We start from the raw sequence: 130,353 nt of genomic DNA on the forward strand, positions 1-130,353 counted from the left end.
ATTGCTAGCAAAAAAACCCCCTCTCCATACTGGATGGCCTAGTCCCTCAGCCTGAGTGCCTGAAGAAAATCCAAAAGGCCAGAAGTGAATAAATGCATCTCTTCAGCAATCCCTTGCAGTCAAGGATGACTGCCTTCCATGATTGTCCTATGTGTGGCTCTAAAGATGGCTGATGAGGTCAATCTGGAGTTGACAGACTCTGTTGCAGCTTGGGCACATTTCCATGCAGGGTGGATGGCTCTGGATTCTTGATTCGGTCCACAATACACTGTTTCTGCTACTCCTGCTTTTCCATCCCTTGCTGTCATCTTGTTACAGCAGTCTCTTCCTACATATAGGGTGGTCCTGGGCAATAGTCCATGAGTTGATGTTGCATTTTTTCGAGTTTACCTTGAGGATGTCCTTAAATCACTTTTTCTGCCCTCCTTTTGCATGTATGTGTTGATTGAGCTGGGAAGATAAAACTTCCTTTGGGAGTCTGGAGCTGGACATCCAGTTGATGTCAGATGATCATTGCCTCGGTACTTGTGGTGTTTGCTTGCAAGAGGACGCTAATGTTGGTGTTTCTTCCCACTGGATTTGAAGGATCTTCCATGGACAGCATTGATAGTACTTCTCCAGCAACTTAAGGTGTCTCCTGTATGTTGTCCACATGTCAGCTCTCTACAGCAAAGTGGGGATCGGAACTGTTTGATAAACCATGAGCTTGGCTTTGAGTCTGTTGTCATGCTCTTCAAACACCTGTTTCCTTCAGTGTCTGAAAGCTGCACTTGCATATTTGAGGCAATGTTGAATTTCTTTGTTCTTGTCAGCTTCATTCACTTTGTCCAGGTTAACCTGTGAACTATTCCAAATAGGAGACATTATCACACCTTCTGTTCTCCTGTGAAATACAAATTTTCATTTCTACCTAGGAGAACTTTTACAATCTCTGCTCTTTCCTATGCCTGCGGAAGGGTGTGTGCGCCCAAAAGCTAGCAAATCAAATAATTTGTTTGCAAATATCTACTTTCATAGATCTTAGGGTCAGAAGGGACCTATTAAAAGATAGAGATACTAGAGATTGAACCCAGGACCGCATACATGCAAAGCATGCACGCTACCACTGAGCTACATCCCCTTCAAGAAAGACTGCTAGTTGGTCTAATAAGAGATATCACCTCTTCCACAAATTTAACTTCCATGTGGATTTTCTGAAACATGACACTGTGGCTCTTCAAACTCTTTAGTCTGAGGATTTTATCAGGCAGTAAGAGATATGGTATGTGAAATGCTCAAATTATTTTATTTCTCATTTCTTTTACAGAGGTTCTTACAGAGAGACATAAACAACTAGGACCAAGGCCATGGGTGACAGAAAAACATTTCTTTTCAGGCAGATGAACAATTTAGTCCCACAGAAATCCCATATGCATAATTACTGAAGAATTCCAAAGATATAGGAAAGGCAAACACTATCTACTTCAGCCCTCTGAGAAAGCCAGCTAAATCCTGTGTCCATCGCAGTTGATATCTCAAGTAAAAGTAGAGCCATGTACACTACATCTTAAAAATGAAGCCAAGAACACAACTGTCCAAATAGTTTTGGCAAACTGCACATGCTTTGACTGCTCTGAGCGCTAAAGGTAACTGAGCTATGACAATTAGGAAACATCCCTCTGGTGACACAAGCTGTAGATTAGAAGTGACTGAACTTGTTTTAGTACTAATTTGGAGGATGAAGTACTATATATATATTTCATACAAGTGTCATATCAGAATAAATAGGTCAGCTGCATTTCATTCTATTCCATTTATTGTGAAATTTGCTTCTTACAGTCACATGAAGACTTTCCTCTCTTCTTTGTACATTTCTCTAAAATGTAGCGCCTCTAAAAGGTCTTGTTCAAAAAAGATGTTCAAATGATGAGGTTTGTGCAATAAAACACAAGACAATCAGGTTGCAGTTCTCAGAAGTCATGGCAACAATTCATAGTTTCTAGGGTCGGAAGGGACCTGAGCAGATCATCTAGTCCAACCCCCTGCCATGGCAGGAAAGAGTACTGGGGTCAAACAACCCCGGCCAGGTCTTCACCCAGCCTCCACTTAAAGCCCCCCAGGGTAGGAGCCAGCACCACTTCTCTTGGAAGTTGGTTCCAGACCCTAGCTGCCCTGACCGTGAAGTCGCGCCTCCTGATATCTAACCTAAACCTACCCTCTGCCAGCTTGTGACCGTTATTCCTGGTCACTCCTGGCTGTGCTCGGGGGAACAGGGACTCCCCCAATGCCTGCTGATCCCCCCGACTAGTTTATAACAGGCCACAAGATACCCCCTCAGCCTTCTCTTGTGGAGGCTGAACAGGTTCAGGTCCTGTCGCCTCCCCTCGTAGGGCCTCCCCTGCTGCCCCCTGATCATGCGAGTGGCCTCCTCTGGACCCTCTCCAGGCTGGCCACATCCCTCCTGAAGTGCGGCGCCCAGAACTGGATGCAGTACTTCAGCTGCGGCCTGACCAGTGCCGCATAGAGGGGGAGGATCACCTCTTTGGACCTGCTCGAGATGCATCTGTGGATGCATGACAAGGTACAGTTGTCCTTCCTAACTGCCTCCCCACACTGCCAGCCCATGTTCATGTTGGAGTCAATGATGACCCCCAGATCCTTTTCCACCTCCGTGCTGACAAGAGGGGAGTTCCCTAACCTGTAGGTATGGTGCTGGTTGTTCCTCCTGAGGTGCATCACCTTGCACATGTCTGAGTTGAAACCCATCCTATTCTCGTCTGCCCACCCCTGTAACCTGTCTAGGTTGATTGTAGCCTGTTGCATCCTTCCAGTGTGCCCACGTCCCCCCACATCTTAGTGTCATCAGCAAATTTGAACAGGTGCTTTTTACCCCCTCGTCCAAATCACTGATGAAGATGTTGAACAGTGAGGGCCCGAGGACCGAGCCCTGGGGGACCCCACTGCCCACGTCCTTCTGGCTTGAGAAGGACCCATCCATCACCACCCTCTGGGTGCGGCCCTCCAGCCAGTTGGCGACCCATTTGACTGTGTGGGTGTCTATGCCACAGCCCTCCAGTTTCTTAATGAGAACGGGGTGAGAGACAGTGTCAAAAGCCTTCCAGAAGTCCAGGAAGACTATGTCCACTGCTACCCCTGCATCTAATTCCCAGTCCCTCATGGGCAAGGCCAGCCACGTTAAAAACCCAGAGCCTAAATTAAGTCAATCTTTGCAGACTAGTCTAACCTGCATAGGTTGAACAGATTTGCGACTGCACAGACATTCCTTCTGGACTGAGGAAATGCAGGCACATGCCTGCAGTTGCTCAGGTCAGGCACTAGGGGGTACTAGAGTGCACCCTTGGCTGCAGGGAAGCTGGGGTGGGGGTGAGGGGGCTAAACTGGTTAGGGAGGGGTTTAATTCCCTTCTCCCTGCCCCACCAGCACAGACCCAAGCTGGGATCCACTGGGTGCTCCCCCTCGCTGCTGCAGCAGTGGGGCTTGTTCACTGGGGCTAGATGCCAGCTGGCATGGCCCCTGAGGCAGAGGGGGCAGGGAGAGTGAGTTATTCCCCCCCTCCACTGCCCCCAAAGGACTGCAGCTGGGTCTGCCTGGCCCAACTCCTCCACTGTTGCTTGCTTCCTGCTTGGGGCAAGCAGTGGAAAAAGCCCCCTCCTGCTCCCTCCACCAGACCTCAGAGGGAGGGGGAATAACTCCTCTACCTGCCCCCTGCCTAAGGGGCCCTGCCATCTGGCCACTGGTCGTACCCCTGCCCCATCACTACAGTGGCGAGGGAGTAGGGCTCTTGATGGGGCAGCACCCCGTCATGGTGTTGGGGAGCACGCGTCCCTTTCCAGTGGGGGAGGGGGCATCTCTGCGGGGGGCATTCCCTTGACAGGAAGTGGCCACACTGTGGGGCGGGCAGAGCTGCAATGGATTGTACACGAAAGCACCAGGGCTCAGAGGGTGCCAGAGCCCTTCAAACCTCAACCAGCGCCGCTGCACGGGGTCCACAGCAGCCTTCCCCACCCTGCAGCGTGCCCCTGCCCCCCCCCACCTCCCCTGCTGGGAAGGGGTTTGCACTCCAGGAAACCCATCATGGTCACTCCCCCATCACTGCTTCACAGCTGGGTGGGGCGGGAGCCTCACCAGATGCCGGCTGGCAGGGCCACTTAGGTGGGTGGCAGGAAGCGGGGTTATTCCCCCTGTGCTCAGGGGACTGCAGCGGGGTCTGCCTGCCCTGATCGCTGTCACCGCTGCTTGCTCTGTGCTGGGGCAAGTGGTGGGATAAGCCTCTTCCTGCTCCCTTCCCTCAGCCTGTCCACACAAATCATGTGTCCCAGGCCCAAACCATTTCCATTGCCCTCCACTAGACTCTCTCTAACTTGTCTACATCTGTTCTGTAGTGGGGGCCCAAAACTGAACACAGCACTGCAGATGTGGCCCCACCAGTGCTGAACAGAGGGGAGTAATCATTTCCCTTATCCTGCTGGCAGCGCTCCTCCCAATGCAGCCTAATATGCCGTTAGCCATCTTTGCAACAAGGGCACACTCTTGGTTCATAGATTAATAGATTCATAGATGCTAGGGTTGGAAGGGACCTCAATGGATTGAGTCTGACTCTGCCAGTGGCGGGAAAAAGTGCTGGGGTCATGTGACCCCAGCCAGGTGCTTGTCCAGTCTCTTCTTGAAGACCCTAAGGTAGGGGAGAGCACCACCTCCCTTGGAAGCCCGTTCCAGATTCTGGCACCCCTGACTGTGAAGAAGTTATTTCTGATGTCCAACCTAAATCTGCTCTCTGTCAGCTTGTAGCTGTTGTTTCTGGTTATTCCAAGGGGTGCTCTGGTGAACACAGCATCTCCTATTTCCTGCTGCCCCCCTTTCCCCCCTGGTTTATTTGTATACTGCCACAAGATCCCTCCCTCATATTCAGCTTATTGTCCACTGTAACCCCCACGTCCTTTTCGGAAGAGCTGCTGCCCAGCCAGGCAGCCCCCTGCCTCTAGCAGTTTATGGGATTGTTTCATCCTAAGTGCAGGACTTTGCATGTGTCCTTTGTCAAGAGATTTCTTTTGGCCCAATTCTCCAATTTGTCTAGATTACTCTGAATACTTCCCCTACCCTCTAGCCTACCTATTACTCCCCCAAGGTTGGTGTCATCTGCAAACTTGCTGAGGGTGCACTCTATGCCGTCTTCCAGGTCATTGATGAATCTATTGAACAAAACCAGCCAATGACCAACCCCTGGGACACTCCACTTGATACCAGCTGCTAACTAGACATAAAGCCATCAGTTACTACCTTCTGAGCCTGATGCTCAAGCCAGTTTTCTATCCACCTTACAGACCATTCATCCAGCCTGTACTTTCTTAGCTTGCCTGCGAGTATGTTGTGGGAGACCATATCAAAGCCTTGCTAAAAATCAAGGGAGACACAGGTCTTTGGATAAATCTGATATCTTTTATTAGACCAACTCAAATAGTTGGAAACAATTTTTTTTTTTGCAAGCTGACAGGTATAAGCACCCTTTGTCAGGCTGAGGAAGCATCTGCAGTTGTGTGCTCTTCCTGGATGGAATGAATAGTAAAGAAGCCATACTGGCCCACATGCAAGAAAGGCAGTCAGTGAAGATGTAAATTTGAAGAGTCAGTGGGCAGGACACAGGCTGAGAGTGGAGAAGGGAATGAATATAGCTGGTAAATAGTGGAGAAGTACTTGGGGAGTCAGATGTTAGGCAGGCTATAATGTGTATAAATCCAATGTCTATATTTAGTCCGTGATTTTTTGTATTCAGGAGGTTGATGAAGTGAAGTTCATAGGTTCATCTGTGAAAGGTGTTTTGTAAATTCCCTTTGAGGAACAGGACTGAGGGATTGGAGAGAGAGTAGTTTCCTTGTGAGAAATATGCCCCCAGAGATAATTGGGTATTCTTGTCTTTGATAGATTTCCATTGTGCGTTCATTCTGGTGTGCAGTTGTTGTTTGGTCTCTCCTACGTATTTCCCATCAGGGTATTTGGTGCATTGGATGAGATATGTTACATTTCTGGAGATGCAGCTGTAAGATCCAGGAATGCTGATGGCTCTGTTGTGGGGTGTAGTGCTGGCAGGTTTTACACTTCTTGTTATGGCATGGACTGGATCCATTTGGTGTATTTGGGGCTGTAGGAAGTGTCCTTCTGGTTATGAGGTGAGCAAGGTTCAGTGCTTGTTTGAAGGCTAGGATGGGTGGTACTGGGGTAAGAACTGGGTCTTTTTCTAGCATGGGCTGCAATTGTCTGAGGATTTTCTGTATAAGTTCAAAGGAGGGGTGATAGGTCATAACCAGTGGTGTGTGATTCATGGGGCGGGGGGGGGGGGAAGCGGAGGGGCTGTCCATCTGTACTGCAGCAATTCTCAAACAATTGCAACCCATACTAGAAGAACCAATTCTTAAAGAGAATGTCCCAGGCCCACCCATCCTAGCCTTCAAACAAGCACCAACCCTAACCTCATCACCAGAAGCAAACTTCCTACACCCCAAAACTCACCAGTTTTCAAAGATGATGGCCATTGGCCCTGCAATCACATCAGCCAACTCCCTCAGCACCCTTGGGTGCATCCCATCTGGCCCTGTCAACTGGTATATCTCCAGCTTTCCCAAATAGTCCCCAACCTGTTCTTTCACCACTCTTGGCTCCACATCTCCTCCCGAAACTGTGCTGCCTGGTGCAGCAGTCTGGAAGCTGACCTTGGCTTGGGGAGACTGAGGTGAAAAAGGCATTGAGCACTTCAGCCTCTTCCACGTCCTCTGTCGCAAGGCTGCCTCCCCCATTCAGGAAGGGACCCACACTGTCCCTGATCCTCCTCTTGCTACCAATATACTTGTAGAAACCTTTCTTGCTACCCTTCACATCCCTTGCTAGCTGCAACCCCAATTGTGCTTTGCCTTTCCTTACTTCATCCCTGCATGCCCGAGCAATACTCTTATCCTGCTCCCTAGTTGTCTGTCCAAGTTCCCACTTCTGATAAGCTTCCTTTTTGCGATTTAGTTTACTGAAGAGTTTGCTACCCAGCCAAGCTGGTCTTCTGCCATACTTGCTGGTCTTCCTGCACATCGGGATGGTTTGTTCCTGCACTCTCAGTAAGGCTTCTTTCAAGTACAGCCAACTCTCCTGGACTCCTCTCCTCTCAGTCTGGCTTCCCAGGAGATCCTGCCTATGAGTTCCCCATGTGAGTCAAAATCTGCTTTTCTGAAACTGAGGGTGCTTACTCTGCTGCTCTCCATCCTTCCTTTCCTCAGGATCCTGAAATCAATCATCGTGGCGGCTGCTGCCCAAATTGCCATCCACGACTACATTCCCCACTGAGTCCTCCCCGTTTGTGAGCGCAGGTCAAGAAGAGTAGGGCCCCTAGTTGGCCGCTCCAGCACCTCCACCAAGAACTTGTGCCGAACACTCTCCAGAAATGTCCTGGCTTGCCTGCGCGCTGCTCTATTGCCAAAGGGTGTCTGAAGTCCCCCATGAGACTCAAGGCCTGTGACTGGGAAACTTCCACTACCTGTTTGAAGAAAGCCTCATCCACGACTTCCTCCTGCTCCAGTGGTCTACAGCAGACCTCCCCATGACGTTACCCTTGTTGCTCTCTCCTCTGACTCCAACCCAAAGACTTTTGAGCAATCATATGGCTATTTTACATAATGTGCAACTCCTCTTCCGCTTCTCCCCTGCCTGTCCTTCCTAAAGTTTATACCCACCCATGACAGGATTCATCATGTGAGCTATCCCACCAACTCTCTTGTTTTTCTAATCGTGTCATAGTTCTATGACTCTGCAAGGACTTCCAGTGCCTCCTGCTTGTTTCTGACACTCTGTGAATGTGTGTACAGGCACCTAAGGTAACTGGTTAATTGCCCTCACTTCTCAGCAAGAAAAGACCACTCCTGTGGCCCCATCCTGCTTACTATTCCTCCAGGTCACCCACTTCCCCACTTAGCTCAGGGCTTTGGTCTCCGTCACATGGTGAGCCTAGTCTAAAGCTCTCCTTACTAGGTTAGCGAGCCTGTCTGTACAGATGCTCTTCCCTCCCTCTTTGTCAGGTGGATCCCATCTCTCCCCATCAATCCTTCTTCTAGGAACATCACCCCATGGTCAAAGAAGCAAATGCCCTGCTAGCACACCAGGCAGGATCAGCCCTGGTCAAGCCATCCCAGACAAATCCACTATCTAACTTCTTAGCAAAACTGCCGTCAAGCTTGACACAACACCAGGTATCACACCTGAACCTGCCAGAGGGAAAGCCCCCTGATCTCCCTAACCCCACCATTCCCTAGACCACTCCAAATGCCCCCCCAAACCTCCAGATATCCCTTACTCCCATCCCAGTGCCCCAGATTCTTGTCAAACCTCAGCCCCACATCACCACCCAGGCTCTTCAATCTCCCTGAATACCACCCCAGCTCCTCACATCCTCTGAGCTCCAAGCTCCCTGGACAAACCTAACTACCTACCCAGCCAGACAGATCGCCCTGACTGCCCCCAGGTCCCCCCACCCCAAGCCTCCAATCTGAATGTCCTCCAACCCAGTCCCCTTCACCCCCATCCCAGTCAACACTCCGGCTGCCCATGATCTTCCTTTCCCCCCACCCAGTCCACCCCCAGGACTCCTGACCCCTACACCAGATGCACTGGACCTCCCTCTCCCCCCACCTGCACAGCTCTGACCCCCACCCCCCAATCTCCCTTTACCCCCAGTCCTGACCCCCATCACAGCCCCCTGCTCCACCTTGCTTTGACCTCTGACCACCCCCCCTCAATCACCCCAACTCCCAACCCAGCCTCCTGCTCCTTCCCACCGCACCAGAAACAGGGGACAGGGAACCCCCTATGCTCAGTGAAGGGGGGCAGGGGTGGGGGCCTTTACCCAGCAGGAAAAGGAGTCTCTGATACTGTGGCAGGGGGAGTTCCTATATCCTTGGAGAATGGCAGTGGGAGCGAAGGTGGGGGCCCCCCTATACAAGGTGGGTCCCCATGCCCTGTGAAAACAGCAGGGAAGATAAGTGTTTAACCATTTAGTATTTCTGTCAGAAGTTTTTAAAGAGAAAATTCACAAATGTAAAAAGCATTTTCAAAATTCTGCACAACAGATACTGGCAGTAGTCGACATTTTCTGTCCAACTGCAGTCTGAAGCCATGGGCAGAGTGGATCAATGATAAGATAACACATCCTTGGCTCTTCCCATCCCTGAAGTGTGCTGCCCCAATCTCTAGGACTGAATCCTACCGGAATCCACATCCAGGCACAGACACATTTGAGCTTGTGACTGGAATGAACTGTCTACAATTGGGACACCCCTCGCATTGGCCAAGGGAGCTGCAAGGAAACCTACAGAGAATATTTCCCAGAGGCCAGAGGGGGTAAGAAAGGCATATGCAAGGGACAGCACAGAGCAGAAAAGCAGCAGGGACATCCCACCAAGAGACAAGTCTCATCAACGTAGTGAAGGAGGGGAGAGCTTCCCCTAGTCCCCGCACCACTCCTGTCACCCATGAGTCCCTCTGAGTCCTGCAGACCCAGCACCTTCCTGCTCTCTCCATGCCCAGGACCTGGCCAGAGGACAGAAAGGCCCAGCCTCTGTGCCCCAAACAGTGATGTCAGAGGCACCAGGTGTGATCATCTCCTCCGTGATGGCAGCACATGGGACAGTCGCTCCCCCAGGGGCAGTGATAACAACACCAGGCCCTTCTGCAGCTGCCCTGGGCCCCTCCACAGCCCCGATGGCAAATGCTTTGCTCCCCACTGCTGTCTCTGATCATGGCTAGGAGCCTGCTCATAAGTCTCGTGTCCTGCTCTTGCCCCTGGGGAGCTGAGTCCTGCAGCAGCCTCTGCTGTGAAGGCTGTGCTTTGGTGGCTGCTGTCTCTGACCTCCAAAAGTCCTGTATCCAATCTGCGGTCTCTATATCATGCCTCTTCTGCTTGCTGCCTGAGCTGGGAGCAGCCCCAGGCACCTCTCTCAGTAGGAGGCCCCAGGATACAGGCTGAGCTACCTCTACATGAAAAATGCTCCCCTTGCTTTTACACACTGGAATGGCTCAGGAGCTGAGAGGGAGGGGGAAACTCTCCCTTCCTGCCCTCCTCCCTCCCTGGAGTAAGCAGTGGTGGGGCCAGCATCCCCTTGCAGGGGGCGGGTACCTTTGGAGTTGCAGGAATCTGCAGGGCAGCAAGCAACAGGACACGTTTCCCCACAATAATCATGGAGCCACATGGCTTTGCCGCTAGCTGGGAGGCCTTAGTATTCACAGTGGCACCTCCTTCACCTCTGCTACCCCATTTCACCCAGAAAAGAGACTCCACTGTCCCCTGGCCAGAGGTTCCTTCAAAAGGGTCCAGTCCTTGTTGCACAGCAAGACATGGGAAAGAGGCCTTGAGTGGGATGAACTGCTCCCAAGGCTTAGCAACCACCCCTGGATTGCACTGAATCCTCTGGAAAGGGAAGGGGTGGGAAGTCACAGAGAGATTTGCCCTGGAAAGGGTGCTGGGCCCTGGTCTATTGCCATTACACAGCTCTGGAGAAGACACAGAGACCAACGACAAGGATCAAAGAATCATAGAAATTAAGAGCTGTAAGGGACCTCAAAATATCACAGAGTCCAATCCCCCTGTTCTTGGCAGGAATATTACTAAGATCAAATGATCCCAGCGAGGTATCTGTCCAGTCTCCTCTTGAAGGCTTCCAAGGTCAGAGACTGCATCACCTCCTTGGGAAGTCTGTTCCAGGTTCTGGTCACCCTTACTGTAAAGTTCTTCCTTACATCCAACCTGAAACCATCCTGCAACAGTTTATGACCCTTTCTCCTTGTCCTCCCCTGGAGCACCCGGGTGAACAGTTTCTCTCCCAGCTCCTGATATTCACACTTTGCATACTTATAGCCAGCCACCAAATCCTCCCTCAGTCTTCTCATGTGCAGTCAAGGAATCATAGAAAGTTAGGGTTGGAAGGGACCTCACGAGGTCAGATCTCCTCCAATGCCTCGCTCAAAGCAGGACCAGCCCTGATTAGATCATCCCAGCCAAAGCTTTGCCTACCCAGGGTTTGAAAACCTTCAAGCAGGGAGCTTCCACTACTTCTCTGGGTAACCTATTCCAGTGGTTTACTACCTTTCGAATGAGAAAATTCATCCTAACATTTAACCTAAACTTCCCTTGCTGCAACTTGAGCCCATTGCTTCTTGACCTATCATCTGCCACCATTGAGAATAGTCCAGCTCCATTCCCTTTCACACCCTGCTTCAAGTAGTTGAAGGCTGCTGTTAAATCCCCCCAGTCTTCTTTTCTCTAGACTAAATATACCCAGTTCCCTCAGTCCCATCACTTTTGTCACCCTCCACCGGACTCTCTCCCATTTGTCCACATCCTTTCTGTAGTGGAGGTCCCAAAACTGAACACAGTACTCCAGATCTGGCCTCCCCACTGCTGAATAAAGGGGAATAAGCCCCTGCTCAGCACTCACCAGTGGCTATATTCAGGAAAGTGGACTCATAGTAGTGAATGAATTCACCCAGCCTTTGGCCCATGCAGGGTGCAGCAGAACTCAAAGGACCCAGAGACTGGTCCCCAAGTCTTGACTGTGGGGAAGGGCTAAGAGAAACAGGAGTAGAAGGGGTGAAGGGGCAAAGAGGAAATGGGGCAGCAGGGGTAAAGAGTAGTTCTGGGGCTTTAGTAGGGAATGCATTATAAAGAATGAAATGAAGGGAAGGAGAACAGGTAGAGCAGCAGGCAGCCAGTGGTGCAGAGTTTTGGAGAAGCTGCAAAGCAAAACCTGCAAAACTGGGCTTGGGGTGGCAGTAGTAGCTCCTTGCAGATACCCATTGGGCATGAACAGGCCAAGGAGAAAGCTGATGCTGTGGAGGGGAAAGGCGAGGTCAAGGTGAACAGCAGTGTATACTTCCCCAGCCATAAATGTCCTCCTTACAACTCAAGTGCTTCAGATACCAGAAGCCTGGGAACAGGAGGGAGGATAAAGCTGGGAGGTGGCCAAGGACAATTTCTGCGTGTCATTTGGAGAAGTGTCTTAGGGAGGGCACCCTATTGTGAAGGTACTTGTTCCCCCTGCAGGAAGAATAGACAGCTTTTAGACTTTTAGAGAATGATGGGGAATGCACAGGCTCCAAGGCTGATGCAAAGATCGTCTCATCACGGCTTCCCCTAGCATTTGGGCTGGCCTCTGCTTGAGGCATTTCCTCTTAGCTGCTGCTCCCAATCAAACCTTGGGGACCAGCCTCTGGGTCCTTTGGGTTCTGCAGCACCCTACATGGGCTGAAAGCTGGGTGAATTTTTTCTACAGTACACCAGCATAGGCCTGCTTTCCTGATTGCAGCCAATTGTGGGTGCTGAGCAGGTAAGCACCACCAAACCCTTCATGTATTGCTGACTGAATTATGGATACTCCCGGGTGTGAATGCGCTGGTGCCAGGCCAGGCTAGAGGAGTGGCTGAAGCTTTTCCCACACTCAGAGCACTGATGTGGCTTCTCCCCCGTGTGGATGCGCTGATGCTGTACCAGGTAGCAAGAACGGGTGAAGCTTTTTCCACACTCAAAGCACTGATGTGGTTTCTCTCCCGTGTGGGTACGCTGGTGCTGGGCCAGGTGGGAGGACTGGGTAAAGCTCTTCCCACACACAGAGCACTGATATGGCTTCTCCCCTGTGTGGATGCGCTGGTGCTGGGCCAAGCTGAAGAACTGGGTGAAGCTCTTCCCACACACAGAGCACTCATATGGTTTCTGCCCCGTGTGGATACGTTGGTGCTGGGCCAGGTTGGAGGAGTTGGTGAAGCTTTTCCCACACTCCAAGCACTGATGCGGCTTCTCCCCTGTGTGCATACGCTGGTGCTGGGCCAGGTGCGAGGACTGGGTAAAGCTTTTCCCACACTCAGAGCAGTGATGTGGCTTTTCCCCTGTGTGGATGCGCTGGTGCTGGGATAGGCTGGAGGAGTTAGTAAAGCTCTTCCCACATTCATAGCAGTGATGTGGCTTCTCCCCTGTGTGGATGCGCTGGTGCTGGGCCAGGCTGGAGGATTGGGTGAAGCTCTTCCCACATTCAGAGCACTGATGTGGCCTCTCCCCTGTGTGGACGACCTGGTGCTGTGCCAGTTGGGAAGAGCAGGTGAAGCTCTTCCCACACACAAAGCACTGATGCGGCTTCTCCCCTGTATGGATGCGTTGGTGGCGGGCCAGGTGGGAGGATTGGGTAAAGCTCTTCCCACATACAGAGCAGTGATGCGGCTTCTCCCCTGTGTGGATGCGCTGGTGTTGGGCCAGGTTGTAGGGGTTGGTGAAGCTCTTCCCACACTCTGAGCACTGATGTGGCTTCTCCCCCATGTGGATATGCTGGTGCCGAGCCAGGCTGGAGGATTGGGTGAAGCTCTTCCCACATTCAGAGCACTGATGTGGCCTCTCCCCAGTATGGACGACCTGGTGTTGTGCCAGTTGGGAAGAGCAGGTGAAGCTTTTCCCACACTCAGAGCACTGATGTGATTTTTCCCGCATATGGATGCGCTGGTGCCGGGCTAGGTGACAGGATTTGGTAAAGCTCTTCCCACACACAGTGCACTGATGTAGCCTCTCCACTGTATGGATAAGCTGGTGCTGTGCTAGGTAGCAAGAGCGGGTGAAGCTTTTCCCACACTCAGGGCACTGATGTGGCTTCTCCCCTGTGTGGATGCGCTGGTGCCGGACCAGGTTGGGGGACTGTGTAAAGCTTTTCCCACACACAGAGCACTGATGTGGCTTCTCTCCTGTGTGGATTCGTTGGTGCTGGGCTAGACTGGAGGACCGGATGAAGCTTTTCCCACACTGACTGCACTGATACGGCTTCTCTCCCGTGTGGATGCGCTTGTGCTGGGCCAGGTTGGAGGACCGGGTGAACCTTTTCCCACAATCTGGGCACTGATGTGGCTTGTCCCCTCTGTGGATGCACCGGTGCTGGGCCAAGTAATAAGATTGGGAGAAGCTCTTCCCACACACAGAGCACTGATGTGGCCTCTGCACTGTATGGATGAGCTGGTGCTGTGCCAGGTAAGAAGCACAGGTGAAGCTTTTCCCACACTCAAAGCACTGATGTAGCTTCTCCCCTGTGTGGATAAGCTCATGTTTGGCCAGGATGGTAAAGCTCTTTCCATACTCAGAGAGAAGATATGGCTTCTCCCTTCTGTGTATTTGCATGTGCCTGGCCAGGCTGGAGGGCTGCCTGAAGTTCTTCCCACCCTTGGTGCAGTGGTTTGGCTGCTCCCTTTGCACACACTGGTGCTGGGAGAGGCCTTGCCAGCACATGAAGTTCTTCCTGCATTTGGTGCAGTGATGTGTCTTCCACCCCAAGTGCATGCTCCGGTGCCAAGCCAGGGAGGAGAAACGGGTAAAGGTCTTACCACACTTGACACAGCAGTACTGACGCTTCTCCCTGTGTCTCTGTTGGTTCTGGAACAGGTCAGAGGGCAACACAAAGCTCTTCCCAGATTTCGTGAAGCAGTTGGGGAGCACTTTAGAATGGATCTTGCGGCGAGCAGCCAGGGGCGAGGGAAAGGTGAAGCTCTTCCCAGACTTGGAGCATATGTAGGGCTTCTCCCTAGCTGGTCTTATCTTGTGCAGAGCCAGGAGTGAGGGGCAGATAAAGTTTTTCCTGCACTCAGGGCAGGGGTGGGCTCTCCCCCTGGGCTTGGTCGTGAGCTCCTGCTTCCCTCTGAGGCCATCTCCACTGGCGGTGTTTGGATGCAGTCTCTCTCTCCAGGGGAACTCTGCCTTGTGGTTCTTCAGGTCTCTCAGCTCCACAAATTCTTCCCTGCACCCAGGGCTCTTTCTGGCTTGTGTCCCTTCTCCACTCTCATGCCCAACTGGAGATGGTATCTGAGTCACTGCTACATCCTCCTTCTGCTTGTGGGGCCTCCCCTGACTGGTGTGCCATTGCTCCTTCTCAGGTCTCACAGAGTCAAGTGCACCCAAACAACCCGGGGAAGTCCATGCTGGCTCCAGGTCTGCAGGCCCTCGCACAGGAGCCTGCTCCTCAGCTCTGCTCAGCAGCCAGGCACCTCCTGCGTGGGGAAGAGAAACTCCAGATTAGTCCCTACCCTGCAGGCAAAAGGCCAACACTGCTATTCCTTCTGCTGGGATGGGCCTCTGAGCAGGACTGGATATTGCCACCTGTTTCCTTAAGGAAACAAGGTCTTCCTTCCAAACTCTTAAGCACTGTGGGGGGGGGAGGGGCAGGTCCCTTTGCTGTGCTAACGTTCCCTACTCCATGGATTTCAGAGCCAGATTCTCAGGCTTTGCAGCCCAGCTGTCAGGGTCATCACCTCCTCAAATGCTGGGACAAACATATGGGACATGTGCCTCAGAACAGTACATGAATCTGTGAATGGCTTCATGCTCAAATGGGCTCAAGATGAATACAAAATGATCTGCTTAAGGCAAGAGTGAGGATCTCTAGGGGCTATTATGTCCCACAGCATGGGTGCGGCAAAGGAAGATGATACCAAGCACCCTACCTGAATGGGCTCACATGCTTCAGAAGCCAAAGTGCATATGTGAGACTGCTTTCTAATGCTCGCCCTTGATCTCCGACAGTCTTGAGAGCAACATTTGTGTGTGCAAGGGTGAACAGCCTCATGGTGGATTTCTGGGGCTTGTCAGCAGCAGTCATGGCTGTATTAGGAGCTCTGCCTTACATTGGACCTGCTGCTTCTGTGGCACATACCAGTGTTTCCAAGGGAAACCAGATCAGTGCCTAAAAATCAATGCAGCAAACTCGATTTTCCCCTAACAGTTTTAACTGAGGGGAAGAAGATGGAAAAATTGCTTGACTACATGGCTTTGAATTTCAGGATGTTGGAATAACATGTGCCAGGACAAATTACAAGATAAGCTATTTTAGGTCATCACAAAGCAGGTCCCATGTCTGTCTGGGGATTGGACTTGGGTTGAGGGGATTATCATAGCTCACCTGGCAGCAGCTCCTCCGACCATGAGATTTCCCCGCAGTCCTCATCATCAGAGACCCAGAGCTCCACCTCTCCTTGCTGGATGCGGCAGATTAAGTCAGGTGTGGGACCCTGATATCCTGTTTGGGGCAATAGTTAGAGTGTTTGTGACTCGGTGTTGGATGGACAAGAACAAACCGGGATTTGGGGAATGGATCCCTTCAACTGAAGGATTCTACTAGGACCCTGATGGACGAGGGAGGATGAACATTTAGGATGAAAGAGATGGCACTGCAGGGAGAAGCCTTCAACATACGACAATCCTTGTCACCCCCCTAGTGGACAGATGATCACAGGAAACAATGCACAAACCACTTGGAAGTATAAGAAAGGTAGGAGACTGGCAGTCACAAGAGAGAGGGGTGATGGTGCAGTGATCTATGAGGTACAAGAAAGCAGAAAAGCTTTTGCTATTTTCAAGGTACCAAAATTAGGAGACATCAGACACGCTTATGAATGGATAACATATATAACATGTATAACTCCATGTGAAAAAAGCAGAAATGAGTTTATTCTCAGTGAAGGTTTAAAGTGAGAACTCGTAGCACTGAAAAGAATCCATGACAGATGGCTCAAAGGGAAACCTTTTTTTCTGGGAGAGAGGTTAATTTATCACCGAGGTGGCACAGAAGAAGATAATTTTATAACAACTGTAGATGCAACTAATGCAATCACCTCATACATGGGAGAATGATCCCAAGGCAGACATGAATGCACAGGCTGGCAGTTACCACAGGATTTGTGACAAAGTTCACAGGTCTCATGGAGATGGGCAAAAAAAGAAAAAAGGGAGACACTTTTTATAGCACATGGAATCCCATAATGTGGAAATGATCTACAGAGTTTCCCAAAACAAGGACAACCCTAGAATCACATCTAAGAGAGAGGACCATTCCAGACCAATAAATTGCACGAAGACTAGAACTAGAGCTATTACCATAGTGAAAGTGTGATATCTTGCGAGAGTCTCGTGGTCCAACAGAGCATAGTACTTGATGGCTTTAGGCTACTCTCTAACTATACCAGAGGAAGAACCTGGGGAGACAAGGCATGGTAGAAATAAGCTTGTAGGGAATGCCTGAGCTATGCAGCAAAGTCAACCAACAGTCTTTCTATAATAATAAAGAGTTAGATGTAGATACACTTTGGGATACAGGGAAGGCATTTGCACTTTTAGCTGTTGAAATAGTATTAGCCGAAAGTCAGTGGTTCCCAATCTGTGGTATGTGTACCACCAGTGTGGTATGCAGACCACCTGTCAGTGGTATTCATTAAAAGATTTATTATAATTACTTTATATGACAAAAATTTGCTGGTGGCACTTAAGGTTGTATCATTTTAAATTGGCGGTGTGCAATCGGTCAGTGTTTGGGAACTGCCGACATAAGCAAAGTCAGGTGGCAAAACTTGCGGAGGAATATATGGGTTTCATGGAGGTACTGAAGGAAAAAATAAGTCCTCAAAAAGTGGCAAAGCTGAATTCGGACCAAGATTCATGCAGAAAAGATCAAGCACAGTATAAAGGGGAATGGTTAGAAGTAGCACTGAATTACTGCCATCCAGGGCTGTCTCGGGGGTGGGGGGGGAGGTGGGGTGCGAATCAGGGCAACCACCCTGGGACCCCACGGTCAATGCTGTATAGGCTCCGCCGCGGCCAACGCTGCTGAGCTCCAGGCTGCGCCCCCCAAAGCAGTGGCTGGCGCTGGAGGTGAATAGCCAGGGCGGGCAGGGAGCTCGCACCGGTGAGGAATCCCTGCACTGCCCTGCTGTCCTCAGCCATGCCGGATCACGCCCACTGGCTCCGGAAGCCCTGGGGAAGGGAAGCAGGGCTCCCTCTCGAGCCTGCAGCCTGCTCCAGGTACAGATCTGGGAGGTGCGAGTCCCCCCTGCTCCCTGGGGGTGTGCGTGGCAGTGGGGAACCAGCCCTCCCCCTCTCCCAGATGAGCCACCCACAGCCCTGTCCTGCTCCCTGCTGGGGCCCCGCAGCCACACGTTGGAGCCCTGGGCCCCAAGCTCCATCTGATGGGGCAGCAGCCCCAGCCCTGCCCAGCTCCTTCCCTCCATACAGGGGCTTCAATCCCCCTCTTCCCTGCATGTGTTCCTGCTGGAGCTGCTCTGCAATCAGAGCTGGGGCTGGGAGGTAGCTCCCTGCTGCCAGGTTAGGGGGACATTGTGCCAGCCCAGACTCTGCCACTGAAGTGCAACCCAGCAGCAGGCAGCAATCTCCCAGGCTCTGCTCTGATTGTAGAGCTGGGGCCAGGAGCTCCATGCTGCTAGGACAGAAGGACATTGTCTCAGCCTGGGATCTGCCACTGGAGATCACCCCAGCAACAGGTAGGTTGTGGGGGCAGGGAGCAACCTCCTGATCCCTGCTGCTCGGCTGACTGGGAGCAAATCTGTTCCCAGTCAGCCGTCTACATGTGCCCTGCTGCACAATAGCTACTCTGCAGTTAAATCTGCTACCTGCATTTGCACGTAGCAAATTAACCACGGAGTAGACCAATATAGGTCAATTCACTGTGCAATAAACATCCGCATGTGCAGATAGCGACATTTAGTGTGCAGTAAATTGGTCTACTAAGCAGTAAAGTGTCTTGTGTAGAAGCGCTTACTAAATTAAATTTGGAATTCCAGGGAAGAGTGCAGAGCAAATTAGGAGAATAGTAAATTGAAAAAGCGGGTAAACAGGAGAGATGCATACCTGGTCTGTGGAAGATCCAGAAACACTAGGAAAGTAACAGGATGGGAATTAAAGTATTACATTTAGAAAAGGTACAGGATAAGAGACTGGGGGTAAAAGGTGACTTATATAAGATCACATTCCTTGTTCAAAGAGATAGGTAATAAATACCAATGTACCAATGACTGGAGAACAGTTACTTAGCCACTCCTTGAAAAAAGATAAGGAAAAGGCTATTGCAGCTAGACTCAAGAGGATCACTAACATAAGTAATAATTAGTGTGTTTTTAGACATGTGCAAAAATCCTCTGACATTCAAGATGATTACAGAAAAGAATAAAAAGCTCTATATGGTCTTTGTTCAGCTAGAAAAAAGCATTTGAGAGCTTCCCTAAGGAAGTCCTTTGGGAGAAACAGAGGTTAAAAAAGCACCAGAAAGCAAGTTGACCCAGTAAAAGTTAAGTACATCAAACCTCCACACAAGCCAGAACAAGCCCTTGTATTAGAGATCCTCTGGAAATGAAACCTGGCTTGAACTAGGCCCTGCACTGAGCTCAGTCTTTTTTTATCATCAATGGACATGTCACATGGAGTTTAGGAGGAAGATAAGGAAACATCTGAGAATGGCAGTGTGAGCTTGAGAGCACAGGTCTCAACGCAAGTACAGCAAAGCCAGACTCAGGGGTCTATGGAGATGATGTTAGGAAGGACGGTGGGCAGAAGCTTCCAGTGACCCCTTGCCAGAAGTACCTGGGCTACATCACGTGTACACACGTCACTAAAGAAAGAGGTGAGGAAATGCAAAATCCACGCTGTAGCAGCCTAGGCTGATAAGATTTCCATTAACTTCTGCCTGGTAAGAACCGAAGGAGGAGAAAGAGGATTGAGACAGCACTGCATCCAGCATGCTTGGATTCTTATATATGTTTGGATCGGAGACACTAGGCCAAAGAGGGAGGAAATCAGAATAATTCTACAAGGAAGAGCTGTCAGCCTATTTTTATGGACAAATGAATTAGAGATGATGTGAATATGCTGAGAAGGCAAAAGGGAGATCATGCTGCCAAGAAACCGCTGAATATGGAAGCACCAGGAGTTACAAGAATAGAGAAGACTCAAGGGAAGGCGGCTGAATCAAATGAAGGAGGACATATAAATATGAAATGTGAGAGAGTCCTGATCACTGACAAAGCACTTGGGATGAAAAAGATTTAAACCACCAGCCAAAAGTTTATGAAGTCTGAAAAACATGGAGAAGACAGGAAACTTCAGAGTTCACACAGCACTAGGGATAACCAAGTATCAAAGCTTTACCCAGGGAAACAAGGGCTTGGTAATTCCTCAGCATCTGGTCCTGGTAAAGCACCTTGTCTTCATCCTCCAGCAGCTCCCACTCCTTCCTTGTGAAATGCAGAGCCACATCCTCAAAGGCATCCCAGAGCTGGAGTCACAAGCATTACACCATCAGTATCTTCTGTTTCAGGTGCTTCCAGCCTACACAACCCTATCTGCACTTACTCTGTACTTCAAAGTTTTGTAAGCTTAGTCTTTGCAGGTAGGGGTACAAAATTCCCTATTATTCAGTTGTTACGTGGTGTGGATATGGCTCTGTGGATGTAGGAGTTAACGTTTCTGTCTAGCCCATTTTATCCAGGGAGATGGTGCAGCTAATTTTAATTGGCATAAGTACTGCCTCGGGGCGACTCTGTAGTGTAGGTGCTCTAAGTCATCCCTGGGAAGTTGTTTTCATGGCAGTGACGCACAGTGATCCCTGCATGGGACAGGGGACCCCAAGAATTTATCCTTCTCCAACACAAACCACCCCAGAGAACTGCAGAGCCTGGCACAGTGATGGCAATTGTTTTTTGGAGTCTAGGATGCGACTGGCTGGCCCCATACAATATAGGGCATCTGCCCCTCACCCCTCTGATGTCATCTCACCTTAGCAGGGGCTGGAGAGGATGCAAGTGGGAAAGTGGATCCCCAAAGGCTGTGGTATGTTGGGGCAGGCTAGACTCAGAGCATAATGAGTTCAGAAATATATGGAAGAAGAAATGTGTTTTTCAAACTCCAGGAACTATCATATTGCAGTTTCTGGAAATGGAGTCACAAAGCTTCTGGACTTTTTGGGGCAGAAGTCACACCTATCAGCATGGAGGGGATTTCTATGGATGGTATCAGCTCTGGAGCTACATCTCCCCCCCCCAGTTATGCACTGGTATAGGGGGAAAGGGACTGGTCTTCATTTCACTTTCTTGGGGGTTCACAAACACTGGCTTTCTTTATCCTTGCACACAATTAGTTCAGATACAGGACTCCCTATACATAATTACAGATGGCAATGCTATGGGCATGCATATGCCCCCCACAACATGCCAATATTTAAGACAGACCCGGAAGTCTGGTTCCTCCATAGGTAAATGAAGGGGATGAGGCAGCTAAGGTACATCAATAACATCTTCATCCTATGGACAGGTGGGAAGCAGCCCCTAGAAATGTCACCAGGATTTTAACAACTTCCACCCCTCCCTCAAATCAACACTGGACTATTGTATCCAGCAAAATCATTTCCAAAACACCACATTATATCAGAAACCTACCAACTACTACAGCTAGCTTTTATTCTAAGCACACCACTAGATCCACTGTTCAAAGCCCAGCTCTATGCTACAACACACTCTGCTTCAATACCTCCCATCTACCTCAGGGCACACTTTAAAGGCCTGGAGCAGAGAATCCAAGTTAGAAAATAATCCCAAAACTGTAGTCACTACAAGCAAAAAAGCCAGACTCAGACCTTGCTCCCACCTCCTGCAATACCGGCCCGGGAAACAAAGACAAAAAAAGTGCTACTGGTAGTGTCACCTACAGCTCCGGCTCAGAAATCTTGGACACATCATTACTGCTCTCCATCCCCTCCCAGAAAAGGACGGTTGTTTCAGTGTAGCCAAAGGGGACAAAGTAGTCTGGCTAAAAGGCAGCCTCCCAGCCTCAAACAACAAACTCCCTAACTCTTATTCATAACCAAGGCACCAGGCCTTGCAGTGGATCCCAACAAACTGTGCTCCCTCCTTACTACGCAGACTTCAGGGTCCCCTTTGTATGTGGGGGTCTTTACTTATTTTCACCTGTCCCAGCATTGTCCCCGCTCCCACCTCCACCTTCCCCTTCATTTGGTATTCCAAAGACTCTCTTTATTTGATAGTCTGGCCTGGGTATGTTCTTTCAGTGCATCTGAGAAATGAGCTTAGGGTCACAAAAACTTTTGCTGTGCCTCACTATTTCACTTAGTTTGCAAGGTGCAAATCTACCCCATCCTCTGCTTTACCTCAGACTACCACAAGTGTCTAGCAGCTGGGTGTACTCCTTGCTTCTACCAAACTGCAAACCCATACAGCTGTCTAGGCACTGCCTGGCGCTGCTCCACTGTCTAGGCCAGGCTAGAGGCCAGTTGCTGGGTTCAGCTATAGAGACCATTGCCTCATGCTTCCTGGTGCTGGCGGGGTGTTACAGAGTACCTAGAGGGGCTCTTTTTTGGTTTTCAGGTCTTAAAACGTTCTATGTGATTGATCCTTAGAGCCAGCTGAGGCAGCGCTTCTAGAGGTAGAGGGAGGTCTGGCTCCACGGACTCTGGCCAGGCCTTCCAGTGCAAGCAACCCTGGCTGCCTGTACTCGGGAGCGAGGTCCTGCCATTGCCAGCGTGGTGTGGTTGCAGCCTCTGTCACCAGTAAAGCTTCCTCTTGTCACTCTTCAGGTCTCTCCACTATCCAAAATTCTTCCCTGCACCCCTGGCTCCTCCTCACTTCTGCCCCAGCTTCAGTCTCACCCCAAAATGAACCTGCTGCTTTGCTTACCTCCAAGCTCTCCCCCTGCTTTGGAGGCATGCTTTGTCCTTTCTCCAGCTGGCCCCACTCACGTGTCAGGGAGCCCATTTCTCCCAGTCTCCCTGGGGAAGTCCACCACAGCTCCAGGATTACAGGCCCCTCCTCAGAAGGCTGCTGCTCAGCTCTGCTCAGGGTCCCTGTGTGCGCAGGGTGGGGAAGAGAGTGCACAGGTTAGCCTGGTGATGCTGGCACGGGGAAAGCCCTGCTAATCTCCTGTACCGGCCTGGGACTAAGACAGTTGGAGGCCTCAGTGTGTGGAAGAGTGGGAAGGAGGAAAACTTATACTCCCAGAGCCCTTGTTAATAGACTTCCACAGGCACAAAGCTGGATGTGAGATTCCCAACCTCTGTCCCAGCGCAGGGTGGTGATCAAAACACTGTGTCACAACCTGCAGGGACATCGCTCCATGGGAGAGACCCTCAAAGGAAGCTGGTGCAATGTCACCATGACATGTTAAAGGGAGGGGGAGGGGACATGCAAGGTCAGTCTGCTCCAGGATATGAAACTATGAAATGTTTCTGGGGCATGGGGAGAACAAGAACAGCTGACCTGTGGGAGCACTGAATCTATCAAAACAGTCTGGCAAAGTTTCTCCACTGATGAATGGTGGTTTCTACTGCCAGAGAGGGTAAAACCACCACTCCTTACCTGCTTCTGGGGAAGGACTTCCTTCCGGGCACCAGTCTGAGGACCTCTTATTTGCTGACCAGTTCCAGGTCTCCTCTGCTTTAGGAGCATCTGCTGCAGGACAGAGGCCTGGGGTTAAATGTACCTGAACCAGCCAAATGTTACTGGTGAAACCCATTGCCCTCACACCAGCACCAGCCTTTTATTGTGCATGGAGGGCTCCCAGGGGCATGAGAAAGGGCCAATTAGAGCATTGATAGGCAAACAATTACAGAATTGATTGTTGCCATGGGAGTATTACAAGGCCCAACCAAAATACAGCCTCTCTCTGCCGGGAGCTGCACACATGTAGTGAGAAAGATCAGGGGCCCCCAGCCTGGGAGCTGCCCCCCCACAGAGATCAGAGCTCTGCCCTACCCCACCCACATGGTTATAAATACTGCTGCCGTCACAGGCAGGGGCAGACATTTGAGCCTCTCATCCTGAAGGCAGGACAGCTCCTGAGGCACCCAGACCCACGCCCTGGCCGGCATCCAGCACCTGACCTGCCACTGGCTCCTTGGACCAGTTTGAGACCTAGTACAGTACTGCACAGTATGCACTGCTAGGTATCCCAGCATAGAGCACTTGTTTTTAATCTAAGATCTCACTCCCTTCCCTATTTTCTTCCTAGGTGTCCCCAAAATCAACTGACCTAGCCAACCCTAATAATATGGGGTGTAATTGTTGCTCTGTGGGTATCAAGCCCATGTTAACCTTAGATATCAAATAGGCTGGCATGTACCTAACTTCTGGTTGGGTGGGTGCTCCTTTTTGGGGACGTGAGGTGTCTTGTCCTGAGGTTCTGGGGTTTCCCTCTCTCCTGCCCCCTCCAGAGACATGTCTGCAGGACGGGCCGTTGGCTGCTCCAGCCAGCAATCCCCAAACTCCTGCAATGACCCAGTGGGCCGCATCTTGTCTGAGGACACCTCCTTGACCTTCATACTCAGCGTGACCTGGAAACAAGATAAATATGTTACTGGATAGCTGGGAACTGAGAGAGAAAGGGTGAAAGGGAATATCCCCCAGTCACGTGGAGGTGGAGACGGCAGCTCTGACAGTCAGGGTGAAATACTGCTCTAATCTGAGGTTTCTCATACCCCGCCTGCCCTGGCTGCAGCCCCTCGGCCAGGGCCATGGCCTGGGCGCAGGTCTCCACGCCGCGCCCCCACTCCCAGCTCCGCATGCCCCGCGGCAGGATGGCCAGGAACTGCTCCAGCACCTGCTCCGGGCTGCGGCGCTGCGGCTCCAGCCAGCCCCGGCACAGCTCCCGCAGGCGGCTGCACGCCTCCCGCGGCCCCACCGCCGCCCGGTAGCCGAGGGCCCGGAAATGCCGGCGCCAGGTCTCGGGGCCGGGGGGTCGTGGCCCGGGGGGCGCCAAGTCCAGCTCCGCCTCAGCTGGGGGTCTCTTCCCCTCCTGCCCCTGGGTCTCCTGGCGATCCACCGGCTCCTCCCGCACCTGCGGTGTGACTGTGTGGTGCCAGTCACGTGGGGACAGGGATGCCCCGTTGGTCAAAGCCTTGATGACACCAGGGACTTTGTTCACCCCCACCACTCCTGCCTAGAGATCTCCTGGCTCCTGCTCCTCCAGCGTCACCTTAAGCTGCACCAGGGCTGTGAAGCGAAGGCCCACGGCTGCCCGGGCTCCAACTCAGTGGCCATTTTCTCCACCAGGAGATGTCTCACCCCAGCCGGGGCTCGTGGCAACCGCAGACATCATTCGTCTCCCGGCCTGTCTGCGGGAAAGGAGACGGCGCAGATCCCGCCTTGCGCTGGGAGACGCGGGACCTGCCCCCCCCTGCGGCCCGGGGCACGCGGCTGCTCCGCCAGCCTCCCGGCCTCCGGGGTCCCCCCCCGGGCCGGGCCCGCTGCCCCCGCAGGATCCACGCGGGACCCAGCCCCCGCCCCGCGCCGGGACCCACCCGTGCCCGTGGCTGGCGCCGGGGCCTGGCGCAGCCGCCGCACGCGCAGGAAGGAAGGGGGCGGGGAGGAAACGCGGGCGCCCGCCCCGCCCCCGCACGGACACGGGACCCCGCAGCGACGGCTCCGGGCACCGGGGAGGAAGCGGGAAACGCCGCATCGCTGCCCCGGGGGCGGGTCCCGGCGGCGGCGGCGGCTGCTGCAGCCTCCTCGGCCCGGCCCGCAGACCGGGTTTGTGCGGCCCGGGGGTCCCGGCTGGGAGACGGGCAGGAGGGGACAGAGCAAGTCTCTGCACCGGCAACGACCAGGTCAAGGCTGCAGACACGTCCAGGCTGACAGACGGGAGCGGGGAAGGTGTCCCGGAGAAGCAGGGGCAGGAGGGACCCGGGAAGACCATCCCGTGCAAGCGGGGCTCGAACCTGGACCCCTCGGGCTGCCAGTGGCGCATGCGCAAAGAACCCCCACTCCCTCGCTTAGCCGGCTCCCAGCGGGGAACAAAAGGGAGAAGCGGCCGGCTGCCTGCGCATGCGCCCTGGGCAGAGGGGCGGGGGAGCCCTCGGGAAAGGATTCAGTACGCATGTCCGAGGCGGTAGCGGAGTCGCTGCCAGTGGGGGGAAAGGGAGTCTCAGGTGGGGTCAGAAGACGCGCCCCCCGGCAGGGAGAGTGGGGGAGGGGGCTTCCCTGACCTCTGAGCTGGGCCAGCTGCAAAGCGGGCGAAGACGGGGAGCCTGGAGCGAGCAGGGCACGAGAGGGAGTCGGGGGTGGCGCTCCGGCTGCAAGTGACCCGGGGGGCGTGACGGGCCAGGAAAGAGCAGCTGGCGAGCACCGGCGCGCATGCGCCGCGGCATCTCGGGCAGGGTTAATCGGCCGCGGCGAAACGCGGCTGGAGCTGGGCGCTGCGTGGGGTTGCGGGCGGCGCCCCGGGAGGGAGGTGGGGGAGCTGGAGCGGTGTGAAGGCGGCCCCGCGCGGGGCTGGGGGCCTAGCGACCGGGGCGTGTGGGGAGAGGCTGCGGGACTCGCCACTGTTTAGCCTGGAGAAGCGCAGGCTCGGGGGGGACCCGGTGGCAGCCTGTAGGTATATCGGGGGATGCGTGAGGGCCTGGGGGAGCAGCTCTTCACCATGCCCCCCAGGGGCAGACGAGGAACAACGGGCACCAAGGAACGGAAGAACTTTACAAGTCGCGGGGCTGGGACAGGCTCCCCCCGAGCTGGTCCAGTCGCCCACCCTGGCCATCCTCAAACAGCGTCTTGATGCCCATCTTGCGGGGGCATCTGACCCCAGGGTCTCTCCTGCCAAGTGCAGGCGGCAGGCCCGATGCCTCTAACCTCTGTGAATGCACAAGTCTACCCTGGGCACGCCAGAGAAACCTGTTAGCAGCGGCACAGCAAATCGTCCCGACCGCAGCCCCCAGCACGGGAGGCTTTACCCGAGCCCTCGGGGGAGCCGGGTCAGAGGCAGACCTGGGGTGGAGGCGGCCCCGGGGCAGGGAGGGGACAGCAGCAACACGGGAACTCGCAAACCGACCGACTATGGCAGGGGAGAGCCGCCCGCCGCGCCAGGGCCCCGTGCACCTGCGGCCGGCAGCGTCTGGCCCTGGCCCTGGCCCTGGCCCTGCGGGGCAGCCTCAGGCGCAGCAGTCCGGGGGAGGGAGCCGCTGCCACGAGGGGACGACTCCGGCCGGTGACTTTCATCCCTGCCCCAGGCCCCTTGGGCCCCGCCCTGGGACCCAGAGCGGTGCCGGCTGGGGGGTCTCCCTCCCGGCCTGCAGGCGCGACCTGCGCCGAGCTCGCTCCTCCGCCGGCAGAAACACCGCCGTGGCATCCGGGCCGCGGGGCCAGGCCTGCCCCGGCTCCGTGCAGGAACACGTTTCTCCGCCGCCGCCGCCGCTCGCTCCTCGTCTCCTCGGGGCCGTGGCGGGCGGCCGCTTCTGGACACGACGCCAGGCCCTCGTCGCTGCCCGGGAAGACGCGCGCGCGGCCCGGGGGCCCGGCTGTCGCGGCGGCTCCGCGCGGGGCGGCTCACCCGAGCAGCCCCCCCCGCCCGGCCCGGCGCGGGTCCTGCGCCGCGGGTGTGATCCCGGGCGGAGGAGACGAGCTCTGGACGGCCCCGCGCTGTGCTGCTCTGGGACACCCCCGGGCAGCGATGCGGCACCCCCGCTTCCCGCCCGCGTCCGTGCCCGTGCCCGGGCGGGGCGGCGTTTCCTCCCCGCCCCCTTCATCCTGCGCGTGCGGCGGCTGCGCCAGGCCCCGCCCTCCGGCGGCCACGGGCACGGGCGGGTCTCGGCGCGGCGCGGGGGTTGCGTCCCGCGTGGATGCTGCAGGGACGGCCGGGGCCGGGTCTGGCCCCGCGAGGCGAGATCTGCGCCGCCTCCTTCGCCGCAGCCAGGCCGGGCCCGAGCCGGCAGCGCTCGCCGTGCGGCGGGGGGAGCCGTGTCCCGGGGCAGGAGATGTCTGCGGCGCCGGAGCCCGCGGCAGCCGCGCGCCTCCCCCCCGCGGCCCCGGGGCAGCCCGAGGGGGCGCCGGCGCGGCGGGAGCCGGGGGGGGGCCGGGCAGGCCCGGAGGCGGCGGGCGCGGGCGCGGGCCTCACCCCGGCCGGCCCCGGCGGGGCGGCCCCGGGCCACGACCCCCGCGGCCCCGAGACGTGGCGCCGGCGCTTCCGGGCCCTCCGCTACCGGGAGGCGGCGGGGCCGCGGGAGGCGTGCAGCCGCCTGCGGGAGCTGTGCCGGGGCTGGCTGGAGCCGCAGCGCCGCAGCCCGGAGCAGGTGCTGGAGCTGGTGGTGCTGGAGCAGTTCCTGGCCATCCTGCCGCGGGGCATGCGGAGCTGGGAGTGGGGGCGCGGCGTGGAGACCTGCGCCCAGGCCGTGGCCCTGGCCGAGGGGCTGCAGGCGGGGCGGGCGGAGGCCGAGAAGCTGCAGGTGAGGGGGTTCGTTTCACCCCAGTCCGCGGTGCTGCCTGGTCCTTCCTGCCCCGTCTCCCCCGTTCCTGGCTCCCCAGCAGTACTTGTCTTGTCCCCAGGTCATTGTGAGCGTGAAGGTTGAGGAGGATTTCTCAGACAAGATCCAACCTCCTGGGGCATCGCAGGAACCTGGTGATTGCTGGCCAGAGCAGCCGGAGGCCTGTCCTGGGGGCAGGCCTCTGGAGGAGACGGGACAGCGGGAGACCTCTGGGCCTCCGGATGCGACACCTCATGTCCCCAAAGAGGAGCCCCTGCCCGACCAGATGTCAGGTGCTTACCGACCTACTTGATGTATAAGCTTAATGTGGCTCGATACCCACGGAGTAACACTTACACCCTCTGGTACTTGGGTTGGCTATTGGCCATAAGCCAGTTGATTTTGGAGAACCATTATAAAGTGAGGTCTTGGGTTTAAAGCAAGTGCTTTAAGGTGGAACACGTAACAGTGCATACTGCACTGTGTCCTGCCAGGTCTCAAACTGGTCCAAGGAGCCAGTGGCAGATCAGGTGCTGGATGCCGGCCAGGGCGTGGGTCTGGGTGCCTCAGGAGCTGTCCTGCCTTCAGGATGAGAGGCTCAAATGTCTGCCCCTGCCTGTGACGGCAGCAGTATTTATAACCATGTGGGTGGGGTAGGGCAGAGCTCTGATCTCTGTGGGGGGCAGCTCCCAGGCTGGGGGCCCCTGATCTTTCTCACTACATGTGTGCAGCTCCCGGCAGAGAGAGGCTGTATTTTGGTTGGGCCTTGTAATGCTCCCATGGCAACAATCAATTCTGTAATTGTTCGTCTATCAATGCTCTGATCGGCCCTTTCTCATGCCCAGTAAAAGCCTGATGCTGGAGTCAGTGCAATGGATTTCCCCAGTGATGTTTAGCTGGTTTAGGTACATTTAACCCCAGGTCTTTGTCTTGCTGCAGATTCCCTTAAAACAGAGGAGACCTGGGACTGGTCAGCAGATGAAAAGTCCTCAGGCTGGTGGCCTGGATGGAATCTGTCCCCAGGAGCAGGTAAGGACTAGTGGTTTTAGCCTTTCATGTGCATAGTGACGTTGCACCAATGACCCTCGAGCGTCTCTCCCATGGAGCGATGTCCCTGCAGGTTCTGACACAGTGTTTTGATCACCACCCTGCGCTGGGACAGGGGTTGGATCTTATGTCCAGCTTTGTGTCTGTGAAGGCCTATTAAAAAGGGCTGTGAGACTATGATTATTCCTTCTTCCCCCTCTTCCGTACATTGAAATCTCCGACTGTCTTAGTCCCAGGCCAATACAGGAGACTAGCAGGGCTTTCCCCATGCCAGCAGCACCAGGCTAACCTCTGCACTCTTCCCCACTCTGCACATGCAGGGACCCTTAGAGCTGATGAGCAGCCTTTTGAGGAAGGGCCTGCAACCCTGGAGCTGCAGAGGACTTCCCCAGGGAGACTGGGGGAGAGGGCTTCCCTGACACCTGAGCAGGGCCAACTGGAGAAGGGACAAGGCATGCCTCCAAAGCAGGGGGAGAGCTTGGAGGTAAGCAAATACCAGATTCATTTTGGGAAGAGACGAGCTGGGGCAGAGATGATGAGGAGCCAGGGGTGTAGGGAAGAATTTCGGGTAATGGGGAGACTTGAAGAGTGACAAGAGGAAGCTGACTTGAGGAGTGACAGAGGCTTGCTCCCAAGTACAAACAGCCAGCATTGCCAACACTGGAAAGTCTTGCCAAAGTCCATGGAGCGAGACCTCCCGCTACCTCTAGAAGGTGCACACTATTCATTCTAACGCAGTGATTTGTTTTGATAATTTTTTAAGGTTAATTTTGCAGCTACATCAGAAAACTGAATATGATTTGGTTATTTTATTTACCAAACTGAATTGAAGGAACTGCTTGTAGAGTTACTGGGAGGTGAACTATCTCCAATTCACTAGATTAATCATGTATTTGGGGGATCTTTTTGCCACGCTGTATTAGGAGGCCAACAACCATCACCAAAAGCAACAGACATTTAAATTGTTTTAGTTAACTAAAACAGGGGTTGTCAGCCAGGGGTATGCGTACCCCTGGGGGTGCTTGAGAAGGCCCTAATACAGAGTGCTGCCACCTGCTACTTTGCATCACCCTGCGTGTGCTGGGGTCAGGTGACCCCCTCACAGGCTGCATGCACCTCGTGTGTCTGGGCAGGTGTTGGGTGCACGTGGCACTGTGCGCAGGCAGCCGGGGGCCGCGAGCACCAGCTGCTCACAGTAGGAGAGGAAGGGAGACAGGGGAGGCATGAGGCAGGGTGAGGTGCTCAGCCTGTTGTTCGTTCCTCCCAGGGAGTGGTGTCAGGACCAGTGGCTGCCGCGGCTGCCCCATACTTGCCACCCTGCCCTGGGGGCGCACTCATTAAAAGGGGGCCGTCATGGGTACACTTATTAAAAAAAGTTGAAAACCCCTGAACTAGAGCAACGAGCTTATGTATTTGGGTATTTTTCTTCAACAACAAACATGTATAATCATTTTGACAAAACAAACATATATATTTTTGAATTTTTAACTATTTTATTTGTAAATGTGAAATGTGTTTTTAACAAAAACTAGATGGACTACTTCAGCCAGGTCATCACGAGAAACTTAAAATACTTGCACAGAGACAGTAGGGCTGATGGGTAGGTAAAAGGCTCTGTTTCCTTTCATCTTCATAGACTGTTATTAGCAAAGATGCTATCTCTGGAGAGACAAATCCGCAGTTTGAGAAATGAAGTAAGCATTACAGGGCTTGTCTACACATGAACATATACTGTGCAGTAATTTAGGTTACTGTTCAATAACTGAACATTACTGTGCAAACGCGCACATCCATACTGTGTAGTAACTATGGTGACTTAAGCTGACATGGGCATAAATTTGCTACCTGCATGATGCAGGAAGCAAATTTACACCCTGTTAGTTACTGTGCAGTAAGATATGGGTAGATGTCTTACTGTGCTGTAACTGTGTGTGTGTCCTGACTTGGGACTAACTTTAGTCCAAGTCAGTCTACACACAGCATTACTACATGTGTAGTAGTTACTACATGTGTAATGCCTGCACATGTAGACGCCAGCCTAAACCACTTAATGCGCAGTAAATGCATAAGCACCCACAGAGATGCTTAATAGGATTCTCTATACTGACTACCAAGTCCTATTGGGTAGAGAGGCTTTCTTTAATAATCTATAGAGGCGCCTCTATGATTGGGCTCTTAATATAGTCCATGGCATGTTGTGACCTATTTATAAAACTTTTCTAGAAAGGTCACATGAATATAGTGTCTCAAATAGTATATAATTAGAAGTTATAATCCCTGTTCCATGATGATATCTTTGAGCTTTAACAGATCTTGAATTAAAGTAATCTTTATATAGGTATATGTTTTTTAAAAGCATCTTAACAAAAATCTGATTAAAGAAAAAAAATGTGATTTTAAATAAAAAAATCAGATTTAAAAAAAAAACAAGGTTGATTTTTATCCATCCTGAGAAGCTGTTTGAGGTTAGGGGGATTGCAGTTAGCCAGTCTGGTTTGTCTCCCATGGCTATACTGAAACAACTGTCGTTTTCCAGGAGGGGATGGAGGTCAGTAACGATGTCCAACATTTTTGAGCTGGGGGCTGTTGGTAATACTAGCAGTGGCGCTCTGTTGTCTTTGTTTCCCAGGTTGGTCTTGCAGGAGGTTGAAGCGAGATCTGAGTCTGGCTTTGTTGCTTACAGTGACAGCAGTTGTGGGATTGTTTTCTGATTGTGGGATTCTCTGCTCCAAGCCCTTCAGGTGTGCATCCTGGGGGGCGGGAAGTATTGAAGCAGCTAGTGTAGTGTCTAGCTGGGCTTTGAACAGTATATCTACTAGTGTGTAGGATGAAAGCGAGGTGTAGTAGTTGGTAGGTTTTTGGTACAATGTGGTGGCAGTGTAGCCATTGAAAACCTTCAGAGTAATGTCTAGGAAATGAATTTGCTGGATTCCAGTGTTGACTTGAGCGAGGGGTGGAAGTTGTTAAAACCCTGGTGAAATGTCTCTAGGGGTTCCTTACTACCTGTCTGTAGGATGAAGATGTTATTGCTGTGCTTTAGGTATATGAAGGGGGTGAGAGGCAGCTATGGAGCCACCAGACTTCCAGGTCTGCCTTAAAAATATTGGTATGTCTTGGGGGCCATACGCATGCCTACGGCATTGCCGCTTGTAATTACATACACGGAGTCCTCATATCTGAACTAATTGTGTGTAAGGGTAAAGAAAGGCAGTGTTTGTGCAACCCCCTGCAAGAAAGTGAAATGAATACCAGTCCCCATCCCCTTATGCCAGTGCCTGATGGAGAGAAAAGTCACAGCTCCAGAGCTGATACCATCTGTAGACTTCCCTCCGTGCTGATTAAGGGTGCACTGATAAACATTTTTTTGGCCGAGTGGATGGCGGATTATTGACCAGCCATATTGGCTGATGCCAATCTGATTGCTGATATGTAGTCTGGCAGCATGGAGAGCAACCTCTGGCTGGTAAGTCTGTTGTGGGGAAGGGACATGGAGGAGGGGAGAGGCATGGGGGGCAGATCGAGGCCCCCACAGTGAGGGAGGGAGAGAAGCTGGTGCTGGGCAGGAACAGGTGCTGCCGGGGTGGGGCAGGGCGTGGGGTGGAGCCAGCAGCTTATCCGGGGTGGGGCAGAGATTGGGAGGAGGGGTCCTGCCACTGTGTGCACCCCTGGGGGAGGCATGGGGGCATGTAACTCCCTGGATCTGTACACGTGATGAAGGCAGGGTGCCCACTGCACACAGCGCTGGGAGTGGGGGCTATGGCAGTTTTGGAGTGGCTCTAGCCCCCCTCTAGCTCCTCCTTCCAGCATCACTGCCACCTGCCCCGCTTGGCCCAAGCCCAGCCACGGAGAAGAAGCTGGAGCAGCTCGGGCCCAAGCACTTGGTGTGCAACACACCCTTACCCTATGCACAGATCTGGGGAGGCACATGCCCCCCATGCCTCCCCCAAGGGTGCACGCAGTGGTGTGAGCCTTCCCCCTCATTGCCCTTCCTGCGCCCCTTGGACTAGGTGCTGGCTCTGTCCCACGCCCCACCCCATCCTAGCTAGTCAGTGCCTGTCCCGGCCCCAGCCCCACTCCCTCCTTCACTGTGGAGGGCCTCAACCTGCCTTCCACCAGGCCCCTTCCATCCTCCATGCCCCTTCCCTCCAACCAACATACCAGCCGGACACCGCTCCCCAAGCTGCCAGGCTGCACTCCTGGCCACGTGCATGCATGCTGCGACTGCGCAGCATTTATTGGCAACGTTATTGGCCACATCAACCAAAAAACGCTGATTGCCGGCATTGTCCGTTTTCCTTTTATCGGTGCTGATACAATAGGGACCGAAGTATCGGTATACCTTTAATGCTGATAGGTGTAACTTCTGCCCAAGAGTCCAGAAACTCTGTGACTCCGTTTCCAGAGACTGCAATATGACAGTTCCTGGAGTGTGAAAACCACATTTCTTCTTCCTGTTCTTTCTGAACTCGTTTTGCTCTGGGTCTGACCTGCCTCTACATGTCGCTGCCCTGGGGGATCCATATTCCCCCTTGCAGCCTCGCCATCTTCCCCATAATTTTATTTTCTCTACTTGGACACAGCAGAGAGATCCTCAGCAGCCCCTGCTCAAGAGAGACATCAGCGGAGGGGGAGTACCCTGTGTTGTATGGGGCCAGCCAGTCACACCTGAGAGTGTAGGCTCTTAGCTTCCCACCCCAAAGCCGCATGGGAAGCAAAGGAAAACTCTTGACATTAGTGTGCCAGGCTTTGGAGTTCCCTTGGAGAGTTCCCTTTGGTGGTGTCTGGTGGAGAAGGATAAATTCTTGGGTCCTCTCTCCCATGTAGTGGCTCTCACTCGGAGTCACTGCCATGAAAACAGCTTGCCGAGGACAACTTAGAGCACATACACTACAGAGTCTCCCCTGGGGTAGCACCCTATGCCAACTAAAATTAGTTGTGCCATCTCCCTGTACACAGTGGGCTGAGGCAGAAGCATTAACTCTTATGTCCACAGAGCCATATCCACATAACGTGGCAGGTGCATAATAGGGAATTTTGTACCTCTGCCTGTCGAGACTAAGCTTGGAAAACTTTGTAGTACAGAAATAAGTACAGGTAGGGCTGTGGGGCCTGGGAGCAGCTGGAACAGAAGATACTGATGGTGTAAAACTTGTGACTGCAGCTCCTGGATGCCTTTAAGGATGTGGTTCTTCACTTCACGCGGAGGGAGTGGGAGCTGCTGGACGATGACGACAAGGTGCTTTACCGGGACCAGATGCTGAGGAATTACCAAGCCCTCGTTTCCCTGGGTAAAGCTCTGGTTCTTGCTTATCCCTAGTGCTGTGTGAACTCTGAAGTGTATTGTTTTCTCTGTGTTTTTTCAAGCCTCATGAACTTTTGGCTGGTGGTTAAATCTTCTTCCTCCCCACTGCTCTGTGAGTGATCAGGCCTCTCTTACATTTCATATTGATGTGTCCTGCTTCATTTGATTCAGCCGCCTTCCCTTGAGTCTTCCCCATTCTTGCAACTCCTGGTGCTTCCATATTCAGCAGTTTCTTGACAACATGATCTCCCTTTGCCTTCTCAGCATATTCACATAATTTCCAATTCATTGTCCATAAAAATTGACCGACAGGTCTTCCTTGTAGAATTATTCCGATTTCCTCCCTCTTTGGCTTAGCATCTCCCGTCCAAACACATTTAAGAATCTGAGCACGCTGGATGCAGTGCTGTCTAAATCCTCTTTCTCCTTCGGTTCTTACCAGGCAGAAGTTATGGAAATCTTATCACCCTAGGCTGCTATAACATGGATTTTGCATTTCCTCACCTCTTTCTTTAGTGACATATGTACACATGATGGAGCCCAGGTATTTCTAAGAAGGAGTCACTGGAAGCTTCTGCCCACCGTCCTTTCTAACATCTTCATCTCCATAGACCCCCTGAGTCTGGCTTTGCTGTCCTTGCTTTGAGACCTGTGCTCTCAAGCTCACACTGCCATTCTCAGACGTTTCCTTGTCCTCCTAAACTCCTGCATGTCAGACACCCATCCCTGTGATAAAAATAACTTGGCTTGGTGCAGGGCCTAGTGAAAACCTGTTTTCACCTCCAAAGGATCTCTAATACAAGGGCTTGTTCCAGCTTGTGTGTAGGCTTGAGATACTTAACTTTTACTGGGTCAGTTTGTTTTTCTGGCGTTTTCTTTTCCCACTTCCCCCAAAGGACTTCCTTAGGGAGGTTCTCAAAAGCTTTTTCTAGCTGAACAAAGACCATATAGAGGCTTTTATTGTTTTATGCAATTATCTTGAGTATGTCAGAGGATTTTTGCACACTTCTAAAAACATGCTGCCTATCACTCGTGTTGGTGGTACTCTAGAGGCTAGCTGCAATAACTTTTTCCTTACCTTTTTCAAGGAACGTCTAAGTAACTGTTCTCCAGTCATTGGGACATTGGTATTTACTACCTATCTCTTTGAACAAGGAATGTGATAGTATATTAGTCACCTTTCACTCCCAATCTCTTATCGTGTTCATTTTCTAGATGAAATATGGTAATTCCCATCCTGTTACTGATCTAATATTTCAAGATCTTCCACAGACTAGGTGGAAGTACATCTCTCTTACTTACCATTTTTTTTAAAGTTTACTGCTCTCCTAATTTGCTCTGCATTGTCCCCTGAAATTCCATCTTTAATTTAGTGAGCACATCTACACAAGACACTTTACTGCTCAGTAGATCAGTTTATTGTGCAATAAGCATCATCATCTACATGTGCAGAGGCATATAGAACAGTAAATTGGTCTGATTTGCAGGTAGCAAATTAACTGCAGAGTAGCTGCTGTGCAGCAAGGCATGCATAGATGGCTGTCTGGGAGCAAATTTGCTCCCAGTTAACCAGGCAGCAGGGGCAAGGAGAGTGCTCCTTGCCCCAGGAGCTGTCTGCTGCCAGGGCATACTCTAGGGGCAGAGCCCAGGTTGAGACCATGTCTCCCTGTCCTGGCAACATGGAGCTCCTGTCCCGACTCTGTGATCAGAGTGGGGCCTGGGAGATGGGGCTCTGTCCCAGGAGCTCCCTGCTGTCAAGACAAGGGGACATTGTCTCAGCCTGGGCTCTGCTGTTGGAGCCCAACCTGACAGCAGGCAGGTACAGGGGACAGGGAACAATCTTCCAGCCCCATCTCTGATAGCAGAGCCAGGTCCAGCGCCTCCCTGCTGCTGTGGCAGGGGGACATTGTCGCAGCCTAGGCTTTACCATCAGAGCCTGTCCTGGTGGCAGGGAGCAATCTTCTAACCCCTGTGCTGATTGCAGAGCCTGGCCCGGGAGCTCCTTGCATGGGCAGAGTTCCCCGTGCAGCCTGGAGCTGTCAGGAACCTACCCCAGGCTGGGGCAATTCCCAGCCAGCCCCAGGCTGTGCAGGGAAGCCTGAATGTGCAGCCTGGAGCTGACTGGAAAAGTGTCCCATTTCAGGCAGGTCCCAGCCAGCTCCAGGCTGCACATGCATACTTCCCTGTGCAGCACAGTGCTGGTCAGGTGGTCTGGGGCAGGTCTCAGCCCTGCAGCTCTTTCCCAGCCCCATACCTCGATCAGGCAATCAAGGCATGGGGCTTGGAAAGAGCTGTGGCTTACTGCTAGCTGCCCCACAGGTGAATTAAGGAAGGGGGTTGGGGGCCTGAGACCTACCCCTCCCTCACAGCTCTTTCCCAGCCCCCAGTCACAGAGCCAGGATGGGGAGTTCCCTGGTACTGTGGCAGGGGGCCAGTTTCTCAGCCCAGGCTCTGCCACTTGCCCTGCCCTGGAAGCAGGCAGCTCCCAGTCTGCAGGGAGGCAGAGCAGGGTGGGAGCAGCCCTCTCTGGTCTGCTGCCACTGGGTGCCAATCTGTGCTCAAATACTTACACACATAGATGTCTGTCCAGGGTGTGTTTACTCTGCAGTAAATTACTGTGGGGTAAACCCACTGAGTAGCATTTGCACATGTAGACGTGCCCAGGGTCAGCAGATGCAAATGTTGTTTGGGTAACTGTCCTTTTAATAAAATTTCAAAATATGCATTTCAGGCATGAAAGGCCTGTTGGAGACCATGTGTTCCTCTTTTCTAGCACTAACAGCGGTGAGTTCAGAATACAAGTCATTTCTTTATGCATGGTGGGTTTTAGCCAGCTTAGCAATTGTTTGCTAATTCAATTTTCAGTTTCTCATGAAAGTAATTCAGTGCTACTTCTCTGACTGGTCTGCTTTATACCGTTCTTATCTTTTCTGCATAAGATTTGGTCCACATCCAGCTTTGCCACATCTCGAGGGCTTCTCTTTGCTTCAGTACCTCATGAAACATATACATTCCTCCACAAGTTTTGCCACCTGGTTTTCCTGATGTAGCTGGGTTTCACCTAATAGTGTTTCTACAGATAAAAGTGCAGACACCTTCCCTGTATCCCAAAGTGTATCTGAATCAAGGTCCTTATAATTATAGGAAGACTGTTGGTTGACTTTCCTACGTAATTCAGGCATTCTCTACAAGCTAATTTCTACCATGCCATGTCTCCCCCAATTCTTCTGTTATATTTAGGAAGTAGCCCAAAGCCATCTAGTAGTATATACTGTGTTTGGCCACTAGGCTCTCACAAGATATCTCACTTTCACTATGGTACTATCTCTATTTCTAATCGTGGTGCAATTTATTGGTCAGGAATGGCCCTCTCTATCAGATGTGATTCTAGGGTTGTCCTTGGTTTCAGAAACTCTGTAGATCGTTTCCATATTATGGGTTTTCACATCCTGTAAAATGTGTTTCCCTTTTTCCTTCTTTTGTCTGTCTCCATGAGTCCCATGTACTTCGTTATAAACCCTGAAGTATCTGCCAGCCTGTGCACTCATCTCGGCACTGGGATCATCCTCCACTGGATGAGATGCTTGCTTTAGTTGCAACTACAGTTATAAAATCATCCTCTCCCTGTGCCCTCTTGACGATGCATTACCCTCTCTCCCAGGAAAAAAAAATTTCCTTGTGAGCCATCTGTCACAGTTTCTTTTCAGCGCCATGAGACCTCACTTCAAACTTTCGCTGAGAAGAAACCCATTTCCACTCCTTTGCTTTGAGTTACACTGATAAGATAATGGTTCTCCATCCATAAGTGTGTCCAATGTCTCCAAATTTTGATAGCTTGAAAATAGCAAGTTTTTTTGCTTTCCAGTACTTCACAGATTACTGCATCATCACCTCTGTCAGTCATGACGCTGTCAGATCCCTACCCTTTTTATACTTTTGAGTAGTTTCTGCTTTGTTTCCTATGAGCATCCCTCCGCTACCTGGGTGACAAGGACCTTCATTTATTGAAAGCTTCTCTCTGCAGTGCCATCCCTTTCATCCTAAATGTCCATCCTCCCTTCAGGATCCTAGTAGAATCCTTCAGTTGAAGGGATCCATTCCCCAAATCCCGGTTTGTTCTTGTCCATCCAGTACTGAGTCATGAACTTGCTTTAACCATTGCCCCAAACAGGATATCAGGGTCCCACACCTGACTTAATCTGCCGCATCCAGCAAGGAGACGTGGCACTCTGGGTCTGTGAGGATGAGGACCATGGGGAAATCTCAAGGTCGGAGGAGCTTTTGCCAGGTGAGTTGTAGCAGTCCCCTCCGCTCATGTCCCATCCCCACACTGACAGGGGGCCTGCCCTGCGCTGACCTAAAACAGCTTATCTTGTAATGTGTCCTGGCAGGTGCGATTCCCACTCCCTGAAATTCAAGGCTGTGGAGTCAAACAGTTGTTCCTTGCTTCTTCCCCTCCGTTACAACTGTTAGGGGAAAACAGAGTTTGCTGCATCAATTTTTAGGCATAGATCTGGTTTCCCTTGGAAACACTGGTATGTGCCACAGAAGCAGCGGGTCCAATGTAAGGCAGAGCTCCTAATGCAGCCCAGCCATGACTGCTGACAAGCCCCAGAAATCCACCATGAGGCTGTTCACCCTTGCACACACAAATGCTGCTCTCAAGACTGTCGGAGATCAAGGGTGAGCACTAGAGAGCAATCTCACATATGCACTTTGGCTTCTGAAGCATGTGAGCCCATTCAGGATAGGGTGCTTGGCATCCTCTTCCTTTGCCCCACCCATGCTGTGGGACATAGCAGTCCCTAGAGATCCTCACTCTTGCTTTAAGCAGATCATTTTGTTTTCATCCTCAGCCCGTTTGAGCATGAAGCCATTGATATACTGTTGTGATGCACATATCCCACATGTGTTTGTGCCAGCAGGGTCTGAGGTGATGGGACTGACAACTGGGCCAGAAACCCTGTGAATCTCGCCCCAAAATCCACCAAGTAGGAAACGTTAGCATGACACAGGGACCTCCCCACCCCTTGCAGACAGCACTTGAGGTCTGGAAAGAAGACTTTGTTTTCTTAAGGAAACACAGGTGGCAATATCCAGTCCTGCTCAGAGGCCCATCCCAGCAGAAGGAACAGTAGTGTTGGCCTTTTGCCTGCAGAGCAGGGACTAATCTGGAGTTTCTCTTCTCCATGCAGGAGGTGCCTGCCTGCTGAGCAGAGCTGAGGAGCAGGCTCATCTTGAGCCCATTTGAGCATGAAGCCATTCACAGATTCATGTACTGTTCTGAGGCACATGTCCCACATGTTTGTCCCAGCATTTGAGGAGGTGATGACCCTGACAGCTGGGCTGCAAAGCCTGAGAATCTGGCTCTGAAATCCATGGAGTAGGGAACATTAGCACAGCACAGGGACCTGCCCCTCCCCTACACACAGTGCTTAGAGTTTGGAAGGAAGACCTTGTTTCCTTAACGAAACAGGTGGCAATATCCAGTCCTGCTCAGAGGCCCATCCCAGCAGAAGGAATAGCAGTGTTGGCCTTTTGCCTGCAGGGTAGGGACTAATCTGGAGTTTCTCTTCCCCACGCAGGAGGTGCCTGGATGCTGGGCAGAACTGAGGAGCAGGCTCCTGTGCGAGGGCCTGCAGACCTGGAGCCACCACAAGCTTCCCTGGGTTGTCTGGGTGCACTTGATTCTGTGAGACCTGAGAAGGAGCAATGGCACACCAGTCAGGGGAGGCCTCACAAGCAGAAGGAGAATGTAGCAGTGAATCAGGTACCATCTCCAGTTGGGCATGAGAGTGGAGAAGGGATACAAGCCAGAAAGAGCCCTGGGTGCAGGGAAGAATTTGTGGAGCTGAGAGACCTGAAGAACCACAAGGCAGAGTTCCCCTGGAGAGAGAGACTGCATCCAAACACCGCCAGTGGAGATGGCCCGAGAGGGGAGCAGGAGCTCACGACCAAGCCCAGGGGGAGAGCCCACCCCTGCCCTGAGGGCAGGAAAACCTTTAGCTGCCCCTCACTGCTGGCTCTGCACAAGATCAAGCATGCTGGGGAGGAGACCTACATATGTTCCAAGTGTGGGAAGAGCTTCCCTTGTCTCTCGACCCTGGATGCTCACTGCAAGATCCATTCTGGGGAGCTCCCCCACCACTTCACCAAAACTGGGAAGAACTTTGTGTGTCCCTCGGACCTGATCAAGGACCAACACATGCACAGGGAGAACCATCAGTACTGCTGTGTTATGTGTGCTAAGACCTTCACCCATTTATCCTCCCTGGCACAGCACTGGAGCATCCATTTGGGGAGGAAGATGCAGCGCTGCACCAAGTGCAGGAAGAACTTCATGTGTTGTCAAGGCCTGTCCCAGCACCAGTGTGTGCAGAGGAAGGAACAGCCACACCACTGCACCAAGTGTGGGAAGAACTTCAGGCAGCCCTCCAGCCTGGCCAGGCACATGCAAATGCACACAAGGGAGAAGCTGTACCAGCACTCTGAGTATGATAAGAGCGTAACCCAATCCTCTCACCTGGCCCAGCCCCAGAGCATCCACATGGGGCAGGAGCCACATCAGTACTTGGAATGTGAGACGGGCTTTACCAAATCCTCCAACCTGGTCCAGTACCAGTACATCCACATGGGGGAAAAACCATATAAATGTTCTGTCTGTGGGAAAAGTTTCACTCACTTCTCCAGCTTGTCCCGGCACCAGCGCGTCCACACAGGGGAAAAGCCCTACCAGTGTTCGGTGTGTGAGAAGACCTTTACCCAGTCCTCCAGTCTGGCTGAGCACCAACGCATCCACACGGGGGAGAAGCCATATCAGTGCTCTGTGTGTGGGAAGAGCTTTGCCAAATCTTCCAACCTGGCCCAGCACCAGCGTATCCACACAGGGGAAAAGCCACATCTGTGCTCTGTGTGTGGGAAGAGCTTTAGCCAGTTTGCCCACTTGGTCGAGCACCAGCGCATCCACACAGGGGAGAAGCCACATCAGTGCTCTGAGTGTGGGAAAAGCTTCACCCACTCCTCCAGCTTGATCAAGCACCAGCGTATCCACACAGGGCAGAAGCCGCACCAGTGCTCTGTGTGTGGGAAGAGCTTTATCCAGTCCTCCCACCTGATCTGGCACCAGCGCATCCACATAGGGGAGAAGCCAGATTAGTGCTCTGAGCATGGGAAATCCTCCACTTGCTCTTGCCACCTGGCCACAGCACTAGTTCATCCACACATGGGAGAGGCCACAATGGTGCTTGGAGTGTGGGAATGCCTTCTTCCAATCTTATTACCTGGTCCAGCACCAGTGCAACCACACAAGGGCCTGCCCAAAAGCTGGGGAAAGAGGACTCACTCTTTCTATCAGTCTTGGAGCCTGTGCATTCCCCATCATTCTCTAAATGTCAAAAAGCAGTTGGTGTTCCCAGGGGGAGAACAAGTACCTTCACAATAGGATGTCTTCCCCAAGACAAGTGGCTCCAAATGACACCCTTGTGACCTCCCAGCTTCACCCCCCTTCCTGTTCCCATGGTTCTGGTAATGAGGCTCTTGAACTGTAGTGAAGAGGACATTTATAGCAGGGAAAGCATTCTCTGCCCCACACCCTTCCCTTGCCTTTCTTCCCTACCACATCGGCCTTCTTCTTGGCCTGCTCATGCCCATTGAGTGTCTACAAGGAGGTTCAGCTCCCATCCTGGACCCAGTTTTGCAGGTTTTGCTTTGCAGCCTCTCTCCAAAACTCTGCTGCTGGCTGCCTGCTCCCCCTGCCCTCCTTCCCTTCATTTCATTCTCTATATTACATTTTTAACTAAAGCTCTAGAACTGAACATGATATCCCTGTGGCTGGTCTCTGTGTCCTCTGCTGAGTTGTGCAGTGGGAACAGATCAGGGCCCAGCACCCTTTCCAGGGCAGATATTTTTGTGAATTCCCTTTCTAGAGGATTCAGTGCAATCCCAGGGTTGTAGCGAAGCCTTGGGAGCAGGAGTTCATCACACTCGGGGGGGGTCTCACTCCCATGTCTTGCTGTGCAGCAAGGATGTGCCTCTGGCCAGGGAACAGCGAAGAGTGAAGTCTCTTTTTTGGGTGAAATGGGGATCAGGGTTGAAGGATGTGGCAGGTTCTGCCCCTCCTGTGGAAGGGTGAGAAAAATGTGAAGACATCTTGGTGAAATGCAGCATGTTTTAATCTCGCACTGGGAATAGTAAGGCCTCCCTGCCATTTGGCTCCATGTTTGTCATGGGGATACATTGTCATGGGGATACATGTCCTCCTGCTTGCTGCCCCAGAGACCCCTGCAACCCCCAAAGCACTTGGCCCCTGCAAGGAGATGCTGTCCCTACTTCTGCTACCTCCAGGGAGGGAGGAGCACAGGGAGACCTTCCCACTCCCTGGTAGCTCCTGAGCTGTTCCAGCGCAGAAACCAGAGGAGTGTGTTCAGGCAGAGGTAGTTCGGGTTGTATCCTGGGGCCTCCCACTGAGAGAGGTGCCTGGGGCTGCTCCTAGCTCAGGCAGCAAGCAGAAGGGGCATGATCTAGAGACCCCAGATTGGTGCTGGGGCTTCAGAGGTCAGAGACAGCAGCCACCAAAGCACAGCCTTTGCAGCAGAGGCTACTGCAGGACTCAGCTCCCCAGGGGCAGGACATGAGACTTCTGAGCAGACTCCTAGCCATGACCAGGGACAGCAGTGGAAAGCAAAGCCTTTGCCACAGGGGCTGTGGAGGGGCCCAGGGAAGTTTCTCAAGGGGCTGATGTTGCCACTGCCCCTGGAGGAGCGACTGCCCCATGTGCTGCCATAATGGAGGAGGTGATCACACCTGTTGGCTCTGGCATCACTGTTTTGGGCACAGAGGCTAGGCCTTTCTGTCTCTTGCCAGGTCTGGGGCATGGAGAGAGAGCAGGAGGGTGCTGGGTCTGCAGGACTCAGAGGAACTCATGGGTGACAGGAGTGGTGCGGGGACTAGGGGAAGCTCTCCCCTCCTTCATCATGTTGATGGGACTTGTCTCTTCTGGGTGGGATGTCCCTGCTGCTTTTCTGCTCTGTGCTCTCCCTTGCAGACTCCTTTGGACCCCCTCTGTCCTTTGAGGGATGGGTTTCCTTGCTCCTTCCTTGTCCAATGCGAGGGATGTCTGATTGGAGACAGTTCATTCCAGTCTCAGTTACAAGCTCAAATGTGTCTGTGCCTAGTAAAAGGGAAACCCTTCTATTCCCTGCTGTCCCCACAGGGTATGGGGACTCCCTGTGTTTCAGGGACTCCCTTGCCTGCCTGCCATGGTCCAAGGATATAGGGTGCTTCTCCCCCCCCCTCCAATGGCTATCAGAGGTTCCTTTTCCACCTGTGTATAGGTCTCCCTGGCCCCGCTCTACTGGGGATAGAGGGTTTCCTGCCCCCACTTCTAGGGTGGTGGGAAGGAGCAGGGATTTGGGCTGGGAGTCAGGGGGATCAAGGCTGAGGACAGAGTGAGGGGAACTAGAAGTGGGGTCAGGGGAGTGAGGAGTGGTGGGCTAGGGTGGTTGTGGGGTGGGGATCAGGGGATCTGCACTGGGGGGCAGGGAGATCAAGTGGGCTGGGGGGTGGCCAGTTGTTCGGGGTGTGGGTTGGGTTGTGGGAAGGGAGATCATTGTCGGGGGGAGCTGGGTGGTGGTCAGGAGTCCAGAGGCCAGGGACTGTTGGGGTGGGTGTTGGGGGCTAGGTTGGAAGACATTAAGTTTAGGGGGCCTTGGGGTGGTGGGGATTTGGGGGCAGTTGGGGGGATTGGGGAGTTAGGGTTGTCCAGAGGCCTTGGGATTGTGGGGGCTGGGGTTGCAGTTGGCCGCGCCTGAGGAACTGTGTCAGGGTTCAGGGAGGTTGAAGGGTATGGGTGGTGATGAGGGGCTGGGATGTGGGTGAGGAGTATCTTGAGGTCTGGGAGTGGGCCGTCAGAGTGGTCCAGGGGCTGGGGGGGTTTGGGAGATCTGGGGTGAAGTTGGGGTGAGGGCTGGAGTGGAGGTCAGGGAGATTTGGGGCCTTTGGTGGTGACTGGGGGTCTGAGGGGCTGGGATGGATGTCAGGGGGATGTGGGAGACTGGGGGGAGTTTGGGGGATCTTGGGGCTGGGTGGCCAGGGTGGTTTGGGGGAAGTCAGGAAGTCCCTCCAGCACTGAACCCTTGCCCCAACCCCCCTAGAACAGATGCACGCATACTCAGGCATCTGGGACTGTGTGCACAGATACAAACACAACCCCTGGGTCCTGTATGTGTGTTCAGTCTCCCTCAGTCCTGTGTGTGCATGAGTGCGGTGTGCACATCCCAGATGCCTGAGTTTCATGTATGTACTGGTGACTCTGTGGGTGTCTCACTCTTGGGATCTGTATGTGTAGGTGTGGGTGGACTTTATGGTGGGTGTTTCTTGGATGCCTGGGGTGTGTGCGTGTATGTTTGTTTGCATGTGTGACCAAGATGCCTGGGTTCTGAGTGTATATGCGTGTGAGTGCGTGCATGGAGAAAATCGCCAGTGCTGGAGACCCCTCTCCCCCACTGCAGTGTCTCTCCTGCCCCAATCTCTCCCCCACAGCTGAGTAGGGGACTGCTGTGCTGACCTTGTCTGTCCCCACAATGCCTGGGTTGTGTGTTTGTGTGTTGGACTTGGGGGACGTGGGTTGAGGTAGCTGGGGTGGTGTTGTACCCTCACACCACCTGCAGGGGGTGCTGTGGAGGTGAGCGTATGCCCAGAGTTTGGTAGATACTTCAGCTGGGGGTTTACAGTACCCATGCAGGGCGAGGGGAAGTCTGCACTTACCTGGTGCAGGTGACTGTGTCGCGGACACCAGGGTCGTGTGTGTATCTGTGTGGGGGACATGGATGATGGGGGCACTAATAGGCTGGTAGAGGTGTTATACTGTCATGCTCTTGCAAAGGGTGCTCTGGGGGTGGGGGCATCATACCTGACCTGGGCCAGCTGTGATATAGGCTGTGATAGGGCAGGGGTGCTGTACCTTCATTGCCTAGCAAGGAGCCCTGGGGGACAGCCTATGCTCACCTGGGGCAGGTATGATGGGGGGATGTTACATCCTCAGGACACAAGCAGGGGGTACTGTGGGCAACCTGTCCTGTCCTTGGGCAAGTGTGAGGCTACCGTGCACTTGCAGTGAATACTGGGGGGGAGTGGGGAGGATCTGCACTCACCTGCAGCAGGTGTGATGTGAGCTGTGGTAACTGGGGGCTGAATCCTTATTGCCTTGCAGAAAGAAGAACGACTTTGTATTAATTTTAAACTGAGGGCCTGTTTGTTTCATGCTGTGACCCCTTACTTTTGTCTGGTGAGACAGTTGAGAATAAATCCTGATTAACTTTTTCCCTCCCCTCCCACCAAGTATATTGTAAATCCTTGTCCTGTCCCCATTTAGGCATCTCTCTCCCAACCTGAACAGGCCTGACCTCATTAGTCTCTCCTCGTACGGAAGCCCCCCCATAAAGGGGCATTGTGATGCTTTCCATCTTGTTCATGATTCCCTTCTTCATCACCCCTCAGCTTTCCATTGCTTTCTTCAGGTGGTTGGGCACAGAGCTGATGCCTTCAGTGAACTCTCCACAATGACTGCCAGGTCTCTTTCATGTGTGGAAACAGGTCATGTAAAGCCTGTCATAGTGTAGGTCTCACTTATATAATTCAGATGTCTATTTTTGCCCATTCCACTCAGATCATGATCTCATTGTCAATAAAAGTGGGACAACTGTGTCATGGGCAACCAGTGCTATGTGGGTGGGAATAATGACATGCACCAGTCCAGCCTGTGGCATGTGTAGCCAGGTTGTACCACTGCAGAGATGACCTGGGAGGGAAACCAGGGATCATGAACTGGATCTGAGCCAGCCGTGAGCTCTGATGGCAAAAGAAATCAGCATCTTCTAGAGTGGCATGAGCAAGAGTGTCACTTGCAAAACAAAGGTAGGGGTCTTCCAGTACTGGGGAGGCATCTCATAGAGTCCTGTGTCCAGTTCAGGACCCTACACTTGTAGAAGGTGGTGGACAAGTTGGAAAGAGGCCAGCAGAGAGGGACGAATAATGAGGGGCCTGGGAGGCAGGACTGAGGGGGAGAGGCTGAAAAAGCTTGGGTGCTTGAGTCTGGAGAAGAGAAGACTTGAGTGGAGATTTGATCGTCTTGGGGTAATGACAGAGAAGATGGAAACAGGCATTTCTTTATGGCCATCAGGGAAAGAACTAGGAGCAGCAGCCTCCAGCTGCAGCAGGGAAAACTGAGGGTGGAGAGGAGGAGAAAGATCCTGATCCTCAGGGGGGGTTGAACCTTGGAACAGGCTACCCAGAGAGGTGGGAACGTCTCCATCCCTGGAGAGGTCTGAAAGCAGGTTGGACAGACCCATGGCTAGGATGGTTTCATAGTTCATAGTTTCATAGTTGGTTGGGTCGGAAGGGACCTGAGCAGATCATCAAGTCTGATCCCCTGCGCTGGGTAGGAAAAAGTACTGGGGTCAAATGACCTCAGCAAGGTGATTGTCTAGCCTTGTCTTAAAGACCCCCAAGGTAGGAGCCAGCACCACTTCCCTTGGAAGTTGGTTCCAGATCCTAGCCACCCTGACAGTGAAGTAGTGCCTCCTGATGTCTAATTTGAATCTACCCTCTGCCAGCTTGTGACCGTTATGTCTAGTCACTCCTGGCAGTGCTTGGGGGAACAGGGACTCCCCCAATGCCTGCTGGTCCCCTCTGACTAGGCTGTAACTAGTTTAGAGCAGGGGAGGGTAAAATTTGGCCTGCTGGCCAGATCTGGCATGCCATGCTACTCTATCCAGTCTGTGGGGCCCCTAAAAATTTAGAAAATTTATACTTATCTGCTCCTGGCTGCCCGTCAAAGATGACAGGAGACAGGGGCAGGAGGACCCAGGGGAAGCCAGCAGGACCCAGAAGGAAGGCCAGCCCCGTGGCAACCCCCAACTGGAAGACTCTGCCTGCTGCAACTTTCCCTGCTTCCCTGCCTGCTTGCCAGCTGCTCCAGCACTACATGGCCCCTGGCTGCATCACTGGACTGCAGGAGCATGGGGCCCATGCCCATACCCTTGGGCCAGGAGTGAGGGTTGGAGGGGGGGAGAGAGAGTAAAAGTGTGTGTGTGTGTGTGTGTGTGTGTGTGCAGTGAGGGAGGGAGAGACAGAGTGTTTGTATGTTTGCATGTGTTTGTAGGGTGAGACCCACATGCACACCCCATCATATACATGCACCCACATACCCCCTTGCACTGCCACACCCTCTCATACTTCCCAGCCAACTTCCCCCCCACAGTCCCCCACAAACTCCATACTCACCCACACCCCGCATATCCACACAGACACCTACATGCTCCCACCCCCACCCCCACACCTATCCACACCCCCACAAACCTATACCCACCCCCATGCCCCTCCCCACAATGTAGAAGAGTCAGACTTCATTTTAAGCTATTGTGCAATCACCTCTGTGCACACTATATAAGCACATGTAAATCAGGACAAAAATATTTTTTGAAATATTAATGAATGTTGTAGATGTTTTAGAATATAATTTGGTATTTTTCTGGTTCTGATCTGGCAAAGCCCCTTGCTGACAAGAGTATTTCCAGGGGCAAGGGGAAGGACCTCTCGTGGCAAAGTTTGGGGGTTAGGGCATCAGGACTTCTGGTCACAAGATGGTGACCAGGGGATGGGACACCTGCCAAAGGGCAGGGCTACCCATGCAGCCCTTGACAGCTTGCCAAAATTTGATAAATGGCCCTCTGCCTGAAAAAATTGCCCACCCCTGCCCTAGCTTGAGACATAGGGCTGGTACTTAGATCCAAGATAAGGCATGTTTCTCCCCATTTTGAATGATAGAGAAAACCTCATTGTGGATTTGAGCAAATACTTTAATAAATAAGTAAATTTTGGAAAAATCAGTGTTTCCCTGAGAAAAAATGAAGGAAAGAAAATGTACATTGTTGTATGTCTTGTCACCAATTTAAATACACATGCTTTATTTTACTTTAGTAAGTAACAAATAAATTTAAAAAAGCATAGAGAAAAATTATTCCAAATGAATAACTTCACACATTCAGAGTGAAAAGACATGAGGTCTGACCTAATTTGCTGTGGTCAAGCTGCTGGGTCCTGTGTTCTCTGATTCTCCTGGTTCCTGGCCCTAGTTGGGGCTTGTTTCTGGACACTGATCTTGGATTTCCCTGTAACTGTTTCCTGACCCTGGCGTGGCTCTGTTCTTCCACTTCAACCTGTGGATTGTCCCTTGGATTTGGTTGTTCAGCTTCTGATCCCTGGATTCAGTCCCTGTCCTGTGCTGTAGACTCTGCCCCTGGATTTCCCCCTGGAGCTGGTGCATTGCCTCCTGAATTCAGACTCAGCCCTTGGACTGAGCTGGATCCAGCAGTAATGATGCCCCTGGCTGCTGGGGGAGCCACAAGGGAGCTTTGTGGTTGTTGTGGAGCTGTCCTTGAACAAGAGAGTAGTGTTGGTCTTTCTTGGGTGAGTTTGAACACAGGTCTAAAATGGCTGAGGAGGAAGAACAGCAGCAAGAGGAGCAGCTGCTCTGACTGCCCACACTCACCTTGGTCAGGAACAGGAGGACAGTGGGAACTGGGCGCATCTACATGTTATTAGCTGTTTGCATGCAGCAATAAACTCCGAGGCATCACCATGAATGACATGTGCATCCTGAGGCTGGGGGGTACAGCAACCACCTGCAGGCAGTGGTGTCGGCAGCGGGGGCATGGCAGCAGTGAGTGGGGACTGCCCGCAGGTGGCTGTGGTGATGTCAGTGGCAAGGGCAGGCTGAGCAGGGACTGCTTGCAGGCCGTCGCAGTGGTGTCAGTAGCGAGGGGCGGGGGTGGTGAGTGGCAAGTGGGAACTGCCCACAGCCACCAGCAGCCATGTCGGCAGTGAAGGGGAGGCAGCGACCACCTGCAGAAGCTGGCAGTGGCCAATCTCAGGGAAGGTATATGCCCCCCCATGTTCCCCCCTACGCAACGCCTATGTGCCTAACACACCATGTCTTCACATGCACCCAGGACTGCAGCATGTTGAGCTGGGTTGGAGCAGCCCTGGTTGGCAGGTGGCCAGGGGACTCAGCCTGCCAGCCTAGGGCTACTCCAACTTGGATCACCATGCTGCAGAGGGGCTGGCTGGAGTCTGGGTGCTCCAGTGCATGGCTAACTGGCAGGCAGTCTGGCACTGAAGCATCATTGTTCCCCACCCTGATGTATCAGTAGTTTCATGTCTGCTGCTGCAGAGTAAAACACTCCACAGCAGGATAGTACATGTATTTACTGCTAGGAATTAATGAGTTTCCTGAGGCCTAATAGGTCCACATGTGTCAATGTGAGATGTTTCCTGAGGAGTGAATTAGTCTGCTCTGCAGTAAACATCTAGTATAGATGCAGCCACTGAAGTGCAGCAGTCTGGGGGGCTGCGCAGAGACACACACAAGTGCATGTTGGCAGGATGCAGAAGGGCATGGAAGGGAGCACCATGGGGCAGTGAGCCACCCTCAACAGGATCTCAAAGCACCCCACAGTTGAGAAACACTAACCTAGACATGCTCTCCCTTTCCCAACCATTTTAGGCCAGAGCTCCTCTTCCTTCCACATGTTCAGGGCCCTGTCTTTCCTTGGGAGCCTTCCCCAGGAGGTTCCTGTTGGAATCTGCTCCTGTCGGCAGTAGGACACCACGACTGCAACAGGAGGAGCTCTCACATGTTTGGCTGCTGTTGGAGTCCAACAGTTCTCTGGGGGAAACCAAGAAGAAGTTAGCAAAGGACTTTTCTGGATGCTTGGCATCGTGGTCTGAGAGACAGCAATGAAGTGAACTTGCACCAGAGAGAGCTCTGTCTTTTCCCCAGTCACAAGCAAAATCTCTGGATGAGAGCAGCAAGATTCTGTCCCTAGTATCCAAATGGACCCTGAGGCCACATTGATAAATTTTGTCTCCTGCTTCCAGGTCGGAACTGCCTGCTGCTGTTGCTGCTGTCCCTGGCTGAACCCAGCTCCCCATGCAGACAAGTTCCACAACTGAAGCCCTCTGGTCAGCAAGGGAGCCCCACGAGAGCCAGGCAGGAATCAGGCATGTGACAGGTGGGACCTCGCTGTCACTCCCGCTGTCCCCGTGGAGCCCAGCAGCCCATGCACCTGCTCCATACAGCCCCCAGATAGAGCACAGCAGGAGTGACCCTGGGTCTCCCTCAACACCTGGGTCAGCCTGGGACAGTGGCAGCAGTATATGGGTCCCACTGCTTGTGCCTGGCACCAGGGGCAGCACTTGAGGGAGTGGATGAATGGGCTCATTGGTTTTGTAAGGGTGGGTCCCAAAGACTATCTGCCACCATGGAAGGGAGCACAAAGATCCACATCATCTGATTTAATGGAGAAGGGGAGTGAAGGCTGCTTTTATGTGGGACCATGTGGGTCAAGGTGTCTGACTTTGGATCAGAAGATTGAGGCTTCAAGGCACCATATAATCATGTGTCTCTTGCAACAGCTTGAGCATAACACCCAGTTCTCGTGTGTGGTGTGTTTCTGTCATGCCCATACGCTGCTGGGAAAGCTGTGGTTGTACTGAACAAAGTACTCTTCCTCTTCTTTTGCTTTGCCTCTCAAGTCCTACTCTGGGTCCAGGGAGTGCCTGTTTGTAGCCAGGCCCCCCTGGGGAGTGGTCCCTATCATGCTTATGCAGGTTAGTGATGTAGGGCTGATGGTCTCCTCTAGGGCCCTTGCCACTATCTGGAGACTGGCCACAACTCTACCACATATGCTGCCAGCTCTGGGCACTGTGATTAATCCCTGCCTTAGGGTGGGACTTTGGGCTTGGCAAAAGAACTAGTTGAGCTTATGGGCAGAATCAGGATGGATGGTCCAGCTGTCTGTCCCTCTTATGTCCATCCACATGGTTGCTGTTGCTGTTGTCCAGACAGCATTGGGCATAAAGCCCCTTCTTTCTGCATCTTTGAGTTTACACCTCTCTGATTTGAGTCATCCCTCGTGTGCACAGGGACTCTCCAGGCCCAAGATGAAAAAGGGAAGAGGTCTAGCAGCTCACTTCCATCAGAGTTTTCCCCCCCCAGAGAAGAAGAGGCAAGAGAAAACAGACTTCAATTTAAAGGCACAGAAATCCTGATTCTGGTGTGACTCAAATCCATTAACTTTGAAAGTCCTCCCATGCGAAGAAATGCAATGGCTCTTGCTCTTTAACCAAGCCTTAGGCCAGGGGTGGGTGATTATTTCAGGCGGAGGGCCGCTTACTGAGTTTTGGCAAGCCATTGAGGCCTGCATGACAGGCAGTCATGGGCAGATAAATATTAATTTTCTAAATTTTTAGGGGTCCTGTGGGCCAGAAAGAATGGCTTGGTGGGCCACATCTGGCCAACGGGCCACATTTTGCCCACCCCTGCCATAGGCCCTGCTTCCCCTTGGCAGTCTAACCATTAGGCAAGACTGCCTATGCCCAGTCCCTTATACCAGGCAGGCTCATGCCATGATCTCACTGGGGTACACTGAATTATAAAGTCCAGATGGGAGAGTGGGGCTGGGAGAATCACTCCCTCTGCTTGATCTTGCCACCCGCAGCCTGAATGAACGCCCTGTGGGGTGTTCTTGACCCAGGCTGGAGAAGCAGGAACATGGGAAGGGGATTAGAGCCGGGGCCAGGACCGTGCTGACCAGTTCTGGAGGGACTGGAGGCTCCCACGCCCTCGGTCGACGCTGGGCTGCACTGCCTGGCCAGGATGCCACAGGCTTCGGGGACCTGTCTAGGGTGCTGCCCAGGGCAGGCTGCAAATGTGTCACCCAGCGAGCTACATTAAGGTACCGTAAGGCATGCCTGTATAGACACCAGCCTAAATTGCATTAATGTGCCTTAGGCTGAGGCGCTTTAAGTTTCGACACATGTAAATTCATGAGTAGACACATCTAGAGGGTAGCAAAGCACTTGAATAATTTATCCAGAGAGTTTGTGGAATCTCCATCCTTAGAGGTTTTTGAAAGCTAGCTAGAAAAAGCCCCTTGCCTGGGATGATCTAATTGGGGCTGGTTGTGCTTTCAGCAGGGCCTGGACTACATGGCCTCCGGAGGTCCTTTTCAATCCTAGTTATCTACGACCCCGACTCGGGGTGGGGGAGGGGCTCTGTGGCTGCTAGAGGCTGGGCTGGGCGAGTGGCTGTCCTTACCTGGTGTGGGAAGAGGGGGTCCCATCAGGGCCAAACCTGACAGGGTGAAAGGCACATGCTGCCTCAGTCCCTGCTCTTCAGTGTACTCTCTCCCCCTAGTACACATTTAGCTGCAGCAGTGTTTGCTCACCAATGGAGGTAGGGGAAGCTGGTCCAGTCTTGCAGCCTTCACCAAGCAGGATCCTTTGCTAGTTAAGCAGGGTGCGATGTTGCAGTGATCTCTCTCTTTCTCTTGGAGTGCACACTTGCTAGCAAATTTGCTTAGTTCTTTTACTATTTAATTGTAGAAGTTTAGGCATATGTAACTGTACCGACCCAGGACGTGTCTCATAGACCCAGAGTCGTGGGACTCACCCTGGCTGGCACCTGCAGTTGGACCTGGGTTGCAGAAGTGTTGAGGAGACTGGGGGAAGCCTGGCTGCATGGAACAAGATCTCCTCTGCAGTCACAGCCAATTTGGGCCAGGACAATGAAAGGTGGGGATCATCGCTGTGGTGGTGTTCCCATCATGGGAGCCACGAGCAAGGTCTCCTTAGGACAGTGAGAAACCGTCCAATCCTGAATGCCTCCCCCACAAGAAAATAAGACTTTCCAGACAGCCAGGCCAGACCTGATACGCAACAAGCAAAGTAGTGAACCAGAGACGGCCTGGGAGCTCCCCAGGACAAAGCAGTGGAGAACCATTTCAAGGATATTCCATTTATTCAGTGCCTCATCTAAACTCTCTCGTGCGGGAGCAGGGGACCTGTCTGGTTGACACTGAGCTTGACAGGATGAAGGATGGTAAAAAACAGATGAGAATGGTGATGTCCCAAACACCACAGGAATGAAGAGGAAGGGATCACTTTGCTACCACAGGTAGCAGCCTAGGACCGGATGGTTTAATAAGGGCAACTTTGGTTTTGTGTCCCCCTGACTTTTATCTTGTTACCTGGCTCCATCACTTAGCTCTTACCTGTTGTCTTCTCTGTCCCAGCTGCCACCCAAAGCTACCACAACATCTCACATTGGTCACTCCACGTAGAAGCAGGAGGGAGTGTTGGGGAGGGGGTTACAGTCCAGGGGCAGGACCCTCACTCCCGCTGCCCAGGGAGGATGAGGGAATCTGCACCCCATTCATTGCAATGATTTTTCTCCTGAAACACTTCTAGCACCAGGTACAATGGCAGTTTCTGCCCCATGTGCACGTGCTGATGCCTGGTGGGCAATGACCTTCAGGTGAAGCTCTTCCCACGCTGGCTGCAAGACAAGGGTTTCTCTCCCACGTGTGCATGCAAGTGATGGGTGAATTTGGAGCTCTGCATAACATCCTTCCCACACTAGGTGCAAGCAAATGTGCATGTGCCTTGTAAGTGCTGCGCTGTTGCTGAAGCTCTTTTCACACTGGTTGCACGAGAACAACCTTTCCCCCTGTGTGCACACGCAGGTGCCTGGTGAGATGTGAATTCTGCGTGAAGCTGTTCCCACACTGGCTGCAGGAGAAGGGCTTCTTCCCCGTGTGCAGGCGCAGGTGACTGGTGAGCGTGGAGCTCCGTGTGAAGTTCTTCCCACACTGCGGGCAGGAGAACGGTTTCTCCCCTGTGTGCAAGCGAAGGTGCACAGTGAGGTGGGAGCTCTGCATGAAGCTCTTCCCACACTGACCGCAGGAGAATGGCTTCTCCCCCATGTGCCTGCGCTGGTGCTGTGTAAGCATTGAGTGATCCGTGAAGCTCTTCCCACACTGTGGGCAGGAGAAGGGCTTCTCCCCTGTATGCACACGCAGGTGCCTGGTGAGTTGTGAGCTCTGTGTGAAGCTCTTCCTGCACTGGCTGCAGGAAAAGGGTTTCTCCCCCGTGTGCACACGCAGGTGAGTGGTGAGTGTGGAGCTCAGTGTAAAGCTCTTCCCACACTGGCTGCAGGAGAACGGCTTCTCTCCGGTGTGCACAAGCAAGTGCTTGGCAAGGGTGGAGCTCTGCATGAAGCACTTCCGCATTGACTACAAGAGAATGGTTTCTCCCCTGTGTGCACACGCAGATGCCTGATGAGTTTTGAGCTCTGTATGAAGCTCTTTCCACACTGGCTGCAAGAGAACAGCTTCTCCCCTGTGTGCACGCGCCGGTGATTGGTGAGTTTTTCCATCTGCGCGAAGCTCTTCCCGCACTCGATGCAGGAGAACGGCTTCTCCCCCGTGTGCATGCGTGGGAGCCTTATGAGTCTGGAGCTCCACGTGAAAGGCTTCCCACACTGCAGACAGGAGAATGGCTTCTCCCCTACATGAATGCATGTGTGGTTTTGGAGGTGATCTCACCTAGAGAAGCCCTTCTTGCACTCAGCACAGTGGTACAGCAGCTCACCAGTGTGCACGCCCTGGTGTCCTCGGAGGTCACTCAGGGACATGAAGCTCTTCCCACACTCTGGGCAGAGGTGGGGTTGGTCCCCTGAGTGCATGCTCTGGTCCCCAAGGAGAGGGCGTGTGTGGTGGATGCTGTCTGCACGCTCAGCACAGGGGTGGGCATCCTCCCTCCAGTAGCTTTTCCCGTGGACCCTGTGTTCCTGTTTGTCCCCAAAGCTCTCACTGGGCTCTCCACATACATGCAGCCCCTGCCCCTCCAGAGCCATGCTCTTGTGACAGCTCTTCAGGTCTCTCTGCCTTTCAAATCCTTCTCTGCTCCTTTGGATCTCTGCTGTTCTCTGTCCCTGTTGGGTGTGGACCTGGTTTCCAGCATGAACCAGCTGCTTGTTGGCAGACCCTGGCTCAGGAAACTGCTGCTGCTCAGCTCTGTCCAGTATCTCAGCGTCTGCTAGATGGAGAGAGGAGCCCAGAAATTAGTCCCTGCCCAGCTGGCAAAGGGAAAGATCTGCTATTCCCCCATGCTGGGATGTGCCCCAGAGTACGGCCGGGCCTCTGTTACTCTGTAAGAACAAAGGGGAGGATTCCCCGGGGAGTCTGGGGCTCAGGTCCCACAGCTTGTACCCCTTGTGCCCCAGCAAGGGAGCAGAGCCTGGGCAAGTCTAGTGCAAACTTGGAGGCGCTTGTATCCCCCCCAAGCAAGAAAGCTTGTGAATCCAAACTGTACCTAGCAGGCATTTCATACAGCCAGAGGTACTGATTGAACACTGCCTTTCTTCCCCCGACCATTGCGGAGGGGAGGAGCAGAGTTCCAGCTCAAACTAATCAATCTACAACACAGTCCTTAAAAAACCCTCCAGGGTTTCTGCCAACTCTGACAGCTGCCGTGGGGAAATTCAAACAAGATTGGGTCCTGCCAGAGGGTATAACAGAGATATGGCCACCTTGGGCTGGGCTAGCGACTCTTGCATTTCTGAGAGACGATGAAAATGTAAGCTCATGGGAATACCAGATTTGTGCCTCAAATCAGGGCAGCAGAGTAGACTTTGTCCTTAGCATTTTATTACTTCCTGATGGCCAGTCCCTCCCTTCCATGACAGAAACCTGCACCAGAATGGCTCCGGAGAGGAGGGTCTGAAAGGCTGAAGGTGGATTTCCTACGTAAACAGCCCTAAGCAGGGGAAGAACAAGGAACCAGTTGCCTTTGCCTGCACCACTGAAATGCAAGGAGTGGGTACATACACCTGCCTGGACAACGTACATTTGGCCAAGCTGTGTGATGTCAGGACGTTGTGGCACCAGCTCAAGACAAGTGTTCAGGTTTTCAGACCCTCGAGATGTTCTCAGCTGAGGTGTGGGTGGAGGGGGTCAAGGGTATTCAAGACTCATCTGGGGACAAGCTTTCAGACAATGAATTTTCTCTGGCTTCCTCATTACTCCAGACCCAGAGCTCCACCTCCCCTCGCTGGATGCGCCAGATTAAGTCTGGTGTAGGACCTCGATACCCTGTGTTAGGGAGGGTACAGAAAGTGATTACTCCACCGTCCAGTGCCTGGCTGGGATTTGGACAAATGATCCAATGGACTCAAACATTTAATGGGGACTCAAAGGAAAAAGAAAGGAGGACATTCAGAACAGAAGAGAAGGCACCACAGGCAGAAACCTTCAATCGCTCATGGCCTCTGTCACCCAAGTGGAAGGACGGTCATATGAAGTATAAAGCACCAACTCTTCAGAAGCATATGCAAGTTAAAAAGCTCACAGTGGCACCAAGGAAGGTGGGAAGAGATGCAGTGATTTGTGATGTGCAAGGAGGGGGAAAGAGGATCCTTTGATAAATTTTCAGGATACTGATTTCAAGAGAGACAGTGAACATGCTCACAGCCATCTATCCAACTGGACTTCTTAGGGTAATTTCAAGGGGAAAAAAAAGAAAGAAATGGACTTATTCTCAATAAATGTTTGCAGTGATGAACCTCAGAAGTAAGAGTCAATGACAGGCTGACAACAATCAAAGTTGGGACTGAAAGCAATTAATTTTGGCACTGCATAGAAAAGGATGATGTTATAACAACTGTAGAACCATTTCTAGCAACCTTTCCATCCAATGGGTGGGTCCTTACAGGAAGTGATGCACACTGTATTTAGGATACAGACTGTTTGCATTGTGGACATGGATAAAAGGAAGGCGGCTTTTTTTTCAGAATGAGAAAGTCCATAGTATGGCACCAGCCAACCCAGTTTCCAAGGAAAAGAGTGATGATAAAATCACCTCCAGAAGAGATGGACATTCAGTAAAAATAGGGTGAGCGATGTCTAGAAGTAGAGATATAACCAAACTGAATGACTGATACCTTGGGAGAGCAACATGGTCCCACACAGTGTCATACTTGCTGACATTGGATAAAGTAAAGAAAGTGACTATCAGGGAAAGGAAAAAAATGGTGAAAATTAGCTAAAGCAGAAAGCCCAGGCTTTGTAACCAAGTACCAACAATCTTAGAAAGCTTAATGCAGATTCACTTGGAGATTCAGGGAAGGTAATTTTACTTACAGCAGCTGACGATGTACTAGGTGAAACCTGGTCACATTAGAAATGCCACGTGGGAAATGGAGGTTTCATAGAAAAGTCTTCTGTAAAGAGACAAAAGTGGATTGGGACCAGGTCATTTGTGCAGAAAAAAACAAAAGCTATAACATGTCAGTAGCAAGAAAAGCAGCACTGAAAGGCTTGAGAAACACTAAAGAGGATGACCAAACGGTACGCTGACTTAAATCCACAATGAATAAACAAAAGACTTGGGTAAATGTGTCCAATACTATTAGCGATGAGAGTGGAGGATTAACACGTCATCTGAAGCACATCTTGTAGTTTGAGATTTTATTGAGAAGAGACTGTCCCAGGGAACATTTGCACCCATTGACACTGTAAACGAAGTTCAAATTGCACCTGACAGAGCAGAGGAAGTCAACACAGCAGGAAACGGACAGATGGAAGTTATAGTAGGGTCATATACTCAACCTCTGGCAGTCCCTAAAGCATTAGGAGATGGAGGGGAATGCTGCTTCTGCACCAACGAAGGAAACTATACAAGATAAAAGATTTTAAATGAATGGTGACTAAGGAGAATATTATTTTTCTCCATCCACCAGGAAGGGAAGAACTGCCGAGGTTCCAATGACAGGAGAACAAAACTGACTTAGTCGCTTAACCCAAACTGATGATAAATGATTGCAGTCAGAGTCACTGGGAACACACAGATCGCTGAGAACCAGTTTGGCTTGAGAAAAGCAAAGGAAGCACCAGAAAAGCAAAGAACACCTGACTACTAAAAGATGTAGACATCCTCCTCCGCGTAAGCCAGAACAAGCATCTGTAAGACACTCAGGAGAAAACTGAACTCCCGAATGACTACTTTGCTTCGGTATTTCACTGGACTAAGGGGAAAATCATACTAGATAAGGTTCAGAACAGGCATGGTGGGAATGACCGCGTTCCTACTGTTGATGGTGAGCTGGTGCGTGATCACTTAGAAAAGTTAGAGATTTATGAGTCAACAGGATTGGATTAACTTCATCCGAGAGTGCTGAAGGAGCTGGCCAAAGTCATCGCAGGGCCTTTGATGACTCTTCCAAACTTGTGGTGCTTGGGGGAGGTCCCTGAAGACTGGAAGAGGGCCAATGTAATGCCTATCTTCATGAAGGGGAGGAGGGAGGACCTGGGCAACTATCAGCCTAACTTCTATCCCAGGGAAAATCCTGGAAAAATTAATCACGGACTCTATGTGTGATAGGCTTGCAGAAGGTCGGATTCTGAATGACAGCCAGCATGGCTTTCTCCTTCTACGACCAGGTAACTCACCACCTGGATAAGAGAAAGGAGGTCGACATTGTATAGGCCTGGACTTCTGAAAGGCCTTTGATCTGGTATCCCACGATGTTCTCTTGGGAAAACTGGAGAATTGCAGGCCTAATTGCTCAACAGTCAGGTGGGCAGGAAGCTGGCTGTGGGGCAGGACCCAGAGAGTCCTAATGAATTGATCCGTGTCGTCCCGGTGAGAAGTGAGCAGGGGTGTCCCACAGGGGTCTGTGCTCGGTCTAGTGCTTTTCAACATCTTTATCAATGATTTGGATGTGGGGGTGAAGAGCTCACTGGCTGAGTCTGCGGATGACACCAAGTTATGGGGCAGTGTGGTCACACTTGAAAATAGGCTGCAGATACCAGCAGACTTAGACAGGCTGGAGAGCTGGGCAGATCGTGACCAGATGAAGTTCAAAACTGAGAACTGTAAAGTGTTCCACCTGGGGACGAACAGCCCCCGACACACCTACAGACTCGGTGGTGCCAAACTGGCTAGCACCACAACTGAAAGGGACCTGGGCGCCAGAATAGACCATAGTATGAACATGAGCCGTGAGTGCGATGCTGTAACCAGCAGGCAAACAATACTCCGGCGTGCATCAACCCATGCATCTCCAGCAAAAACAAGGAAATGATTCTTCTGCTTTACTCAGCACTGGTGAGACCGCAGCTGGAGGCCTGTGTCCAGTTCTGGGCACCGCACTTCAACAAGGATGTGACAAAGCTCGAGAGTCCAAAGAAGAGCCATGCATATGATCAGAGACTTGCATGGCAAGCCACATGAGAAAAGGCTGAGGGACTTGGGCCTCTTCAGCCTACAGAAGAGAAGGCTGAGAGGGGCCTTGCTAGCAGCTTACCACTACATCAGGGGAATACACTGAGGGCTCAGCAAACAACTGTTCACCAGGGCACCCTTGGGGAAAACCAGGAGTAATGGCCACAAACTCCTGGAAGACCATTTCAGGCTTAACACTAGGAAAAACTCCTTCACAGTCAGGTGTTGAGACTGGAATAAGCTCCCTCCGGAGGTGGTGCAATCACCTACCCTGGAAATCTTCAAGAGGAGACTGGGCAGTCACCTCGCTGGGGTCGTTGTCTTTCCTGCCTCATGCAGGGGGCCGGACCCGATGATCTTGCAAGGCTCCTTCCAGCCCTTAACAATCTATGAATAAGATCCTTATGAAGTGAAAACCAGTTTTCACCAGGGCTCTGGACTCAGCCATCACAGGGATGAGGGATGATCTTATATCATCAGTACCGTGGGCCATGTGATTTTTGCAAAAAGACATCCCGATATGAAGAGCGATTCTAGCAGAGCAAGAAAACGTTACCAAATGGCAAAGCGAGCTGTGGTCCATGGCAATAAGGAGGCTAGAAAAGAACGTGGGACGAGACTTACAAGGGCTCCTTGTTAGACATATTCATGCCCCATCACGCGTACAAGTGTCACTAGAGAGGTTGGGGAAATGCAGAGCCGTGGGCTCCAATAGCAACTCCAGCTAATGCCTCCGTTGGCTGCTGCCCAGCGCAAGTTAAAAACGGGGACTGAGGGTAGAAACAGATGTCTCCAAACTGCGTGGTGTGGTGGAGAGCCTGGGAATCCATAATCCAAAGCTGGGAAATACCAACATTGCCATGACCAGGCACCCCAGACTTCCCCTGCTCGAAGAGACGTGTTCCCTGGAATCTCCCCAGCCCGTCTCCTCAAGCGGAGAAGCCGTAGCATTCTTCACTTCTAGACATCCCAGAGGTATGTGTCTGGAAGTGAACAAATCCTGACCATCTCTGTTTCCTTAGATGCAACCCCAAGATTCCCCAGGGCCCGGACAGGGGCTCCAGGGGCCCAATCCTGTCTGGAAAGTCATGGGGTTTGCAGGATTGGGGCCCTTCAAGCCTGCAGAGCAGCTGGCCAGGGAGGCTGGAGAGCGCAGGAAGTTCTCCCACCACCAAGCAAACAGACAGCTGCCACAATCAAGGAGTACGATCTATTACTGGTGTTTTTGCAGCCACAGATTTGAGGTATTTGTGGTACAAGAAAAGGTAGGGAGGTCTCTTTGCTTTGCCTTTGTACCTCCATAAACATTTGTTTTGGAGGTACAAGGATGAGGAAAAGTGACATGTGTTTCCACCCTTAGAGAGCATTGAAATGTGCACTGTTTGATTCATAGATTCATAGATAGATTCCTAGATTATAGTTGGAAGGGACCCAACAGACCATCGTGTCCGACCCCCTGCCCTGGCAGGAAAAGGACCGAGGTCAGACGGCCCCAGCCAGGTGCCTATCTAGCCTCCTCCTGAAGACCTCCGAGTTAGGTGAGAGCACCACCGCTCTTGGCAGCCCGTTCCAGACTCTGGCCACCCTTACGGTGAAAAATTTCTTCCTAATGTCTGACCTGAATCTGCTTTCCACTAGTTTGTACCCATTATTCCTACTGACTCCTAGGGATGCCCTGGTAAAAAGCGCCTCCCCAACTCTCTGTTGTCCTCCCTTGCTAAACTTACAGCCTGCTACAAGGTCTCCCCTCAGCTGTCTCTTGCGAAGGCTGAAGAGATCCAGATCCCTCAACCTCCCCTCGCAGGGCCTTGCATGGAGGCCACTAACAATACGAGTGGCCTCCTCTGAACCCTCTCCACATCCTCCGTGTCCCTCTTGACGTGCGGCGCCCAGAACTGGGCACAGTGCTCCAGCTGCGGCTTGACCAGCGCCGCATGGGGGGGGCAGCACCTCCCTCGGTCTGTTGGCCATGGATCTGCTAAAGCACGACAAGGTGCGACTGGCTTTGTTGATGGCCTCATTACGCTGCTGGCTCATGTTCATTTGCTGGGGTTGTTAAGCGTTTGGACCAAATACAAGAGAGCGAGGAAGATGGACTGATTCCCCAAGCCATGGTTGTTGGCAAATCATTGAATTGGAGATGCTACAAGCAGGCCAGGATGGGGAAGGGGGATTATCTTGCAAAGAAATGGCTGGATATGGAAACAACAGTCAGGCCAAGGGAAAAACCCCAGCAAAGGTGCCTGAAACAACCAGAACAGGGTATGAAAGTGTGAAGTAGACAAGAGGCCTGAGCGATGATGGAGCTCAGTGGGGTGAAAGTGGGTTTAAATCACCAGCCACAATGCATGAGGACCCGACTATTAAGGAACAGGGAGAAGAACAGGCCATGTTGGATTGCACACAGCTCTGGAAAGCGGGAGGTGGGAAACAAGAACCAGCACATTACCCAGGGAAATGAGGGCTTGGTAATTCCTCAGCATCTGGTCCCGGTAAAGCACCTTGTCGTCCTTGTCCAGCAGCTCCCACTCCTTCCATGTGAAATACACGGCCACGTCCTTGAACACCTCCCGGAGCTGCAGGCACAAGTGTCACGCCATCAGCGTCTCCTCCTCCAGGCTCCGCAAACCTGAGTCTTGCCCCTCAGCTGACGCAGCTGCTCCAGCAAAGGGTCTGGTGTGGCTACAGCTCTGCAGGCTGAGCAGCACCTTTGTCTGCTTTTGCTCACATCATACAGGGGGTCAGAGCAGCTGTTCCCTCTCCTAGTATATGCTGTGCCTGAAAGGGAGGCACTGCCATCGTAACAACCCCAGCAGAGACTGCAGGCCAGACACCCCGAGTCTCCCATGGGGAAGCTGTTTTCATGGCAGTGACTCACTGGGAGAATACCCGGCCTGAGAGGGGACCCCAAGGAATTCACCCTTCTGCACCCGACACTGCCCAGGAAACACTGGGTCAGGGTTTAGTTTTTTTCCCCCATGGGGTTTGGGTGGTGGTGGGGACCTCTGGTGGCCCCAAATCCCAGATCTACTGCCCCCGCTAAAGACAGCGCATCTCCTTGGTGATGCCCTATGTGGCCTGGGGCTGCTGCAGCCACCCCCCTGTGTCCGGCAGTGGAGAGGAAACGAAGGGCAGGGGAAGGAGTAGAGCCAGGAAGGGGCAATGAGGATTCCCAATAGCCTGGGAGGGGATGAAGCTGGCAGGGCTCAGTGCAAACTCAGCCTAGAAGCAGGAGAAAAAGAGGGTTGTGGCACTCAAACTCCATGCACAGAGGCAACAATATTACAGGTCCCCAGATCGCAAAGTGCGTGTCTCCCTTGGGCACAAGTCACACCAGAAGGCTTGGAGGGAGGCTTCTGCATATATAAGCAACTTGGCAAATTTGTCCTTGATCCCAGTCAGACCCTGGTGCAAGGAGACTGGGATTCATTCCCCTTTCTGGCAGGTGGATGCTGGAGTCTCCCGCAGGAGTCAGGAGCGCTGCTCGCTTTGAGCACGCTGCCAGCTCAGGACCCTGCCTTAGCCCTGGCAGAGCTGGGGACCGTGCTGGACGGAGGTGTGAAGCCCCTCTGTGCTTCTCAGAGGGAACCTGGTGGGCTCAGCTCAGGAGACCCTCACCCCATGCTCCCTGGTGCCGACTGGGGGCTACGGAAGGGCCCTCTCCTGGGACTCCCTGTCTTCAAATGCTTTTTCGAGGCCCCCCTTAGAGGAAGCTGAAACAGCACTCCCGGAGGCAGGGAGCACTGGACCAGACCAGCACTTCCAGTCCAGCCTCTCTGGCTATCTGGACTTGGCAGCCAGCTTCTGCTCCCCCTCGGGCCCTCCCCACGGCTCAGCGTGGATGCAGCCTCTCTTGCTGCTGAAGCTTCCTCTTGCGGCTCTTCAGGTCTCTCAGCTCCTCTGCCTCTTCCCCCAACCCCGCACCCTTGACTCCCACCCTGCTGCAGTCTGTACCTTGCTCATGGCCATGCCCTCTCTCTGGGGTGGGCACCTGCCCAGCTTCTCATGCATTTGGTCTGGCCCAGGTCTCAGGGGTCTCCTCTCCCCTGATCTTCCTTGGGATGGCTTCAGCAGCTCCAGGGTTACAGGAGCCCATTCCTCAGCTGTGCTCAGCGCCCCTGCACCTGCTGGGAGGGAAGGAGCATCCACAGGCTGTAGCCCTCACTGGGACCATGATCAATATATACGTACTGCTCACACAAAGGCTTTGCTAAAGCGCTGGTCGAGTCGGCCTGATCAGCAAATCTGGCTGACGCCCAAACCTTGGTATGTGGCCAGCAGGTGGGAGGTGGGAATGGCTGTAGAAAAGGGAGATGAGTCCACTGCCAAGATGATAAGGCCAGAACAGGAACCCCTAGAATAGGATGGGGAGCAAGTCCATGGCACCTGTCAGCTCAGGATGTCAAGGTACAGGTGCAATGTAACATGCAGTGTGTTTTGGAAGGGAACTTTGTATTGGCCGAGGGGGTCTGCGTGATGTCGTGCCCTTGCCTTGTCCTCGGCACACGCGAGTTAATGCTTTGTCTGTCAGACCACGAGCGCATTAGGGCCATGCCTCGTAGACAATAAACTTGCCCAAACTTTTGCCAGTGGCCTGAGCCTTGTGGTCATTCTTTAAGACCAGATCGGTAGTGGGATCTCCTGGCAATGACTTTTTGCCGGCAACAGAGACCCTGAGACTTCAAATTAAAATTCAAATTACAACTGGATAGAAAACAGCTATACAGTTGTTACGCATTTTCAAGTACTAATTTCATAGCTAATTGGCTCTTTTTTTCAGCTGCACGGACATTTGTATGGTGTGATAATTGCATTGGACGTGGACCCAGCCTAAACTCCTTGTGTGATTGACTAGTTAATTGTGTAATGTATGGAATGTGTGACAGAGGCCTTCAACTCTGACAACACACTAATAACACCCAACAAGGACAGTGATGATCACAGAGGTGAGTACTAAAGCCACTGGTAAAAAGCAAAGCCCTAGTACTCTCCCGTGCTGGCATGTGCCTAACTGAACCCCAGGCCTCAGTATATGATGGAGGAGAGGGATGGAGGAGGCAAGGTCCCACAGGTCGTCCAAGGCCCCTGCTTCATGTTACATATATTATGCAATTTACTAGTCAATCACACAAGAAATTTGGGCTGACCACGCGTGCAAAGTCATTAACATGAGATAAAAATAATGCCCCCGCTACCAGCTACAAACAATAACGCCCCCTCCCCAGCTACAAACAATAACGCCCCCTCCCCAGCTACAAACTTATTGCTTGAATATACATAACAACTCCATAGCTGGTTTATATCTAGCTTGAATCTGAACATGTAGCAGGGCCCTTCTAATACCTCCATAGCCATGAGGTTGGAGATGAGCCCCAGTGACTCTGCCCTGGCTAGGAAGGGCAACCTCAGATACCACTCCCCACGGGAGACACAGCAGGGACCCTGAGGCTTCCTCAGGATCCGCCAGGGCCACTTGATTTTAGGGGTGGGGGTGGCTTCTGGGGGATGCAGGAGAACAGGCAATGTGCTGAATCGGTCCCCCACAACGCATGCAAGCAGACATGCGTTTTCCGCTGATGGGGGTGCCTCCTGCTGCTGGAAAGGGCAGAACGGGAGCCTCTCACCTGCCCCTAGCGAAGGGCCTGGTCTGGGGAAGCAGTCCAACGGGCCATCATTTGCCGACAAGTCCCAGGTGTCCTCTGTGTCGGGGGAACCTACAGCAGGACAGAGGCCTGGGGTTCACTGGAAATAAAAACCAGCCCAGAGTCATAGGAAAACCCACTGCCCAGACACCGGCACCAGTCCAGTCTGGGGCACAGAGGGCTCCTGGCAGGCTGGTGAGGGAACATCGCCCAGCAGAAGGGCTGCAGCACCGGGGTGCCAGCATGGAGGTGCTGGAAGAAGCAGCCTTGAGGTTTGGGGAGGAGGAGGAGGGTCCTAGGGACCCAGGGAGGGGTCCAGCGCCAGGGCCTTGGAAGAGACAGGCCCAGGAACCGACAGGCCTGGCCTTGGAAAAAGTTGGCCTGGGGAGAGGGGCCAGGGGCCTGTAGCCCAGACAGGGGCCAGGAGTGCAGAGAAAAAGCAACAAGGGGTGATAATACCTGCGAGGCATGGGGCATGGTGTAGGGCACGATTGGAGACACACAGTTACTCCCAAAGCAGTGATCACGAACACCTGGTAGTCACTGGGAAGATCAGGAGTGGGAAGCCCTGGGGCCGCCTCCCTCAGGTAAAATAAAATAAGAGGAAGGCACGGCAGATGAGAGAAGGGGTGACTGCCCAAGGAGAAAAAGGGCCGCAGTGTCTCCAGGGGCCTCACGGCCCCCCCGGAAGGCCCCGTTACCCTCAGTTATTCAGATACCCGGTACACGGCCAGTAGCAGAGGCAATTGTCGTGGGGAAAATTATGTATATGCAAGTAATCATGGGCATCAAGCAGCTGGGAAACAAAAGGGCTCCTAGACGGCGGGGTGCTAGACGGCCGAGCCCCCGAATGTCCCAGCGCAGCCCTGCACTCTCTGATGGACAGCACAGGGAGCAAGGTTCGCCGACAAGGCGGCGAGCGTGTTCACAGCACCCGGCGCAGACCCACAGCCCCTCAGCAGCCCCAGCCCCACACGCACCGAGGGTCCACCCTGCCTAGACACGGGCCCAGGGCGTGGGACCGATCCCCAGCACCCCTCTACGGCCCGCACCCCCCCCCCGCTCCCAGCCCCCTGGTGCCCCTCGCTCCCGACCTGCAGCCCCCCATTGCCCCTTACTCTTTGTGCTGGCCCCGCCCCACGTCCTGCTCCCTCTTCCCCCACCCGCCCCAGCCTGGGGTCCAACCCCCCAACCCCTCCCACCTACATCACACTGATGTCACATGACATCAGCGTGGCATCACATCCTGCTGCAGCCCCCGCCCCCCCCAGCTCTGCACTGCACCCTGGGAAGCTGTAGAGAAGTGTGTGTGGGGGGCTACCACCCTCTCCCAGCCTCACTCTGCACCCCCCACCCCCTGCCTCAGTTTCCCTGGGTCTTCCCAGTGGCCTCCAGCGCCCTGGGTCTATTGCCCCCCAGGACCCTGCAGCCCCTGTGCTTCGGTGTCCCCCGGGCCCCAGATCCCCCCACACCGCAGTTCCTGCCAGACAGCCCAGCCCCAGTTTCCCCCAAGCCCTCCAGCCCCCTTGCCTGCTCACCCCTGAGTCCTGCTGCCCCCAGTGAGACCCCCGCCCCGGGCCTCTGCTTCCTCCCATCAGCCTCCAGCCCCGGGCCTCAGTGCCTCAGTTTCCCCAATGAGCCCTCCTGCCTGTGCCTCAGTTTTCCAGAGCCGCCCCCCACCCCACAGCCTGTTTCCCAGCATACCCCAGCTCCCCCGTGTCTCAGGCCCCCCCACAAACCCTCAAGGCCTTGTGCCTCAGTTTCCCCTGAACCCTCCAGCCCCCCTGGCCTGCTCACCTCTGAGGCCTGCAACCCCTGCACCTGCTGCCCCCAGTGACACCCCAGCTCCCCAAGCCTCCATTCCTCAGTTTCCCCAGCAAGCCCCCCAGCCCGTGCCTCAGTTTCCCAGAGGCGGCCATCCCTGAGCCTGTTTCCCACCATGCCCCAGCTCCCCCCGTCTCAGGTCCCCCTCACCCTGCAAGCCCTCAAGTTGCCCAAAGAGCCTTTCAGCTCTGAAGCCTGTTTCCCACCACGCCCGTGACCCCACAGCCCCTCTGTGTCCCCTGCCTGTTTCCTCCATGCCTCAATTTCCCCCAAACCCTCCAGCCTCTGTTCCTCCGTCACCCTGCTTGTGCCCCCCCCTTGCTACAGCACTGGGGTCAGGAGTGAGGGGCACCAGCAGGGCTGGGGGCAGGAGGTGGGAGGAGGCTGTGGGTCAGGAATGAGGGGCACCGGGGGCTGAGACTGTTTCTCTTGTGCCTGGGAACCGAGCGGGGTTGGGGCAGCGTGGGGCCAGACCCTGTCCTCCCAGAGGAAGGCGCAGAGGGGCCCAGGGGAGCTCTGTGCTGAGACTGGAGCCGAGTCCCACCTGTAGCAGGGGGCTCTGGGCAGGGGTAGTGGGTGTGGGGAGGGGCTGTCTGGCTGTGGGGCAGTGGGGGGGCTGTGGGAGGGGCTGTTGGGCCATCTTAGGCCGCTGCGGGAAGGGGCTGGGGCTAGCTCACACACCAGCCGGTCCCCTACCGCTCAGCCTTGGCCCAGGACCAGAGCGTTCCTGAGCTACTTCCCCAGCCCAGGCACGTGGCGCTGCTTGTTAACGCCGGTGTGGGGTACAGATGGGGCCCATTACAGCCCCTGTCCCTGGGGGGCAGAGGGTTGTGACTGGGTGGGCTCTGAGGGGGCAAGGGAAACGGCTCTCGCACCAGCTAGACTGGGCAGTGCCTGCACAGTGGATGTTTGTATCGGAGGCAGCCGCTCTCCCAGGTCAGGGCCTGCCAGCCTGCTTACCCCTTGGTGGATGCAGCTGGGAGGGTGAGTGGGTGTGTGGGCTCCAGATCAGGACCCTCCCTTCCTGTGCCAGATGGGCTGCTCTGCTCAGCTGCATGGGACGCTGCCCCGGTGGGGGTCAGCTGGACCCTTCTCTACAGGGAAACCTATTCCTCTTTTGATCCCATCACACTGCTGAATGCGTGAGGTCTCAGGGCGGGCGCAGGGCTCAGTGTCAGAGGCGGCTGAGGAGCAGGCAGGTCACCTGGGCAGGCCAGAGGAAGAGCGGCTGTTCCTGTGGCTGTGGATCCTACAGGCACTGGGGACGCGCAGGGGGAGCATGTGATTGGCGGTGCCTGCAGGCGGCTGCTGCTCGCCACCCCTCGCTGCTGGCGGCATCTGGGGGTGGTCGCTGATCGCTGACTAGCGTTCACGGCCAACACCGCCGCAGCTGCCCATGGGAGCTTCCCGTTCACCACTGCCACGCCCCCACCTGCGGGCCCCCCAGCCTCGGGAGGCACGCGATGTTCATGGGTCCGGGTATTGGTGGCTCCTACCTTCCTCAACCAGTCTTTGCCACCCCTCCTGAGAGTCACCCAGACCCTGTTGCCGTTCTGCATTCTCTCTGGGCTCAAGGCCTGGAGGCTCGCTGTTACCCCACTTGCAGAGGGGAGCATGACTAGGACCCCCGCGGGTCTTCTGGCATGGTGAAGGTACCTCCATTTCTCGAGCTAACTGCACACAAGGGAGCAATGCAGCCACTGTCCCTTTCAGCCTCACTAGCTGGCTTGGCTTGGCTCCTGGTGCCATGATCTGGCTGGAGTGAGAGCAGCCTCGGGGAGCCAGGCTTTGCACTCAAGCTTTCCGGAGACCTGGGAGGTGATCTGCTACCAGGCTCCCCTCTCAGGAAGCAGCCATTAGAAGTCCAGACCCTTTGACCATCCCACCCCATCTCCACTTAGGCACTCACCAGCCTACTCAAGCCTTTGGAAAAGCACCAAGTCAGAGGCACCTTCACAACATGTTGCACCCACTCCCATCCCCTCCCCACTTCTATGGCCACCACCAAACACAAAACAAACCAGCCCCCAACCCCTGGGCACACAAGGGTCTTATAGTGAACATGAGGTTTATTTCTTTAAAGGATTTTGTAACAGCAAATAGCTCCCACTTCCCCTGGGGCTTTGAAACCTTGGCTACATAAGGAGAGTGAACTTCACCTTAGACCAGTCTAGCAGTACAAAGACCAGGGGATAAGTTGCTAAGGCCCCTGGAGAAGGGCTGACAGGAAAGACCATGCTGTGTGATGGGGAATTAATGTCTCAGAGCAGCCAAGAAGGGAGACTCTGAGATCACGCAGAGCCCAGGGGTCGCAACGGGCCTGTCAAGTCCTGCAGATTTCAGCCCCCAGAGCCTGCTCACATGCTTTCCACCCTCCTCCTGCACCACAGCCTCATTCCTTTGGCCTCCCTACTGTCCCGCGCACTGAGAGGGGCTACGCAGCGCCCGCCGGTTCGTGACAGATCTGGATTTATGGGATGAGGAAGGCACGAGATGTAACGGTTTCAAGCAAAAGCAAGTTTATTTACTCACTCCCCTTGATGAGATGGCTAGAGGAGAGGGCAGGCACACGTCTTGAGTTGCGGTTCAGCTGGTTACAAACGGGTGCACGTCGCGAGATACAGTATACAGATTGAAACGAGATGCTCCGGAGAACACGGGGAATTACGCTGGAGGGAATCGTTCAGCGGGAGACACCGGGGTGATCGGCCCTGGGGGTAACATCAAGTCCGCTCGAGTTACCGATGAATGGCGGTCTCCCCGAACAAAGGACGGGGAGAGTTTTTATAACTTTTCTTATCTGGTTTTACCCTGTGTTAGCCAATCATGACTACAAGCGGATTCTTCTTTGGCTGCTCAGGTTTCCACAGACTTTTTCCCTCCTGTCAGCCCAGCCATCAGGCAAGTGGGGGCCTTTCTTTTCGTTTGTGTGGTACTGAGCCTGTTTGGTCACAAGAGGGAGAGCACGGCACATTAATCTGATCTTATAGTTTTAGATGAGCTAATTACTTTGGGGCCCCATTTATCTGGTTGCCATGGGCAACGGTATCTTTCTTTGACATCATAATATGGGGGTTGTATTCAAGTCAAGGTTAGTTTCTCCTGTGTGGGGGTCTCGAGTGATCTGGAGGGGGTACAGGCAAGGGCGTGCATGTGGCATTGTTGTTAACTGCACTTGACACCTACCGCTTCAGCCCAGCAGCTGGGGGGTAGAGTGGGGGGATAAGCAATGTTTAAGGGTGAATGGCTCCTTTTTCCCATGTTTGGGAACAGCCACAGATCCTAGATCCTGGCAATGCAAAAGGGAAGGTGGTTGGACCACAGGCCTCTGGTCCTTTCACAGCTCTGGGAGGAGGTCGAGATCAGCCACAATGATCCCATGCTCAGCTCTAGGCCCTGTTACAAGACCAGCTGCGATGGGCAACAAAAGGAGGTGGGGAGCAGCAGGTGGCTGCCTTGGAAGAGCCGTGGGAGAGGCCAAAGAACAAAACCTGTGGGATTGGGCTCAGAGGAAGACAGTGGCTTGTAAACATCCAGTGGTATAAGCCCGTCTGGCAGATGGGTTCTGTGTGAGCAAGGAAAGGGTGCAGGTCGGAAGCCAGGCCTGGTGGGTCCTGCACTGCCTTGTAAGGACTGGGGAATGGTGAATTTCTTTCCACACTGAGTTCATGGGCAAGGCCACTGCCCAAGTGCAGCCACTGTTGGGTGAGGAGGCGTCTGTCCTCAGAGCCCATATCCACACTCTAGGCAGAGTTACAACCGCTCCTGTGTGGATGCACTAGTGCTGGGCCAGGTGCCCAGAGCCCTTCTGCCATCAGTGCAGCAGTGAAGTCCCTCCCCCGGAGTTGACACTTTGGTGCCAAAACAGGTGGAAGGACTGGTTGAAGCTCTTTCCACACTCAGAGCAGTGATGTGGCTTCTTCCTCGCTATAACAGGGTTCATCTCCAGGGGTGGCTGTGATGCTCCTGGAGACCCTTCCGCCCTCCTCAACCTCACTCTCCTTGTGCACACTCCCTTTTCCTTTCCTGCCATGCCTTGATGAAATGAAACCTCCAGAAAAGGGAGACTGCCCCAGGGCTTCTCAAGTCAGATCTCCTCATGAGTGCCAGTGTTGCTGCTCATTCTCTTACGGCTAATTACATGGGCTCTGTCATCCCCTAGTGCCCATATCCATGCCTTGCAGATGTTACCAATCACTCAATGCTCAGGCCTGCCTCATCTGCCCCATCCTAGGCTCAGGCTACCACCTCTGTCCGCCCATACCAGGCACTTTGCCCATTCTGGCTATGCCCTGGTAAGGCTCTGCATCCCTGACCAAATTTTAACCTCTTGCAGCCAGCAGGCCCCTGGCCCTGTCTCTACAGCCTCTCTCAGGTGTTATTGGCTCCATGGACTTTACTCTGCCATGCCCTGGGTCTGGCAGGCCCTGACCCTGTTGGTCTCTGGCTATGGCCCTCCCAGCCTTTGCTCCCTCTCCATAGAACCTGGTCCCACTCCTAGGCCAGTTGAGACCCACGGGCTCTCCCACCCCACCATTTTCCAACTGTGGCTCTTCTTGGCCTTTGCCCCTTCCTGACCCATGGCTCCACTCCTGGGCTAGTGAGACCTATAGACACTTTGGCCTCACTTGCCCACTCTCAGGGCCCTCTGAGCCCCTGGTCTCTCTTGGAGCTCCCTGGCCCCTCTCTCCCTGGACAAAAAGGGACTTCTTTACCTCTCCATAGTCCATTCCACAAACTGCCAGATACTTACCAGCCCTCAGACTGCCTTATCTCTGTTCCACCAGCCCTAAGGCTGTGCTCCCAGCCCTATGGCTGCATACCTCCAGGAGTGGGCAAGGGTCCCTCCCTTGACAGCCTGCTCCAGAGTTCCTTTCCTAGCAGCTACCATGATAAGACTGCCCAGCTCAACTCAGCCCCTGGGCTTATATCCCCCTTAAGCCCCACCCCTCCCTGCTCAGTTGATTTCCCTGATTGCCACCCAAGACTTCCCTGGAGCCTTTTCCCCTCTTACAGTGATAGGTGTGCTAAGCACCCTGTCACAGACACAAGGATGATCTGGTGCATCTGCTGCGGTGAGGCCACTCTCCAGAGGGGACGGGCCAAGTAGGAGGCCTTGGGGAAACACATCCCACACAGTACAGCCATATAGGTTCTCCCTTACACATGTGCACTGGGGCTGGGTCAAGTGCCTTTGCCTCACGAAGCTCTTCCCACACTGATTGCAGACAGGAGGTTTCTCCCGAGTGGTCCAGTTCCCACGCATGCCAGCCCCAGGTATGAAGGGGAAGTGCAGGGTGCCATGCTAGTGCTCCCTTGGATCTATGTTTACAGTGGTTCATTCCCAGCTCAGAATTCATCTGATGGGGGAGAACTGTGGTGCTTTAGCTCCATCTGGGTGAGATACACATTGAACAATAAATAAATAAAACTAATCTGAGATTATTTATCAGGATATCAAAACCAGCCATCTATAAATACTGAACATAGACTGGAGGGAAATTTGGAGAATGCAGGAAATTCAGGAAGACCAAATGCCAATCTGTGTGCCACCCTTCTTACATCGCTCAAGTCTCTCCAACCAGTATAAGTGAAAACTATGTTGTGTTGTTGCAGATACCCAGATAAACTTTGGAATAAATGTTTTCAAGTTTTAGGGTGCAAGCAAAAAAAGTTTGGATGGCAGACCTGTTTCTGACTTTTATCAGTAGCCTATGCACAAGGTTACCTGTAATCTGGGTAACACTGCTGAACAGGTAGACAATCCTGCATTGCTGTCAGAATTATGGATGTTCCCAAGTGTGGATGCGCTGGTGCCGGGTCAGGTTGGAGGAGTCAGTGAAGTGCTTCCCACAATCAGAGCACTGATGTGGCTTCTGCCCTGTGTGGACGAGCTGATGCCGGGCTAGGTTGGAGGAGTAGGTGAAGCTCTTTCCACACACCGAGCACTGATGTGGCATCTTTCCTGTGTGGATAAGCTGGTGCTGAGCCAGGTGGGAGGATTGGGTGAAGCTCTTCCCACACACAGGACACAGATGTGGCTTGTCCCCTGTGTGGATGAGCTGGTGCCGAGCCAGATCACAGGAGCAAGTGAAGGCCTTCTTGTTGGTGTCACTGGGCATAACCCTGGGTAACTCAGAGGGATAGAAGACCACGAGTGTCGAGGAAGTCCTTCTGCTCCAGGCTCAGATGAGCCAAGGCCCCCCCTTGCCCAACCTTTGCAACCCTTTCTTTGGCGCCTGCAAGCTCCTGTCCTTCTGGAAAGCAGGCGAGCTAAAACTGTTATCTGTGGAATGCAAGGGCACCGCTCGGAGAGAGAAAGGAGGAGGGAGGAGGCAGAGAGGGGCCAGCTGGTGGAAAATCACTGACAGTGAAACTGACCGGGGTATAAAGATCTCGCTGTTGCAGGGTTAGGTGTGCAGGATTTGAGACAATACAGTCTCCCTGCGCCTTTTACTTGAGCTCAGATAAACTCTGTCTGCTTCTCCCCTAGTGTGTTTATTTGGCGCGACGCACACCGGGCAACGAACCCAATTGTTGCCTCCCTCAGGCACCTTGTGCTGGCAACATTCTCACAATTTGAACGCTGGTGTGGCTTCTTCCCTGTGTGAATGCACTGGTGCTGAGCCAGGTGGGAAGAGCAGGTGAAGCTCTTCCCACACATGGAGCACTGATGTGGCTTCTCCCCTGTGTGGATGCGCTGGTGCTGGACCAGGTTATAGGAGTGGGTGAAGCTCTTCCCACACTGTGAGCACCCATGTGGCTTGTCCCCTGTGTGGATGACCCGGTGCTTGCCCAGGATGGAGGGCTGTCTGTAGCTCTTATTACACTTGGTGCCATGGTGTGGCTGCTCCCCACTCTGCACACACTGGTGCTGAGACAGGTCTTGCCAGCAGATTAAGTTCTTCCCACACTTGGTGCATGCATGAGGCTTCTCCCCAGCATGTCTTATCTCACACAAAGCCAGGAGTGATGGGCAGTTAAAGGTTTTCCTGACCTCAGGGTAGGAGTGGGCTCTGCCCCTGTGCTTGACAGCAAGCTCCTGCTTCCCTCTGACGCTCTGCTCACTGCCTTCATTTGGATGTGGTGTCTCTTTACAGTGGCTCTTCATTTCTCTCAGCTTCACAACTACTTCTCTGCACCCAGGGCTCTGTCTGGGCTCGGTCTCTTCTCCACTCTCATGCCCAACTGGAGATGGTACCTGGTTCACTGCTAGGTTCTCCTTCTGGTTTTGGGGCCTCCCCTGATTCTTGTGCCATTGTTCCTTCTCAGGTCTCAAGGTACCCAAACTCCCTGGGGAAGTCCATGGTGGCTCCAGGTCTGCAGACCCTTCCACAAGAGCCTGCTCCTCAGCTCTGCTCATCATCCAGGCACCTCCTGCATGGGGAAGAGAAACTCCAGATTAGTCCCTGCCCTGCTGGCAAAGGGCAGACACTGCTATTCCTTCTGCTGAGATGGGCCTCGGAGCAGTCCTGGACCTTGGCACTTGTGTTCCTTCAAGAAAACAAGGTCTTCCTGCCAAAAGCCCAAAAGCTGGGGGTGAAGGAGGGGAGGCCCCTGTGCTACACTAATGTTCCCTTCTCGATGGAGTTCAGAACTGGGCTCTCAGGGTTTCTGGCCCAGCTGTCAGCCCCATCACTTGAAACCCTGTTGGGGGAAGCCCATGTTGGACACATGCATTAGGACACTACTAAATGGCTTCATGCTCTAACGGGTTGAGAAGAAGACCAAAGGCATCTGCTGAAAGAAAGAGCGAGGCTCTCTCACAGCTGCTGTATCCCACAGACCTGGTGGATCCAGGGGGGAGATGACATGAAGGACTCCACCTGACTGAGCTGACACGTTCGAAAAGCCAAAAAGTGCATTGCTGAGACCACTCAGGCTGCTGCTCTCCAGTGCTTGCCCCTGATCTCTGGGGGTCCTGAGAGCAACTTCTGAGTACAAGGTTGAACAGCCTCAGGGTGTATTTCTGAGGTCTGTCAGAAGTCTGGGGTTGTGTGGGGAGCATGGTCTTACACTGCTTCCGTGGTACACACAAGTGCTGCTTCTGCTTGGTAGAAAAAGCCAACATTTTGCATCCCTCATCTCTCCAAGAACTGTTCTGGGAAGGGAGGATTTAGAGCTAAGGCTCTCTCATGACAGGAGCAGAGCTGTGCTTCCTGCCTGCTTCCAGAGACAGATCTGGTGAATGACTCCACGGAGCTTGCTGTTGCTGATGAGTCCCAGGTGGCCTGCATGTCACAGGAATCTGCACTGGGACAAAGGCCATGGCATGAACCCAAACCTGGACTCGGTGCTGAGTTCCAGGTTTTGTGACACTCAGGGCCCCAGAGATGAAACAGGAAGGGGGAAATAATTGTACAAACCATGGGGGAGTCACTTCTCCATGCAACATGAAAGCGTAACCCACCCATGCCATCAAACCATTTAATATAGCCTGAAACTATGATTAAACACTGCAAGTCAAGCTGATCTAGGGAAGTCAGGGAAAGCTTCAGCTTCTCTCTTATTCAACAGTAATAGCTACACAGAACTTCTACTAATCAGGCTGACTTCTGTGGGGACTACACATCCCAGCATGCCCTGGGAAAGGGTGTTAGAGAGGCATGGCTACCTTGGGTTGGGGAATGAACTCTTACATTGTAGAGTGAACATGAAAATTTAAGATCACGGTATCCCAGGGAAAACAGATCCAGGCCTACAAATCAAGACAGCAACCCAATTGTCCTCTAGCAGCTGTAATTAGGGGAAAAAGAAGGGGACATTTGCTTGACTCCACATTGTTGAATTTCAGACAGTGGGAACAACATGCCCAGACACATTGCAGCATAATATGCTATATTTGAGGTCAGCACCCTGCAATGGCAGCACAGGGCAGGTCTGCAGTGTCCAGGTCCCCCTGGCATGCTAGGCATGGAGCATTTCTGAGAGAGGAGTCGGGTAAAGGGGACAGCCACACTCACCTGGCAGCAGGTCCTTCAACCTTGAGATTTCCCCATCGTCTTCATCATAGACCCAGAGCTCCATCTGTCCTTGCTGGATGCGGCAGAGTAAGTCAGGTGTGGGACCTCGATACCCTGTTTGGGGCAGTGGTTAAAGAGGGTTTGTGACTTGGTACTGGATGCAGAGTAACTAACTGGGATTCGGGGAATGGATCCAATGAACTCAAGGTTTCTATTAGGGCCTTGATGGAGAAGGGAGGATGGGCATTTAGGAAAAAGAAGGCACTACAGGGAGAAGCCTTCAACAGGTGATGGGTCTTGTCACCCAGTAGTAGAGGGATGGGTCATAGGAAACAAAGCACCAACAACTCCCTGGTATAAAAAGAGTATCAAACTGACAGTGTGACCAGAGACAGGCGTGGAGATGCAGTGATCTGTGATGTACTAGAGAGAAGAAAGAAAAAGCTTTTATGGTTTTCATGGTACCAAAATGAAGAGACATTGGATACACTTACGGATGGAAAACATTTATCTTATTAGTGTAATTCCAGGCAAATGCATGGAAATGAGCTTATTCTCAGTATGGTGGGATTGCCAGTGGCAGCCCTGTGCTCCAGCTTTGAGGAGGCTCAAAGTGATTGGTGGACCAGGGAGTGCGGCGATGGTGCATGAATTGGTGCACAGAGGGTCCAGGAGCAGACCGAGATCCCGGAGCTGCATGCAGCAGCTTGGAGCTCCGACCCCAGCACAAAACCAGGCACGTGGTGCACAGGGCGGTGCACAGAGGGTCTGGGAGAGGACTGAGACCCTGGAGCTGCACGGGGCGGCTCGGGCCTCCAACCCTGGCATGACACCAGGCACGCAGTGTACAGGGAAGTATACAGAGGGTCCGGGAGTGGACTGAGACCCTGGGTGCTGCACCAGGCAGCACGGGTCTCCAACCCTTCTCCCCATTGCATGAGGCAGGGGCTAGCGGTGCACAGACAGTGCACAGGGTAAGAGGGGCCACTGGTGCATGAGACTGATGCTTAAAAGCGGTTTGTTTCTCTGGAGGCCACTAAAATCACAGACACACACTCATTAGATGGCACAAAAGGTGTATTTGCAAATAGGGTCAGAGCAGAGTCAAAAACTCAGATTACTCTGAACCCACCAAGGAATTTTGCAGGCTGTATTGATCTTTTTCCTCCTGGGCACGTGTGCAGAAACAGGAACTCTTACAGCTCACTTCCGTTTCATACAAGCATACATGTGGTTACATCACTACATATATCGCATGTATATTATAATTAACTACTTAAGTATGCAGGGCGGAGAGGTAAATATGCATCAGCTAATTAAGCATGCTCAGAGACTACTATAGGTCACCAAGAGTTTAAACCCCACCCCTTTCAAGGACACAGTCAGTTGAATTCCAGCGTCTGTAATCTGCATGAGAAAGGCTAGGGAGAAGCTGGGGGAGAGTCTGCGATTTAGTATAAGAAGAGCTGTGGCAAGGCTGGGCAAGGAAAAAAGTCCTTGGCAGTGTTTCTTTCTTATCAGGTGCAAGATGCAAGCTGTGCATTTCTAACAATACTCCATTTCTAACAATATTCCCCCCTCAAGATGCTTTCTGCTCCCCATTCTCATTTAGGCAGATCAAGATAATTATGAGGAATTTTTCTGAGTACCATGACTCTTGCTACAGTCTGCGCTTTGAGGGGGACTGCTGCAACTTGCATCCCTTCAACTGTGGTGGTTATCAATCTTTTTGAAGCAGGTGTCTTCATCATACGGGGATGGTTGTGGAGTGGATGGGTTACATTTCATCCACGTGGAGTTTGGGAGCTTAACAGCAGTAGAATTCCATTGACCTGCATACTTGCTGCAATTAAGGGCATAACAGGTAGTGCATGTTCAGACCCATTTCAATGTCCATGTACACTGGCTATGTCCCAAACTCCTCCCTGTACCATTATTGCTAATACAGTACTCTCCTAATGCCACTTGGGAAAGATCCCAGCTGCGGTTCTCATCCCATTTTTGACCAGTACTCTTAATATCTGCCTTATCACTTACCAACCATTTTGGGGCCAAAGGAAAAGCCCTCCAAGGCCACTGTTCTCCGGCCTCTTGGAGTCCCCCACAGGCCCAGAAGTTGGTGAGATTGAAGGTACCTGCAATTCTTTCCATCATGTCAACATACAAATTTGTCCCTGGGGGAGCAATTGGGGGAAGCGGGGATATAGGCTGGCGGCTAGGGCTGCTCAATCCTGCTTCTCTTACTACATAGATAACAACAAAGCATATTAAGACTCCCACCACATTCTCCCTTTCTTGAGATCAAATACAGCCTAAACTTTTTCTTTTTACTTTCTTGTCTAATTTTCTGAACTTTGATTAAGCCGTTTCAGGCACGCTTGGAGATCACCAGTGGGTTCACAGCTCCACTTGCTGGCTTCTTGTTCCAAGGACGACTCAGCTTCTGGAGTGAGTTCGTCCTGGGAGTTGGCGTCCTCTGACGCTCGTGGATGTCGTTTCACACGGGTATGGTGTATCCAACGGTCATGGCCAGCAATCTTTACAGCGGTGTGGGTTGTTAGAAGTACCTGGAAAGGGCCAGTCCACCTCTCAGTCAAAGGTTCCTTTTTCCACCGCTGCACCAAGACCCAGTCTCCCGGGCAGAAGTCATGTACCAGTACGTCTAAAGGCAGACGCTGAAAGGAGGCTGCATACCTGTGAAAAGAAGACAAGACAGACTGCAAAGCAATAACGTACATATGAAGCTCGCTATTACCTAATTCAAAAGTTACATTTTCTCGCATCCCAGGGGGTAAGACTCGAGGGGGCTTGCCAAGCATAATTTCATATGGGGTTAATTTAATGCCCCGTTGGGGAGTGTTTTGAATGCAAGTAAGAGCTAGCGGCAATGCTTGAGGCCACTTAAGGTGTGCTTCAGTACAGATTTTGGTGAGTAGAGTCTTTAAGGTCCTATTCATGCGTTCCACTTGTCCTGAACTCTGTGGTCTCCATGGTGTGTGTAGTTTCCAAGTGATCTTGCGAGCTTGTGCAACTTCTTGAACTACCTTTCCCACAAAGTGTTGTCCTTGATCCGACTCGATGGATTCAGGTAGAGAATACCGGGAAATGATCTCCTGCAACAAATACTTCACTACTGTAGCCGCAGTGGCAGTCCTGGTGGGCCATGCCTTGACCCAACCACAGAGCTGGTCTACCATGACAAGTAAAAGCCCATGATGTCCGGACCGTGGGAGCTCGGCAAAATCAATCTGCCATGCCTGTCCAGGGTACGCTGCCCAGGGTCTACCTCCCATTGGCACAGGGGGTTTCCTTCGAGGGTTTACTTTCTGGCATGTGATGCACCTGGTAGCAATACGCTGAGCTTCTACATATAGCCCTGGGGCTACTGCTTGGCGGATCACTAGATCACCCATAGCTAAGCCTCCCATATGGGTTCTTGCATGGAGCTGATGCAGCACCTCCTGAAGCAATGGCCTGGGTATCATGATCTTTCCTCCCGGTACTATCCACCACCCCTGAGAGTTCTTTTTTGCACAAGCTTTCTGTGCAAATTTATCTTCTTCAGGGGAATACTGCGGGACTAAATCCCGGACGTATGGCCATAAGGCATGGGACAAGGCCTGCCTGGATACTTCCTCCGCTTCTCCACCAAAAATGCAGCTTCCTTTGCTGCCGCATCAGCCTTTGCATTTCCAAGCTTATGCTTTTCCTCAGCAGCCTTCCCATGGGCCCGCACATGAACGACTGCTACCTCTTTAGGCTGGTGGAGTGCCTCTAGTAGCTTGATAATCTGGGGGCAGTTAGCAATTTTATTCCCAGAAGCCATAATGAAACCCCTTTCTTTCCACAATAGTTTGTGATTGTCTGGAGGGGTTGAGAAACTTTCCTCCCTCAGTCCCTAGAATCTGGGGAACTCCATTGGTGTGTATTTCCATATCCGCACCCATGACTATCTTCTGGGCTTCTTCAACAACCACTGCTGTGGCTGCCACAGCCCGAAGACAGGCTGGCCACCCGAGTGCAACTGGATCTAGAACCTTTGAGTAATATCCCACGGGTCTCCAGGTTGGGCCTGATGGCTGTGTCAGCACCCCTGATGCAACCCCTCGATTCTCATGAACATACAGTCGATATGGCTTTTTACTATTTGGGATGGCCAGGGCAGGGGGCTGGGTTAATGCTGCCTTAAGCAGATCAAAGGCATGCTGCATTTCTTTATTCCATTTCCATTTAGTGAGACTCTCCTTAGTCAGTGAGTCATACAGTGGTCTAGCCTTCCCACCATAATCTGGTATCCATAGTCGACAGAACCCAGTTAGCCCTAGGAATGCCCGCAGCTCCTTGGGTGACTTAGGTGAGGTTAGACCTTGGATTGCCTGTATGCGATCTGCACTCAGGGCTCTGACTCCTTTTGAGAGCTTATATCCCCAAAATGTAACTTGAGGCTGACATATTTGGGCTTTCTCTCTAGAGACTTTATATCCTTTTTCCCCTAGAGTGTTTAACAGTGACCTGGTGGCTTCCTCGCAGAGCTGCAAGTTTGGGCTTGCAACTAGCAGGTCATCCACATACTGGAGGAGAGTCACTGCAGGGTGTGATCCCTTCCACTCCTCCAAGTCCTTCTGAAGGGCAAGTCCGAAAATATGGGGGGCTGCTATGAATCCTTGTGGAAGAACTGTCCACATGAGTTGGGCTTTATGGAAAGTATCTGGATCCTCCCATTCAAAAGCAAACAACTTTTGACTCTCTCGGTGAAGGGGAATGGAGAAGAAAGCATCTTTCAAATCTAGCACTGAAAATATTTCAGCTTCCCCCGGTACTTGTGTCAAAATCGTGTGTGTGTTCGGGACTACAGGATGGTCTGAAAGGACCTTCTTATTTACTGCTCGCAGGTCTTGGACCAGTCTGTATGAGACCCCATCTGCCTTCGGCACTCCAAGAATGGGGGTATTATATGGTGAGGACCCTTCCACTAGCCATCCGCACTTCTTGTATTTCTCTATTAACGGCTTGAGTCCAGCTCTGGCCGCTTGGCTGAGTGGATACTGCTTTACCCGAACGTGCCCCTCCCCATCCTTGAGTATGATCCTTACCGGGGAGACCGACTTAGCTCGTGCAGGGCTTCCATCAGCCTATACCGAAGGGTCTACTCCAGTCATGTGATCTTCAGAACTTACTGCAGGGTGTCGGTCCTCCAGGAGAGCCATCTGATAGTTCGAGCTCTGCTTGACAGGTAACTGGACCACCATCTGGTCGTCTCTGAAAAATATCTCAGCTTGCAATTTTGTGAGTAGGTCCCGCCCAAGTAGTGCAACTGGGCAACTTGGAGAATATACAAAGGAGTGCTCAAGCAAATGGTCCCCCACTTTGGTGAGAAGTGGCTTACAAATGGGGAGTCGGAATTGCGTTCCCTCAATCCCTTCCACAAGTACATTGTGTTCACTAGTTCCTGCACAGGGGGCGTTTTCTGGAATCATTGAAAATGTAGCCCCAGTATCCACCAAGGCTTCAAAGTTTTTGCCACCAACCCTAATGGTTACCATGGGATCTTCTCGGGCTCCAACCTGAAGGGTAGTGGTCTTAGAGCCCCGTCCCCTTCATTCTGTGTCCTCACCCTTTTCCTCTGCCCGCATGAGGTGACCTCTTGGTTCTCCCTCTCTCTTCTCCTTCAACTTTGGGCATTCCCTCTTCCAGTGTCCTTTCTCCCTGCAGTAAGCACAAACGTCTGCTCCCACTCTTTCTCCTTTCCCTTTCTGCATCCCAGCCTTTCCAGGGTTACCTCCAGTTATAGCAGCTGCCAGCGCTGCCATCTGTCGCTGAGCCTTTTTATCCTCCTTGTGCTCTTGCATATGCTCACGATTCCCATATACCTTATATGCAATTTCCACCAGCTTTGAAATCGGTTTCCCAGCACCTCCCTCAGTTTTCTGTAACTTCTTATGAATATCAGCAGCGGATTGACCAATAAATATAAGATTTACCGTGCGTTGATTATCTGGGGCTTCTGGATCTAGGTCCGAATACCTGCGGAACGCCTCATACAGCCTCCCGAGGAAAGCTGAGGGATCCTCTTCTCTTCCCTGTCTCACTTCATACAATTTAGACAGATTAGTAACCCGAGGCACTGCCTTCCCCATTGCTTCCACTATAATCCCCAGATACCGTGCACTCAGCTCTCTTCCTTCTGCAGTATGATTATCCCATCTCGGTTCCTCAACAGGGCAGGTATCACGCAAGGTACGACCAGCAGCTCCCTCCGCTTCTACCCTGGCTGCTGCAATGCGCTCTGCCGTCCCCAACACTAATCTCCTCTCCTCCGGGGTCAGGAGGGTTTGAAGCATCATCTGGACATCAGCCCAAGTGGGTCGATGGGTTTGTCCAATAGATTGAAACATGTCCCTCATCTTTTCAGGGTCTCCATGAAAAGAGGGGCTCTGATTCTTCCAGTTAAATAAATCTGAAGTACTAAATGGGGTGTAGACAAAAGTTGCATTGCCCCCTTCTCCGATAACCTCTCACATTGGGCAATTCAGCACCGGCTGTGATTCTACAGTCTTGCGCAAATAATAGCCCTTATTCCCTGATTCAGATGGGGCACTTGGCTGAGGCTCACGCTCTGAATCATTAGGTATGCTTTGATACGCCGGTGGTGGTTTCCCTGAGGGAGGGAGCGGTGGTGCAGAGGGACTGGATCCCGAGGAGGTGTCTGATTCATCCTCGCTACCTGACAGGGTGACCGGAGAGCGGGTCCAATACTCAGCCAATTCAGAATTCCCCCCCTCATTATACTCAGGGAGTACAGGCGGTCCTCCTTGAGTCTTTCCTTTAACAACCATCACATGGGACTTTACTAAGCATTTCTTAATCCAAGGTGGCTGATTTTGAACCACCCACAACCAACAATCGATATAAGGAAATTGATTCCAATATCCGTTCTGCATAACTATTTCATGGATAGCTATCACTTCTTTTACTACAAAGGATCTTTTCGGGGTCCAGTGGACCCCAAATGTTGGCCACTCGAGTTGACAAAACTTAATTAAATCACCCTTTTTCATCTTCACTCCATAATCTGCCTGCTTTCCAAATTTACTGAAGTTTTGTAATATATAACCTAAAGGCGTATCCGAGTTTTCTACACGGGAGCGACGCCCACTCATATGCCCACAAGAGTGCGCCCAACGCACACCAAATACCAAAAGATCCTAGTTACAGACGGTTCTCATATACCAGGCCGAAAATTTCCCAGTATTAAACCAAATCGAACGCGTCTTTGTTCCCAGATCCAGACCAAATCGGGCAAGGGAATTCGTATGCTCACTCAGATACCCCAGAGATCTCGATCAGAATGCCGGAATGTGTGTCTGGCGTACTCAGAAACCAAAAATTTTGCACAGGAGCCTTTAATCTCTCGGGTACCCCGACTCACGTCTCAAACCCCCTGGGCGAGCCCAAAAAGGCGGCTCGGTGCGCACTCCCCGTGGTGGCAGAGATGATCTTGTCACTGAGCCCCGAGGTGATCCAGAGACGTCCCATCTGACGGTGCCAAATTGATGCTTAAAAGCGGTTTGTTTCTCTGGAGGCCACTAAAATCACAGACACACACTCATTAGATGGCACAAAAGGTGTATTTGCAAATAGGGTCAGAGCAGAGTCAAAAACTCAGATTACTCTGAACCCACCAAGGAATTTTGCAGGCTGTATTGATCTTTTTCCTCCTGGGCACGTGTGCAGAAACAGGAACTCTTACAGCTCACTTCCGTTTCATACAAGCATACATGTGGTTACATCACTACATATATCGCATGTATATTATAATTAACTACTTAAGTATGCAGGGCGGAGAGGTAAATATGCATCAGCTAATTAAGCATGCTCAGAGACTACTATAGGTCACCAAGAGTTTAAACCCCACCCCTTTCAAGGACACAGTCAGTTGAATTCCAGCGTCTGTAATCTGCATGAGAAAGGCTAGGGAGAAGCTGGGGGAGAGTCTGCGATTTAGTATAAGAAGAGCTGTGGCAAGGCTGGGCAAGGAAAAAAGTCCTTGGCAGTGTTTCTTTCTTATCAGGTGCAAGATGCAAGCTGTGCATTTCTAACAATACTCCATTTCTAACAAGACAGTGCACATGGCCAAGAAAGGGCCAAAGATGGGCAGAGCCATGAGCAGCTAAGGACCCCTGCCAAGGGAGGAGGGGGTCCTCCTCAGGCCCAGGAGAGTTGTGAGTTCCCAGGGAAAGGGATTCCCACAGGGGAGGAGGGCCCTCCTACTTGTTGGCAAACAGCTGGGAGGAGACCCCTAAGGGAAAGAGGGGTCTCGGGTTGCTGGGCTAATTGAGTGGGTCGAGGGGTGCAGCTGGGATATCGGGGCTCCCATTCCCCCCATCTGGGGCTGTCCTTCCCCAGGGCACTGACTTTGCTTCAACACAGCTTATTGCCTTGTCCATTCTCCCCTAGACTCTGCGTCTCATATTTTGTGAACCTTGCATCATATGCCTTGTGAACTTTGTGCCCTATTAGAGTATAAGACCGCATAACATTTAATAAGCGCCCCCGCCCCATTTGACTACCTGACCCCTCACTTGTGTATAGGGTGTTTGTATAGATATACACCATATATTGTCTATAGTTCTTGAATTATGTGTATATATATGTTAATATTATATCTTTTATATCTTACTAAATTTGTACTTAGTTAAGTTTAATCATGTTGTCCTGGCTTTGTTCTTTAGGGAGAGGAGGGAAACTGCGCACAGCAAGCAGTTTCACTTCCCACAGTGCACCAGCACCTGCTACCATCCCTTCATTTGAAGAGCGGGTACTTATACAAGTACCACCTGGGTTACATTAGTGAAGGTTTTAGAGCAAGGACTCTGGCAGCAAAAAGCCTCAGTGACAGGTGGCTGACAATGAATTTTATTTCTGGGAGAGAAGGTAATTCATCCTCACCAGGACACAGGAAAGAATAATTTTGCAATAATTTTAGTTAAAATTGAGGCAATTATCCCATCCAATGGGAGGATTATTCCGGGAAGGGAGAGGAGTGCACAGGCTGGCAAATACTGCAGGGTTTAAAACAAAGTTCCTAGGAGCCATGGATATGGACACACAAAGGCAGAAGGGACACAATTTCACAACCTGTGAATGGCCATATTGTAGAAATGGTCTATATGGTCTTTGTTGAGTTAGAGAAAGCATTTGAGCACTTCCCTAAGGAAGTCCCCAGGGGCAACTGGAAGGAAAGAAAACATCAGAAAAGCAAACTAACCAAGGAAAAGATAAGTACCTCAACACTGTGCACAAGTCACAACAAGCTCCTGTGTTTGAGAGCCTCTGAAAATGAAAACTGGTTTTCACTAAGCCCTACATCTAGCCCACTTCTTTTTAATCACACTGATGGGTGTCAGGTCTGCAGAGCGATTTTAGAAGGAGGACAAGAAAACGTCTGAGAATGGCAGAGAGAGCTTGGAAGCACAGGTCTTAAAGTAAATACAGCAAAACCAGAGCTGCTGGTTATGGAGATGAAGATGTTAGGAAGGAATATGGACATCAACTTCCAGTGACCCCTTAGTAGAAGAACCTGGGTTACATCACATGTACATGCGTCACAAGAGGAGGAGACGAAATGTATCATCCACAGGTTGTAGCAGCAGAGGCTCATAAGACATCTGTTATCTTCTACTGGGTCATAACCAAAAGAGGAGAAAGGGGATTTGATAGCACAGAACCGAGCATGCTAGGATTGCTAAATGTGTTTGGACAGGACATGCTAGGCAAGAGGGAGGAAATCAGAATAATTCCCCAAGGAAGAGCTGTTGGTAAATGTATGCAGAATGAATTGGAAATGATATGACTGTGCTGAGAAAGCAAAGGGAGATCATATTGCCAAGAAACTGCTGAATATGGAAGCACCAGGAGTTACAAGAATGGGGAAGACCCAAGCCAAGGCACCTGGATCAAATAAAGGAGGACATACAAATATGAAATGGTAGAGAGGCCTGCTCACCAGCGATCTGGGGTTTCTGTTTCCCACAGCAAAGCACAGATTTTCTGCTTTAAAACATGAGAGCTTTACCCAGGGAAACGAGGGCTTGGTAATTCCTCAGCATCTGGTCCCGGTAAAGCACCTTGTTGTCATCATCCAGCAGCTCCCACTCCTTCCTTGTGAAATACACGGCCACGTCCTCAAACACCTCCTGGAGCTGCAGGCACAAGCGTTACACCATCAGTGTCTGCCTGCTTCTAGCCCCCACAGCCCTGTCAGGAATCACTCTGTGCTACAACTATTTGCAATTTAGCCAGGACAGGCAGGGGTGCAACATTCCCCGTTTCTCAGCTGACCTGTGATGTGGATGCAGCTGTGGACACAGGAGTTCATGTGTCAACTTTAGCCCAGCTCAGCACATTTGGTTCATTCAGACTTTTGAGGTAGCCCAGGCAGCACTTTTAGAGGCAGGGAGCCCCGGGTCCCTGTACTGGGAGGCAGCTCCTGCTGATGCAGCGTGGGGTGTTTGCAGCCTCCATCACCACAGGCTTGTTGCTTGTCAGGTCTCTGCTCCCCAAATTCTTTACAGCACCCCTGGCTCCTCCTGGGCTCTGCCCCAGCTGTGCTCCCATCAACTGACCCGGGTGCCCTCCTCACCCCCGCGCTCTCCCCCTGCTCCGGAGGCCTGCCCTGCCCTCCCTGCCCTGGGCCCAGCTCAGGCGTCGGGGCGCCCCTCTCCTCCAGTCTCCCTGGGCAAGTCCTCTGCAGCTCCAGGATTGCAGGCCCCTCCTCAGGAGGCTGCTGCTTAGCTCTGCTCAGGGTCCCAGCACCTGCGGGTGGGGAAGAGTGTGCACAGGTTAGCCCTGGCGCTGCTGGCACGGGGGAAGCCCCGCTCGTCTCCTAGGTTGGCCTGGGACTAAGCATGATGGAGGACTCCGGGTGTGAAAGAAGGGGCAGAAGGAAGACGCAAAGTCCCACAGCTCTTGCTAACAGACCTGCACGGGCATGGGAGCCTGGAGATGAGCCCCAATAATTCTGTCCCAGCCAGGGGCAACACTTAGGGGGTGCACAGGGGTTCCAGCAGGATTGGCCGCTGGAGCCCCCCCTGGTTTCTGACTAGTGTCAATGGGGGCACATTGCCCCGGCGACTCAAGAGGCACCAGACACCCATGGTCCCAGTGTGGGGTGGTGATCACAGCACCATGTCAGAGCCTGCAGGGACATCGCTCTCTGGGAAAGAAGCTCGTGGGATGTTGGGGCTGTGTCAGCATCTACATGCTAAGGGCAGAGGGAGGGGAAATGCAAGGTCCATCTTCTCCAGGGCATGTGAAGTGCTTCCAGGGGCACGGGGAGAACAAGAACCACTGATCTGCTGGAGCACCGACCCCACCAAAATATTGTGGCAGAGAGATGGACGGTGCCTCCTGCTGCTGAAAAGGCAGAAGCCACTGCTCCTTACCTTCACCTGGGGAAGGGCCTCGTCTGGGGCACCAGCCTGAGGAGCTTCCATCTGCTGACAGCTCCCAAGTGTCCTTGATGTCGGGGGACTCTGCAGGATAGAGGCCTAGTTTAGCTGTACCTGAGCCAACCACAAGGAAGTGGGGAGTCTCATTTCCCTGACACCTGCACCAGCACCTTATTGGGTACAGAGGACTCACGGGGGCAGGGGAAAGGGACGGGTTGAGCACTGATTGTTAGAACAGCAATTAGGTTTTTTGTTGTTACCGCAGTAGCATGTCAAGGCCCAAGCAAGATACAGCCTCTCTCTGCTGGGAGCGGCACACATGCAATGAGAAAGATTCATGCCCCCCACAGAGATCAGCGCTGTGTCCCAGCCCTGCTACCGGGGTACGAATATTGCAGCCCTCTCCTGGGCAGAGGCAGACATCCGAGCCTCTCCCCCTGCATGCAGGCCACCCACACAGGCACCCAGACCCACACCCAGGCCTTACACCCAGTACTGCACCTGACTTCCGGTGGGGCGGGAGCTCCTCTCTGGGGACACGAGCTGGCTTGTCCCCAGGCCCCAGGATTTCCCTCTCTCCCCACTCCTCCGCCGGGCTGTCCACACGATGCGTCCTCAGTTGCTCTGGCCAGCAATCACCGGGGTCCTGCAGTGCCCCCACGACCTGCATCTTGTCCGAGGACACCTCCGCGACCTTCACATGCACTGTGACCTGGGGTGAGAAATATGTCACTGGGGAGCCAGGATCTAGGAGACGGGGCGGGGAGGGAACAGCCCCAAGCTCTTGGAGACAGGGACAGCAGCATCAATGCTGCTCTCAACTGCAACCTGTTGTCCTCCGCCCGCCCCGCCTGCAGCCCCTCGGCCAGGGCCGCGGCCTGGGCGCAGGTCTCCACGCCGCGCCCCCACTCCCAGCTCCGCATGCCCCGCGGCAGGATGGCCAGGAACTGCTCCAGCACCACCAGCTCCAGCACCTGCTCCGGGCTGCGGCGCTGCGGCTCCAGCCAGCCCCGGCACAGCTCCCGCAGGCGGCTGCACACCTCCTGCGGCCCCGCCGCCTCCCGGTAGCGGAGGGCCCGGAAGTGCCGGCACCAGGTCTCAGGGCCAGGGAGGTCGTGCCCCGGGGCCACCCGGGGGGCCTCCCAGGGATGCCCAGGCGGGGGCTACACGGCCTGGTTCACCTCCTGCCCCTGAAACGCCGGCCTTGGCCTTATGTCCAGCCTGAAATGGTCTTGGAGAAGTTTGTGACCGTTTGACCTTGACATCCCACGGGGCGCTCTGGTGAACACACGTTCCCCCGGATCCTGAGCCTGCCTTTTCCAGGCTAAGGAGTCCCATGGCTCTCAGCCTCTCACTGTAAGGCCTGTTCTCCTGCCCTCTGATCATGTGCGTGGCTCTCCTCTGGACTCTCTCAAGCTTCTCCACATCCTTTTTGAATTGTAGAGCTGAGAACTGGGTGCACTACTCCAGCTGCAGCCTCACCAAGGCCGAGTACAAGGGGAGAATGACGTCCCGGGATTTGCTCGAGAAGCATCTATGGATGCACGCCAGCATTTTGGTCGCTTTACTAGCCGCAGCATCGCATTGCAGGCTCATGTTCATCTTGTGGTCAATGATGACCCCCAAGTCTCTTTCTTCTGTAGTGCTAACCAACGTAGCACTGCTGAGCCTATAAGGGTGCTGCAGGTTTTTCCTCCCAAGGTGGAGAACCTTGCATTTTTCAGTGTTAAACACCATGAGGTTCTCGTCTGCCCATTTGCTGAGCTTGTCCAGGTCAGCCTGGATCACCCGCCTATCTTCTGGCGTGGATGCTTTGCCCCAAAGTTTGGTGTCATCAGCGAACTTGGCCAGTCCACTCCTAACTCCAATGTCCACATCGTTAATGAAGATGTTAAACAGTATGGGTCCCAGGACAGAGCCTTGAGGGACCCCACTGGTCACAGGGCACCATGATGAGTGACTGCCATCAATCACAACCCTCTGGGTCCGACCACAAAGCCAATTTCCCAGCCAGCGGATAGTGGTGGAGCCAAGGCCACAACTGGGCGGTTTGGCCAAGAGGTGATCATGGGATACCAGATCAAAAGCTTTTTTGAAGTCAAGATATATGACATCAATCTCTTCTCCCTTGTCCAGGTGATAGGTCACCTGGTCATAGAAGGAAATGAGATTGGTCAAACAAGACATACCTGCAACAAACCCGTGCTGGCTGTCCCTTAGAATGTTAGCCTGGGCCAGTCCCTCAAGGATGGCCTCCTTAATAAACTTTTCTAAGATCTTCCCCAGGATAGAAGTCAGGCTAATGGGCCTGTAGTTAGCCGGATCCACTCTCCTCCCTTTCTTGAAGATCGGCACCACATTGGCCTTCTTCCAGTCTTCGGGCACTACACCAGAGCGCCAGGAGTTTTCAAAGATCCGTGCCAGAGGCTGGGCTATGACGCTCGCCAGCTCCTTGAGTACCCTGGGGTGCAGGTTGTCAGGGCCAGCTGACTTGAAGGTATCCAGCTTCTCAAGGTGTTCCTTCACGAGGTCAGCATTGACGGAGGGTAGGGGATCCCTCACCCAGATTTCCCTGTCCCATAGCAGGCATGGGCATCCCGTGTGACTGATGAGAGACTGACGCAAAGTACCTATTTAATAGGTTGGCTTTTTCCTGGGCATCAGTTGTCAGTTGCCCCATCTGGTTTAGCAGGGGTCCAACGTTGCCCTTGCTTTTCCTCCGGCTCCCCACATATCTGAAAAAGGACTTTTTGTTGTCCTTGATGCCTGAAGCTAGTTGGAGTTCAGTTGCAGCCTTGGCTTTCCTGGTTTGGTCCCTGCAGGACCGGACCAGCGTGGAGTAATCCTCCTTGGAGGTGAATCCCATCCTCCATCCTTTGTAGGCTTTCCTTTTTAGCCACAGTAGGTCCGCTAGGTCTCTGGAGAGCCAGGGGGGCTGCTGTGCCTTCTTGCTGCCTTTCCTCCGTGTTGGAATAGATTTAGCTTGTGCACTGAGGATCGCTTCCTTGAGAAGCAACCACTCTTCTTGAACTCCCATCTCCCTGGGGTCATGGACCCTGAGGGCCTGACCGACTAGCCTCTTGAGCTTGTCAAAGTCGGCTTTTCTGAAGTCAAGGACTTCTGTGTTGCTGACTGACTTGCCAGCTTTACGGCGGATGGTGAAGGTGATCAGCTCGTGGTCGCTGTCACCCAACTTCCCATCAATCACTAGGTCGCCGATTAGGTCGTCCCCCGTAGCCAGTACCAGGTCAAGCAGCGCTTTGCCTCTCGTTGGCCCATAGACTTCTTGAGTCAGGTAGAGGTCATCCACGCATGAGAGAAAGCTTTGCGCCCACTCAGATTTAGCTGAGTGATCTTCCCACTAGATGTCCGGGTAATTGAAATCTGTACACCTGGTGGGACAGATTTTGCCAGGGCTGGGGCAGGGGTGGGCTCCCTTAAGTGCCTTGGCCCGCTGGCTTTGCAAGGGCCGTTCAGTGGGCCAGCAGGGGCAGTAGTCCCCCCATCCCCCAGTGGGCTTAGTTTAAAGCCCGGTGGAGCAGGTCAGCCAGCCTGGCTGAGAAGAGCCTCCTCCCCAGGGGAGAGAGGTGGAGGCCATCTCTTCCCAGCAGCTCGCTGCCTCTCTCTCCAAAGAGCGGGCTGTGGTCATGGAAGCCAAAGCCTTCCCGATAACACCAGCGCCGCAGTCTTTGGTTCACCGCCTGGATCCTCCTCTCCCATTGCCATCCCCCATTGCCAGTACCAGGTCGAGCAGCGCTCTGCCTCTCGTTGGTCCATAGATTTCTTGAGTCAGACAGAGCTCATCCACGCACGGGGAAGCTTTGCGACCGTTCGGATGTGACCAAGTGCTCTTCCCACGAGATGTCCCGGTAGTTGAAATCTCCCATGACAACCGTGCACCGGCAGCACGTGGCCTCTGCTAGTTCCCTGGTGAATTCCTGGTCAAGCTCTTGATCCTGGCTAGGAGGTCTGTAGTAGACTCCCACCATTGTGTGCCCTGTGCCTTGTTCGCCACGGATTTTGACCCAGAGAGTCTCCAATCGTCCCCCCCAGGTGCCAATGTTGGCTCGCAGGGATGCATAGCTTTCTTTGACATAGGGAGCTACCCCCCACCACCCCTTTTGTCCACTCGATCTCTCCTGTACAAGGCGTAGCCATCTATACCTGTGGCCCAGTCATAGGTGGATTCCCACCAGGTCTGTGTTATCCCTTTGAGACTGTAATCCTTTTGGTTTAGCAGGAGGACCAGTTGCTCCTGTTTGTTGCCCAGGCTCCTGGCATTGGTGGGGGCCCTTGCCTTCCTTACAGATTGCTCTGGGGCTGGGGCTGGGGCTGGGGCTGGGGCAGGGGTGGGTTTCCTTGAGTGCCTTGGCCTGTTGGGTTTACAAAAACTGCCCAGCAGGTTTGCAGTGCCAGTGCTCCCCGCACCCCCTGGCGGACTCAGTTTAAAGCCCGGTGGAGCAGGTGAGCCAGTCTGGCTGAGAAGAGCCTCCTCCCTAGCGGAGCGAGGTGGAGACCGTTTCTTCCCAGCAGCCCACCACCTCCCTCACCAAAGAGCGGGCTGTGATGGAGGAAGCCGAAGCCTTCCCGATGACACCAGCGCCGCAGTCTCTGGTTGACTACCTTGACACGTCTCTCCCCCCTCAGCCCATGACCCACAATCAGGAGAAGAGAGGAAAAGACCCCCTGTGCCCTGCTCCTGGAGCCCTGTAGTCTCTCACGACCTGGCTGGGATTGCTCTGAACTGTATTGCTCGTGCCCCCGTGGGTGAGGAGCACAGGGCAGTGGTCAGAGGGCCGGAGAGTCTTTGGGATCCTCTCGGCTAGGCCCCTGGGAAGTAGCAGACCTCCTGGGCCAGGGGGTTGGAGCAGGAGGGAGTCTCCCACGATGACCACTGTGTTTTGCCCTAGGGGGAGTAGGGGTGGGTGATCCTCCCTGGCCTGCCAGAGCCGGCAGCTCTGCAGGCTCAACTGGGGCTACAAGAGGTTGCAAGGCCCCGGGGGGGGGGACCTTGGTCCAGCGGGCCTTGGGGCCAGTGACCACCTTGGTCCAACCCCTGGCTGGACAGCACCGGAGATCCCCGAGTCCTCCCCTGCCCTGGATGTGACGTGGTCGGCCCTCCGCGCCCAGAGGGAGACGGGCCTGGCAGCAGGAGTCCATCTCCCGCTTCCCAGTCTCTGGACCGTGGCCTGGAGCTCCTTGACCTGGTGCCCCCGCTCCCCCCCCCCGGGGCTCGGGCCGCCGCGGCTGGGACGACCCCCGGCAGCATGGCGCGGCGCCCGTGCCTGAGCGAGGACGGGGTCTTGCCGTGGGCGCTGCAGTCCTGGGCACATGAGAAAGAAAACGGGTGGGGGGCTGCAGGGCTGGGACCTGCCCTCCCAGCCAGGCGGTGCTGGGGAGGTCGGGGGCAGCGGCCGGCACTCTGGGCAGGGCAGGAGCCAGCTGGGGGCCAGCTACGGGGCAGATCTGAGGCAGGCAGCGGGGAGCAGACAGGTGTGGGGGTCCATCTGTGCTGGCGTTTGCACACCAAGACCTGCAGCTGCTGCCCGTGAGCTTTCTCCTGGGAGACGAGGGACAGCAAGGTCCTTGGCCTGGCTCTGCCACGCGGTCCCTGCAGGAGCTGCCCCCGGCTGCGCTGGGGCTAAACCCAGGGTGAGCAGCTGCAGGGCAGTGCAGGCGGCAGCAGGCCGGGGGAAGGGGGAGCGGGGCAACAGGCTGCAGGTGCAAGTATTGGGCCACAGGGCAGCTGGAGGGGGAGCAGGACTCTGCCCGCGCTTCTTGGGGAAGAGTCTTCCAATGCCGGAGATGCGTGTTTTGGGGTGACGTAGAAAGGATTTCCGCCTGCAAGCCCAGCCCAAACCCCGTTCCTTGTTCAGTGCTATATCCACATAAGCGCACAAGCCGGCGGGGCCGGCAATGCGCAGGCTGGCACTCGCAAACCGACTCTGCCCAGACTCTTTTGAGAGAGCTCCCCAATGGCAGGGGTGCATGGTCTGGGGTGACCAGAAGAGGATTTCCAGCTCTAATCCCAGACAAACCCCAGCTCCTTATTCAGGCCTGAGAGCCTGTCAGGTGTCAGGTTTGCGCACAAAAACTGACTTTTGGTTGGGCAGCAACTTGTTCAGAAGTGTCCTCCAATGGCAGAGATGTGTTTAGGGTGACCTGAAAAAGATTTTGCTGCATAACTGCAGCCTAATCTGAAGTGCTCTTTCAGGGCTAGCTACTTACCACATGATATTATGTTACATTTTTATGAGTAAATACAGTCCTCCGATTTACCACAGGGTTGACTCATGAAACCCATGTCTTAAATTGAAACCTTGCAATTTGAGATGTATTAACTTGTAACCACTTGTCCCATAGAAACAATGTTATAAAAGGGGGATCCCTTCCTGAACCAAGGCCCAATACCCTATTTCTCGCCGCCATCCACCACCCTGTGCTGTGCGCGCCGGTTTCACGTGGCTGGTTGCATACCTGGCCTGAGGCTGCTGATGGGTGGTGTGATAGGCTGGGTGCAAAGCCTGTCAGCAGCCCACAGAGCTGCATGTGTGACTGGCCATGCAACCACCACTGCCGCCACCCAGTGCCCTGCACCACTGCATGCAAGGCCCCTGCTCTTTGTCTGGCCACCTCCCCTGCCACCCGCTCCGCATCCAAGCAAGCATTGTGGAGTCAAAACTGATGATGGAAAGTCAAAACAGGGTGTCAACTTATGATGAACAGTGCTTATGATGTTTGTAACTTGAACATCGTAAAGTTGGGGACTGTCTATACACAGTTTTGATGAAATCCTAATTCTAGCCTGTGCAATTCATGACTAAAAACCATTAATTGTGCAAGGATTAGGTTTGAAAAAGGAACTGAAAATGGAATAAGAAATCAATTGTGCAGATATTTTTCCTTATGTACAATCTGATGCGATCTTTTAGCAGTTTGCGTCCATTGTTTCTTGTCTTCCCCTGGGAGGTCTTCCTTGTCTTCCCCTCCAGGCCCTGATGTGCTCCCCTCATACACTTAGAGGCTGCCACCAAGTCCCCTCCGAGTCCGACAGTCCCAAGTCTTTCAGCCTCTCTCGTATGACCTGTTCTCCAGTCCTCTAATCATGCTTATGGCCCTCCTTTGGCCTCTCTCGAGCTTCTCCACATCCTTCCTGAAGCGCAGCGCCCTGAACTGGTTGCAGCACTCCAGCTGCGGTCTCGTCAAGGCCGAGTAGAGCAGGAGGACGATACCCTTAGTCATGCTTGCGATGCATCAGTAGATGCGTGCCAGTATTTGATTCGCTTTGTCGGCTATGGCATCACATTGGTGGCTCATATTCATTCTGTGGTCTCTCGTGACATCCAGGTCTCCTTCACTCGTGGGGTTGGCAAGCATAGCACTGCCGAACCTATAATGTGCTGCGGATTATTTCTCCCCAGATGGAGTGCTTTACATTTCTCCGTGTTAAATGTCATCAGGTTTTGATTTGCCTACCTTGTAAGCCTGTCCAGGTCAGCCTGTATCCCCAGCCTGTTCTCTAGCATGACTGCACTCCTGCATAATTTGGTGTTGTCTGCAAACTTTGCCAGTTTGCTTTTAATACCTGAATCCAAATCCTTGTTGAATATGTTGAAAAGCACCGGTCCGAGCACTAAACCCTCAGGGCGCCACTGGCTACCTTCTGCCATGTCCCCTCAGTTGTGTCTATCAATACTCTCTGGGTCCTACCTCAGAGCTGGTTTCCTAGCCATTGGGCTGTAAAGTTTTCAAGGCTGCAATTTCCCATTTTCACCATGAGAACATTGTGGGAGACTAAGTCAAAGGTCTTTATGACATCAACCTCAGCTCCTTTGTCCAGGTGGTGAGTTACCTGATCAGAGAAAGAAATGAGGTTGCTGGTCAGCACAGCACAACCTGCTCACAACGAAGACATGTTGGTGATCCTTCACAGTACTGCCTTCCGTTAGCCTATCGATAATGGTGGTTTCTTTGATAATTTTTTCCAGGATTTTTCCAGAGATTGATGTCAAACTGATTGGCCTATAATTCCCTTTCTTCCGTTCTTGAAGATAGGTGCCATGCTGGCCCTCTTCCAGTCTTCTGGGAGCCCTCCCAAGTGACACGAGTCCTCAAATAGCTTTGCCATTGGCCACACGATGGTGTCAGCCAATTCTTTCAGCACTCTTGGGTTTAGTTCATCCAGTCCTGCTGATTTGTAGATATCCAGCCTCTCTAGATGCTCCCACACAAGATCTTCACTAACTATGTATGGGTGACCACCCCACCCCCGGTCATCTTGTATCCTGCCAAGCAGGCTAGCGCCCTGGGGTGGATGGAATACCCACACAAAGTTTCTTAGGAGTTCAGTTTTCTCCCGAGTGTCAGTTATCAGCTGTCCCATTTCGATTTCACAATTTTTCTCCAACTTCCTACATTTCTAAAGAAGGACTTTTTATTGTCCTTGATTCCTGTTGCCAATTTGAATTCGGTTTCTGCCCTTGCTTTTCTAATCTGCTCCCTTCAGGACACCATCCCTGACCAGGGGTTTCTCCCCACTCTCCAGACCTCTGGCTCAAACACAGGGGAAACCCCCTCACACTCCAGATTGACGCCCTGGGCAGCGTCCCCATTTCTCCGGCTCCATCTGCCACTGCACTGGTGTGGCTCCGGGCCCTTCAATCCTTTCCTTCCCGCACTCCCTTTTCCAGGGTCAGGACTCTGTGGAGACACAGTGCAGAAGACAGTGCGACTAGAGGTCAGGGGGCTTGCATATGTACTCAGAGCCTACCATGTCACGCTCAGGCCCCAACACCAGGCGCCTCATCCTTGTCCCTAGATTATGGATTTTTAAAAAAAATATATATTTTGTATTCCAGGTCAAATCAGCCAAATCAGTTCCAAGTCATATTGATTGAGCAGAACTCAATTGTTCCAAATACCACATTGGTTGGGCAGGCAGAAACCCAGTTATTCCAAACACCGTGTATGGTGCCATAACCAGCAAGCATCTTCCATCCCATCCTATCCCCCTGGGACTTCAAATGCTCCCAAATCCACTGGCAGGTATCCTACCTGCAGGCCAAGCCCGGAGGTTTTGTGGTTCAGATGCAGGGGCGATGCGTAGGGGGTGCATGTGGCTGCACATGCACCGCCTGCGCGTGGTGGTACACCCCCTGCAAAAAGGCACTTCTGCCGGTGGGTGGTTGCTAACCCATGGTCGGTGCTTGCCAACCCCCACCCCCCCAACAGTGCCAGCAGCATCTGCGAGGAGCTCCCCGCTCACTGCTGCTGTGCTCCCACCACCACTGGCACAGCCGTGCCCACCCAGCCACTGGGGGCATGCGCCGTCCATGCTCAGATGCCTCCAGTTACTACAGGCAAGCAGCCTGCATCCCAGATTAAGACTTCAAATACTCCCTCCACTTGATCTTGATCTTAGCCCACAAAAAGTTACTGCTCCAATGTGTTTAAAGAGTAGCCATCTTGGTTTTGTCCTGTTTTATAGGCCTGCCAGGGGAAGGGACACAGCAGGCAATCAGGAGAGAAGCCAAGCAATTGGCCAAGGAGAGGGACAGTCTTCCCTCTGTCCCAGCCTATCCCTGTTGGGCTCTGGGCAGGCGGGCAGGGCAAGAGGCCCTCTAGGCTCTGCGTACGGAAATAGTCCACACCTGCTCCGGGGTGTCACTGGAGCACGTGCTGGCTGTGCTGACCAGCAAGAGAGAGCAGGGCCCAGCAAAATACACAAAACCTCGACAAGAGAATCACGGCCCTAACAGAACAGCACTCTCAGAGACGAGACAGAAATTTTACCTTCCACTGACTGGCCTGACAAACAATAGTGCACCAGCCACATCCATATGAGTACCGAGGAACGGCTAGGCTCATGGTTTACTTGAGTTACTACCCCTTTGCAGGTTTGCTATACTGCTGCACACTCCCCTTCGATTCCAGGATATGGATAATAAAAAGCAACACTTTCTGCCATCATAATGTCTTCAACTACCCAACAAATACTGTAGAGCTTTTCAGTTTTCCTTCTTGCTCTTTTTTTCCAGCTTCTGTGCACAGTGGCAGTATTGTAGCCAATGAGGCCCAGCTAAGACATGATTATTGCTAGTTGAAAGCATTTCCCTTTTTCCTTCTTTGGCTTTCTTTCTCCTCAAGCACCCCAGTTTGAAAAGCACTGGAGTACAGTCCGACCTTTGTCTGCTCCAAACTTCATAGTGCATTTATCTGCTTTACTTGGACTTTTATCCAATACTTGTACTGAGAACTGGCCTTCTGGAAAGGAAATATGACACCAAAACTGGAATGCATTTCTTTACAACCCTACACAGTCTGAACCAGGAATTTTGAAAGAGTGTTTCTTGTCACAAAGTTTTGAGGGGTTTTCTGTTTGTCTTTTTAAGGCAGCCAGCATACAGCTTTTTCCTTTGCAGTACTAGAAACAGTGGTTTCTTCCAAAGAAAATTTATCATACTTGGATCAATTTGGATGATGCATGCCTAAAAGGGTCATTTTTCAAAAAGACTGAGAAAAGCCACTGAGAACCAGTGGCCCTTAACAGAATTCCCTGACCGCCACATCTGGCTCACATCGGAAAAGAATCAGATTCACAAAATAAGTGACTACAGCTTGGATGGTTACATAAGCCTTCAGGCTTCAAGACTGGGAGGAGCATCAAGGGCTGAGAAGTCCAGGCAGGACATTTGGACCATGTTTACACTTGGATTTGGTTTAACAAGTCCTTTCATGCTTTCAAGAAAATAGCATATAAAAATAAGGCAATATTCAGAAATCTGTATTAAGGCTGGATTCCCAAGATGATTCAATTGCCCAGTTTCTGGTGCAGAGCAAATTTTGGCAGTTGCATTACAAAGCCAGAATAGTAGGAAGTTTTGAGAAGACCTGTGGAACTGTAACTCTTTTTTAATGAAGAGCTGCTAACAGCTGAATAGGGGCCACAGAATCCATTTTAGAAACATGTCTGGGTGCAGAAATCCTGGCCCTTGGACAAGTTTTGGGTCAGTTACAGGTCATCTGTTAACAGGACGCCAACATCCATAAAAACTAGCAAGGACTGGCCTCAAGAATCAGCACAAACAATGTCACAGGGAAAATTCCCACAGCAACACTGCGACCCCCCCAGGACCGCAAAACAATGAGTAGGTAATAAATTTGCTACGTTTATAAAACATAAACAATGCAAAGGACATTGGCTCAAACAATAATACGTGGACACTGCGGGCAGCACAGACTACTCGGCCTTGTGTTTTTTGGAGGTAAAAGTTCGGAGGTGGGTCTGTTTCTCAGAGGAGGCGGTATGCTCTCTCGATGAATAAAGACAGAAAGTCTAAGATGGAGTCCTCTTGAGCAGAAGGTCACATCTGGCAACTGCAGCGAGACTTCCACTTCAAAACAGATAATCTGTAGTAAGCTCTCAGCAGTGTGGAAGGTGAAGTTAGATTTTATACGGCAGACAGCTGGTGAACCCCTGGATGTACTCCTCCCTGGGTGCTGCTGTTTCAGGAATAATATTTAGCCCTACAACCTGCACCATTATCAACATATGTACGGACTTTCTTTACGCTGCACAGTGCCCCGCTGTGGCATTCAGGCATCAACACGTCACGCTGATCAAAGTGCCTTGCTCTACCAGGAATGACAGGGGACTGTACAGGCTGTGATATCAGTCTGGATGGGGCAGGCTTTTCTGCTTTGCCAACTCCAAGAGCTGGTGCAGAGAGGGGCTGTGGCACAGCCCCACTACCTTGTGCTATGTTATGTCCCTGGGTATGTAGGTGCAGCTCGCCTGCACGGCAGGAAGCTACTGCACCTGCCCTCTGGGCACATTACACTCACACCAGCTCTCCGCATGTCCCAGTCCTGCACACCGACCTCACAGCCATGGGACATGTGGCCCTGTTTTAGGAACAGCAATGCAACTGAATTTCAATGCCCAGTCCACTGTCTGGTAGTTCTGGCTCCTTAGCTAGTGCTCTAACTGGTAGACTATTGGGGTAAAAGAGATGGGAGGACCCGCTGCCACCCCCAAACCGCCACTAGCCATGCATTTCCTGCAGCTGAAGCTTCAGGGAGGTGCATGGCAACACACACACAGACAAACACAGACCTCCCCCGCCACGGCACCAGCCTCGGTGAGCAAAGAGGAGCTTGTGAGCCAGCTCAGGAGGGAAGCCTGGGTGAGCACAGCTCTGCATGTGTGGACAAAACCCAGAGCCCATGCAAATGCCCTGGCAGCCACATGACCACATACAGTCAGTGCAGGAAAACAGGGTCCAACCCTCAGGATTATACAACTCTTTTTAGCACTAAACCGACTGACTCATGCCTCATGATCACAAATGTCCTGTGTCCCACTGGCCACAGGGCAGGGAGTGGGAGCTGTGACATGCTGGGGGAGGGGGGGGAGGCAGGCAGCAGTGGTTTCATGCGCTCGCCCTCACCCGAGCGTGGTGCAGCACAGCATAGGTGGGGCCAGTTAGGGGCATCCTTACCTGGCAGGGGAGACATCACAATCACCGGGGCGGCTCTTTCAGGGCAAGGCTGGCCCTGTGTGCTCTAGGCGAGCTGCTCCCTGTGATTTTCCCACGGGCGGGGAAACTCGAGTGTGTAATCTGTGGCAGTGAAGGCTGCAGCCATGCTCTCACCCACAGCTCGCATGGGGAATACGACTGTATGAAACTGGGCAGCAGAAATGTGACCTACAAGGCTGAAAACAGACAACCAGCTTCCCTGGGATACAGCTTTTTATTCTGGGACTCTGTGGAGGCACAAACTCATTGTCCTACCCCAAGTACTGATGAAGGACCCAGATAACACAGCTAGGGCTAATTCATGTTCAATGCCCTTCAGGCTGCCTGTGTAAGGGACTGTCCTAGAAGCCTGTTTCCACATCAAAAGCAGTTGCGAGTCAAAGCTCAGGACAAATTACGGGCTGCAGGGGACAGGTCAGACTGAAAACTAACCACCACCTAGACACGGCCCTGAGCAAGCTGGATTATGACTCCTATCAGACAGACTGGCACAGCCACGTACACATCAGGTTTAAATAGCATTAGGCATGATTATTCTGAGGCAAGGGGTTAAATGAAACAGGTCACAGGTTGCAGCAGGGACTGAGGAGCTGATCAGTCGAAGTTTGGGGTTTGCTGCAAGACAAACGCTGGCTGCTGGCTTCAGAGACAACCCTCAGTGGGGCTGGGAACCCATGGAAACACCTCCTATCATACCACGGCACCAGAAACAACAGTCCTTCCTTCCCTAGGTCCCCTCTCAGTTGCCCCTGGGACCCCAAACCTGCTGGCTGCCACCCAGGCTGTCCTCAGGAGCACAGAAGGGCACAGGCTCCCTTGCCCAGTGCCCACCCCATGCAGTGATCCCAGGGACCAGTAGCTCAGAGGTGCATTCAGGCTCCATGCATGAACAAAACAGGCTGGAGATTTTTCACACGCAAAACACTTGGGCACCACATCTCTAGCGCTACTCCCAGGCTCCACTGCAGCTTTCATCAGAGCTGCTACCTCTCCCCAGCTGCCAGTCCCCTCACCTGCCCTGGGGGGCTCCTTTCTGCCTCTCCGCTACCTCCTCAGGGCCAGTGGGAAGGTCCACGCAGCTCCCTGCCCTCAGGACCTTGCTGTACAGAATTCCCTGCACATCTGCCCCAGCTGAGCCAGGCAGGTGTCATCCCCTGTGCCAGCAGTGGGGAGACAGGAGCCCTCAGGGAGAGGAATAGGGCAGGAGCAGAGGATAGGTGGCAGACAGCACCTGGGAGCTGGACCCATCCCCTCACCTCCAACCAGCATCTCATCTGACACTGGGTCCAGAGCACATGGGACCCCCCACACCCACCCGGCTGTGATCCACTGGAGTGAGGTGTGAGGGAAGGAGAGGATGGCTGGAGGCCTGGGTCCTCTGCCAGGTCTCACTGAGAAAATGAGCACCAGACACACTGGTGCTTCAAGAAAACCCTCTTTAATTGACACAGGAAAAGCCAGTTCAATCCTCCCAGCCTGGTGCTACCTGGACATGCCGGGAGCTAGGTGTCCTCAGTACCAGGCTCCTCACCTGCTGTGGCTGCTGCCTCCTCCTCCTCCTCATCCTCTCGCAGCAGGGCTGTGCCCAGGCTCTGCAGATCGTCCAGAAGGGCAGCTAGGGATGCTGGGGGCAGAGGGAGCCATGAGGGGCTGGCAGTGCAAAGCCCGGGCAGGCCAGGTCAGGGCTGGGGGCAGGTACATACCTTGGGAAGGTGGCTGCAAGCCAGAGGACCCCAGTGCTGTGTCAAGGCTGGGCCTCTGCTGCTCCCCTGGCAGCTTCCGTGCCGCCACTCGGCTCTGTTTGAACTGGGCCAGGAGCCCCTCCTGCCGCAGGGTGGCCTGGAGAGGAAGGAGCTGTGGTCAGCGTGGGGTCGGGGCCAGGGTCGGGATGCGGGTTGCCAGCAGGGGTGGGGGAGCAAGACGGGCCCATTCTTGCCCCTTAAACATACCATCAGCAGGTTTTTGTCCCTCTCCAGCTCCCGTAGGCGAGTGCCCAGCCGGCTTATTTCTTCCTTCTGGGCTTCATCGTGGAGCCGTGCCAACTCCTGGCTCCGGGCCTTGTCCCGGGCAGCCTGGCGCTCAGCCTGGCGTAGGGCCACAACTGCAGGGACGGCAGGGCTGAAGGAGAACTGTGGGGGTGGCGGGAGGCTGGGCAGGGAGTGAAGGGCCCTGCAGGGACGGGAGTCTTGTACCTGTCTTCGTGTGCTCCCGTCGCGCCTCACTGAGCTGCTTCTCAGCCTCAGCAAGGTCCCCACGGAGCCGCGTCTCCACCTTGGCAACCTTCTCCTGCAAGACTGCAGGGGAAAGAGGTCAAGAGTGTCCCCAAGCAGACTCCCCCGCCCCTCCATGCAGCCTGCCCTGCCTTGCCCTACCTCGCTCGTGTTCCCCCTGCAGCTGTGCCAGCTGCTGCTTCAGTCCCTTTGCTGCCTCCTGGCTATTGTGCAGCTCCTGGCGCGCCGCCTCCAGCCATCCCTGCAGCTCCTGGCACTCCTGCTCCACTGCCTCCTTCTGCTCCAGCACTTGCCGCAGGCTGTTGGCCACCTCCTGGAGTTCATGCTCCGCTGCAGCCCAAGCAGAGACAGAACAGAGGTCTTGACCTGAGGGGAACAGGGCCCCAGCCTGCAGCCACCACCATGGCTGTGGTCCCACCTCCAGCCACGGAGCCACCCCCCAGCCCTACCTTTTTCCCGGGCCTCAGCCATCTTTCTCTCTACAGCCTGGGCCCCGCGCTTCAGCTCAGCAGCCAAGTGGTCCCGTTCCTGGTGCAGCTGGGCCAGCTCTACCTGCAGAGCCTCCTGGAAGGGGCTGGAGGGAAGGAAAGAGTCAGCCACACAGCCTCTGCTGGCCCCAGCCCATGGCCCTCCAGAAGCCAAGAAACGCATACAGTGTCCAGGCTCCCAGCTCCCCTACTCCGACCCACCAGACCCTGCTCCCCTCCCAGAGAACCCAGGTGTCTGAGTTCCCAGTCCCCTGTTCTGACGTACCAGAATCTGCTCCCCTTCTAGAGCAGGGAAAGCAGCCAGGCATCCAGGCTCCCAGCACCCCCGCCCCCCACTCCAAACCAGCAAGCCTCACTCCTCTCCCAGAACACAGAACCCGGGTGTCCTGGCTGCCAGCCTCAACCCGCCAAACCCCACCTCACTCCCAGACCAGAAGCGAACCCAAGTATCCAGGTGGCTCTTAGCCCCCAGGACACCCATCCCCCAAGTCCTGCTCCCCTCCTAGGAATGGGACAGGACCCAGGCACATGGAATCCAACCAGTTCACCAGCATCCACGCCCCTCCCACAGCTGGGAGAGCATCAGGGTGTCCGGCTCCCAGCCCCACACCCCAGCTCTGCTCCACTCCTCTTGGGGCTGCAGGGACTCACATATCTGGCTCTGGGCTGGCAGCCCTGGGTGGCTCCTCCCGCTGCAGTCGAGCCAAGGCCACTTTCTGGGAGATGAGCCCTGTAGGCCAAAGAAGCAGTTATAGCTCTGAGATGCAGCTGCCTGGGGCAGGACAAGACAGAGCTGAGAGCATGGCTGGAAAGTCTGGAACTGGATGTGACAGGACAGAGATCCTTGCACCCCTTGGATCACGCTGAGACATGGGGAAAATGAGTCCCTGGGGCAGGGCCTGTGCTTAAGCTCTGCCCAGCCCCACCCCTCACCTTGGATGGCATCCACTCTCCTGGCAGCAAAGCCAACACGAGTGCCCAGACCAGCTAGGCGTGAGACAGCCGCCCGCAGCTCCCCCTCCTGCTGCCCGACCTGCTGCTGCAGACTGTGGAGGGCAAGGCCTGGGGTCAGAGGCTCCTTTGTGACTCGCCTCCTGCCGCTGCAACAAGGGATTTTGGGAGACCAGGCTGCTTCAGTGGTCCAGTGCCCCTGCCTCACCTCCTCACAGCTTCCACCAGGCCCCGCAAGGCACCTTCAGCCGCTTCTGCCCGGAGCTGCTGGTGCTGCCCTGAGTCCTTGCTGCGGGACAGGTCAGCCTGAAGCGTCTGTAGGAGAGAGAGTGAGGTTCAGATCCTGTGCTGTCTCCCCACCAGTGTCCCTGGGCTGGTTCAGGATGGCACGCCCCAGAAAGGAGGGCACTGCCAACCCGCCCCCCCTTCCCCCCGAGCCAGCTGGGTACGGTGCCCCCAGAGGAAAAGAGCTTGTCCTGCTCTGGGCCAGACCTTGCTCTTCACTCTCTCCATGTCAGCCTCAGCTGTCTTCTCCTGCAAACTGTGCAAGAGCAGCGCGACCTGCTGGTCCCGTCGCGTCACCTCACCCTCCAGCTCTGACACCTGCCGAAAAACAGAGCCGATAGAATCCAGGTGTCCTGGCTTCCCCCCACCCCCCTCCAAACCTGGGAGAACCCAGGTGCCCTGGCTCCCGGCCTCCCTGCTCTGATCCATCACACCCCACTCCTGTAGGAACACAAGAGCTGCCATGTACTGGGGCAGACCTTAGGTTCATCGTGCCCAATCTCCTGCATCACGCGGCTTCCTCCTGGCCCCAGCCAAGCTGGCGATATGCCTGACCAGGAAGGAGACGCTGGCCGGAGGGGACCCCAGGGCCTGCAGCGCCGCTTTTCTGTCCCTGGTCCGATCCCGCCTCCAGGCAGCATCAGTGGGCAGTGTCCACTGGTTCCCGATATGCGTTCGAGGGCCAGCAGGTGTGATCTGCTTGGTGTTCCTACTTGAAGCACTTGATTTAAACCTGACCTCACTCCTGTCTCTGTTTTGTCATTTATTTGCCCCAAAGAATCTGCTGGTGCTCCTGTGGGAGCCTCTCTTAGCAAGGGAGGCTTACAGTTTGCCTCGGTGTGCCTAGGCCTGTGCTCGCTGGCACTTCAAATAGACCTGCGTCACACAGTGGCACAGAGCGCAGGCTGGAAGGCAGAGCGAATGGAGTCCAAGCAGGATTTTCCCATTCCTCTCCCTTGCAGGCTCTGGCATCGAAGGTGCAGACGCCTCTGATGCAGAGGCCGTGCCCCTCACTCTCTCCTCAACAGCTGCCTTTGCGAACTGGCAGCTTCCACCACATCTGGGGGATGTGGGTGCACTAGAAGGGTGCAATAGGCTACAAGCTGACCTTGACAGGTTGCAACGGTGGGCGGATGAGAATAGGATGGGGTTTAACACTGATAAGTGCAAGGTGTTGCACATGGGGAGGAAGAACCGGCACCACACTTACAGGTTGGGGAACTCCCCTCTTGCCAGCACGGAGACGGAAAAGGATCACGGAGTCGTCATTGACTCCATGATGAACATGGGCTGGCAGTGTGGGGAGGCAGTCAAGAAGGCCAACCGTACCCTGTCATGCATCCACAGATGCATCTCGAGCAGGTCCAGGGAGGTGATCCTCCCCCTCTATGCGGCACTGGTCAGGCCGCAGCTGGAGTACTGCGTCCAGTTCTGGGCGCCACACTTCAAGAGGGACGTGGACGATATGGAAAGAGTCCAGAGGAGGGCCACTCGTATGATCAGGGGTCAGCAGGGCAGGCCTTATGAGGAGAGGCTACGGGACCTGAACCTGTTTAGCCTCCACAAGAGAAGGTTAAGGGGGGACCTTGTGGCCTGCTACAAACTGGTCAGGGGGGATCAGCAGGCATTGGGGGAGTCCCTGTTCCCCCGTGCGCTGCCAGGAGTGACCAGGAATAACGGTCACAAGCTGGCGGAGGGTAGGTTTAGATTAGATATTAGGAGGCGCTACTTCACAGTCAGGGCGGCTAGGGCCTGGAACCGGCTTCCAGGGGAAGTGGTGCAGGCTCCTAGCCTGGGGATTTTTAAAAGGAAGTTAGATGAGCACCTTGCCGGGGTCATCTGATCCCGGTGCTCTTTCCTGCCAAGGCAGGGGGTCGGACTAGATGATCTACCTAGGTCCCTTCCGACTCTAGCTACTATGAAACTATCTGGTGGCCACAAGTCCCATGCTTGAATAATGTGCTGGATGGAAGAGAACTCACTGCTATGAGTTTTAAGTTCGCTATCTGCTAGTTTCATGCTGAGACCCCTCGTTCTCGTCTGGCAAGAGATGGTAAACAATAAATCCTTAGTGGCTTTTTCTTTGTCACTTAGTGCTTTGTAAACCCTTCTCACGTCCTTGCTCAAGCGTCAATTTTTTAAGGTAAGCAGACCTGGCCTCCTTAGTCTCTCCTCAAGTGGAAGCCCCTCCAGACCACTCAGCATCCCTGCCACCCTTCTCTGCACCTTCTCCAGTTCCGCTATCTCCTTTTGGAGGTGTGGGGACCAGAACCGGGTGTGACATTCAAGGTGTGGATGCCCCACAGACTTATTAATAGGCATCATGATACTTTGTTTTCTTTGTACTACCCTTATTGTATTATTTGTATTTCTTTGTACTTCCCTTAATGATCCCTAACACTTTATTTGCCTTTCCATCAGCAGTGTAGCAGGAAGCTGATGTTTTCAGTGCACAATTCCATCCAGAGCCTGGATAGAGCTCCCCTCTGCTCTAATCCATCACCACTTCCCCCACGGCCCTCAGAGCCTGGAGGAGATCCAGGCATCCCCCGGCCCCCGCACACACCTTCCTGTGGAGCAGGCCAGTGGTTTCGGCCTGGCCCAGCTCCTGGGTCTTGAGCTGCACCATGAGGGCGAAGACTTTTTCCCGCCAGCGGCTCAGCAGGGCCTGGGCCTTCATGGCCCCCTCAGGCTGCAGGGGGTCCCAGGGCTGGGAGCACGAGGGGAGGAAGGAATTAGTGAGACCCTGTACAGCACAGAGCCCCTAGTACCCTCAGGGCTTTGCACTCAGTCCCGTACATGAGAGAGCCTCCCCCTGCACCCTGCTGGATCTCCCCACTGCACCATGTCCCCACAGCAGCCCCAGGGACCTGCTGCCAGCCCAGCCATCAGGGGACGTGCCCTGTGGCCTTGAGGCTATTCACCTTCCGTGTCAGCTCTGACTCCTGCAGGGCTAGGATGTCGCCCAGTGCAGACAGTCGGACCTGCAGCAGCTCCACCACAGTCCTCAGGGCATCCTGTTCTGCCTCTGCCTGCTGTGGGAGAGGCTGTCATTACCCCTGGCAGGGAGCTCTCCAGCCCTGGCCCTGGCCCCACTCCTTACCTGCAGGCGCTCCTGGGGGGGGCTGTCCTGCTTGCACAGGTCGGCTCGCAGCTGCTTCAGCAAAGCATTTTGGGAGGCCAGCTCAGCCTCGGCCACACTGCAGGGGCAGAGGACAAGCGGTCACCTGGTGGGCATGGCACCTCTTGGGGGCTGGGAGGGCAGTGGCCTACCTCAGCTGCTCCTGGAGCGTGTCTCGCTGCTTCTCCAGGCGGGCGGCCTCCTGTCCCCGGGCCTCCAGCTCCTCCCGCAGCTCGCGGACTTGCTGTGTCAGGGCGTCCCGCTCTGCCCCATGAGCTGCAGACAGCTGGCACAGCTGGAAAGGAGGTAGATAGCCTGGATTTGCATTTGCTTATCTGGCCCTGCTCCCCTAGCTGGAGGGGACCTGCCAGTCCTGGCTCCCAGCGCTACCCCCACTCCCCTCCCTGAGCTGGAGACAACCCAGGCAAGGACCCGGCTGCTGCTCACCTCCGCCTGGTGCTGGTCCAGCGCCTCCTGCAAGTGCTCCCTCATTTGCTGGGTCTCAGCCTCTTGCCCCTGCAGCGCTGCCCGCAGCTCCCCCTGCGCGGCCGCCACCTCCTGCACCTGCCGTGCTGTGGCCCCCGCTAGCTCCACCCTCAGGGCATCCACCTCTGCTCGGCTCCGCCCCCGGAGGGTCTCCAGCTCCGCCCTCAGGGCGTCAGCCTCCACTTGGCTCTGGACCCGGAGGGCCTCCAGCTCCATCCTGAGGGTATCAGCCTCCCTGAGGCTCTGCCCCTGCAGGCGGGCGACGGTGCAGGCGCGGGGGGCCCCTGTCGCCTCCTGCTGGAGGGCGGTGGCGCGTGCCCCAGCCAGCTCCGCCTCCAGCCGCCGGATCTGGTGGAGCTGGCAGGAGATGATCTCGGCCTGCTGGGACGTGGCCAAGGCCGGGCCGAGGCCCAGGGGCTCAGCCTCCCGGTCCAGCGACCTGTGGGGCAGGGTGGTGAGGGCAGGTGGGCATGGGCACTGGGCTGACGTGGCTCAGGGCAGGGGGTGTGGGGCCCATACCTGGTCCGGAAGCTGTGCTGGTCTGTCTCCACGGCTGTGCAGGCCCGGGACGCCCCCTCCGCCCATCCCAGGGGCTCCCTGCCAGGGTGCTGGTCCTCCCAGCTCAGCTCTGGTGGCCCCCAGCCGGACGGGCCTGCGCCCCGGGGTGCCGCTGTGCGGGGCCGGAAGTGGGAGGGGGGCATCAGTCCCCAGGGACCTGCCGAGGGGACACGGGTGAGACCAGCGCCCACGACCCCGCACCCAGAGGGGGGCCGAGACCCAGCCAGGCGTTACCAGCAGATGCAGGGACGCCGAAGGCAGCTGGGGGCTCCAGGCACCGTCCGGCCCCCTCCCTTCGCTCCATGGTCCCGCGGTGCCGGCCTAGGGAAGATGCAGGCAGGCATGGGGCTTGCAGCGCAGGGCCAACCACCCCCCACTGCTCCTGCTCTTGCCCCAGCCCCCCCACTGCAGCCCCACCTGCCCCAGCCCCCCCACTGCAGCCCCAGCCCCTCCCACTCCAGCTCCACCTGCCCCAGCCCCCCCCGGCACAGGCCGGCCACGCGGGTGATGCGTCAACCCCGACCCCACACTCACCAGCCCCTGAGTCCCGCCCCCCGGAAGGTCTCGCGAGAAGAGAAGTGTAGTTGCCGCCAGCCTCGCGCCGGAGCGCCCGGGACTCCAAGGGGCCAACCCGCGCGCGGCAGAGGAGCGCAGCCCCGCCCCCTCTGGGCCCCGACGAATCCGAGGGTGGCAGGGCGGGGCCAGGCCGCCGAGCCCATGTCCGGGCCAATGAGAGCGGAGGCGGGCCCGGTGGGGGCGGAAGCGAGCCGGCGGGAGGAGAGGGGGCGCGGCGCGGGCTGGCGGCTCCGCGTGTTGCGGAGGCCGGGCCGTGGTTTTGAATGTTAAGTCTTGGTTCGACTCAGGCGTGAAGTCGGGCACGCGTCGCGGCGAGCCCGTGAGCGTCCTCCGCCGCCTCCCGGGTACAGACGAATCGCGGGCGCAATACGGGGAGCGGCGGCCTGCCTGAGGCCCCCTCCGCTCTGCCCCCGCCTCCGCCCGCCGGCGCCTCCATCGACACTCGCTGCCTGCGGCCGCTGGCCTCGCTACTCCTTCCCCCGGGCAGCCCGGCGGGGGTGTTCGCGAAGGGAATTTGCTGCGAAATCCAAAGAAGCGGGGTGGGGGCACGTGAGCTGCGGCTGATCCGGGGGGCGGGGTTGCGAAGAAGCCGGCTCGCGGGCCACGTGGGAGGAGGAGCGGAGTGCACGGGGCCGGAGACTGCTGGCACTGTGGTGGGAGCGCCCAGAGCAGGGCTGGGAGCAGGGAGCGGGCGTGAGTGGCACCGGTGGCAGTGCCCAGCCTCGCACGTGTGTGTGGGGCAGGTGGGCCCGGGCGGGCAGGGGCAGCTCTCCAGCTGTTGCTGCCTCCTGGGAGCCCCCAGGGATAGGGAACAGGCTTCTCTAGGTCTGGGCATGGGTAGTGTCTGGATGCGCGAGGGCTTGCCGAAGGCTTCGGAGGGGATCTGGACATGGCTGTCGCCCCACAGAGGGCTGCACAAAGGAGCAACGCAGGCCTGGGGCTGGCTTCCCTGGCACTGGAGTATCAGAGAGCCTCTACCTATGAATCCTGATGGGAGAGACCCCGGGAGCCCTGGTCCTCCAGCCTGCCAGCCTCACTGTCCTGAGATGGGGGGAGGCCCGGGCGGCCTCGCACGACTGCAGCTGGGGGGGGAGCAGCGTCTCAGGCGCACCCAGGCCTGCAGCCTTGGTCCTCCTTGCTGTTGCCTCCTGCTCCCACCTGGAGCACTGCTGTACAGTCCCTGCCAGCCTGGTTATGCCCTGGGTCACCCTGCATGCACAGACAGCCCAAGCTGGTCCCCAGGCCCAGCCCGTCCAATGCCTGCAGTTAAGCAAGCAGCTGTGCAGGGGCCAGCTACAGAGCTAGGAGCTGCTGAGGAAACCTACCGGGGTAAAGAGCAGGGGGAAGGCAGTGGTCCTAGCTTATGGCTTAAGCTGCTGGAGGGAGAGGTGACAGGGGACCCCAACCACCAACGTATGTGAGGAGCTGCTGCAGACCCAGCCGCCAGGGACCGGGGAGACCCAGAAGGGAATTATCCACAGTGGGTACAGAGTGATGCCAGGGGACCATAGTGGTGGCTGTCCCTCCAGCCCAGAGCTGCTTTCCTACAACAAGCGCCAAGGCCCCAGCCTTTTCCTTGGGCTTCTTCCGCACAGCCCCACGTGCCCCTCATGTAGCCCTGGCCTGAGCCGGGGGGCGAGCAGGCTGGCGAGGCCGTGGAGAGAGGGGCTCATTTTCTATTTGTCCTCCAGACCCAGTACTCCGGGAGGGGGGGCAGTAAAAGAGAAGGTAACTGCTGAGGGGGCGAGACACCCTTCACGCCCGCTGTTTGCCTGCCTGCGTTCCCTGCAAAGAGCTGAAATGGAAAGGAGGCTCTAACTGTGCAGCCCAACATGCAATAGGAAACGCTGCCTTCCCCCCCGCCCCCCCCGGCGCACCATGGGGCAGGGGCCTAGGGGATCTGTGTCTTCTCCCAGCCCCCAGGTTGCAGTGGGGGTGTGGGCTTGGAGCAGGGGCATGGGAGCCTCGGCTACGCTGCCAGGTCCTAGGGGCCTGGGCTCAGAGCCAGCCCTGCTCTGTCACGGCTCTGGTGAGAATCGAAAAGGAGAGCGAAGAGCGAGAGCGGAAAGGGGAGTGCCGCTGCGATTGGGACCGGCCCCGCCTTGCAGGGCTGGTGGCTCGGATAAGCAGGGCTCGGGGCCAGGACATCTGGGTCCTGCCCAGTTGAGGAGTCCTCTTGTCTACCCCAGAGCAGACCGCCAGCCTGCCGCAGCCCCAAAGTCTGATCTGGGTGTAGGTTAAAAGCAGAGATAAGTAGACCGGGTGCTTGTATACGTGACAATTTCCCATGTACGTGTGGTGAAATTCGCCATTGGTGACACCATTAAGCTAGACAATACACATGCATGAGGTTTGGGTGTATCAAATTGTCCCACGTTGTGGAAAACTGGACTACATCCTGACGCCGTTTAGCTTGAACATGGCAAATTGTTCCACCATGATCAAAAAAATCTGTCCTGTACATGGCAACTCACTAAATGACATGTAGTGGCACCTGGTGGGCAAGGAGGCTCAGGACAAGTCCCAGGTACTTGCAGGTCATTTGCAGTGTAATTTGCAGGTATTCTGGGTAACGAGTGTCCTAGCACACCGGGTGTACCTGCAGAGCCTGACATGGCTCATTCTTTGGCTGACCTCTTCTTTAAAGTTCATTGATTACATTAAATAAATCTTTAAACAAACAGTTTTGCATTAGTTGTCTCAAGTGTGAACGTACTGAGAGCTAGGGTGTGCTGGGAAGTTGAAGATCAGGGTGCTTGAACTATGCCAGGCATCCAGGGGCACAGCTGCATTCAGGAAAATCGCATTACAAGCCCCTCACCTCACAAGAGATCACCTCACTGTCAAAACTACGTGGGTGCTCAGCAAAACACTTCAATGCCCAAACCCCAAATTCAGGCTCGGGTGGCTACGGTGTGTGCTAGGTGCCACACACCCCATTTTTTGATAGGTCTCATTATTGCTGCCACAGCTAGGCGCCAAACTGCAAGATTAAAATCCCACTCCCAGTTTTGCCGGGCCTCCCAACACCCCCTTTTTATATCACATGCCTTCAGGGGTAAAAGTATGTGGGCATGCGGCAAAACAAATGCTTAAATGCCTGAACCCTGAATTCAGGCTCGGGTGGCAACTGTGGGTGTCACATCCCCTCCTCCATGTGGTTATGAACGCCATGGGACGCCCCTCATTGCCAAAAGCACCCCCCCACCAAAATGAAAGCAGTGCTCCCCCTCAAAGGAGACTTGTGATGCCAACAGCTAGCACCAGCCCCAAGACCGATGCCACACAGATAAAGCACAGCACGTGTTGACTGAAAACACAGAATGTTACAAGAATAAAACTTTAATTCCAATATAAATAAATAACAGAGGCATCAAATGGTGAAAAATGACTGAAACACTTCCATATACCCACGCCCCTGTCCCAAACGTTCACTTCCAAGTCTTCTGCCTTTCCAAAAACCAAGTTCAAGCAGGTGACCCTCATCAAAAAGTGCATCAGGGGAAGAAAGAAGATGTCAGGGCTTGCCCCGTACTCTCAAACTCAGTTTCTTCACCTCTGCTTCCAGCAGATCTCCTGAGCGATATGTCCCCAAGCCTTCTGTGAAAATACCCAGGCACTTGGCAGGGCTAAACATCCTTCTGAAGGCCTCGGTGTGGATGCATCAGCCACTGTCAAGCAACGCACAACCAGAGGGCAATTGGGAGAAAAGCAGGGCATTTAGCCTGACTTGTTCAAATGGACCCTAGCCAATACTTTCATGGTTTCCCCTATTACTAGATCCCCAAGCCCACCTGCCACAATGGAAAACTTACCACCAGCTGCACTTCTGCCCCTGGGTCCTTGTCCCAACATTGCTGCTGGTGAGGAGGGGGGCCAGTGGGTCTGGCTGAGAGAAGCTGGGGGATGGAAAGCCACACCACAGTGGGTGAATGCAGCACCATCGCAGTGGGTGGTGGGACTGAGCCGGCTTGCAGGCGGGTGGAGGAGGGCAGGCCGGTGGCAAGCAGCCAGTGTGCACTGGGCAGACTTCTAATGAGGTCCCATGCAACCTGCCTTGAGCGAACCAAAGACACGTGCTCTACAGGCAGCTATTACAAGGTGCATGCCTCAATAGCTGCAACCAAAAGCTCCCTTTTCTGGGGGACCCGCCGGGCTCCAAGGCCAGCTAGTTTCCCAGGAAGGAGCTGAAGGGAGCCATGGGCAGAGCACACCAGGTCAGAGGCAGTCCTGATAGCTGGCCTGGTATCGCACAACAGCCCACAGCCCTGGGGAGCTCTGGACCCCAGGACAGGGCTTGGAGAGGTGGTGTAAGGGGAGCAGCAGCAGCTGGGACCAGGGAGCTCCCTGCCTGCCCCAGAGCTGCTGCGTGGCCTACGGGGAGAAGAGCAAAGTGCACAAGGCAGCACGAGCCCCGGGACCAGAGACCGCGTTGGGAGCCCCCAGAGCAGGGCAGGGAACAGGGAAAAGGCATGAATAGGGCCAGTGGCAGTGCCCAGCCCTGCACACCTGTGCAGGGACCTAGTGGGCCCAGGCCTGGAGCCAGGGCAGGGGCAGACAATTCCCCAATTGTTGTGGATCTTGTCAGGGTCTTCAGTGAGTCTGACTTAGTGGGAACCTCCTCCCTTGCCGCAGACCCTTCAGGCCCCTGGCTGCTCCATCTGTGTGTCAGGAAATGCTGCCTCCCAGGAGCCCCCAGGTGTAGGAACTGGACTTCCCCAGCTCTGGGCGAGGGCAGTGGTTGGATGTGTGAGCGCTTGCAGAAACACTGGAAAGGGATGTTAACTTGGCTGCTGCTCCACAGAGGATTGCATGGAGGAGGAACTCGGAGCCAGCCGTGCCCCCACGCCAGGGGAAACCGCTGTGTCACGGCTCTGACGAGAATCGAAACCAGGAGTAAACAGTGAAAGTATTGCTGCGGTCGGTTGGAAACCAGGTGTGCCCACTCTTGCAGGGGTGGCGGCGGCATGGGCAAGCAGGGCTTGGAGCCAGGACACCTGACGCTGTCCCAGCACCGTGGAAGGAGGCTGCCTTGGAGGCTAGAGCAGGGGGTGAAGAGGGCTTCGCCTACCCCAGGGCAGACCTGCAGCCCGGCCAGCCTGCTGCACTCCCCAAATCCCATCCACGTGTAGGTTAAAAGCAGAGATGAGCAGATAGTGAAGCTTTTATGCAGTGTTCTGGGGGAGAGGCGGGTGAAGTATGGTGCAGAGCTGAAGAAACATGGGAGCTTGGCACTGAGGGAAACGCGGTGGGACAGTCGGCAGCTGGCGGGAGGAGAAGGGAACGCAAGGACGTTGGCGTGGTGTGTGCCAGCGCCGTCGACAGATTAATGGTTCTGTATATTTTGGAGGACGGGACGTTTTTGAATGTTAAGTCTGTTATCTTATGGGTTGGATTAATGAGTTAAATTTAAAAATTATGTGGGTCCATCAGACCCACAGGACACCTGGCCTGACAGGGCCTCCCAGAGATGTTAACATTGGAGGGAAAGGACTGGCAGAAAGGAGCTCAGAGCCTGGGGCAATAAGAGTTATGAGACAAAAGTGAGGCACCAGAGGACTGGAAAAGCAGAAGCATCACGCTCCTCTTCAGAACAAGACAGGAGAAACGGAGTGGGGAGATGTAAGCCATGACTTCGATCCTGGAGACATTACTGGACCACTTTATGAAGAAGCTGGCTTGCAGGACAGGCTGGTCACAAGCAGCCAGCGTGTGCTGGGCAGGCACGATGCGTTTAGTGCAAAGCATACCCAACCACCGTGACGTCCTTGCACCCGAGAATCCATAGGGTGCTAGGTGGAATTAGTGGGGGGTGATGGGGATGGTGGAGCTCCGGCTTCTAATGAGGTCCCACACAACCTGCCCTTGAGCAAACCACAGACATGTGCTCTGCAGGCAGCTGTTGCCAGGTGGATGGGTAATTGCCTCAACAACTGCAAGCAAAAACTCCCTTTGCTGGGGGCTCAGCCAGGCTCCCACGAAGTTGCTGAGGAGAGCCTCGGGCAGAGGCAGTGGTCAGCACTGGCCTGGTATCAGACTATATCCCACAGCCCTGGGAGCTCTGGACCCTGGGACAGGCCACAGAGAGGTGGTATAAGGTGGAAGGAATGGGTAGCAGCAGCAGGGGCCAGGGAGCTCCCTGCCTGCCCCGGAGCTGCCGTGTGGCCTACGGGGAGAGGAGCAAAGTGCACAAGGCAGCACGAGCCCCGGGACCAGAGACCGCGTTGGGAGCCCCCAGAGCAGGGCAGGGAACAGGGAAAAGGCATGAACAGGGCCAGTGGCAGTGCCCAGCCCTGCACACCTGTGCAGGGGCCTAGTGGGCCCAGGCCTGTAGCCAGGGCAGGGGCAGGGGCAGGGGGAGGCAGGTCTCCAGCTGCTGTGGAGCCTAGTGGCTCAGTGACTGGCCTTGTGGGACCCTCCTCCCCTCCCCAGACCCTGCAGGTCCCAGGCTACCCCTTTGTGAGTGGGGAAATGCTGCCTCCTGGAGCACCCAGGTGTAGGGATTGGGCTTCTCCAGGTCTGGGCAAGGGTTGTGTGAGGGCTTGCAGAGCCCTGGGAAGGGGCCTGGACCCTGATGCTACCATGCAGAGCAGTGGTGATGTGTAGGGGGTGCATGGGGGTGCATGTGCACCCCCTGAGAGCACCAGTGCACCCCTGACAGGCCATGCTCCCCGCTCAGGCAATGGATGGGGGGGGAGGGGGCAGATGGGAGCGCCGGTGCCCCCTCCGCAAGCGCTGACTGGTGAGTGGGAGCGCCTGCCAGGGAATGGGATCCGCCATGGAGGGACCTCCCTCTCAGTCAATGCAATTGGCCTGAGGGGAGCCCCCCCAGTCGCTGACTGGTCACTGGGGGGCCATGTGTCCCCCCCCCGACTAAGGCAGGACTAGTCGCCCATGACAAAGGGCTGGACAGAGGAGCAATACCGGCCCGGGGCTGGCTTCCCTGGCACTGGGGTGTCAGACAGGGAGAGGCCTCCACACGCCCTTCTCTATCCATGAACCCTCTTCCAGCCCGCAGTGGTGGGAGAGACCCTGGAGCACTGCTCCGCCAGCCCCCTGCCCTGTGAGGGAGGAGGCCAGGTCTCTGACTGTAGCAGCACTCTGAACTCTGCACTCTCTGTTTGCTCTTGGTTTCATTTCTGTCCTGAGCCATGACACAGGGTTTCTGTGGTAGGGAGGCGCCTCCTTGCTAGCATATATTAAGCCATGCATTCAGACTCTGCGGGATTGAATCTCCTCTGTGACACCACCCTCTAGCTCTCACAGCCTCTAGATCCAGGGCAGGACGTCCTGGGTCCGGAGGGAAACCCAAGAGCAGAGACTGGCACTGGCTGGGCACCAGCCAAGCACCAACATGACAAGGTTGGTGCTTGGAAATTGTGGGAAACTGGCTGCCTGCTGGGGACCAGGGGGGACTGGGACACTCCACACCGGACTGGAGCAGCTGTGGGGGATTAGAGCAGCAGGAGCCTCCCCCAGAGCTGGGATGGAGCCCATGGGGGATGCGCAGACCCAGGTCCAAGGGGGCCCTGGGACTGTCAAGCCGGCATTCGAACGTACAGGCCAGAATGGGCACTGGAGGGCAAAGGTGGGCGGGTGGGACCTGGGGCGCCTGGGCTCCATGCCCCACGTTGGGAAAGGGGAGGGGAGGAGCAGAAGGGCTGGACCGCAGGGCAGCCTCTCAGCTAGTGTTGCTGCCCTGGCTCTCTCCACCTGCTCCTGGCCATCGTGGGGGCTGGGCCCCTGGGGCCACAGTGTGGTGGTGCCTGTGCCAACGGTGTTGCTCTTTGCTCTCTCTGCAGTGACGGGCAGCTGCGGGACAGGCTGCAGGCGCTGCAGTGCCACTTCACCTGGGACCTGGATGCCCCCAGCCAGCTTGAACCAGAGCACGTCCTGCAGTGCCTGGCCGTGGAGATCCAGCACATGCCCCACCACAACCAGGCCACGCTCCTGGCCCTGCGGGCGTTCCTCTGCCAGCGGCTGGGCCGGTATGCAGATGCCCTGCAGAGCCTCCGGGATGCTGAGGAGCAGCTGAGACAGGATTTCCCAGATGGGTCCCCTGGACGGGCCCTGCTGATCTATGGCAACTATGCCTGGGTGCACTTCCACCTGGGCTTCCTTGACGAGGCCACGCTCTACCTGGAGCGCACCCAGGCAGCCCCCCTAGCCCCTGTGAGCATGGCTCTGGCCACTGAGATCTCTGCCCAGAAAGGCTGGTCTCTCCTGGCCGTCGGACTTCGCCACGGGGAGCGGGCCAGGCAGTGCTTCGAGGAGGCCCTGGCACTGGACCCAGGCAGCAAGGAGCTCCGTGCTGGGCTGGCCTTCGCCCTTTATGCTGCTTCGACCCACTCCTCAGATCCTGGGGTGAAGAGGGAAGCGATGAGGCAGCTGAAGGAGGTTGTGCAGCAGCAGCCAGAGAACCGCAAGGCCAAGGTTTTTCTAGCAAGCCTGCTTGACCACAAGGAGCAGCGGGAGAGGGTGGAGGTGCTGATCACAGCTGCAGTGGAAAGCTGCCATGACCCCGAGGTCCTCCGGATTGCAGCCAAGCTCCTCCAGCATTACAACCTAGAGAGATCCACCAGGCTGCTGCAACAGGCTGTCCGTGAGTCCCCCGATTACCACCTTGTCCACCAGTCCTTGGGCAGAAGCTTAACAAAGCAGTGGTACGAGGCTAGGGGAGAGAGGAAGGAGCAGCTGCTGCAAGCTGCCATCAGTGCCATGAAGGAGGCAGTCATTCGAGATCCAGGCTCTGTGTTCATTAAGCTGCAGCTGGCTGAGCTGTACGGAGCAACAGAACCATCCTGGGAGGAGCAGATATACCTGGAGCTGGAGCGGGAGGCTCAGGGGTTCAGCCAGCGGTGCCGCCAGGCCCTGTACCTGTCGTATGGGAAGTTCCTCATGTACAAGAGGCGGTCGCTGCAGCAGGCAGCCGAAAAGCTGCAGCTCAGCTATGCTATCCCCATTGCCACACCAGAGAGGATGCGGTGCTGCCAAAAGCTGAACAAATTGATTCAATGGCTGAGGAAATCAGACCCCAGTAAGGCACAGGCCATCGAGCACTTTATTCAGGAGACAGATAGCGCAGTTGCAGTAGAGGATGCAGCGGGCCTGGAAGAGGAGGATAAGTAATGTGAAGACCACAGCCCAGAGGGGGCCCATCCAGAGTTGAGAGCAGGAGGGCCTGTGCTCCCAGCCCCGGCTCTCACTCCAGCACCCCCAGGGCTGCGGCCTGGGGGCTTCTGAATCCTTTATCAGCTTTTGCTCTATACAGCTATTGCAGCCAGGCTTTCCTTGCTTTTGCCGAGTAGGTAAAGTTCAGACAGGCCCCGTGAGCATGTGCTAGACCAGGAGGGGACGTTTGAGGGGAGCTGGGAACTGAGAAAGGCTGGGTCAGATCCAGGACACTTGGTCAGTGGTTTAAGGCCAGTGACCGCGTTGTGACACAGGGCAGGGGCTTTTGGACGTGTCTATGCCATTCAGGTCCAGTGACTCTGGAAGCTGGAGACTGAGGCTGGGGGAGGGTGGGCTGCAAGGGGGCTTGGACCCAGCACAGTGCTGCTGCGGCACCTACTTGCCAAGGTTCCCGCCTGCAGGTGTTTGAAGGTCCGGCACTTCTGAGAAGGGGACTGCTGAGACGGGGTAGGGTTTCCTGCATGCACTGCTCACCGCTCAGCTGTTCTTCGTGCTGAGGTTGCACCCCCAGGGTTTGAGTTCCCTGTGTCCTGCTTCTATGCTTCCACGTCTAGGTTTGTGCATCTAGATCTCTCTTGCATGCTGGACTTCTCTGGGATTATCCTGCCCTTGCCTAGCAGCATTGCACTACAGAGATCTTTCATAAACTTCCACTTTTGCACCCACTTCTTTGAAGGACTCATCTGGAGGGGATGGGGGCTGTCAGAGGTCACTGTCCTCACATAATGGCCCCTTTACACATGGGAGCTTTCCAGGCTCTGCTCCCAGGACCCCTCGGTTTTCCACGGCAGCCCAGAGCAGAGGATGTCCCTTGGCCTGTTGGCTGCCTGCCCGGGCTCCAGGGTCCTCACCTAACACTGGGACAGGCGAGGGCTTTGGGACAGGGGCCTGCAGACTTCAGTGTTTTCACTTGCCTCAGCCCCCACGAAGCATCCCCGGGTGCCACTCGCCTGTGGACCTTTCTTCCCAGTGTCTGGGCAGAGCCCAAGCCAAGGCCCCATCACCTTGCACAGAAGTTCCCAACCACCGAGCTGTGCAAAGGGTTTGCTGCTGGGCTGCCAGCGGTCACGTGCGGGGTTAAAGTTGGGTGGCAGGGCAGCCCTGCGAGGGAGACAGCTGTCTCCATGCACCCCACCCTGCCCTGCTCCCACTGCCTGGCGAGACGCTGCCTGCACAGCAGGTTTCATTTATTTATTTATTTATGGGTTTTTTTTAAAAGACATTTGTCCTGTCCCCAGCCAAATCAAGACCAAATCCATGAGTCAGTTCAGAACCTCCTGCTAGCTGACACCAGCCCGGACATAGTGGGGATCACTGAAATGTGGTGGGACTCAGTACACGACTGGGTGGTGAAAGTCAAGGGCTATAGGCTGTACAGGAGGGACAGGATAGGAGGGAGAGGTGGGGGCGTGGCTCTCTATATCAAGGAGGAATACACATCCTCATTAATTAGCAAGGAGTCAGGGGAGGGGCACTCTGAGGCTTTGGGTTAGAGTACAAGGCAGTCAAGGGGAAAGAGACCTAACCGTGGGGGTCTACTACAGACCTCCCAACCAGGGGGAAGAGCTTGACCAGGAACTCTTGGGTCAGCTCACAGAGGTAGTGAAGGCTAAGGATGTGGTCGTCATGGGGGACCTGAACTTCCCGGACATCTGCTGGGAAGAGCAGTCAGCCAGGTCTGACCGCTCACGTACGTTCTTGGCCAGAGTGCAGGACCTCCATCTAACCCAGGAGGTGCACAGCCCCACCAGGGGAGACGCCTTGTTGGACCTGGTGCTGGCCATGGGTGACCTCCTGGTGAGGGGGGTGCCGGTGCTCGACCACCTGGGCGACAGCGATCATCGCCTGCTGGGATTCACCATGCAGCGCAAGGTGGCAAAGGCCTGCAGTAAGGCAGCGGCCCTAGATTTTAGGAGGGCGGACTTCAACAAGCTAAGGAGGATAGTTGGAGAAGCGCTGAGGTCCTGGAGGGGAGGGGAGCCAGGTGTCCAAGGAGAGTGGTCGCTCCTCAAGGAGACGATCCTCCAAGCCCAAAGGAAGGTAATCCCAACCCGGATCAAAGGGAGCAGGAGAGCACACAAGCCTCCGTGGCTCACCGAAAGCATCCGGGAATGCCTCCTTGCTAAAAGGGTGGCGTACACCCAATGGAAAGAAGGGGACATCACCAGGAGTACTGTAGTTGCTCGGGAATGTAGGGGGCGGTCAGGAAGGCCAAGGCAGAGATGGAACTGGGACTATCTTCCCAGATTAAGGACAAGAAGAAGTCCTTCTTTAAATATGTAGGGGGTAAAAAGAAGGTTCTGGGTAACGTGGGGCCCTTGCAGGACACATTGGGAAATTTGGTCGTCACACCAGACGACAAAGCTAACATGTTTAACGATTTCTTTGCCTCCATCTTCCTAAGTAGGTACCAGAGCAGCCACCTCCCTGCTGGGCCCCCCTCGGGCCCCGGGGGAGGCACACCTGGGCCACGGGTTAGCGAGGATTTAGTTAGGGAGCTTCTGGAGGGGTTGGACGTATTCAAGTCAGCCGGCCCGGATGATCTTCACCCTAGAGTTCTAAAGGAACTGGCCGAGGTCATTGCAAGTCCCCTGGCACAACTTTACGAGCACTCGTGGGGCTCTGGTGAGGTACCGGAGGACTGGGAGAGGGCCAACGTGGTCCCCATCTTCAAAAAGGGGAAGAAGGAGGACCCGGGAAACTATAGACCAGTTAGTCTTATCTCGATCCTAGGCAAGCTGTTTGAGAAAATTATGCTGGCACACATCCAGGAGGGGCCAGCAGGGGACTGCATGCTTAGGGGCAACCAACACGGGTTCATCAGTGGCAGGTCCTGTCAGACCAACCTGGTGGCCTTTTACGATCAGATCACCAGATCATTGGACGCAGGGGTAGCAGTGAACATCGTCTTCCTGGACTTCCGGAAGGCTTTCAACACTGTCTCTCACCCCGTTCTCATTAAGAAACTGGGGGGCTGTGGTATAGACACCCACAGAGTCAAATGGGTCGCCAACTGGCTGGAGGGCCGCACCCAGAGGGTGGTAGTGGATGGGTCCCTCTCAACCTGGAGGGACGTGGGCAGTGGGGTCCCCCAGGGCTCGGTCCTTGGGCCCGCACTGTTCAACATCTTCATCAGTGATTTGGACGAGGGGGTAAAAAGCACCTGTTCAAATTTGCTGATGACACTAAGATGTGGGGGGACATGGGCACACTGGAAGGATGCAACAGGCTACAATCAGACCTAGACAGGTTACAAGGGTGGGAGCACGAGAATAGGATGGGATTCAACACAGACAAGTGCAAAGTGATGCACCTGGGGAGTGTGGAAGAAATCAACTTTACATTGTGGTTGAATCAGAAGTGACAAAGCCAGCTTTTCTTTATTTAAGGCTATGCTGTGATCACAGGGAGAAGTCCATACAGCAAGGGGAATCGCCCTTGTTTGTTTCAAAGGATTTCTCAGACTCTCTAAGATTACAAGCGTATTTATACTAAAGACAGAGAAAGAGATAAAAGGATACATCTTGGAGAAACAAAACAATAGTAAATTACACAGAAACTTAGGTCGTTTACTTAAACAATTATTTATGCATAGGGCTATCCCAAGGCATGCAGAGCAAGATATCAAGATAACCCAAGGCATTTGCAGGAATGCGGATTCCTTATCTCAGAACATTTGAATTAAGCAGTGTCAGTACTTCTGGTCTTTGTCTGTTTTTCTAGTCAAGTAAGCCAATTACTTCTACAGGAGGAACAACCGGCACCATACCTACAGGCTGGGGAACTCCCTTTTCATCAGCACGGAGGCGGAAAAGGATCTTGGAGTCATCATTGACTCCAAGATGAACATGGGCCGGCAGTGTGGGGAGGCAGTCAGGAAGGCAACCACACCTTGTCATGCATTCACAGATGCATCTCGAGCAGGTCCAAGGAGGTGATCCTCCCCCTCTATGCGGCACTGGTCAGGCCGCAGCTGGAGTACTGCGTCTAGTTCTGGGCGCCACACTTCAAGAGGGATGTGGACAACATGGAGAGGGTCCAGAGGAGACCACTCGTATGATCAGGGGCAGCAGGGCAGGCCCTATGAGGAGAGGCGATGGGACCTGAACCTGTTCAGCTTCCACAAGAGAAGGCTGAGGGGGGTCTAGTGGCCTGTTATAAACTAGTTGGGGGGACCAGCAGGCATTGGGGGAGTCCCTGTTCCCCCGAGCACCGCCAGGAGTGACTAGGAATAACGGTCACAAGCTGGCAGAGGGGAGATTTAGGCTAGACATCAGGAGGCGCGACTTCACGGTCAGGGCGGCTAGGATCTGGAACCAGCTTCCAAGAGAAGTGGTGCTGGCTCCTACCCTGGGGTCTTTAAGAGGAGGCTGGATGAACACCTTGCTGGGGTCGTTTGTCCCCAGTACTCTTTCCTGCCATGGCAGGGGGTCGGAGTAGATGATCTGCTCAGGTCCCTTCCGACCCTAGAAACTATGAAACTATGAAACTATAAGTGGCCCTACAATGGCAAACATCCTCCACCCCTGCTAGGGGCTTCAGATATTTCTAATGTCTTTGGCAGGCATCCTATGTGCAGGCCCCCAAATTTGGCTGCCCTCAGCCGGATGGCTGCAGGAGCAAGCTAGGGAGTACCGGGGCCTGTGCCAGGCCAGGCAGGACCCTCCAGTCCCACATCCATGCCACATTCCTAGGGGCTGGAAATCAAACTGTTCTGGTAATGCAGCTTTGGGTGTCTGCATGGTCTCTGCAGCCAGCCTCAGCATTAGTGGGCTCTGGTAGAGGCGCCCAGCTCTGCTCTGCACTGGATTCAGCTGCAGCTAGAGTCCAACCCACCCTTTGGGAATCACCTGTTTGATTTCCTGTTGGCGTCAGGATGCAGCACTGCTCTCACCATGTGTTATTCTAGATTTTAGGAAGAAGCAGGAAGACTCTTTGTCCTCATTAAGCCTCTATTGTAACAACGAACCCTACATCCCAGCTGGTTGACTGACCCCTTCCTATGGATGACAGCACTCTAATAAGGGAGTTACAGTCGGCACCCGAAGTCCCAAACCCTCACAGGGCTTAGCCTAAAACCAAGGCCGCCTGTCTATAGACAGGAACCCTCCCTGCCCCAGGTACCATCCCTTGTCTCCCTGTCTTCAGAGTTTCTCATGCAGCTCCACTGTCAGGTCAGGAGCTCCTCCCTTCACAGCTGCCAGGGCAACTCTGCCCTTGGTAGGTGCAGGCTCTGGGCTTATCACCCAGATGAGGGTGATAAGGGGAAGTATCACCTCCTTGGATCTATTTGTCATGCATCTATGTCACACTGATGACTCATGTTCATCTTGGAGTCCACCATGACTCTGAGATCCCTTTCTTCTTCTGTGCTGCTGAGAGGGTCACTTCCCAGGCAGTAGATGTGCTAGATATTTGTGTGCCCTAGATGCGACACTCTGCACTGTCCTTGCTGTACTGCATCCTATTGTGTACTGCCCACTTTTCTAACCTGTCCGGGTCTGCCTGCAGTCATTCCCTACCCTTTGGGGTGTGCATTTCACCCCACAATTTAGTAAGATCTGCAAACTTGGACAGAGTACACTTTACACCCACATCCAAGTCACTGATGAAGATATTGAAGAGCACAGGTCCAAGGACCAAACCCTGCATGACCCCACTACCCACATCCTTCCAGGTGAACACCGACCCATCTACTAACACTCTCTGAGTGTGACCCCCAAGCCAATTTGCCACCCACCGGACTGTGTAAACACCTATGTCACAGCCTCTTAATTTATTTATGATTTCATAGATTTCATAGACGCTAGGGCTGGAAGGGACCTCAGAAGATCATCGAGGCCAGCCCCCCACCCAAAGGGCAGGAAGTCAGCTGGGGTCACAGGATCCCAGCAAGATAAGCATCCAATTTGCTCTTGAAGGTGTTCAATGTAGGTGCTTGAACCACCTCCGCTAGCAGGCTGTTCCAGACCTTGGGGGCTCAGATAGGAAAGAAATTCTTCCTTGTGTCCAGCCTGAAACGGTCTTGTAGTAATTTATGACCGTTCGACTCATCATCCCTTGGGGCACTCTGGTGAACAAACGTTCACCCAGATCCTGGTGGTCACCCCTGATAAACTTATAGGTGGCCATCAGATCACCCCTAAGCCTGCGCTTTTCCAGGCTGAAGAGGCCCATGGCTCTCAGCCTGTTGTCATAAGGTCTGTTTTCCTGACCTCTGATCAAGCACATGGCTCTCCTCTGCACTCTCTCCAGCTTCTCCACTTCCTTTCTGAATTGTGGAGCCCAAAACCGGACGCAGTACTCCAGCTGCAGCCTCACCAAGGCTGAGTACAAGGGGAGAATGACGTCCCGGGATTCGCTCAAGAACCATCTATGGATGCAAGCCAGCGTTTTGGTCGCTTTACTAGCCACAGCATTGCATTGTATAGTTTCATAGTTAGTAGGGTCGGAAGGGACCTGAGCAGATCATCTAGTCCATCCCCCTGCTGTGGCAGGAAGGAGTACTGGGTCAAACGACCCCAACAAGGTGCACATGTAACCTCCTCTTAAAGACCCCCAGAGTAGGGGCATGTACCACTTCTCTTGGAAGTTGGTTCCAGATCCTACCCGCCCTGACCATGAAGTAGCGCCTCCTGATACCTAGCCTAAATCTATCCTCTGCCAGCTTGTGACCGTTATTCCTGGTCACTCCTGGCGGTGCTCGAGGGAACAGGGACTCCCCCAATGCCTGCTGATCCCCCCAACTAGTTTATAACAGGCCACAAGATCCCCCCTCAGCCTTCTCTTGTGGAGGCTGAACAGGTTCAGGTCCCGTCGCCTCTTCTCGTAGGGCCTGCCCTGCTGACCCCTGATCATGCAGGTGGCCTCCTCTGGACCCTCTCCATGCTGTCCACATCCCTCCTGAAGTGTGGCGCCCAGAACTGGACGCAGTACTCCAGCTGCAGCCTGACCAGTGCCGCATAGAGGGGGAGGATCACCTCCCTGGACCTGCTCGAGATGCATCTGTGGATGCATGCCAAGGTGCGGTTGGCCTTCCTGACTGCCTCCCCACACTGCGGGCCCATGTTCATCTTGGAGTCGATGATGACCCCCAGATCCTTTTCCACGTCTGTATTGACAAGAAGGGAGTTCCCCAGCTTGTAGGTATGGTGCCGGTTTTCCTCTCCAGTTGCATCACTTTGCACTTGTTGGTGTTGAATCCCATCCTATTCTCATCCGCCCACCCCTGTAACCTGTCTAGGTCCAATTGCAGCCTATTCCTCCCATCTAGTGTGCCCACATCCCCCCGCATCTTAGTGTTATCAGCAAATTTGAACATGGTGCTTTTTCCCCCTCATCTAAGTCACTGATGAAGATGTTGAACAGTGTGGGCCTGAGGACGAGCCCTGGGGACCCCACTGCCCACATCCCTCCAGGTGAAGAATGACCTGTCCACCATCGCTCTCTGGGTGCAGCCCTCCAGCCAGTTGGCGACACATCTGACTGTGTGGGTGTCGACAGCACAGCCCCCCAGTTTCTTAATGAGATCAGGGTGAGAGACAGTGTCGAAGGCCTTCCCAAAGTCCAGGAAGACGATGTCCACTGCTACCCCTGCGTCTAAGGATTTGGTGACCTGGTCGTAGAAGGCCACTAGGTTGGTCTGACAGGACCTGCAGCTAATGAACCCATGTTGGTTGCCCCTAAGCATAATCTCCCCTGCTGGCCCCTCGTGGACATGTGCCAGGATAATTCTCTCAAAAAGCTTCCCCAGGATTGAGGTAAGACTAACTGGTCTGTAGTTTCCTGGGTCCTCCTTCCTCCCTTTTTTGAAGATGGGAACCACATTGGCCCCTTTCCAGTCCTCTGGCACCGCACCAGAGCACCATGAGTGCTCATACAGCCATGCCAGGGGTCCTGCCATGACCTCTGCTAGTTCCCTCAGTGCCCTGGGGTGGAGATTGTCTGGAGCAGCTGATTTAAATACATCCAGTCCCTCCAGATGTTCCCTGACTAGATCCTCACTGACCCTTGGCCTGGGTGCGCCTCCCTTGGGGCCTGAGGGGGGCTCGTTGGGGGGCTGATCTGGTCCCTTCTCAGGAAAATGGAGGCAAAGAAGTTGTTAAAAAGATTAGCTTTGTCACCTGGTGTGACAGCGAAATTTCCTAGGGTGTCTTGCAGGGACCCCATTACCCAGTACCTTCTTTTTGCCCCATATGTATTTAAAAAAAGATTTCTCGTTGTCCTCGATCCAGGAAGTTAGTTCCAGTCCCATCTCTGCCTTAGCCTTCCTGACCGCCCCCCTGCAGCCCCAGGCATCCGCAGTATAATCCTCCCTGGGGATGGCCCCTCCCTGCCATTGGGTGTGCACCTCCTTTTTAGCTAGGAGATGTTCCCAGATGCTTTTGGTGAGCCATGGGGGCTTTTGCGCCCGCCTGCCCCTTTTTGATCCGTGTTGGGATTACCTCCCTTTGGGCTTGGAGGATTGTCTCCTTAAAGAGCAACCACTCTCCTTGGACACCTGGCTCCCCTCCCCTCCAGGACCTCAGTGCTTCCCCGACTATTCTCCTTAGCTCATCGAAGTCCGCCCTCCTGAAATCTAGGGCTGCTGCCTTGCTGGCGGCCTTTGCCACCTTGCGCTGGATGGTGAATCCCAGCAGGCGATGATCACTGTTGCCCAGGTGGTCAAGCACCCGCAGCCCCCTCCCAGGTCATCACCCGTGGCCAGCACCAGGTCCAACAAGTCGTCTGCAGGCTCATGTTCATCTTGTGGTCAATGATGACCCCAATTCTCCTTCTTCCATAGCGCTAGCCAGCGTAGCACTGCTGAGCCTATAAGGATGCTGCAGGTTTTTCCTCCCAAGGTGGAGAACCTTGCATTTTTTGGTGTTAAACACCATCAGGTTCTCGTCCACCCATTTGCTGAGCCTGTCCAGGTCACCCTGGATCACCCGCCTGTCCTCAGGTGTGGATGCTTTACCCCAGAGTTTGGTGTCATTGAGGAACTTGGCCAGTCCGCTTCTGACTCCAATGTCCACATTATTAATGAAGATGTCGAACAATATGGGTCCAAGGACAGAGCCTTGGGGGACCCCACTGGTCACAGGACACCATGATGAGTGACTTCTATCAATTACAACCCTCTGGGTCTGATCATGGAGCCAGTTTCCCAGCCAGTGGATCATGGTGGACCCAAGGCCACAGTTGGCTAGTTTTGCCAAGAGGTGATCATGGGATACCAGATCAAAAGCTTTTTTGAAGTCAAGATATATGACATCAATCTCTTCTCCCTTGTCCAGATGATAGGTCACCTGGTTCTAGAAGGAAATGAGATTGGTCAAGCAAGACCTACCCGCAACAAACCCGTGCTGGCTATCCCTCAGGATGTTGGCATCAGCCAGTCCATTAAGGATGGTCTTTTTAATAAACTTTTCTAAGATCTTCCCCAGGATAGAAGTCAGGCTGATGGGCCTATAGTTAGCTGGATCCACTTCCCTCCCTTTCTTGAAGATAGGCACCACATTGGCCTTCTTCCAGTCTTCCAGCACTACACCTGAGCAGCAGGAGCTCTCGAAGATTCATGCCCAGGGGCTGGGCTATGATGCTCGCCAGCTCCTTGAGTACCCTGGGGTGCAGATTGTCAGGACCGGCTGACTTGAAGGTATCCAGCTTCTCAAGGTGTTCTTTCATGAGGTCAGCATTTATGCAGGGCAGAGGATCTCCCTCACCCCGACGTCCCTGTCCCGTAGCGGGCATGGGCGGGCATCCTATAGGACTGGTGAAAGACCGACGCAAAGTACCCATTTAATAGGTTGGCTTTTTCCTGGGCATCAGTTGTCAGCTGTCCCATCTGGTTTAGCAGGGGTCCAATGTTGGGTCCAATGTTGCCCTTGCTTTTCCTCCGGCTCCCCACATATCTGAAAAAGGACTTTTTATTGTCCTTGATGCTTGAAGCTATTTGGAGTTCAGTTGCAGCCTTGGCTTTCCTAGTTTGCTCCCTGCAGGACTGGACCAGTGCGGAATAATCCTCCTTGGAGGTGAATCCCACCCTCCATCCTTTGTAGGCCTTTCTTTTTAGCTTTAGGAGGTCTGCTAGATCCCTGTAGAGGCAGAGAGGCTGCTGTGCCCTTTTGCTGCCTTTCCTCTGAGATGGAATAGAGTTAGCTATGAGAATAGGAATGAGAATAGGATGAGATACCATATTGAAGGCCTTGGTAAAATCCAAGAAAACAACAACCACCTCTACTCCTGCACCTAACTGTTTTGTGGCCCTGTCATAAAACAAAACCAGATTGGTCAGGCATAATCTACCTGCTACAAATCAATGCTGGTTGCCCTGCTGCATTATTTTTCCCATTGGACTCCCACAAATATGATCCTTCATCACCTTTTCAAAGACTTTTCCAAGGAGGGAGGTGAGACTGACTGGCCTATAATTACTGGGATCCTCCTTCCCCCTTCTTGAAAATAGTGACCACGTTGGCCCTTTTCCAGTCCTCTGGGACCTGCCCCGAGCGCCACGGACACTTGAAGAGCCCTGCCAGTGGTCCTGCTATGACACCGGCCAGTTCCTTCAGTACTCTCGGATGCAGCTCATCTGGGCCTGCTGACTTCAACGCATCCAGTCCATGCAAGTGACTCTGCACCAAGTCAGAGCCGACAGTCGCTGGGCTGGTGTCCCTCTGACGCCCATCTAAGAACCCATGAGGTGCCTTATCTTGAGCCCTGTTCAGGAATATGAAGCAAAAAACTCATTGAATAGCTCAACCTTGTCCCCTCTGTCTGACACTAATTGCTCCTTCTTGTTCAATTGGCTTCCCTGCACCTTCCTTTTGCCCCTTCTTGTTCAAAAGACTGCCCTGCACCTTCCTTTTACTTCCTACATACCTAAAAAGAGACTTTTTGTAGTCTTTAATTTGTGTTGCCAGCCTCAGCTCCATAGTTGCTTTGGCCTTTCTAACTGCCTCCCTGCAAGTGCGGGCCAAGTAGGTATACTCCTTCTTGGTAGCTTCCCCCTGCTTTCACCACCTATATGCCTCTTTTTTGCCCTTGGGCTCCCCTGGATTTTTCTGTTTAGCCCAAGGTAGTTTTTTGGCTCCTTTCCCCCTTTTCCATCGCACTGGCATAGTCTCCCCTCTGTGCCCGGAGGATCACTTCCTTTAGGAACGACCACCCTTCCTGGACTCCCATTTTGCCAATACTCCTATCCTGCAGTGCATCGTTGACTAGACTCCTGGGCACACTGAAGTCAGCCTTCCTAAAGTCAAGCACATCCTACACCATATGGTTCATTAACTGTTTTTGTGAAACAAGGAAATAACATTCTAAAAATGGTCGTGAGTGTTGATAACTCTCAATTAGAAATTGTTTGCTCAAAGGATTTCAGTGACACTATTCCTCTTCCCAAATTATGCCTGTAATACAGCACGTGTATTCGGATCCCACCACTACCACCACATGTGGGCAAGCCAGTAGGGGGCGCTCCTGTGTTGAGCCGCCCACCTCCCTGTGCCCGACCACCTTCCCGAGTGGTCCCGATCTCCGAGTGCCTCCCTAGGGGCACTTCGCGTCTGGCTGACCCCCTTCCTGGAGCACAGTCGCTAGCCTGGGGGTAATGTAGCTGCCACCACCCCGAGAAGGGACTCTCTTGGCCCTGTGTCCTCGGGGAAACACAGGCCTAATAGTCCTACAGGTACTCGACCCAGTACAAGCACTTGGGGCACGTCTCCAAGTTGGGGGCCAAAAAGGAAAGTCTCCTTTAGTTTCTGGACCTAAGGGGTCTCTTAGGCATAATTTAGACCCTAACCTCATCTTAGCAGTCCCCTTCTCAGAAGTGCCGGACCCTCAAGCACCCACAGGCAGGAACCTCAACAGGCAGGTGCCACAGCAGCACTGCGATGGGTCCATGCCCTTTTTAGCCCCCCCTCCCCCGGCCTCAGCCTCCAGAGTCACTGAACCCAAGTGGCGCAGACACCCCTGAAAGCCCCTGCCCTGTCATGTCATGGCCACTGGCCTTAAACCACTGACCAAATGGCTTGGACCTGACCCAGCCTTTCCCAGGCTTCTCAGCTCCCATCCTCCACCCAGCTCCCCCTCGTACATCTCCTCCTGGCCAGGCACATGCTCATATGTCCTGACTCTGTGAACGCAAGGAAAGCCCAGCTGTGATAGCTGCACAAGGGTGAGCTTCAAGGGGTCCTTTCTGCTGGGGGTGTCAAGCACATATTCAAATGTATTGGCCAGAATGGGCACTGGTGCATGGGGGCGGCCAGGCTGGATGCATCTCAAGCAAGACCCAATAAGTCATCCTCCAGCTTTACTCCACCTTGGTGAGGCTGTGGCTGGAGGCACTGCATCCAGTTCTGGGCTCCACACTTTAGAAAAGGACGTGGAGAAGCTTGAGAGAGCACAGAGGAGAGCCACATGCATGATCAGAGGTCAAGAGGACAGGCCTGATGAGGAGAGGCTGGGGGACTTGGGACTCTTCAGCCTGGAGAAGAGAAGGCTCATGGGTGACTTGGTGGCAGCCTAGA

The 130,353-nt window shown here is 54.0% G+C and overlaps 5 protein-coding genes and 2 pseudogenes across 21 annotated transcripts; 3 read left to right on the forward strand and 4 right to left on the reverse strand.

Moving 5' to 3' along the window:
• Positions 1-9,010: 9,010 nt before the first annotated feature.
• LOC149861542 (uncharacterized) lies at positions 9,011-25,253 on the reverse strand. Of its 4 annotated transcripts, none has more exons than XM_090052328.1 (7): positions 25,134-25,253; positions 23,957-24,167; positions 23,194-23,286; positions 22,516-22,682; positions 19,976-20,102; positions 15,945-16,061; positions 9,011-15,036 (listed from the first exon to the last, which is right to left on the reverse strand). In XM_090052328.1, the coding sequence occupies exons 2-7, from the start codon at positions 24,153-24,155 to the stop codon at positions 12,389-12,391; spliced, it is 3,351 nt and encodes a 1,116-aa protein (XP_089908454.1). In that variant the 5' UTR covers positions 24,156-24,167; positions 25,134-25,253; the 3' UTR covers positions 9,011-12,388. The 4 variants fall into 4 exon arrangements, with proteins under 4 accessions (XP_089908454.1, XP_089908455.1, XP_089908453.1 ...); XM_090052329.1 differs by lacking the exon at positions 25,134-25,253 and adding an exon at positions 24,809-24,947 and having other exon boundaries at positions 23,194-23,283; XM_090052327.1 differs by lacking the exon at positions 25,134-25,253 and adding an exon at positions 24,809-24,947.
• Positions 25,254-27,429: 2,176 nt separating this feature from the next.
• LOC149861543 (uncharacterized) lies at positions 27,430-42,232 on the forward strand. The gene is made up of 7 exons (XM_090052350.1): positions 27,430-28,046; positions 28,147-28,357; positions 29,004-29,093; positions 29,432-29,595; positions 34,273-34,399; positions 38,585-38,701; positions 39,999-42,232. Exons 1-7 carry the CDS (start codon positions 27,444-27,446, stop codon positions 41,567-41,569), a joined length of 2,883 nt encoding a protein of 960 aa, XP_089908476.1. The 5' UTR covers positions 27,430-27,443; the 3' UTR covers positions 41,570-42,232.
• A 7,916-nt stretch (positions 42,233-50,148) lies between these two features.
• LOC149861544 (uncharacterized) lies at positions 50,149-66,302 on the reverse strand (annotated as a pseudogene). Its single transcript, XR_016443039.1, has 5 exons — positions 66,296-66,302; positions 65,160-65,249; positions 63,490-63,659; positions 61,985-62,111; positions 50,149-55,350 (listed from the first exon to the last, which is right to left on the reverse strand). The product of XR_016443039.1 is annotated as an uncharacterized LOC149861544 (transcript).
• Positions 66,303-73,143: 6,841 nt separating this feature from the next.
• Positions 73,144-88,053, reverse strand: LOC149861545 (uncharacterized). Of its 3 annotated transcripts, XM_090052524.1 has the most exons (5): positions 87,916-88,053; positions 87,409-87,498; positions 86,040-86,166; positions 75,965-76,078; positions 73,144-74,378 (listed from the first exon to the last, which is right to left on the reverse strand). In XM_090052524.1, exons 2-5 carry the CDS (start codon positions 87,457-87,459, stop codon positions 73,465-73,467), a joined length of 1,206 nt encoding a protein of 401 aa, XP_089908650.1. In that variant the 5' UTR covers positions 87,460-87,498; positions 87,916-88,053; the 3' UTR covers positions 73,144-73,464. The 3 variants fall into 3 exon arrangements, 1 of the variants encoding a protein (XP_089908650.1); XR_016443045.1 differs by lacking the exons at positions 73,144-74,378; positions 75,965-76,078; positions 87,409-87,498; positions 87,916-88,053 and adding an exon at positions 76,928-83,550 and having other exon boundaries at positions 86,040-86,171; XR_016443046.1 differs by lacking the exons at positions 73,144-74,378; positions 75,965-76,078; positions 87,409-87,498; positions 87,916-88,053 and adding an exon at positions 76,928-83,550 and having other exon boundaries at positions 85,971-86,165.
• On the reverse strand, positions 88,003-108,651 carry CCHCR1 (coiled-coil alpha-helical rod protein 1). 11 transcript variants are annotated; one of them, XR_016443035.1, is made up of 19 exons: positions 108,308-108,463; positions 108,035-108,230; positions 107,477-107,954; positions 107,182-107,324; positions 107,012-107,108; positions 106,833-106,955; positions 106,475-106,618; positions 104,116-104,226; positions 103,832-103,938; positions 103,606-103,718; positions 103,324-103,402; positions 102,634-102,758; positions 102,326-102,514; positions 102,146-102,247; positions 101,903-102,054; positions 101,657-101,792; positions 101,485-101,577; positions 99,915-100,129; positions 98,570-98,916 (listed from the first exon to the last, which is right to left on the reverse strand). XR_016443035.1 is itself a non-coding variant. In XM_090052352.1 (19 exons), the coding sequence occupies exons 2-19, from the start codon at positions 108,375-108,377 to the stop codon at positions 98,617-98,619; spliced, it is 2,649 nt and encodes an 882-aa protein (XP_089908478.1). In that variant the 5' UTR covers positions 108,378-108,394; positions 108,608-108,651; the 3' UTR covers positions 98,570-98,616. The 11 variants fall into 11 exon arrangements, 7 of the variants coding, with proteins under 7 accessions (XP_089908481.1, XP_089908485.1, XP_089908478.1 ...); XM_090052352.1 differs by lacking the exon at positions 99,915-100,129 and adding an exon at positions 108,608-108,651 and having other exon boundaries at positions 98,570-98,807; positions 108,308-108,394; XM_090052353.1 differs by lacking the exon at positions 99,915-100,129 and adding an exon at positions 108,541-108,559 and having other exon boundaries at positions 98,570-98,807; positions 108,308-108,394.
• On the forward strand, positions 97,453-97,602 carry LOC149861547 (U4 spliceosomal RNA; annotated as a pseudogene).
• Positions 108,652-108,802: 151 nt separating the features above from the next.
• Positions 108,803-117,778, forward strand: LOC149861548 (interferon-induced protein with tetratricopeptide repeats 2-like). The gene is made up of 3 exons (XM_090053767.1): positions 108,803-108,823; positions 109,000-109,302; positions 116,405-117,778. Exons 1-3 carry the CDS (start codon positions 108,803-108,805, stop codon positions 117,776-117,778), a joined length of 1,698 nt encoding a protein of 565 aa, XP_089909893.1.
• Positions 117,779-130,353: the final 12,575 nt, after the last annotated feature.

The sequence above is a fragment of the Crocodylus siamensis genome, chromosome 6, assembly GCF_052110815.1.
Source record: "Crocodylus siamensis isolate JL-2025a chromosome 6, ASM5211081v1, whole genome shotgun sequence".
In the NCBI taxonomy this organism is placed as follows: domain Eukaryota; kingdom Metazoa; phylum Chordata; order Crocodylia; family Crocodylidae; genus Crocodylus; species Crocodylus siamensis.

What these genes read in the sequence shown, in the direction of transcription:
- LOC149861542 (XM_090052328.1), bottom strand. Translation starts at nt 24,155, where the DNA reads ATGAAGGTCAAGGAGGTGTCCTCAGACAAGATGCGGCCCACTGGGTCA. An exon ending in CCCACCCAACCAGAAGTTAG is followed by an intron (nt 23,287 to 23,956) that starts GTACATGCCAGC and finishes TCTGTCCTGCAG; the next exon opens with CAGATGCTCCTAAAGCAGAG. An exon ending in AAGTCCTTCCCCAGAAGCAG is followed by an intron (nt 22,683 to 23,193) that starts GTAAGGAGTGGT and finishes CTGCGCACACAG; the next exon opens with GGACCCTGAGCAGAGCTGAG.
- LOC149861543 (XM_090052350.1), top strand. Translation starts at nt 27,444, where the DNA reads ATGCTGCAGGGACGGCCGGGGCCGGGTCTGGCCCCGCGAGGCGAGATC. An exon ending in CGGAGGCCGAGAAGCTGCAG is followed by an intron (nt 28,047 to 28,146) that starts GTGAGGGGGTTC and finishes TCTTGTCCCCAG; the next exon opens with GTCATTGTGAGCGTGAAGGT. An exon ending in AGCAGGGGGAGAGCTTGGAG is followed by an intron (nt 29,596 to 34,272) that starts GTAAGCAAATAC and finishes TTGTGACTGCAG; the next exon opens with CTCCTGGATGCCTTTAAGGA.
- LOC149861545 (XM_090052524.1), bottom strand. Translation starts at nt 87,459, where the DNA reads ATGGAAGCTCCTCAGGCTGGTGCCCCAGACGAGGCCCTTCCCCAGGTG. An exon ending in AGGCCCTTCCCCAGGTGAAG is followed by an intron (nt 86,167 to 87,408) that starts GTAAGGAGCAGT and finishes TTGTGCCTGCAG; the next exon opens with CTCCAGGAGGTGTTTGAGGA. An exon ending in CCAAGCCCTCGTTTCCCTGG is followed by an intron (nt 76,079 to 86,039) that starts GTAAAGCTCTCA and finishes TGCCCCAAACAG; the next exon opens with GGTATCGAGGTCCCACACCT.
- CCHCR1 (XM_090052352.1), bottom strand. Translation starts at nt 108,377, where the DNA reads ATGGAGCGAAGGGAGGGGGCCGGACGGTGCCTGGAGCCCCCAGCTGCC. An exon ending in CCCCCCAGGAGCGCCTGCAG is followed by an intron (nt 106,956 to 107,011) that starts GTAAGGAGTGGG and finishes GGGTAATGACAG; the next exon opens with CCTCTCCCACAGCAGGCAGA. An exon ending in AGTCAGAGCTGACACGGAAG is followed by an intron (nt 106,619 to 106,832) that starts GTGAATAGCCTC and finishes TCGTGCTCCCAG; the next exon opens with CCCTGGGACCCCCTGCAGCC.
- LOC149861548 (XM_090053767.1), top strand. Translation starts at nt 108,803, where the DNA reads ATGAGAGCGGAGGCGGGCCCG. An exon ending in TGAGAGCGGAGGCGGGCCCG is followed by an intron (nt 108,824 to 108,999) that starts GTGGGGGCGGAA and finishes TCCCGGGTACAG; the next exon opens with ACGAATCGCGGGCGCAATAC. An exon ending in CGGAGACTGCTGGCACTGTG is followed by an intron (nt 109,303 to 116,404) that starts GTGGGAGCGCCC and finishes CTGGGGCCACAG; the next exon opens with TGTGGTGGTGCCTGTGCCAA.